The sequence below is a fragment of the Ursus maritimus genome, unplaced genomic scaffold (assembly GCF_017311325.1).
Source record: "Ursus maritimus isolate PB19 unplaced genomic scaffold, ASM1731132v1 scaffold_1, whole genome shotgun sequence".
NCBI classification, from domain to species: Eukaryota; Metazoa; Chordata; class Mammalia; order Carnivora; family Ursidae; genus Ursus; species Ursus maritimus.
In genome coordinates, this window is record NW_024423343.1 from 65,831,679 (window position 1) to 65,975,857 (window position 144,179).

General features: G+C 39.1%; 1 protein-coding gene and 1 long non-coding RNA gene across 2 annotated transcripts; both read left to right on the forward strand.

Annotated features, from left to right (window-relative positions):
• The first annotated feature begins 22,564 nt into the window (after window positions 1–22,564).
• Window positions 22,565–119,924, forward strand: LOC103659513. Its single transcript, XR_567498.2, has 3 exons — window positions 22,565–22,899; window positions 23,673–23,842; window positions 119,867–119,924. It is a non-coding gene; the product is annotated as an uncharacterized LOC103659513 (long non-coding RNA).
• Window positions 119,925–140,145: 20,221 nt separating this feature from the next.
• FIGN (fidgetin, microtubule severing factor) lies at window positions 140,146–143,487 on the forward strand. Its single transcript, XM_008687036.1, has one exon. It carries the CDS (start codon window positions 140,146–140,148, stop codon window positions 142,390–142,392), a length of 2,247 nt encoding a protein of 748 aa, XP_008685258.1. The 3' UTR covers window positions 142,393–143,487.
• Window positions 143,488–144,179: the final 692 nt, after the last annotated feature.

Consider the following 144,179-nt stretch of genomic DNA (forward strand, 5'->3'; position numbering starts at 1 on the left):
TTTATTGGCCATCCTCGTGTTCGACCAGTCAGTTAGCTTAAGAAGAGACAAGGGAGGCTTCCCTACTTAAGGTATTATTTTAAGTCGGTGCTACCGATGTACAGGGCTGTGCATTTGGGCTTCCCACCCAGTACAGCAGATGTGCCAATATGTTTAGATACTACAAGGTTTTTGTGTTTTGTTTTAGTCTGTTTTAATGCAACCATAGCACCAGTAAGTAAAACGTATGCCTCCACTACTGTCCATGTTTCCTCTGCAGTCGAGTAGGTAGGTCAGTTAAACAGACCCGAATGTCTAAGACAAGTGGAAATACGGAGCTGAATTATCCTGCAAAGTTACTTCCCTTTTCTTCCCCTCCTCCAACGCCATCTAAACAGCACACTTGCTTTTTAAAAATTGCCTCCCACTGATCAGTTCATAATCATCTAGTTCTCAAAAGCAAAGGCAGAACTACCCAAAGCAATCTGTGAAGGCAGAACCTACGAGAGAGACCTTTTGCTGATTTGTTATTTTTAGGATGAAAAACTAAACGTGTCATTATTCACAGTCACATAATGTGATGCAATACGATGCATTAAGTTCTGGAATAACCCTTCATTGCATCTTGCTTCTGTGAATTAGCAAATTAATATGTAAGTTAAGAGCCGTTAGAACACCACGTAAGAAGATTTGTGCCTTAATTTTTAAAAGCCAGCAAATCTGAAGTAGTAACAATAATTATAAAAAGCGGTTACTCATTCTGAGAGTGCCAAAGGCCCACATTAATCCCTGCGGTCTAGCTATCCCACTACACACCAGGTTCAGGAAGGCCGGGCTCCTCACAGCCCTCCCCCACGCCACCCCTCTGCAACTTTACTCCTATTCCGCACAGAGACGCAAGCAGGACCGCACTCTTTCTGACCAGGCACAGCATCCGCTATCTCTATCTTTGCTCTGGAACGTGATTATATTACTCTCAGCATTTCAGTATATCCCGACTTTTCAGGTTTTTCTTTCATCACAAGCGTGCAAGGCAAAGGGCACCCCGCAAGAAATGCTCCTTGGTTGAGAGCACGCAATACCAGATCAAACGACACTGATTTCAAACTCTGGCTCTGCCGTTGCTAGCAGTGTGACCTGTAAGATGGGGACAGTGACAGTGCTCACCTTGCTGGGTCAATAAATGAGACAATGCATGCAAACTACTTAGTCCCGGGCTAGTGCCCAGGTAGGATTAGAACAATTGCAGTGGTGGATATAATCTGAGTCACTGAGGTATCATTGTGACAATTGTTGGAGGCAGGGGCCTGCATCTGCTACTGATTTGTCTGGCATAGTTATTCAACCTTTAAAGGCCTCAAGGTCTTGGTCTAGGAGGAAGTAGGACTAGACGGTCCTACTTTAAACAATCCCCAATCCTGTCTTTGATTATATGTAATCTCGTTAAAGGCAAGACTGGTCTCTCACTCTTTGGCGATCACCCTAACGCCCAGCACCTCACAGGTTTTCAATAGATTATATAACGAATCAAAATCAGTAGATCTTGGGTACCCGGGTGGCTCAGTCAGTTAAGTATCTGCCTTCGGCTCAGGTCATGATCTCAGTGTCTTGGAATCAAGCCCCACGTCGGGCTCCCTGCTCAACGGGGAGTCTGCTTCTTCCTCTGCCTCTGCCTCTGAGTGCTCGCTCACTCTCTCTCTCTCTTTCAAATAAATAAATACATAAATAAATAAATAAATAAATAAATAAATAAATAAATAAATCTTTGCAAAAATACTAGATCTTTACATATACATATGTGTGTCTACATGTGTGTTAACATGTGCAAGAAACCTTCATCTCTGGAGCTTGAAAGAACGGTGCCAATGCAGAATTTTCCCCAAGGTGTGGTAAATTAGGAGCTATTTGGGTCAGAAGACAATCTAGAAGATCAACCCTTAGAAATCTAGCTTAGATAAATGAACATGGTTTGAAGGACATTACAATGCCCTGGGGCTTCCTGCCTTTAGGAATGAATAAAAAACTGCCCTATGCTCCCTGACTGGGGCTTCAGGACCAACTTTCCCAGTGGCAGGAGCCTCGGAGCTAGCCTGGCCTGGATGGCAGGGCTCTGAAGACTCTGGTGCTATCCTAGCCTGATGGGTCTTGCTCACAGTGGTCTCGTCTGCTGTCTAAAGATTTTGATACTTAGAAAGGCAATAGATTTCGGAATGACTCCTAGTGATTCTGGAGGCCACCAAGGAAGTAGCCTCTTGGAGAGTTAGTCTTCTAAGTTATAAGTTTTTTCATTTTATTTATTTTTTATTTTTAATGTAATTTCTGATCTATTTAGGTTTTTGAAAAATTTAAATTCGATTAGCCAAGGTATAGTACATCATTGGTTTTTGATATAATGTTCAATGATTTTATTTTAATTAATATCTTTGTATTAATCTCAATGTTTCTCTTCTTGCCAAAACCATTTTTAAAGCAGTACGAAGACATCTGAAAAGAGCATACACAGTCATTTGTTACCACAGTCTTTGCGCTGTTGTTGCCAAGAGCGTTCGCCTGAAAACAAGCTCTGGGTTGCTTATGAGGGGGCTGCTCCCGCTGTTTCTACCTCAGCTTATGTCACTGTTCTCTGTGACATCTCCACCCTCCCCACAGCAGGGGCACACGCCGTCGAGGGAGGGAGGAGCTGTGAGGTTGATCAACTCTTCAGAGATAAAGATTATATTCTCCTATGTAGCAATAGAAAAGGAAGACAAAGGCGATGACTACTCCGGAAATGATATACATTTATTAATTTGAAATTTAACCAAAGCGAATTTAGCCTGTTGCACACGTTGTCCTGTTTGCTGCCTACACGCCGTCCTGTGCTGTTCCTTCTTCCTCCGCTTCTAGTGGAGCGCTTCACAGCTTTCGAGAACGTGATGCTTTGTCTTTGATTACTTTATATGACAAAGTCTTTTAAAAAAAAGTGAGTCCAAGATTTTTTTAAAGATTTATTTATTTATTTATTTATTTATTTATTTATTTGACAGAGAGAGGGGCAGCAAGAGAGGGAACACAAGCAGGGGGAGTGGGAGAGGGAGAAGGAGGCTTCCCACTGAGCAGAGAGCCCAATGCGGGGCTCGATCCCAGAACGCTGGGATCATGACCTGAGCTGAAGGCAGATGCTTCACAACTGAGCCACCCAGGCGTCCCAGTCCAAGATTTTTATACATGTGGCTGATTATATGCCAATGACGAAATATGTTACCAAATGTGGAAGACCTACAACCAACCAGACGTGGCTGCTTGATAAACTAAATCAGACATTAAGTTTTGTGGTTTCATTGGTGCATAAGAATGTTTGCCTGAAGGAACTGCCAAAACATATGAAAAACCCAGATATGCAAACATTAAAATGATTATATGTGAAAGCAGAGAGTTTCTGTATCAGTGAATAAACTAAATTAAAGTTTTGGCATCATAATTCAGAAGGCAGTACTACCAATTGGATGACAAGTGACAGAAATTCAGATTTTTTAGTTATTCATATTCTCTAGAATAGATGCTTATAATGGGTTCCAATTACTTTCAATAGTTTAATTAAGTGCCATATTGAAACATTTTGTTTTCATTCATTTCAACATTCATTCCAAAAGCTTTATCTAGCATCATTCACTTCCACAATCATTCCAAGAGCATTTTTCTAGCATCTACAGAGAATATAAATGAATTGAAAGTTATTTCTCTTGAGAAACTTGAAAGCAAGTTAAGGCACGAGGAAAGCCAAGTCATCAATATGCGAATGATGACTAGTAATCATCAGTAAGCACATAATTATACTTATTAACCATAACCAATATTTATGTATTGATTACAATATGCCAGGTACCATGCTAGGAATAACACAGTAATATGTTATGTTGTTTTATCTTCATAACTCTATAAAGTGTTACTAAGAGTTTCCCCAGTTTACAAGGACTGAGATGTTGAGTATCTTGTCCAAGGTTAATCAAAGTGCCCAGATTCAAACCCAGGTCATCTGACTCAAACACCCTTACTCTGGGGCACTCTGCAGGGAGAATAGTTTAGCATTGGAAAAAGCCTGAGATTTAGGGTCAAAAGATGACAAATCTACCTGTATCACTCACCAGGCTATGGGATCTTAGACAAATCACTTAACTCCCTTGAGTCTCAAGTTCTTTTTTAAATAAAATAATGTAGATGAAAAGGCTTTGTAAGCCCTACAATACTCTGCAAACAGCAGCTGCTAATATTTTCATTCCAACCTTCAAATACATAGTGAAGGGATACTTTGTACTGTATTAGACTAAAAAAAAAAAAAAAAAAAGACTGTAAAAAAAGATGTTTCATTTTGGAAATCACAAGAAATTACCAGATAGGGGTTGATGGAGAAGTGTCAGAGTTCATTTACTGCCTGGAAGGGTACAGCCAGAGGAGCCTTATCTTCTATATGGAAATATACTACTCAGTATTTACAATGAAATTTTAGTACTAAGTCTACATACATTTGTGCTATTCTAATCACTCACACTGACCCAAGAATAGAGAGACATTAAAATAACAAGAATTTGTTATTATAGCAGTTAGAAAGATATTGGTAATGGTTATGTCAATATGTAGATAATGTCAAAACAGCTAAATGGGACGGCAGGAGGCTTAAGAGAAAGAAACAAATGCTTTCCCCTCTCCAGATTTGCAGTTTTCTAGCATTTCATAAGTAGTCTGACACATAAAAAGCTCATTGCTCAGACTATACGAATGATTTGGGCATGTTTAAACTTTTTATTATTTTTGTTATTGTTGTTATGCTTTCCTGAGGGAACTCTTAGTGGTAAAAAGACAATTAGCGCGTCAAACCAGACAGTAAATTGATATGTGATGTCAGTTTCATTGAAACCATCTTCTACTCGTATAGTTTTAATCTCATTTATTTTTACTCCTGTCATAATAATACTTCTAAAATATTAATCAGTGCTGTTTTACTTTAGGCGTATTTAAATTTTTCCTAAACTTAAGAAGTTAACATTAATTCAATAATTAATATCATTTTTATTCTCCAATCTAATTAGTTCCCTAAAAGGAGAGCTGTATTGTTTCAATATGAAATTCAACCTATTACCCCAGTGAATGTATTTTTCTAGAAATATTGTTGAAAAAATTTTAAAGAAAGATAATGAATTTAAGAAATAATTTCATTTGAACATAATCACCATTTGGATTCCCTGGTCCCAGATTAGCCATTGGTAGTTTATCAGCTGAAAATGTACTCATATTAAATAGAGGTGAACTTAAAATACAGATTTTTTTTCCTATTCTGTCTGCTCATAAAGCTGAGAAAAACAACACCATAGATTTAAATAGGTATATAAAATAAAAATAAGAAAAATCTTAGAAAACAGTGAACAATATAGGATCTTGAATTATTGTTTTTTTCTTAAGTACGTGCCCGTGTCTCAGTGTCATCGGTCACATACTGAACTTCACATTCAGATGAGTTTCACTAATAAGAAGAAATCACTTTTTCATATTATGTCACTCTCGCAGAGGTTTGTGGGGGAGGCCCTTCGTTGCATCTCGTCCCCCTCACTCTACCAGCACAAAACTGGCCTATTGGCAGGAAAGGACAGGTCCAGTCTACAGTAATCACCAAACCTAGTGTCATCTCTCAAGCGCAGACTGGGGAGTGTGGTAGGGGTAGTAGTTTTGGGTTTTCTATTATTTAAGATCTATGATCCGAGTTGTGCAATGAAGCCATTCTCATCTATGTTAATACGCTGAATAAATTATATTAAACACAGAAACTGTAAAATTACTCTCAGATTGCTTCTTTTTTATTTTTCACGTGCTGCTTTTTAAACTTGATTTAAGTAAACCTGATTTAAGTCAAATGGAACAATCTCAGAAATCTGGGCACCGAAGGCCAAAACCAATATGAAGCGAAGGGCTGAGCAAATGCATGGTCAACAGGCACGGACCTGCACAGGAGGCTGTTCTGAATAATTTACCCCAGAATTTCACTTTGGGACCCAAGTGGACCAGGTCAGCGGTCTAGAATGCCTAAACACCACCAGACAATTTCTCAGCTCTCCTCTTTTCTTCGGCAGCATACATGCGGCTTACAAACGGCCCTGCTGCTAGTCTGCTCCATGAAGATTTCCTGAAGATCTAGCCCTTCCAAACCTAGGAAAAACCGTTTTTGCCAAAATAGAGCTCATTCTTAACCTCTCATCAGCAAGTCGGTGGGAAGAACCTCTAATGTCCAAATTTCTTGACATCCTCTTCCTCAGAACTGCAAGCAGCAAAAGAAAGTCAGCCAGGCTACTGACAGGTCAAAGAAAAGAAGCCCCCGTAACTACTATTTGAAAGCTAGTGTGCAATTCCCAGAGTACTTTGTTAAGCGGTGTCACCTTCCATGTGCACAATGACTCTGTGAGGTACAGGTACGAACACCTAACGCTCTAAGATTGGTTATCTGAATTCACATCTTCTAAATGATAAAACTTAGGTTTGGAGAGGTTAAGTAAATCGTCTGTGGTCAACACAGCCCGTGGTGTTTCTCCTGTGTCTTGCCACCTGACACATGGCCCTGGGTGTTTCTTAGAACAAATTTCCAGTAATTAAATACGACATCCCGACGGTGTGAGGAAGTCTAAGAGAGAGAGGTGCAGGAGCCGTGCCTGCCCTTCTCGTAAGCTCCCCACCTTCGGCATATCGGAGTACTGTCTATTCTCAGACAAGCCCCTGAGTGCGCTAACGTTCTCTCCAAGTGCGTTTCAAGCTCAAAAGCTGCATTTAAAATGTCATAGATTTCTGGACACTAATCCTCAAAAATGATACACAGCCGAGGTTTCTGGCATCCTTTATGCCCATCTGTTAGCATGGCATGGTGCCCATTCACAAGGTAATAAGACAATTTCAGGAGGACACAATGCCAAGCATATCAAGGCTTCGAGTGATAACCTGCAAAAGGAAGCAAGCAGCCTTTCTTTTTCTACAATGAGCAGATCCTCCCGAGTCAGAAGCACCAAACCATACCCCCGCATCTATTCCATTAGGTGAGATCACATGAGTTGACACAGAGTAGAACACACAGAGGCGACTGCTGTTGCTAGTTCAAAACCTTGACTCATTTCTGTTTGTAGGTTATAAAGAAGAATAAAGGTGCAGTCCTAGAGAATAAAAGCCTGGCACCCTCACCTTAGCTCAGAGACAGGCATCTGCCATGGAGAGAATGAGTCGTGGATGGAAATTTCCAAATGCATTTTCCAATGTCAGGAAGCTTCACGCCTTTGTTTACTCATGACCAATCAAATCTCAGAGAGCATGTGGCCTAGCTCAGCGAGAACGTTCAAGAGTTGGGACAGGGCTGTATTTTCTGTAGATATGGTACCTCTATTGACTCCTCTGCCTGAGAACACAGTGACAAGGAGGATATGGCTCCCTTCTGAATTCTAGCAAGCATCCTTTGACTAGAGCTGTTTACGCGGAACCTCACTGAAGACATGTGATTTACTCATTGTTTCTTCTCAATATGCTTTTCGTGTACATATATGAGGTGAAGAGTCGTTTAAAGAGCAAGAGAACTAAGTGATCGGATAAAAGCAAAACAGCAGAAGAAACTGGGAGGAAAGGAAAAGAAAAGACAGACAAGATTTTGACAATATGTATCTGTTAATAGCTACTCTACAACGTTAATTCTTACAGTCCATTTCTTAGTAATAGTTCTGAAGAAAAAAATCATTTGGATAATACAAAGAAATGTCAATTTGCTTAAATTTCCTATAGTTCTTGGAAACTACATAGTTCTTTTTCTCTCCTTTCTCTGTTTATACACGTAAAATACATATCCTGGAAAACTATGGACACACACACACATACACACATATACACGAAAATATGTATATGTACATTCATAGATACATATGCATACAGAAATATGGTTTTTTTAAACGAATTAGACATAGGTATGTGTACACACACACACACACACACACCCCTCATTAGAGATCAGATCCCACATTGCAGTGGAGTCATCCTGCATGGTAGACAGCTGTTCATATATAAGATATTCTCTCTTGGGGCGCCTGGGTGGCTCAGCCAGTTAAGCATCTGCCTTTGGCTCAGATCATGATCCCAGGGTCCTGGAATCTAGCCCCTCATTGGGCTCCCTGCTCAGCGGGGAGCCTGCTTCTCTCTCTCCTCCCTACCCATGCTCCCTGTCGCTATCTGTGTGTCTCTCTCCCAAATAAATTAATAAAATATTTTCAAAAAAAGATACTTTCTCTTTCCTCAGTTTAAAAAGAAGGAAATTAAATGTAAGCTGTTCCACAATAAAGTATTATAATAACCTATATAGATGTGCATAAGTGCATGTGTTTAACAGGATTCATGTGTTTAACAGAAGGTGCTGACCCTCACGGTAAATCGAACTTAGCTACATTTCTGAACAATTTATTTATGGATTTAGTATTTATTCAACAGATATTTATTGAAACCTATAGTATTCAAAAATAATTTCCAATCCTCAAAGAATAATAGCTATAATTATACCAGTACAAACTTGCTTTTATTTCAAATAATTTTATTTTTACTCATTTATTCAAAAGATTTCAATGAGTACCAGCTGTGTATTAGGAATTATTTTGGTGGGGTGCCTGGGTGGCTCAGTCATTAAGCGTCTGCCTTCGGCTCAGGGCGTGATCCCAGGGTTCTGGGATCGAGCCCCACGTCAGGCTCATATGCTGGGAGCCTGCTTCTTCCTCTCCCACTCCCCCTTCTTGTGTTCCCTCTCTCTCTGGCTGTCTCTCTCTCTCTGTCAAATAAATAAAATAAAATCTTTAAAAAAAAGAAAGAAATTGTTTTGGTGACCTTATTCTGATAACATTATAAAAATAATTTCAGTCCTTAAAGTGTTTGAAGTGTGAGGTAAGATAGAGACTAGAAAAGATACTTATATAGCGTGTTCAGTGGCAATGTGCAGAGCACAAAACACAGAAGGTAAAATTCCTTTAGATTTGGTGGTTTGGGAAAACATCGTGGGGTAAATAGTGTCTAAGCTGTTTCTCTGGGGAACGACTGATATTTAGCCAAAATTGTGCGTGTATATGTGTCTGTAGGAATGAACAGGATTACCTCTGGGAACACTGAAGTTTATCACATAGGTGATCTCCACCAGCCATGGAATCCATGTCTAGCTGAGTATGAAGGCAGATAAAGGGATGTAGGTATCAAATGATGAGAAAATGTAGTTTTAAAGCCAGTTATGAAATGCCCTGATGAAAGACATAATGTTGGGACCAATATATCTCTTCGTAGTGGTCCCATGCATTTTATAGCTCTGTGCAATAATGTTGGTATTTATCAAATGAAAGACAAAAAGATCTTGAGAGGAGATTAAGTGAAGAACCACTAAGACAAGAAAGAACCCCATAAAGAAGCAAAACTTTAGCCAGTACCTTACTAAGGATTGTTGAGTATAAGAATGTGGAAGATCCTTCTCTACTTAAAGTGGGGAAGAGGTATCAAGTTTCAGGAAGGAGGGACCCTATTTCTGTTACTGGCTAACAGATAATAGATATTATCTCTCTCTCATCTGCATATCTATGCACCAATATATATGGAAAAGAAGAAAAGAAAGGAGGGGGAGGTGGGAGGAAAGAAGGAAGGAAGGGGGATAGACCCGACCAAGTATAAATCAATTCAAGCTCCTTGTAATTTTATAAGAGTGATTCTCACTTAAGAGTGGGAGTCATCTAGACCTATGATACCGGGAGGAAGTCCTTGAATTTAAATGTGTTAAAGAATCATCAGGGGGGCATGTTATAAGTAGATCCCATGGTTCTCCAGAAGATTCTGATTCAACTGGTCTGGAACAGGGTCCAATAACCTCTCCTAGATAGATCTAACATAGCGGGTGGAGACCACACTTTGAGAAATGTTGCCTTAAGAAATTCTAAATACCCCTTCCAGCTTTATGATTTATCTATAGGTAGAGATTTAGTTCTAGAGTTCCACATTTGTTTTGGTGGAGAAGGAGAAGTGCCCACTTTTCTAAAGCACATTAAAGTTATCAGAGATCTTGGGAACATGCTTTGAATCTGTAAACGTATATTATAATAAGTTATATATACATATATAATTCTGCTTCAATTTTAACCTCAGACCTGAATAAATTCCACATTGCATATCTTTATTTTCTGAAAAGGATGACTTTGACTTAAGAGAAAAGGCCAGCTAAAGTGAGAGAAAAAAAGGAAGAAAAGGAGAAGAGGAAACAGAAAAGCTGTCTATAGAAGGAGTTGAAGTCCCTTTCAATGTGTATCATGTTTAGTTTGGCCAAAGAAAAGAGTGAAAACTGGACTATTGAAAAATTCGCATAGTTTGAATGGTGAACATTTCTCAAACAAATGAAGGAAAATGAACATAAAAAATAGAAACACATCTGGTCTGACTTATTGTCCCCTCGCCCCCACCAGTGTAATAAGGGATTGACATTTGAAAAAAAGATGTAGTCAGGCTCTACCAGTTTAAGCGAACAATAAACAAGAAGAACTCCGCAGCCCAGTGTTCGGCTCTGCTTTACAGCATGAGTAACTTCAAATCTAATTAGGATGGGAAATTTTGCCTGAACAAGTCTGAAAAGTATTGAGCAATTTCCTAGCAGTCATGACACTGATTCTGGGTATGTACATACTCGAGGGAAGTTCAGCAAGGCACAAGGGCATAACACACCACTGAAAGTGAGAGGGACAAGAGCAGGATGTAATAAAAAGTGCAAGGACTTTGGAACAAAATAGAACTGGGAATAAGTTCTATATAGTGCTGCCATTTGCTAGATTTCTGCCCTTGGTGCAAATTACTTATCCTCTTTGAGACTCCGTTTTCTTACCTGAAAATAGAGATAAGAATAACTTTTTCCCCAAAATTATGTGAACTAAGTTAGGTAAAAAGCCTAGCTCGGTGGATGACCCATAACAAATTCATATTTGCTCATCTTCAGAGATTACTTTTAGACTGTTGGAGACTCGAACACCCAAATAACAAGTGGAGAAAACATAATGGGGGTGTCCGTTTTCATGTTTGGTGCCGCTCTGCAACTAAAATATCATCCAACGACTGGTTCTAAATGCTATGTTGGCAAACCGTGTGGGAACAATTAATAATTGACTATTTCCTGAGAGGATTGAGACGGTTTCTGTCTGACGATTTCTTCCACTCTAGCGTGTGCACATGCTGGGTTAATAGGATCCTATTTGGAGACATCGCCTGATGTTTCTTCCCCTGGCCGTCCTCGGGCTTGTATCGAGTACCCTTACTGTGCCATTTGTCATCTTCCAGGTGAGGGGTAAGGAAGTGAGGAAGAGTTAATGAAGAAGAGTCAGCTTTGAGTTCCAATCACAGAGATGAAGAATCTTGAAAAGCAAGCAAGGGAAGACAAAGGCTCTTGAGAGAGTACTTTTCTGAAAACTGCAAATAAAAAGCTTGAAGGGCATGGAAGAAGAAAGTTTATGCCAAAAATCACTGAGTTGCAAAGGATACCAGATAGCGTAAAAGATTATTTTTGCGGTACAGAGAAAGATGAAAACCTCTGTCTGTGTTGAAAGAAGAAGAGATGGAAGGGCGGAAATGGAGGGCTTTGGGCATAAAGAGAGTGCAGAGGGAGAGGGCTGAGCTGTTCTACAGGATTCCGCCCCCTTCCCATCCTCTGTTCTCACAAATGCCTAATCCTGGCGCTAATCTTGGTAGCCCTGTGCAATAGGGTCAACAAGTGAGTTCGGTACCAACAGGGTAGGTTTGAGGACAGACTCTAAGAGGGCAGACGCCAAACATGGTGTGGGAAAATATCCGAAAGATTATGGAGCCTCCAAGAGAGATGCAGAAGGGGTGAGAAAATTGCAGTGGGCAAGAGGAGACGTGTATTGACAGGACACCTGACCAGATGTAACTTGGATCATACAAGCTGAGGACCGCACGATACGCTCATAGACGCCTACTGCAGACATAGCCGAGAGCAAAGGTTGAAGCACCAAGACTGAGTAGAACGAATTCAACCTCAGTGAAGCCAGGGTGTGCCTGTGGGCCACAGCCTCCAGGCCAGAAACAGGCTCTAGAACGCCCCCCACAGGAAGGGAGAGATAAAGGGAAGAAGATTCCTGAACTAACAGAATGCCTCTCCAAAAGAGACTAGAAGAAATTGAAAAGACTGAGCTTACTTTGAACTAGCAAGATGACTAACTGACCACACAGAAATCATAGAAAGGTTCCATTGGCTTTTCATAGTTTGTGCCTATATTTTGTTGTTCTGCAATACTACATCCACTATGACACACAGCCAACACCAATCTCGTGGAATATTATTACCATAGAAGTAGATTTAATACCTGTTTAATTCTGGAAGGAGGTAACATTCAAGAATATTGCAGGGAAAGATGGAAAGGGCAAGAAGGAGAAGAGTTGCCATTGTGGGAGCAGAGACACCAATAGCCTGCATCACAGTGTCTGCCATGAGCACAGTGCTCGATCGTTTAGCTTTACAAGGTTTATTTATAATAATTAAAAGAATAGTTTTTATTTTTGAAAACTATTTGTAGGTGGGTATTTCTTAGAGTTGAAGTCATGCCTCTACACATTTTCCGTGATTCAATATTTATACTATGCCTTCCCCTCCCTCCCCAGGCTCCTCCCTCCCCCTCTCTCCATCCACCTTCCTTCTGGATGACAAACATTGAAATGATCCTGGAGAAGATTATTTCAAGTAAAAGCTGTCATTGTTTTTCTCATGGTTTGTCAATACGATGAGATGACATTTTATAAGTCTGAGTTCCCTCTCTGTACTTTGTCATCACAGGCAAAAGTTAAGTCTTTCTTTAAAATCCCCAGATTCCAAAACATTTTTTAAAAATTAAAAATAAATAAATAAAATCCCCAGATTCCATAACAGAACTTGTAATGGCCCAGTGTTTTACTTCTTTTCTGATGCAACGGTGTCTATCCCACATTGTTTCTGTTGCTCTTGTTTTAAATTCCCTCTTACCCCCAGGTGCCAAGAACAACAAGTTGGACTATCAGGGAATCCCTTAATATTACTGCTTTTGCTGTTTCTCATCTCAGTGGACTTAACTCCTTTCATTGAATCATTCAACAAGTATTTTTTGAGGGTCTATCATGTGCCTGACCGAAAGCTTTATTCCTTCAAATTTTTAAAGAAAGTTGATATTTCACTAATTTTACTAGTATATTTAGCCAATCGGCATCTCTATTATCTGCTGAAGTTGGAAAACATTTAAATGTCTTAATTAATGTTCAGAATAATTGTTTCCACATCCCAGGCTCCTGATCACTCCTGAAATGATTACCTCATACTTGTGCTATGAGCCTTTAAAACTTAGAAAAAGTAGATTCTAAAAATAAGGATATAAATTAGATCATAAGAAACTGACTCATAGCCATAAAGCTGGGCTACAGAGTATGACAAGTAAGATAGACTCTATCTGTGGTTCATGTACTGGTTGTAATGTGCAAACACTTCAGTTGTGTTGTGCAATAACTCCAGGGGGCACCATTCAAAGCAACTGTGGTAAAAATGGGATTTCTGGCATTATACAGAATGGTGGCCCTACAAACCGTTTTATCAACTCTGCCACCACCACCACGTCTGCTCCTTCTTTCTTGATGAGAGACCTGCACATTTACTTGTGTGTTTATTGATAGGTGACCCCTTTCTCAGCACAGGGACTGATTTATGATTGATCTCAGCCAGTCCAGTGGTCTCAGCTCCCTGCTCATCCTGGTTTAAACACAGGAATGGGAGCCAATAATGGGTAAGAGGAAATCCCCTGGTGGCTTCTGGGAAAGAAGATAAGAAGATACGAAGAGACATGGAGAACAAGACTCCTCTTCCAGGGCATGTAGTTTCGTCTCCAGTGATGTCTGAAGCTGTCGTACATACGATGTGGACAGAACAGCACTAAAATGTTCAAGATAGTAGAGTAGAAACTGAGAACGGCCCTACTCACAAATTTCTACTGGGAGCTAATAAATTCCTTAGCACTTAACGCTGCGGTCACTTGTTCCTTCTTTCGTTTGCAGCCAAAAGCATCCTTATTGACAGCCATGAATTTGGCTACTCCATCCATCAGTATAGAAATGGTGGGATACAAAGGCTCTGTAACTTCTTCAAGTTAGTGAGCAGGAAGTATAAAAACAATCCAACAAGCAAACAAACGAAAACAGCTTTCTGGTATCCCAGCTGTCTCACTGTGGGACTGCAAGTCAGTGACTGAATTTACCAAGGACATGGTAAACATTCAATGTTTACTGGTTACTGGGGGAGGGTGGAAAGATGGGAGTAAATACACGAACTTGATTGTTTTTATTAAGTGAATTGGCTCCAATACTTGACCGGAATATAGTCTGCTCTCCTCAACCAGATTTGATCCACATCATAACCCTGCGTCCCCCAAAGGGCTCATTCTTTCCGCCTCCTTCATCCAGAGAGTTGAAACTCTGGTCATTTCATGGGTAACAGACGTCATTGGAAAACAAAAGACAATATTTATACTTATTAATGAAAACTATTAAACTGCAGCCCAGATTTCTCCTATGCAGTACACCCCAAACTTGTCATTTTTGGAAACTAATAATAACAACAATGGCGACCATCTTGAAGGAGGATTTGAGGTAGCAGACACGTTCTATTTAAAGATGCCTTTGTCTGATGATCTGTATACCCATGCTAATGAGAAAGAGTGACCAAGATTACAGTCTCTTTCTTGGCTTTACATGTTTTGGGAGTCGTTCTTCACATCTGTTGCCCCCTAATAGGAGAGAGTACCAAAAATGGGGGTCTTTTGAGTTAGAATGCTCTAGTCAACCAGCACACTGGGTCACTTGACAATGGCTGGCCTGACAGGGATCCAATGCTGGGGAGACTTCATAGATATTCTGTATGTCTTCACCCTGGTGATGACTGTAAAGTATGGTGAAGCATTTATGTATCAGCGAAAGAAAGAAAGAAAGAAAGAAAGAAAGAAAGAAAGAAAGAAAGAAAGAAAGGTAGGAAGGAAGGAAGGAAGGAAGGAAGGAAGGAAGGAAGGAAGAAAGAAAGAAAGAAAGAAAGAAAGAAAGAAAGAAAGAAAGAAAGAAAAAGAAAGAGAGGAAGGGAAGAAAAGTGTGAAAAAAGGAAAGGTGAATGAAAATTACTATCTGGGGGAAAAAAACACAGTATTTAGGGTTCTCAGAAGAAGAATTTTATTTTTCTTCTTTTGAATTTAAAAAATGCACATGGCTTGTGGCCTTAAGGAGAGAAGCACAGGAACAAGGCTGCTTTTGTACTCTATTAAGGTTGAGATTAAAGTCCCTACTGATAAACTGAACATTCTTTAAAAGTGACCAGAAGCAAACAGTGTCTGTTTGCTGCTACTTTATTACAAAGACACCACTGAGAATAGCTAAGAATATACTATTTGATCTTTAACAGGTTGACCAAATGATTGCAGTTGGCTCCAGTACATGAGATGCTTTCTGCAAATTATTGTTTCTGGTTATAAACCTTTATAATATCTCAGAATGAATTATGTATGTATTTCATGTTTTCTTTTCTGTTATCAGCCTTGATGTTCTCATTTCAAGTTTCACCCTAGCCTCCTAATAATGCAATATTGAGGCCATTCAGACACTAATTATGCCTCCGTGGCTTTTTTGAAATGACTAAATCAGCATCAGTTCTATAATTATCATTAGCAAGTTTGTATCAGTAGCTCACATCACTTGAAAAGCTCAACTTAAATGATTTGTGAATGTACTCATCTAATACATTGAATACTCTCTATAGATACACACAGGTGCTTGCATATTGCTTTATGTAAAATAGAAAGCCCGTACATGTATATTGCATGAAATATATTTTCAATGCAATATTAAAACATTATTTCCATAGCTTGAAATATTAAGCTACACAGAGACACCCAAGATACCTGTGCTTTAAAAGCTCAGTTGGGGTGAGCGGTGTAAGGAAATAGAAAACTATTACTCATACTTAAGGCTAGATCTGATGTCTTCCTCATTTTCAGTATGTTCAAATAGGAAGCTGGCAAAGATGATTGACAGGAAGAAGTATCCAAATGCAATTCCTCTGTATTTTCATTGTTTCTGTTCTTGAATTATTGATATTGCCAGTAGTCATTTGCCATGAAAACAAATCAAGTTATGTATGGTAAGCACTTCCCTGAATGCAACACTTTTATATTTTAAAAAATGTTTACAGTATGCCAATTTTATAATTTAACAAAATGGCAAACTGGTGAGGAAAATAACTACAGCAAAATAAAAGCACAGTGTAAATTAAAATCTTAATTCTGTAACGAAATACACAAATATTGTGTGGGAAAATATTACAGGAAAAAAAAAATCCCACCAGCTACTGAGAGAGGCTATGAAGATTTCTTTGTGGCACTTAGAAGGGAAGGACTCACCTTAAACAGGAAAACCTGATAAGAATTTCTGAATTTAGGTCTCTTTAGGAATAGTGGGACATACATCAAAAGCCAAGCCATTGTACTTCCCAGTGACAATCTTTTTTTTTTCTTTCACACCACCTAATACTAGATCCTTGTTTTGTACAAAAAAACTTGTGCCAGGCTGTAGTATTTTATGACCTACATTATTACCCTCTGGGTAGTGAAATGATGGTGCCAAACTAATTATTGCTTTGTCTAATTTTAAATCCAGGTCTATGGAGATTAACAGCTTGCACATTAATTCAAAGCACCAACAGCCCACCTAACCTAATGCCGTTTTAAATGAATTAAAAATCCTGTTTAGGAAACTTTAATATACTTTAAATGAAGAAAATGTGTGTCTATATTTTTATTCAGTATATAAAAACCAAATTCGCTTTGCTTATTTCGCTTGCTCAAACATACTCCAGGGAGGAACTTTTCTTATCTTCAGGCATTACTTCTCTTGAGAATGAAATACCTGCTAAGCTAAAAGCACAATTAGCAGCTCCAAGGAGTTATAAGGGGGGGGGGGGGGGGGGGTAGGGAGGAGAGGGAGGCTAAATAATGAGAAGAAAGACTGTAGAAAGACTACCTAGAAAGACCACTCGATTCCAATGCATTGTCCCTTTTTATATCTTTGACATTAAATGAATGCCTTTAAACACACTGACATTTTGTAATATTACAAAATGAACGTGCAGTATTGAGCAATCAATACAAATAACCCATCTATAAAAAAGGCAGGAAGCATATCACCAAACTCTACAAGAAGGATTGACAGTTGGAGGGACCAGAAAATGATAGACCACTGCAATCACTCCCCAGCCGGTCTCCCCGTTTCCAGTTCTATTAGCTCTATCTTCTTAAAGCAGGTCTCAGACCACATAAATCTCTTGCTGAAAAACCTTCCAGAGCTTCCTGTTACCTACCTACTGAAATGCAAACCTCTCATCCAAGGAGTCAATGAAGTTCGTCCACAGTGTATCCCCAGTTCTCACTTTTTCCGAGTTCCCCTTCCGTACCTGTGTAAAGCAAAGGTTCAACCCAACCTGATTAAATGCTATTTCCTGCGAAGGCTCTCGTAACTGCCTTGCTCGCCGCCTTTGCCCATGCCTACTTCCTCTCCACCTCAGCTCGTCAGTTTCCTCAGTAAACCTGTATTCAGGATCCTTCCCATTTTCAGCATGGTGGTGGGGCGCGGACACAAAGCCCAAACCTAAACTGCAAGTTAACCAGGATTGCCTGCCCTCAGGGAACTTTACAATCTAACCGGGCTCAAACAGAAAGATACTTAAAACAGGATGTTAAAGTGCGGAGAGAGAGAGATGTAGTCTGAGGAGAGCCCAGGGCAAAGATGCAGAAGTGCCCCCCCCACCCCAAACCCCGGAAGGTTGGGAAGTCTTCTTGGAGGAGCTAAATGCTGAGAGTCTGAGGGAGTTAGCACACAGAAGAGGAGGGGAAACCAGAGGGCCCGGTGAACAGCAAGGCGCAGAGGGGACAGACAACATGGCATATGCAGACTGCAGACTACAAGCGGTTTGTTGTATTGGAGTTTAAAGATTGAGACTACAAAGCCCAGGACAACTGTCCTCTCCTTCATGAAAGAACCCGTATCTTCCTCTAGACAGACCCCTTTGTGAGTCACTTACTCACTTTGAACTATATTTATCCGGCTTTCTCCATAAAACGTTAATGTCCGTTTCCTTTAAATCTTCTGCAATTTTTAGTGCAATACTTTTAACCACAGTAAGTGCTCAGTACTATATGTACTTTCTAAATGAAATTGAGAATCATACAGAATCAGGCAGAGGCTGCAGCAAATATAGGAACACTCTCAGTAGTTCAGGAGTGAATGAGAATGTGCAATCCTCAGGTTATTACAAGAAAACACTTTTGCATAACCAAGAAAACATCTCAAGTGAACCTCTCATGGGATTTTCTAGTTGTCTCTCCACTGTGGGGTTAGGTCACTGAGGAGACATATGGACCACTCTAATATCCTTTGACAGTACCTGTATTCAAGTGTAATTCTAACAAATTGAGTAATTTTACTAAAATGAGGTCAAGGTCTTCACTAGTTTTTTTGGCAGGGGGAGGAAGGGGCGTAAGAATTTTTTAGTATTCTTAGTTGAAGTGTAACTGACTATCCTTAAAATAAACTGCAATTTATGCAAACATAAGAAAAATCATACCAGTAATTGCATTACTGTAAGAGCTCCTTTAGATTTTGTGAGCAATATGAAAAAAAAAGTGTAGGTCTAATAAACAGCTAGTAAGTCCTGGAATATTTTGGAAACATGATAGTTTTGAAGAAGATATTACTAGTTTAATGTTTTATTAAAATAATTGAGTTTGAAACTAAACAGCAGAATTTATAAATTGAATTGTGTTTAGCATTTCATGAAAAACTCAACATTATAGCCCCCCAAACTTGGTTTTGTCTTTAAAACATCTTGTCACCCTCATTTTCTTATCTTTTCAGTGCTCTGTCTACCCTCATCTTGTCCTTCTCTTTTATTCTTCCATCACCTAGGTATTTATCTCTGTGTCTAACCTGGCCCAATTACCCTTAGTCCAGGCAGACAAGAATATGGTCATCTGCACAATCGCATTCAATATCACCTTGCTTATTTCCTTACCCTTTACTGTGATTGTTGTTGCTTATATGTGTCCTAAGAACTAGGACACAAAAGTAGAAGAATCTTTCCTCTCTGAATTAGCTTGAGAGGAACATGTGGTTGTGTGCGTACACACACACACACACACACACACACACACACTCATACACTCCTCCTGAAGGAAAAAAAGAATAGTGATGCTTATTTTTCTTTAGTTTTCTTGCAAAGCCCAAGTCAGACTACACTGTGTGTTAGAAATTCATTATATTTGCCATTTCTACATTAAAAAGAAATTACAATTTTAAAAAAGAAAGAAGCAATGAGCTTACTGCAGTGGGGAAAAAATTAGCTTGATCAGTTTTTCACTGAATTAACTGTTCTCTTGATTACCCAGTCCACTTTCTTTAAGAATTCAATTTCTTATCTTCATGTCGTCACAAGAAAAGTTTCATAAAGTACATTGTAGAGATGGACGTCGGTTACAGTCAGAAACATTTCTTTTGAATAAAAGTTTTAAAAATAAATGTGGATAGAATATGGTGTCTATTAAAATGTTAATCGTACCATATCATTAAAGATAGTTTTATTAAAACAACAAAAACCACAAACATTGTGCTAATTTTACAAAGAATGCATCTTTCTGAAAAAAAAAATAGTCAAATTTCATCTTCCTTTGAAAAAAAAATAATTGGAGAAAAGCAACCTTTATCCATACCTTAAAAAAAAAAGCTAGAAATAGTGGGGTGACAAACTCCATAACAGATCTTACTAGTCATGCAAATCCCATAGCATATATTCTATTACGTAAACATTTTTTCCTGGAATACATGCAATTTTGGAAAATTTTGAAATGCTGTATAAATACATGCAGTGCTCTTTTCAGTAGTTTGCTTTTCTTTGATTCCAAAGTTAATTATATTCATTTATATATTGAATGACAAATTTTATAATCTGTATTTCAAACGAATATACAAAGGAGTTGAAAAAACTACTACTTATCTACTAATAAACTACGGCTAACCACTCTTTTTCTTGCCCCTTTTTAAAAGTAGGGCTTATTTTGTTTTAGATATTGAAAATGAATTTAAGATGATCATGAAAAATATATATACATATTTTTACTCAGTGGATATTCTATCCTATATATTTTATTTGGCATTTTGGTTTACATAAGGTACTGTAAATTCAATATGAGGAATTTAGTGTTAAAGGTTGATGAGCTTTGAACTTTTTTTAACAAACAAGGACAGAGCAGTTTTGCTTGAATTGCACAGAACATCTGCTGTGTGTCTAGAGAACTTCTCGTCGTCATTCTCCAAATGGGCAATAACCGAAATTATAAGTTCTTCACAGTTGTTGTTTTTTAATTCATCTGTACTCAATCCAACAGTGACCCATAGATATTTTTCTACACTTATTTCTTTGTGGTGAAATCCAATGGGCAACTTTTCATAATATCGTTTTCAAAGCTATCTTGTAAAACATAACTAAAGGGGCTCTAGTGTTCTCTGTTACATCAGAATAAAGTTCTTCTGTTTTATTTTGAAGCCTTGTTTAAAAAAATGCACAGAAAGGTCAAATCCATTCCAAATAGAAATCTCATTCTTTAGAAATATTTAGTAAGATCTTGAATCACTTCGTTTTGCCTTTTAAATTCTGTCATCTGCCCAGATTTAACTAAAATAATTTTTCTTTCTCATTGTGTTAGCTAAATGCATCCATTCAATGATTATCCATTCACAGGTAAGAAAATGACAAAAGGAGAATGAGATTAATTTCAAAGTATATATGTGGTATCTTTTAAAAGCTGCATTTCACCATCAGGAAAGCTGCAATTTAGTCTATTAAATCTATAGCAGAGAAGCAGGGGGAAATGTGAACACCCGTTATGAGGAGGGTCAGTCCTAAACGAGTCTATTTTCGTTTCCAACCTTCAAAGGTAACATTCTCAGTTTCATGCGCTCCTGGTCGAATATATAATTTGCCTCGTTCATTCTTAGCTTAGTTGAAATGGAGCGGACTGGATGTCCACCAGGCCAAAGTATAAACTTACCATTTATCTATTAAAGTCATAGTTAATGAAAACGAAGAGAAATTATTACCTCACTCTCTTGCTCATTACAATTCCTAAAGAACTTTGCTGGGCACATTATCTCGTAGACATCATGATCAAATGTTATTGTTTGCTTTATTATCTCAGTTGGATGGTTGGCTAGTCTAGAATGAAATAGGTTGAAGGCAATCCTCGCAGCCTAGAAGTCTGAATGAGGTTCCCATTCAAATGATCCCGGTTGTTTGGGGGTGGGGCGGGGTGATTAGTAAACCAACTGAGCTTACACTGCATAGTAAGCGTCTGGATGCAGCACATTTACATCTAACAAGAGACCCCAGAAAACGTGTGTGTGTTTCTTAAACCTTATGTTCCGAACAAAAGGCTATCTCAGCAACAGACAATCAGCACTGCATTGCTCCCTGGGATGCGAGTAACACACTCAACTGCACATTTCATTCTTCCTCAGCTCCCAGCACCACAAAGCCCCTACTCTCTTCCCACTCCTGGGTCCCCAGCTTGCTCCATAGAAGGGGGTTGGGAAAGCAGGAGCCTAACGTCTATGCTGGCGCACCAGCAGCCCGCTCCGGGGGCCCCCAGGCGCTGCTTTCCCCTGCCCGAGCCGCCTGGGGGAGGTAGGGAGGGGAACCAGGGAAGCGCCAGAGTGGACCGCACACCTAGACACTTATGATTTTATTTATTCACAAGGAGGCGGGGGAGGGGAACCGGCTTAATTCGGATTCCCCCCCCCCCCTCCGAAGTTGCCTCTTCTTAGCAGATAAAGTCATTTTCTGGCTGGTGCTGGGGGCCCAGGGGAGAGTGCGGGTGAGGTCCGGGCTCTCGGGGCCAGATCCTGTCCTGTGTGCAGAGTCCTGGGGGGTGGGGAAGGGTGGACTGGCCGCAGCTGTCGAGAGGGCCGGGAGCGGGCAGGGAGGGGCCCGCGGGCGCGAGAGCGGCGCAGCCCTGTCCCGGGCCCTCCCAGGCTGGCTGGGGCGCGCAAGGGCCGGATGGTCACGCGTGGGAAAGAAAGGTCCCTTCGCTCCCACCCCCACTCTTCCCACCCCAAGGCATTGCTCCCCTTTCCCCAGGCTGGGCCGCCCGGGAGTGCGGGCAGGGAGAGCTCCGGGTCCCCGCGCGCGTAATCATGACCTCGGGGCCCCCTCCGGGCCGCGTGAGCGCGTCGGCAAGGCTGGGCGGCCGCCGCGGCCCCGGCCGTGTAACATGACCCGAGTGGCTGGCCGGCCAGCGCGGCGCGGCCATTGAGCCCTCCCTGCCCATGAATCTCTGGCGCGTCTCTCGCTCGCTCGCCCGCTCGCCTCCCGCCTCCCTTTCTCCCCCTCCAGCTCCGCGGGCTCCGTGCGCCTCTCCCTCTCCCTCCCGGTCCTCCCGCTGCCCGTCTCTCTCCACTGCCCGCCTCTCGCCACTGCCTCCCGTCTTCTCTCCCTCTCCGCAGCCTCCGTCTCTTTCTCCCTCTCTCCTTTGAAAACTGATCTTTGGCTCTTAGTGTGAAAGTGATTTGAATTTGGCTCGGCGGCGCTCTGCGCCTGCGCCCAGCCTCTGGCATGCTGGCTCCTTCCAAGCAGCTGTTTTGGGTTTGAAATTCCAACATGGCAGAGGCTGCAGTCCGTCTTCCCTTCAAAAACTTGGAATGATTTCAAATCATAGGCACCTTCACTTAACCCTAGCTTCCATTCATCAGCAAACACATCGGATCGATGCTACGCTAACCTATCGGGTTTTCGCTCCGCGCGTTCAGGTAAGAGGAGCTTCGTAGTTTTCTACCATCTGTTTAAATTTGTTTTTGTTTTTGTTTGTTTTATTTTTTAAGAATATAAATAAATCCAAGACCCGTAATAGAAAGAGATCTTCGAGTTGTGCCGTAAACATTAAATTTAATTTGCATTCGCTTCTATTCTATACGCCAACCTGCTGTCTAATTTCTCTGTACAAAGTAGCCCTGAAACATTATAATGCATATTTTTGCTGCTTAATCATTGTAACAATAGTATTGGATTAAGAGTTCGCGATAGCAAGAATCTCGTTTTCCGCTATATTGGGCTTACTTATTACTATCTTTTTACTTCAAAAATAAAAAATAAGAAAGCGGAGCCATAGGGTGGGGCTAGACTTTCTTCGGGAACTAACTTCTAAGTAAATAAGAAGTGTAAATAAGAATCTTGCACACACAAAAAGTTGAGGTTAGATTACAGTCTCGTGGCTGAGGGAACGTGAAAATGTCAGAAGATCGGTTGCAGAAAAATGTAGGCACATCATCTTGGAGGGGGTACAGCGTGGTGGGCGTATTGTTGGCAAGGAACGGGAGAGAAAGATGTATAATTTAATGGTATATACAATCCACTGATCCTATTACCGTCCTCCCCGGAGCTCTTGTTAGTTTCAATGGGAGTGAGTGAAATTGACATGGACTTGCATTCCTGGTCATGTGCTTTTTTTCCTTTCTTTCTTCTCCTGTGATCTGAGATCCCCTTTTTGTTGATGTTGCTTTCCCCCTTAATTATATGCATGTAGGTTAAATGAATACCTGACGAAAGGGCCCACGTTTCAAGGCAGTGACATTTGATAGCTGAGAGGAAAAGTGGCTTTAATGAAAAGCAACCTTTGGAATTCCTGCTTGTGAGAAATCCAATTCAGCTTTTTGTGCTGCCAGCAAGAAATGATCAGTAGCACCAGTGTTTATGGTATGTCAGTTTTGGAATTTACTTCCTTTGCATCTAAATAGGAAAGACAAATTAAATAGCATGATAAAAACCATTGAAGACTCTCCTTGGGAAGCAGATGCTCATGATATATAATTCCTTTAAATATATATATGTATATTTTAATCTGTCAAAATGCTTGTTTGCTTTTGCTATCACTTGTTTATATTTCAGTTTTGATTAATAGATTACCGGAGTCCACTTTTATCGGTTTTAGCGGTAATCCCAAAGTTGCATGTTACTAGTAATGCACTATATAACCGCTGAAGTCAAATGGTATGTAAATTAGTTAAACTCAGTGTGGGGTTTTTTGGGGAGGAGGCTGGGTGGAGAGGGGAGAGGGCGGGAGTGTGGGGAAAGACTGCTTACTAATGAAAGTATATATATATATGTACACACACAAAACTGGATGAAATTTTTTTTTCTCAACCTATTAATGCAATTTGACTATCTGCTCTCTGGATGATTACACTTTGTGGAGTAATCAGTTCTTCTGAGTGTGTTTTTTTTGGGTGAGTGAGTGAAGGGGTATCTTTTACATAAAAATAAAAAATATATATTTTGATTGCTTTAAGTCCTTAATGTCTTTTAAGGAACAGTGGTAGTTTTTTTTTTTTTCCTTGCCATTCACTTGTCTGCCTGTCAGCGCTTTTTACTTTTAACCTGTGACAGAATTAAATAATCAAGCACTGAAATTGACTTTGTTTGAAATCGCTCTTTCCTCTTTCTTCACAAAAAAAAAAAAAAAAGGTCAGATAAATGGAGTGAGAGGGGGTTTTCAATAGCTCTTGTGACCGTGCCGTGTGTACACTTTGTGATATTCAATTAGGAGTAAGAGGGAACAACAACAAAAAGATGTTAAAAGTATTTTGCATAACCACAGGATATGTCCACTTTATACTGGCTTGGATTTTTGTTGTTGTTGTTGTTTGTGTGTGGGTTTTTTTTTTTTTTTTTTTTTTTGGTTACATTTACCCCACCACCATGCATTCACCCTGAAAAGAGAGAGAAGGAAAGGGAGAATATGAAAGAAAGAAATAGCAGTGGGGCAAAGCTGCCAGGGGTCTGTAACGTGGCCGTGGTTACTGCTCTCTCATAACACAAATGTGAATACAAGGAAAGGCACTACAGAAGCCGTTGCGCGACATACACTTCTGGTTGGACTCTGGTGACTATTGAGCTAAACACACAGTGCTCTCACACGATAGAAAGGATTTGAATTTTGCATTTGGAACTTGTTGACTTTGAAGCGATCAATAAGAAGACTGTTTATTTTAGATGCACATAATTTGCCCTGAGAAATGTTTTAAGGAGGAGAGAGCACAGCTTTTTTTCCCCCGGAGCTGTTGGAGCGAATGGGATTGCCAGATGGGCGATTTCCCTCTGTGATGTTAAAGCTGTAATATATATTCAGAGCAGATTGGGCTGCTGCCTGTGATGAGGAGGATATTACATTTATAAATTTTAAATCGGAGCTCGGACAATGTGCTGAGAGCAGAAATTGGATGGTTTGACTGTTCACCGTATTGATACTTAAATGTGATTTCTGAGTAGTAGTAATAATAATCATTGCAATAATATGTAAAAAACACGTTGGGGTAGGCAATCATATAATTCATGACATTTAACAGCAGATTTAAGTGTGTAAATTGCTCCCCTCCCCTGTCTCTGCTTACTATTAAATAATAGTCACATAATTTATTTCTCTGTGTTTAAATGCTTGTGCAAATGATGGTCACTCAGGAGCCTTATCACACACTAGAATTCTGGGGAGGAAAAGTTTCTATATATATTTATATGTATATTCATATATATAATAAAGTGGCATTAGTGGTTCCTATTTTGTAATTCTATCAGTCTGATTATTTTTAGATTTTGTTTGTCTCAAACGTGTGGCCTAAAGGAACCAGAGCTACAAACCTAAAAGGCTGGAAAGTGGGCAAGTGCTCTCACTCTGGCAGCTCTGCTGTTGCAAATTAAAAGTGTGTTGTGGTCAGGAAATGAAAGCTACAATGTCTCTTTTGAACAAGTCGTTTATCAAGAGAAACATCTATCAGGGACTGCCTTGTCACATTGATTCTCTAAAAGTTAAGTCCGAGCTGGAAGCTGCTTTGATGTTTTTGATCCTAAATTTAATACAACAGAAAAAAAGCAAGGATATTATGACCAGAATAGATTAAAAAAAAATGTTTCCTGGAACCAACAAGATCTATTTATTAGTACTGTACTATGTGTGAAGTTTTTGGACATAAGAGTTGAAAGGTTGAAGGGGAAACCCTAGCCTTTATAAACTGATAGTTGTTAAATATGTATTTATAGTACATTCAGTTATAGCTGGTTTCTTGGTTCACTTGGACATTTTGAAAATAGATCGTTTTAGAGGGAAAATTATTTTGAAAGGTGTTTTGGAACAATATGCAGAGAATCAAGAGTTTTCATCCATTCAAATTTTAGAGTTGCCCTCTTCCTTTCATCCTTTCTTTTAGTTCTTTATTGCTGTTTCCTCTCTTCATTATATGTGTGACATATTAGCTTTTCTTTGGGAAAGAAACATTTTTTTTTTCTATAAAACCCATTTCCCAAAACATGCTTGCTCACATCATCTTTATTGTTGATTAATTGTGCGTGTGGATGGTTATCAGTGTAAACTACATGGACTCACTCAGGTCTTTTGGAATTCAAGCCTGAAAATATAGGTAGGTAACAAATAAACCATGCCATGGATTCTTGAATACTGAATATGTTGCATGCATTATTCAAATTTGAAAAGGTATTGTTAAGAAATGACCAATTAAGAAAATTTTTTTGTGAAAGCATTTAAAAGCAACGTGCTTCATTTTGGGAGGCCCAGATAGGAGAGAAGTGTTCCTTTGAAATAGTTTCTGGATACTTGGCTTATACTGCTGTTGGCTACTTGCTCTTTCCTATGGATCTCTCAACAACTAGGCTGATAGACCACGAAGAGTGTGGTGGGAGTTTTGGGAAGTGTAATACTTGCTAATTAATCATGTCCGAAATGAAAGAATCATAGCAGGGTAATAAAGTCTCATTGTTGTTTTCCTGGAAGAGAGTAAGACTTCTGTTTGGAAGCTGTATGTGTGAGTTGACTTGCTTTTTCTCTTCTCCTAAAAAGACAGTTTATAGGGTCTCTTTAGAATGATTTCAGGAACCATTTTTTGGGGGGGGAGGGGGGCTATAGAATATTTTTCTTTTTCCTGACTGTACTGAATCAGTGATATTCTTGAAATTATCTCCGGTATCTTCTGAGTGAAAACATAGAGATTATTATATTTTCTTTAGTTACATTAAAGACTCCAGTGGCTGAGGTTCCAGTACTCGGTCGGTTGTGGGTTGTTTTTTGTTTTTTGTTTTCCACAAATAGAAAATCTTTTTGTTGTTTTTATTCATGTTAGGTAGGAACTTTGAAAACCTGTTAGCAGGCAGGTACTTCTGATAGATATACAAGAGAGCAGAAATATTATTAATTACTTTTAGATAGTATAAGAGTATGACCAGAGGGGAGAAAAGTAGTACTTTCAAGAATCGATAGAGAATATCTGTATTATAACTTGACATTTCTAAGATTGTTTAAAGTATTAGCTACTTGAAAAGACAAATGAGTGATATCACTATAGGTAAATTTTTTTTTTTTCCTGAGCTTTGGTTGTTACCTTTTAGATTTTAATGTTTTGCTTAGTTTATGCATGGGGACAGATCCCGAAAGTTTATGGGTCTGCAACATTTTTCAGAATTTTCATCTCCAGGTGAAGACGGCTCTGCTAATGACTCCCTGTTTTTGTCTGTGAATGTTTAGATGCCTTGAATGATTGCCTAATTAAGTAATCAGTTTTAATGGTCCGAAATCAGCAGAATTGCTAGGTGTATTTGAAACAATTGCAGGCTTTTATGATTTGTACTTTCCAGTTTGTTCTTAGAACCTTGGTTAATAGAAATGTTTACTGTTTTGCCTTCGATCAATATATTCTTGACTACAGATTTCACATACTACTTTTATAAAGTACCACACTTATTGTTGGAGGGCTAAAAAATTTAATTACCAGGAATTTAAATTGATTTATAAATTTTTGATTGGGAGAAATTGTTCTGTAGACATTTGTGTGAAATATTGACATACACTACTGATCGATAGGACTTGATTAATCAGCATATCTACTTTTTTATCTTGAGTCATTGATAAATCAGAATAAACAAATGGCACAGGAAACAATGCAGTTTTTTTCCTTCAATTAAAAAAAAATCTCACTATAATTGTCTCTTTCTTTGGGGGCATATAAGGGCTAATGTTTCATTAAAATCAGTTGAACTTAGGCATTATTTGGGGTACTTCTACAAGTCCATAAATGATTCCGTCTTCAATTAACTGTCTCTCTCTCTCTCACACACACACACACACATACATACACATTCTAGCTAGATTTTTTTTTGTCTATGAAAAATGAAACTTTTTTTTCAAAAACTGAAAAGAAATGCTTGTTTAGCAAGTGCTTTTCATGGTTGGAATTTGTAATTTTCTCCCTTTTTTTTCCTAAATGTGAATTTTTATCATTAACTTTTTCACTTAACTTACGGTAGAAATTTCAAGCATAGCTGCTTTGACATGATTGCTGATTACTGATCTTTTGGGATTTTTGATCTTATCATTCAAATGGCAATTTTACCTGAAAGATGCTTACTTCAAGCAATGCAGATAGTGGAAATAAGGAGTAGGCAAGAATATGGTAAAAATAAATTGTACTGATAAGTTTGCAGCAAATCAAAAGCAGGTGGCTATACTGTTTCCTTCGGGCAGCCCCACAGATGCCTGCTTGGGAGCTCTGGCTCAGCACGGCACATGCGTAGGCTACCTGTTGATGCTAGCCTTAGTCAGGAGACCGAGGCGGCAGAAAAGATAGGTGATCAGAAACCATCCAAACATGAGCTATCATATGGCACTTTCTGTTAATAATATTTACATATTTTATGCAACAAATCTGTTTGTTGTCTTGTTACTTGAGTATTGACACTTCTCTTAACATTGCATATGGTGGGCTGTTGTCTCTGGGTATATTAGAGGCAGTAAATTCAAAGGAGAATTTCAATTCAGATGTCTTTATGTTAAATATATGGAGAAATGGATATGTTCGCTTATATTTGAGCCACTATGGCTTTCACAAAACATCGATAGCATTACTTTGCCAGTCATTTTTGAAACCAGTGCATCCTGAGAGTAGCACGTGTGGTTTATTCTGGGGAGGCCCAAGGTTAAGTTTTTTTTTTTTTTTTTTTTACCCTACCTTTATGAGCTGAAGTACTCATATTTTTATGTGGGGGAATCTTTTCTTAGAAAATATATTTCTTAATAAAATATTGGGAAATTTGCTTCTTATTGGACTTTTGTTCTCATTTTCGGTCAAGAGTAGCTTTTATAAAAAGTTTATCAGTGATACTATCGCTCACAAAAAAGATTTTCTTACTGCAGAATACATAATGTGAAGTACCTAGAAAATGGTTTCTTAATATCAAAAACACCTTTACTCAGTTCCTTTCTTGTGAGCTTTGATTTCTGCTGGTAATGTATGTATTTACTCCATTCCACTTGTGAATGTGTTGCTGGCAAGAGAACAGAAACTGCATTTTCTTCATCCACCCCCCCCCAAAAATAAGTCTCTTTTTTTCCCCAGATTCAAGTAATGTCTGCCTTATGTCAATTGGATGCTTTTTAAGCAACTGACAATTGATTAAATGCCATATACCTATGACGGTAGACTCATCTGAGAACGGGTGACCTCTACTCTCATGCTTTGGTTCCCGAGGAGGTATTATTCATTGAAACAGTAGCATTCAAAATAAAATTTTGAAAGTAGTGTAACGTGAAGCCATGGGTTTCCAGATGTCACTGTAAACTTTTGGCTATTCTTTGGATTTATTATCTTCACCATCAGCACGCGTTGTCACCTTCACCTAGGGCTGGCTGCATAATTTCTGGGGCTTGGTGCAAAAAAGAAAATGTGGGGCACCTTGTTCAAAACTTATTAAAAATTCAAGACAGCCACAGCAGAGCAGTAAACCAAACGCAGGGCCCTTGTGTGTGGGACCCTGGGGGTGTGCACAAATCGCGGGGCAAGGAAGCTAGCCCGGCCTTCACAACCCACAAACTTCTATCAAGGGCCTGCTTGGTGCAAGTCACTGGGCTTCCTGTGGAAGAGACTAACTAGCCCACACTTCTTCCCTGTGCCTCTGCCCAAAGAAATACTGAGGGTTACTGAGTGAGAGAATCGATGGTAAATGGACCATTAGGTATCTTCTGCTCTTTCTGCACATGAATTGGTGTGACAGAAATATTTGCCTTTGTCTCTTGTTGCCCTTTGCCTGATATGTGCTCCATGTAGCCCATGAATTCTTGTGCAGAGATTCTGAAAAGGAACCGTGTGTTTCGTCATTGCTGCATGCTGGTACATACTTGAATATGTCCTCCCAGGCTCAGAGTGACTGGGGTGGGAAGGTTTTTAGTAAGATGTGTCCTAAGAGCCTGGGAGTTTCTCTGTTGCCATGTACCACCACCACCCCCGCTAAGTTTCAAGCACACGTAAAATAAGTATTTCTAAGGTAGAATTCAAAATTATCTAAACATATAGAAAACCCTGGCCAGTTAAAAATAAAAGCACAACTCACTGAGTGCCAGTCAGACAAAAGGGGCAAACGCAAAAATAATTTCCTTGTTATAACAGTAGCAACATTGATATTTTGACATTAGAAAGTGGCGTCGTAGCTCCATAAACACATGGTGACAGCTGTGTTAATGATGCAGAGGGACCTTCCACGCAAGAACGTTAACTCTGCAGTATGCTGTATTCAGATTGCGAACTTGGTTTCTGAACCTGGATTGAAATAACCCCCTTTTCCCTTGAATAATGGAGTCACCAGGTGGGACTCCTTTCTCCTTGGGTTTGAACATTCTGTGTCCAGGGGTGGACAAAACGTTTACATTGTTGCTTCCCAAGATACTTCTCAATGAGATCAAGCTTCATATTGAGATACCTAAAACTAAATTTTGAAGTCAAGCGGCTTTTTCAAATCAAAACTGAGATACGATGGAATGTCCAGCAAGTAATGGATCTGAGTGCACTTGAAGTTGTACCATTTATTTTCAAAAGGTATTTCTCACATCAGATGACTCTGCCAGGAAAGGAAATATCAAAGACCTCGGAAAAGTAACTATTCTTTTCTATAATCCAAGACTGGGGTGAGGGTGGGGGGCTTTAAAGATATTTCTGAGGAAGAATAAAAATTGAACTTATTTTGAATGCCTTGTTAGACTTTGTGGAGAGAAATACTATATATGAGACCTTCTAAGAAGAAAAATCTTTGCCCTGTGTAATAACAAGGCATTGCTCTCTCAGTTGATATGTGCTTTAACGAGAGGAGGCTTGAAAATACCTATTACAACAGTGTCCCATTTAATTATAAATTCACCCTGCAGTTTAGAAATTTTTTGCATCAAAGGCATGATAAACTTGTAATATTTTGATAGGTGCTTAGCCACCAAACGTAGTTTTTAGTGTCCTATAACCGATCTAGAAATTCTGTAGTATAATTTAAATCAGAACCCTTCTTTCCCCACCTTACCCCTAGCCTTTAGTATGTGGGATTTTCGCAAAACACATTTGGCCTGGGAAAGGATTAAACCAGGAATCTGTGTAAATCTGTGGCAATATAGTGCGTTGTTATGCTCCAAATAACCGTTTTATTTCCCTTTTATTCACTTCTTTTCCCTTTCCATTTCAAATTGAAGTTAAGACTGTAAACTCTCTTAGGTCATATACCTGAATGATGCTGAATTATAAATCTTAATTAGGTATGATTCACTGATTTTAATCTTACAAGATAATTATTCTGAATAGGATAAAAGATTCCCTTCAGAGTGAAGGCATTTTCATTACAAACCCCATTTAAGATCAAACAAAGACCATTAAATAAACAGAATACTGTTATTCTTTTAAGCCTAAGACTTAATACTTTTGAGTTTAAGTACATGAATGAGGAAATAAGGACATCGATAGGGCAGTTTTAGTGTTTGCAAACTTTCAGCGCTTTTGATAAATTTTACTGCTAGGAATTACATGGATGGAGAGGAATCTTTTAAATAAAAATTACAGTTTTGATTATCTAAATGGAATATGCTCTTGTGCATGTTCATAGAAACATTTCTTTGTGAAGATATCGATGTCAGGGACACTTTTGGTATGTCTTTATGAGTAATTAGGTTAACGGGGTTAGTTAGAAAATGTATCCTTTCCTGGAAAATGAAAAATTGCATTCAAGCAAAGGTAAAAGAGTAGAACATATTCATGACTTTAAGTACTTAAAAAGATATTTTATGAGTCATTTTTAAGAATAATACCCAATATGTAACTTGTTAAGAATAATAGCCATTTTTACTTTTTAAAGCATATTTATATTAAAACTGACTTTCTGTTCATGAGTCACAAATCTGGAGTCAATTTTAGGCCCGACTTTGAAAAGATGTGGGTCTAATCCCCTGCCCGGATCGCGGTATCCTACACCGGCGGTATTGGTGCAAAATTTTTCTTTAAAGAGAAATTTTCGTTTGCATTATTCAGAAGATTAAGCCACATTTTTGAGGGGAATACTGATATGACCCAAATGGAGACATTGGGACCCCGAATGACCTACATCTTTGTCTGACAAACTAGAAGGAGAAAATATCACCACCTTTGGAATTTTATATACCTGCCTGAACAGTACTTGTTCTTTCTATGGGAAGATTTTAATGTACTAAGAATGAGGGTTCCCTAATTGGAAAAATATGCTTTATGTAGTTATAAGAGTACCAATCAACTAGTCATCAGTATGAATTTAGTTACGATGGTAGGATAGTAGCACTAAAGAATCTTCCTCAGAAGTGGATGTTGAGACTGAGCTAAGTGTCTCTTGAGAAAGAGAAAAATTCTGTACATACGCAGAATTCCTTTTGGGATTTTTTTTTTTTTAACACGAGCATGAAATCTTTATCAATAACATTTAAGCAGTTTAAGTATTAGGAAAAAATTCTACTATTGGAAGATCTTTATTATGCTTTGTTCTTTTAATAAGTCCTCGATGAACTCATACAATTCATTAATGGTTGTTTTGTTTGTTTGTTCTGTTTTTGTGTTGCTTTATTTTGTTTTAAAATCAAAGTAAAAAGACCTTAAGGGAAACTATTTTGTACTGTTTGTCTTCAAAAATACCTACTGAGAACACTACAACGCGTGGTATAGGTTTGCTTATAATGAGGGGCAAAAATCCACAATTTTACCCCCATGTAATTCTCTTTCTCTGGAATCTACCTTCCTATACAAAATGCCACTATTCCTAAGCTATTGTATGGTAGGTGTTGCTGATGTGTCATTGTAATGCACATGTGTACCTAAACACGTCTATTTTTTGTATTTATCTGTGATTTCTAACAGCCAACTCTGCAGGTGTCCCAGTGCTCGGGGCAGGCAGAACAAGGTTTTCTCCCTAGCTTGCTATTTGCAGACTTGCTGGGAACCTTGCTGTCTCATCCATCCTCCTGCTGCTGGGGTCCGGTTTTACCCAGACCTGAGTACTGTTTTGATGAGGACGGGTTTTCGTTTCGTTTTATTTTTGTTTTTATTTTTTAGTATTTATCTGTAGGGCCGGTTCTGATTTGATCATCTGGAAAATCAAATTTCACTTGAGCTGCTAGAATATGATATTTACACCATGAGGAGGGAGTTTGAATTAATTAAGAGGATATTGAGCTGTGTAGTGGGAGGAAGTATAGCAGCATTTTTTGGCATGGACACAAGGCGAAAGACAACTTGTAGGAATGGGGAAGTAGTTAAAGGGAAATAAATGAGGGAAATTGTTGAGGAAAGTCAAGGGCGACGATGATCTTCATGTGACGGTTGCTAAAAATGATATTGGCAATTTAAAAAAGTCAAATCCTAATACAATTACGTGAGACAACTGGTCATTTATTAAGAATTAGTGACCAGTGAACGTTAAGGAGGCTGCAGCACTGTAAACAAATCACATCCCCCCTTTTAAAAGTGGCACCTGCTATATCAGATCTTGAATATATGGGATTTGTGATAGCACAGATTAAAAGAACTATTTCCCCCCTCTTTTCTCCTCATAATTTGAAGAAGTGTAAAAATTATACATGCCTTTCAGGATGACTCATATTACTCTTAGACTCTTTTTTCTCCCTCAACCTACTCAATTTAATTAGACCACGAGTGAGATTACAGAAGAAAAGCCATTGAGGATTGGGGTATATCGTTTTTAAAGCTTCTTTGGAAAATAATGCATTTATTGCCATTACAGGAGTTCAAATCATAAAGTAGATGTACGATTTGCTTTGCTCAGAGCAAAGTTTAATGGTAAATTTTGTGTCTACTCTGTGAGCCAGCTCTACCTTAGTGTCCAAAACTAAACAAACCAACCAACCTGCCAAAGCCTTGCCTCAGACCAGTTAAATGGAAGTTCAGGGGACGCCCAGTTTCTTTTAAGCTCCCCCAGTGAATCGGATGTAAAGTTGTGATTAAGAACCTCTTCTCTAAACCAAAACGTGACACATTTCATGAAATCTTAAACTTTTCACTACTTGAAAATATAATTCCTGTTTGAAGACGTACAATTAGAGATATCCCGTCAGAATTTAATGTACTAATGATATGTACTAGAGTTAGTTCACTATCTGGCTAAATTCAACAACAGTCTATGAAGAATCTTGAGAACATTGTCACCACCGTAGTAAGAGTACCTCAGGAAAGTGAAAGTGGTGAAGAAAAGCATCAGCAGAAGCCAAGAGTCTATCGTATTTGTGACCCTGGGTAAGTCACTCAGCCTCTCTGAGCCTCTTTACTTTTTTATAAAAGGAGAGTTGATCCAATGACTATTAAGACTTTTTCCAGTTCTATTTAATCCATGACTGCTTGGTCATGGCCTAGTAGTATAAGCTTGAGTAAGTTGGAACCTTGCTAGTGGTCAGTGGCTGATGAAAAATATGTTTTTGTTTCCCTTTAAGAAACTAAAGAAATTGTCTTGGAAACAATGAAGGAAGTTCAAGGCCCATTTATCACTTTGTTAAACCGTTCAAGGGGGATGGTAACCATTCATTAAATATGCTTACTAATTGGCTACAAGCAAATATGTCAGCAATTCTACTATCTTGAGAGTTGATGGGTATTAGTTAGCCAGCGCTTTTTCCCTGTAAGAGATATAAATAGACTGACAAGCAGATTAACTTAAGCAGTGGCAGAGTTAGGGCCTTCGAATCCTTTTAAAAATATATATAAGTTACAGTTCAGTATGAAATTTGGATCTTTATCTAACGGGAAGCAATTCCATCTTTCCTCTGCTTTAGGTCTAATTTGTCTTTATTCATCCTCTTTTTACCCCCTGGAATGCTCTTTTCCACCTGTTGAAATCCTACCAGGACTTTGATATCTAACTCAATGTTGCATCATCTATGAAAACTTCCTTGAGCCACACTAATCAGGATGCATTTCAATATCTACTTGATAATCCCTAAGCACTGTTTAAAAAAAATCTTCTTTCGATCGTTTGCCATCATCTCTCCTCTATTGTAGATTTCCAGGCATTTGTGTTTCTCATCTATGAAACTGTAAACTTCTTGTGAGCAGGGCACATCTAATTTGTTTTTTATTTTTAATCTTCTCAACATGCCTGTGTGGTGCAAGACCTGTGATAGATGTTCAATAAATGTTTGGTGAATTGAATTGAGAGAAGCATAGGAGACTGTCACTTGGTTAATCTTTTATTAATCTTACTTTTAAAAAAATTGGAAGATACTTTTAAAAATATTTAAAGAACAGGTACATTAAACTTATGCATTTCATTTTAAAAAGTGGAATTTCTGTATTCTTCATGTAATTTAATTACCAAAGAAGGACTTTATAACCCTGAAAAATAGTTTTATAATTATATGCCTAAAAAGGAGCTTACCATCATTTATCCCGTTTTCATATATATGGAGAGGAGAGGATTTAAACTATTTTATAAAAATAGAACGTTATAATGCTACCTTGAAAAATCTTACAGAACAAAACTGCATAGCCTGTTTTATTATAAAGTAGTAACAAATGGCTTCAAATCACTGAGTTCTACATCTTTTTTTTTTTCCTTGTGTGTTTGCAGTCAGGAAAAAAAAAAAGGAGGCTACAGAATCATAAAGTACTAGACCGGGAGACTTTCAAATCAACTTCTTGCCAAAATAGGGTTATTCAGCCTTTGGTTGAACAAAAGACATCAGCAGCTCCTAAGGCACTCCTTTCTGTTTTGTCTTTTCTCTGATAAATAAGTAGTGTGCAAATCTGTACCCCAGCAGCACTCGAAAGAGCTTTCCTTGGGAATATGATGGTACTTAGGGTGATAAGGTGTGAGATGCACACTAGTTAATCTACAGTTGATAGGAAAACTTTCCTTGACTCTGTAGTTTGTGACCGCCTTTGGTCAACATTTTATTTAATTGGCACGTTTTTGTTTTATATTTCAGTACCGTCTGACAGTGTTACGTTATGGTGTACTAAATACTGGGTAGTAAGCAGTTTAGCAATGACCTTGTCTTCTAGCGGTTCTTCTGTGTTACCAGTCGGCTTGTGTGCTTACGAAGGATCAGTTTCTTTCTCAAAGCTGTCCCTAATGTTACAACAAATGGCATTACAAAATTTTCTAAGGGAAGCTCAATTTGATCGACGTGTTGAAATTGTAATGAGTTAGTCAACAGTATTTTGCAAGATTTCTATTTTATATTTGTGTATTTGAACCTAAAGATGGACGTACCAGAGAAAAGCACTCGTTCACCTTCCTTTGTGAAAGAAAAAACAAAACAAAACAACCAAAAAACCCCACAAAAAAACAAAAAACCAACCAACCCAAAAAACCCCAAAGGATCTATTGTCATTCTTTTAAAAACACAATTTACTAAGGGAACCTAGAACCTCTACTGGAAGCTCACTCGTTTTCTTTTAATTTGGGCTCTTCAGATCTGAAAAGTTCTAGATGTTATCTTACCGCTTCATATTGAAATTTGGGTTGATCTCATACACTCCATATAGAAGAAATATCTGCAGTGCTGATTGTTGAACCTGGATTATGACAAAGAAATGCCATTAAGTGAGCTGTGGTGGACGAATGTTGCTTCGTTAATTGTGTGAAAACACCGCGTCTTTAGCAAAGAGCTTCAGTAGTACAGAAAGGGTAGGACATTGTAGAATAATAAAGATTATGAAACAGTTTGAAAGGTGGCAAAAGCATTTTTGCAGTTTGACTAAGATAATGTGTTTAGTTCCTTTGTTAAATCAGCTCTTCTGGTGTTCTGGAAACCATTCAATAAGCTAAGCAAGTAAAAATGCTTAAATAAATAAGTTAAAATCCATGAGAGTGAGGGTAACAACTATGGACTGAAAATCCTTATGGTGGTAGCTTGCCAAAAACCAAACTAAATCAAGGGAAGATTTAAAAGACATAGCTTAGGGGCACGTGGGTGGCCCAGTGGGTTAAGTGTCTGCCTTTGGCTCGGGTCATGATCCCAGGGTCCCAGGATCGAGTGCTTCATTGGGTTCTTTGCTCAGCAGGGAACCTGCCTCTCCCTCTCCTTCTGCTGCTGCCCCTGCTTGTGCTCTCTCTCCCTCTGTCAGATAAGTAAGTAAATTAAGTAAGTAAGTAAGTAAATAAATAAATAAATAAATAGTAAAAATGAAAAATAAAAGACATAGCTTAAAATTCTGCCCTGTTTATATTCAGGAGGTTGTGGGGTTCTAAACTAACTAACTAAAAATATCCATGCAGATCCTTCATGCCTAAAATGTCAGCCTTTTCTCCTTTAGTCCTCCCAAAGGAAAATTGGGTGATTTCCCAGAGATCGTAGTAATGTAAGTTGGTAGCCACAAAATAAGAACCATGATTCAAAGTCAGTGGTCGATAGTTGCTTTTGTTGTTCTTTTTTATTTTGTTTTTTTAGTTTTTGGTCCTCATAAGCATAGTTGAAAGTTGTCAGTAACTGGATTTTTTTATTAGGCCTACTGGATGTTTTTATTAGGCAGTTCTTGAAGAATACGAGGCTGTATTTGTTCTCTTAGCTTCAAATCTAAAATGAAACATAAAATTATTTCAAGGGAGCCCAGCTATGGGTGTGTGAGTGTGTGTGTGTTTGTATTCAGTGGAGCAACCATGAAACATGACAGCACTTAGAGCGCTTTCATTCTGAGTGGCCAGTGGGTAGCTCCATACAGACACCATCTAAGTGAGCCAATTTAAATCTCACTCCAGATCCTTAACTAAGTGGCCCAGGTCTATCCGGGAGGTGACACTTGTCCCTCAGGGGATACGTTTGGCATGATATTCAGTTGAAGAGTCAGTAAACAAGGTTTATGAGAAATTAGTTAAAACTGAAATTGCAAATGGATAATGAGGGGTAGTTTACCCTAAAATGGCTTGAATATATTTGTCATATGTGCACAAAGAGAATTTTTTAAACGGGTTATTTTGATTAGAATGAAAACCAATCACAAATAAGCCACTTAAAATTTGCTTTCCTGCTAGGATCATTTTCTTTGAGCGACTGACCACGCCTTCTTCCAGCCCCGTCTTTGTCCAGGGTTTGGTGTAGTCACGCACGTGTCCTTGAAGAAACGTAGCATCTTTCACGAGATTTTTGCACAAGTGAAATCAGATACCAGTTTTTATTGCAGAACCCAGCCTACAAATGTTTCTCTTTAAAGACATTTTTAATAGAAACAGTAAGGTATAAATCATTTAAGCAATTACCTGGACATTGTGGAAATGGGGCTTGGCTTGTTCTGTAGCCCCAGATGTTTCCAGATTCCAGTAATAACCCGGTCCAGATATTTACAGCTTAATTTTCTGTGCATGTGCACTTGTCCACAAATGGCTCCTATTTCCCATTTTCTGTTGGACAACTGGGCCACTTAGAGGTAAAGAAAGTGATTTCAGCTTGGGTGCTGACAAACATTAATGGTTATAATAAGTTGCTTCTAGAAACTTTGATCACTTAAAAAAGATGGAGAGGCTAAATCTTAGAGGATTTTATACTAAGAAATAAAAGAAATTATTCAAATGGCATTTTCCTTTATGGATGGGGATGGGGTGAATAACCTCCCCTCATTCCTCAAAATTATATTTAGCTTTGATATACTGTGTGATAAATGTGATTTTTTTAATGCGTCTTCTGGCACTGGTTGGGTTATCACGCAGGCTGCTAGTTTTCCTTGCATTACTATTCCACAGTTTTTCTTGTTCTTACTAGAAACTAAACAAATGGAAAATAATGATTGGTAACCATCTGCTGTGCAGAAATTCACATATAGCAGTTAACTCTATTTTATAAAACAAGACCAAACGAGTGGATTATACTGTTGCCAGTAAATAGCAACATGCAGTAGAGCTTCCTCTGGACAAAGCAGGAGCCTAGGCAGCCAGCATTTCATTATGGGAAGTCAGTTGGTTGGGCTGTGGGACTGGATGTGCCCAGGCATGGATGCGTGTGCTCGTGTGTGTGTGTGTGTGTGTGTGTGTGTCCATGTGTGTACTGCACATATGAAGAGAATCGGTATTTCCTCTCTACCTGTTCCTTGTGTCTCCTTCTTTGTCCCCCATAATTCCAATCAAGCTAAGTCGGAGTATTGTAGGTGCAAGTGAATCGATTTAATCACATCATCCTAGATCTCTTTATTTGCTTAAAAAATAAAGCCAAAATACATAAAGCCATGGAGAATGAAGATGTGTGAAAGTACGGGGGCTTCAGATCACAATCATGGTTTCCAGAGGTGGACAAATTATGACTAGTGGCTGGCCAATTTAGCTTTAACTTAGTCTCTGGTCTTATCCTCTACCTGAGGAATAGCTTAACTGAAAAGTAGATTGAGTATATGTCCAAAAGATGTGGATGGGCAACGATTATTCGTATAGTTGCTACTCAAGTATGGGTGATGCATCGAGGGAAGACGTATATGAGAATAGACAGAAGTAAGTGGTCACGAAGAATTTATTCAGATGGACCAGGGAAGGCCTGATTTTATAGCTGTCCATATAATCAATCGATCGATCTCTCTCTCCCTCCCGCCTCCTTGCTCTAAAATCTGTTTAACATATCAATATAGTTAGATACTCAAAACACACATAGTATCTCTTTCCCTTCTTTGATACTGAGATTTTGCCACAGAGCAAGAAAAGTTGTTTAAAATGGGCAGTATATTGAGTTCAAAGGACCCATACAGTTCATAAATTCTCTGGTGTCTACTGGATTTTTCATCAGGGAGACTTCCAATAAAAATGATCTATTTTAGAAATAATATTGTTTAGTAGGTTGAAATGTGGTGTAATAAAATTAGACCTTCAGTCTTCTAAAGTTACTACTTAGATGGCACCCTTGGGATGGTAAAATGGCTGTATAAGCAGATGAATCAGACAGTTCCACTGATGGGTACATTTGTCAGTCTCTGTTACAGATATAATATATTCTTATATCTGTAATCCTGACACTGTTACATCCAAATGAAATCAACATGAGGTTGTCATCTTTAAGCAAATATGTTAAGTGTTGTCTTTTGTGCTTTGGATTTGAAAGAAAGGGGCCCAGGGGAGACAGCATCATGCAAATGGAACAAATCCCATTTCTTCTGAGCTGTGCTGTTTTTCCCCTCCATGGCAGCTGGCTGTGTTATCTTTGTGTGTTTCTCTGAGTGCTGACAATTCTTTCAGTGATCTAAGTTAGGGCACATTAGAAAGTGGAAGCAGCTGTCTGTCGCTATACTGAGAGACGTGTTTGCTCTACTGCAAAGATGAAGGACCATGAATCCTTGACACACTCCCCCCCCTCCCCCCTGTACTTTCCAACATGATCAACATTCAGACGCACAGATTGTCTGCTTGGACAGTTTTTTGTTCTGACTGACAGCATCTGGCATAGACAAATTTAAAAATACATAGCATGCCATGCTTGGAATTGGAACATCCCTTCTTTATTAATCTTCTCATTTAAACCATTCATTTACATTTCAAGAAAGGTTACAGCTTGATATGGTTGAAACGTGGATTTTTAAATGAATAACCTTCTAATGAAATGTCTTGAATGAGTACCAAGCAGCTAGTGTTCATTAAAAATTACACCCGATTAACACGGCCTTGAAAGCCTGAGAGGAAAGGGATTTCTTATTGTTTTAATCCACAATGCTATCCAGTGTTTACCTTTCTGGCACAAAGCGAATAGAAATGATGCCTGTACTCGCAACACTTCTGATACTGAACACAACTATGATATCACCCTTAAGCCGACAAAACACTTGGCCTTGTTTAATCAGCTTTCCTTCCCTCTGAAAACCCCCAGAGGTGTTAAAAAATTTTTTTAAACGTCACCAAAATATGCCTCTTTCAGATCTTCTCTCTCTCTCTCTCCATGTCCCACCCCTCCCCCACCCCAAAATACTATGCCTCTGTGCCCAAAGCCGGGGGGGGGGGGGGAGCTTCTGTTTTCAGACGGAAAAGTGGTAGCAAACGTTTTTCGATTAAACATTCCCTCTGACCCCACGTGGGTGGATATACATTTATTTGTCGGCATTACTTTAGTAATAAAACATAACAGTGCAAAAATTGCTCTTTCTCTGCCTCACGTCACCCCCGCACACACTCACATTTTTTATCCATTTTCAATTTCACAGCCAACCTCGGCAACATGCTTGTCTAGCATTTATGTAAAAATAATATGAAAATTGGCCCTATCAGTCCGTCTGTGGACTTCGAGTCCAGGGTTGGGAGCGGGAGGGGAGAAGGAGAATCCTCCTTTTATTACACATTTTAGACTTTTCCTCTCACCGGAGAATTTCAGCTAGGACCACCGAGCTGCGGGTGTGGCCACAGTAGTTGTGAGGGGTGTGTGGAAGGGGGGAGTGCAGAATTAGAACTGAAAAAGAAACTGTCCAAGTGCTAGGTAGTAAATATGTAAAGCAAGCGTGCTGGGTAACTTGGAAAAAGCGGCTTCAGAGGGAGGTTCAATTAACAGTTGTAGGCAGAAGAGGTGATGTATTTCTTCAGCATGTGTAAGAGGTCATTTGCTTTAGGATACATTTTGACAAATTTCCAAAGAAGTAGATGCTGAAATAAAAATGAAAACAGATTACAGCTTCATATCAAAGGTACTTTTACATTCTTGAGTAAGACAGGGGAAATGGCACATTTTTATCCCATAGATTATATGTTATTTTAAAATTTTGCTAATTTGTGTATTGTGCACTTTTTTCCCCCATTTAAACTGTTCATTTAAACAGAATAAATCTTGGAAACTAACATTATCTTTGAATCTAGAATCAGCTTATCCCTCTATCCCTCAACCCAAATTTCTATCCAGGCTCTAGAAATTTAGGGTAGACATTCTTTGGTTGGTTGCTGTTTTTCTTTTCCTCTCTTTTTCCCCTCCCTTCTTTCCTTCCTTCCCTCTTTCCTTCCTTCCTCCTTCCCTTTCTCCCTTCCTCCTCCCCTCCCTCCCTTCCTCCCCCTTCTCTTTCTTTCTTTTTCTTTTTTCAAGAAGCTAATGGCAGAGAATCAAATCAGAGTAGATCTAGTTCCAGCATTTTGACTGCCAGTAAATGTTTTATAATCAACATTTTAAATATAAATTAGTTTGTTATTTTCCATTTTGATTTTTTTTTAATGACCAGGTTTTCAAGGTAGTGCCAATGTGCATCTGTAAGCAAACTGGGAATGGGTTAGAGAACACAATTCCCTCGTGTAAAAAGCCAGGTTTAGCAGTAATGCTTTTAATCTGGACTTGTAGAGGATTCGGGAGCATCCATAGATCTGCTCCAGTAATTACCATACCCCAAGTGGCACTGGAAGAGACATTTGCCTAAAAACTTGATGTCTTCATTACGCTGTTTACATTTTAATTAGAAACATGAAAATTACTGATTCATACAGGCAACTATAGTTTAAGTGGTCTCGTTCACCATCCAATAAATCATAAAAAAAAAAAAAAACCACAGTTGGCATAAATAGTTTACTAGGAATCATTCATGGGAATAATGTGTTGGCACTATAAGCTGCTTAAAATATGTTTTTATTTTACCAGAGGTAGAATTTGCATATAAATTAGAGAATGGCATTTTAAGTTGACAGTCATTTATGCAGAATACCACCCACATGCAAATACATATATGGCTGGATGTGTATGCTTTCTATGAGTTTATAGGTTTTGCTGTATTGTGGTCGTGGAGATACACGTGAGTTTTTAAAATGCATGTCCTCTCTTCAAGTCCATTCAGAAGTGCTATGGGTGTTCTAAATATGCATATCCACAAACACGTCTTTTATCTCTTGGGCAATATCAGCTCACAATAGGAAAGATGTTTATTTTCTGTACGTTACGTGTATGTCTCAAGAAGGAGTTGCTGTTGCATTTGCTCGTTCCTTCCCTCTTTCCTCTTCTCCCATTCCCCCCTAACTTTGGCATGTACCTGTCAATGCTGTTGCCCTAAAACCGCTGCCCACTCAGAGCGGCTGGACTGAAGCAGGGGGTAGCTGTCAGAGTCCATTCCTGAGTCAGCAGCACATCCCTTGCCTGAATCTTGCGACAGTCACTCATCCAGTTTTCCCCTCCCCAGGGGACAAGCGTCCTCCTCATCAGTGAGGAGGAATGACCCTTCTGTCTGGCATGCTCAAAATCCCAAATCTCTCCACTTCGGTGTGTGAGTTCAAATCCCCCCCTCCTGGAGGCAGGGCTGGGACTCTAGCTAATGACTCCGCGATACAGAGGGTCAGTGCACTGGTGAGCTGGAGAACTGAGGCATCGTGCGAGCCGACTTGTACATTTTTCCCATAACTGTAGACTCCTCTCCTCCCTTTCCCTCCCCTCCCAGACCCTTTATTATAGATCGATATTATGCAAAAATGAACCAGGAATAGCCACAGCCATTAAAATCCATTTTTCTTTTCGTTATCTCTGTTAGAAAGTTATGGCCATGGCAGGAGGTGGCTCTGTTACTCTTTTTTGTTTGTTTATTGTTTTTTGGTTGAATGGAAGCATGTTTATTTTGTATTGTAGGCCCATGGGCCATCAGGTAAAAATGAATTTTAAAAATATTACACAGGAGGAAGAGTCCACGCATAGGTGTCCTACCTGAAATGATACAGCAGTCATTGTTTTAAACTTTTGAACGGGGATGCATTACACTAAACCTCCTGCTAATTGCATGGTGTGATTTCTGGGAATGAAAGGGAGTAAGTAATTCTCATGAGGTGACTTTTGATGATAAATTTTGTGCTTCGTTTCTGCATCTTCTGGGTTGTTGTTGTCGTTTTTTCAAGTTCTAGGGGCTTGCGAAAGTTTTAAGATGCTGATCAGTTATTTCATGCTGTCCACACCATTTTTGATTTTAATGAAAAGTCTCTTAGGATCATTTTCGTTGTCACCGAGGTAACTGGTTTAGGTTGTCAAACCAGGGCTTTTAAAGACAGTTACCAGTGCTTTGCATTTCCCAGGCAGAGTTCCCGAGCACATTAGTGAGGGTAATAGTGAATTCATGGCCATATGCTTATTGGTTTGCTTTGCATCGCCTCTTTTTTATGGGGGCGGGGGCAGGCAGGGCACTTATTAGGTCTCTGTACTTCCTCGATGTGATTAGACACCATAGTCGACATCCGTAAGGGCAGAAACATGCTGCTTACTTGTACACATGGCAAAATCCTAATAGTTCTGTGCTGTCTGGTAAATCCTGTCTGCTTTATGCAGTGTGGCCCGAAACAGTTGTGTGGTGAGGGAATGCTGGCTGCTGGCCAGCCATTGACTATGAAATCCTGGGTACCTGAGAGCTTATCAGTTCTTTTGCTTTGTAAAAGAAAAAAGTGATGAAAATGTTGGTAAACTGCCATGAAGGTTTAAGGCTGCTGGGACAAGATGCCGTGTAATCAGATTGGAAAATGGAGCTTGAGATTCTCTGCATGGAGAGCAGCCGTCTGTGGACCCCGTGAGCCGCTGTGCAAGTGCCCGAGCTGACCACTTTGTTAGCAAATCAGCTTGTTTGCTGCAGCAGCAGGGTGGAAAAGACCAGAGCTTGTGATGGTATGTAACGGAGGGAGAGCTCTTGCATGGCACAATCTAATCAGCTTGCAATTAGCTCAGGCTCTACAGTCACCTTCTTAATTTTCTTCTTTCCCCCTCTCTGTGTTAATACTGTGCACTTTAAACAATTAAGTGAGGGAAGTAATCCTTCAAGCAAATCAAAGCCATCCTTTAATTTTATCACTCTGCTGAAAAAGTATCAGGTGGTCCACTGGTCTTCATCAGATGCTGGAAATTCTCCGGCTTGCTGTAGCATAGAGAGGGGCTTTAACCAACTGATTTTTAAGATAATCTTTCAAAATATCTTGGCGGGGGTGGGGTGGGGGTGGGGGCAGAAAACGGTACAGCATTGAAACTAGCAATGAAGTTAAAATTAATGGGAGGGGGGTTTGCAAATGCCTTTTGGTTTCTATACAGTGGTGACTCTGTTTCGTATTTTTAATAACCAGAGGCAGGCTGTGTGTGTGTGCGTGTGTGTGTGTGTGTGTGTGTGAAAGAGAGAGATCTGTGTATATATATCTTATATATAAAATCCTTGATGCTGCTGTTTATTTAGGCATTTCCGTACAGCACCTTTCTGAAGGCTCTGATGACACAGCCACTTGTACTGATAATTCCACTACTTCACCTTTAGCGAACTTGATTCACTAAGGTTTAAAAGAACAAGGATATCATTGCTGATCGAATGTGTTACTTGTTAATCCTTTAAAATAAAATTCAGATCATGTGGGGGAGAGGTGAGAAGAGCAAAGCATAGGTTTGCAAAATCGGCATAACAGTTTTACATTTTACTTAATTCAAGGACAGTGACTTCTGAAATACTACTTCAAAAACACCTATTTATCTAAATAAAATAAATAAATCCTCTAATAGTATTACTTACCCTGCTTGTATCCATTTTCCTATTCCAGAAAGCTTTTGCTAAAATATTATCCATGTGCATGAATCTCTGACCAGATGTGTTTTATTAGGTGTTTGTCATGAGACAGAAAATGGGCATTATTTCATGAATGTTTACTTTGGAAAGCAGCACAGGGAATGAGGATTGGAATTTGCTTTTAATGATTACTAAAGAATTAATTAAAGTATTTTAGGTGATTTTGTTCCAAAATTGTCAGTTCCTTTCTGGGGGTGGATTGTGTTAATAAAAATGAACATAGTCATAATATTATTGATATTTGATTACTTTAGTATCATATTTGAATTCTCTCCATGTTGTCAACATAAGAATTTATTTGCCTTTATTAAATGACACAATCCTACTAATAAACTCTCTAATTTTTGCCTTCAGCAAAAAAAATCTCATAATTTATATTTATAACCAATCATTTGGACACAAGGTGGGTTTTTTTTTTTAAACAATTCAAAAAGTTTAACTGTTCATGTATTAACACTGTTTGAAAGGTAGCCTGGCTTCCATTGTGCTATACTTATTTGATTATATATCTTACTTTTGTATTGGGAAGAGTGATTTCAGCTTGAGAGAAAATGAAAATAGTTAATATAAAGTGCATTTAAAATTAGGTTAGCTTCTAAGTTTGCCTCAGGGCTTTGCTGGTGTCACATCAATGTGTCCTTTTGTTGTGTTTTGAACTTTTTTTGTTTTTAATTAAAAACACAGATTAAAAGAAACATACATCACCTACACACATCTTATGCTGCAAAGATTCACTTTATACTCCTTTAGAGGACAAACTCCATTAGATATGCACTTACTGTCCATCGGATTGTAAATCTTACAATTTAATGGTATTTCAGTGAGCAGTTATTGCTTCAGTGGCCTTTTTTTCTTTCTTTTTTGTCCCCTCTCACTTGTGAAATAGGGTTACCCTTTACAAGTGTCACATCCATAGATTCATCTTTCGTACTTCGTAGTTGTTCCTGGTGCACCATTCTTAAGTTAAGAAAAAAAAAAGCAAAGCGATGGAGGAACCATGTGGTGGGGTGGGGAGTGTGCGTGTGTGTGTGTGTGTGTGTGTGTGTGCGCGCGTGTGCGCAGGGGATGGGGGCTCTAGACTGAGGAGTTTCATGCTTATGCCAGAGAGAGAGAGAGACAGAGACCCAGAAAGATACAGGAACTCAGGCAACAGAAGAGCCAGGAGCGTCAGCATCGGTCTAACAGATTAATCCCTTTTTCTAAATAGGCATTTCCTCTACCCTCGTTCTCAGCCTAATGTACAGTTTTCCATAACAGATTGCATTCTGCACTTGAATTCCTGGAAGTAGAAATGGTATCCGATGGGGACAAGTCTCTTTGCCTTGCTTACACTGTTAATATTCTTATCCTTTTTGGACATTGCAGTACTTTTTTTTTTTTTTTTGTAGAAACAATATACACATTCATAAAGAAATCATAAAGGGATTCTCCTTTTGAAGATAATCAGTTCTTTTCAGGAACTGCAGGTTCCATGGTGCACAAATGAGCTCTAAGTGGGGGGATTTAAAGTCCTGCTACAGCATTTAATTTCTTGAGGAAAGGAGTTCAGTTCAAGGTTAGCCTGTTATTGTGGTCCTGGCAACTACTTCCCGCGTCCCCGTCCTTCCGCCAGCGGAACCGCACAAAAGGCAGTCATTTTTATTTAATACGCAGGGAGGTATTAATCACTGCAGCATTTTCTTGCAAAAATTTATCTTATCATATTCATTGTTTCACTACCCATGACAATAATAGGTGTTTAATTACTCAATAACAGCCGTTTATAGATTCCATTTTTCCTGTGTGCTGGACAATTGGTATTGATTTTGTACTTTGATGCAACATGAAACTGTATTAAACACAATTAGAATTCCAAGGCTGGTAAAATGTGCATTTGTTATGGTAACTGGACTTGCTTTGAGAAGCGGCAAGCGTCTTCTAATCCAGGCAATGCCTTTGGAGTAAAAAGGATATTTGATTTTCTTGCAGCGCTGTGGTTAAAAATGAATGCTCTTTTTTCCTTCCTCATGGTGCGTGTGTCTGTGCACACACGCATGTGCACAAGTGCGTAGGTTTTAGTTTTAGCGAAGCAATAAAGAGTTTGTATGAAATGAAAAGATTTGAAACGGATGGTTCTTTAGAGTCCGACAAAGCATTGTGTATAGGTGAACGCTGACTCCATGTAATCTTGTAATTGTTCTCTTTGGTTAATGCTGTAGGTCTTCATTTTATCAATAAATAAGTGATTACCTGGGGTGAGGGTGGGAACTGTACAAGATGAAACAGCACCTTCATCTCATGCTGGATTCTGGTCCACTTCCTTTTAAGGTGTTGAGGAAGACCTCCAAATCCCTATTGTGTCATAAGTTAAACATTGGGTTTTGTTAAAACTGGCACTAAATAAAACCTTTCATTTACCTGACGCTGTTATGTCACAGTCAGGCAGCAGGAAATCTTGCCCAGAACTAAACTCAATTCTGTCTTCCAGCAACAGTGCAAGTCAGCCTGTGCTTTGCCTTACCTTGCTTTGCACAAGCACATTTCCATGTGCATTTGGCACTTCCAAAACCATCATTTGAGGGGACTCACTTGTTGGTCAGTGCATTAATTGCCTAGGATATTCCGCTCCTTACAGATTTATTTCCTGTGGCGGAAGGTCATTTAGCCTTACCAAAATAAAAAGCAAAATAAACCAAGGACAGATGAGAGGTTGCTTAATCTTATTTTTCATGAGTGGGGGAGCGTGTATCCTTGCAAAATCTTACTTTGTATTTCTTTCTCGGGACCGTAGACCTTCAGGCTGAAATTTCACAGTCGTAGAGAGCGATCTGGGTAACTTCCTTACCCCTAAAAATGGAGGCTGCCCATTGACACAATTGCTTTCTGCATCAGGAGGGTGTTTTAATGGCCAGAACTCTAATGATTACTACTGCAACATTAATTGATATCACTACTTTGGCATAGAATTAAAACAAAAAATCTGTGTAGTAGGCACAAAACTTCAAGGAAGATTTTACGAATACTTGCCATGTGCTTCATAGTACAGAAGCAGACACAGTCAATTGTTTCTTAGTTTTAATCAGACATTCCTTATTCGGTTAATATTTGTAGTATTTTCCTTATGGGCTGTCATATGACAGCATATGTTAACATTTGTAAAGCCATAAGAAAATAAATATAAATAATTTACATCTGGCTAGTGTTGTTCTTCCCTCCGCCCCGCCCCTTTTCCTGGAGCTTCCAAGAATGAGAGAAAAAAATAAATTGATTGTCCTGCCCATTTTAAAACACCATTTTATTTTTTGCTCAGAGACATGAGAAGAAAAGCCAACTTCCATCCCGGAAGCATGTGTGATATGTTTATTATGCTTTACTGGGGCTGGGCAGAGACTGGCAAGAGGAGGCTTCTCTGGTAAATGGGATCTGAGGTCTGCAAAGTCCTGTGCAGATAGAGCCTCGATCACACAGCAAAAAGCTTCTTGGGCTTCTCACAGCTGGGTGGGGAATGCTGGAGCTTGGCACTTAGGATCATGCCTCGAAGGGGATTTTTTTAAAAATGGCAGGAATTTCCAAATTTTGGCCTTTCTCCTACAAATAAAAACTAAGGTCCTCTTGATGCTCTGACCTGAGTCCTAGGTCCCTGGTGATTTGTGTGGGTCCTTTCCCAATGAACTGTTTTGTGTTTTATATTTCTGTTTAGACAAATCACTTAATTTTGAATAATGTGAGTGGAGGCTCAATTAAGTGAAAGATGATCACTTGTAATTAGCTAGCTGTAAAGTGGGTTGCCTAAAGTATTAGTTTGGAGGCTGTTTTATGGTTAACTACTACTTTTTAGGGAGGCTTTCACTGTAAAGAGGAGCACGCTGGTTGCTGAGGAGTATCCAGACTTGGATTTGGGCTGCACGGCTCCCGTACTGCAAGGTGGATGCGTTCCTTCTCAGTGCTTGCCAAGGGCCAACTGATGTGGCGCAAATGGCAACTTGGCTTTCCGAGGAAGCGGAGTCCTCAGTGGGGCACCCAGACTGCACTCGGATTTACACTCTAGCATCCATATGAAGAAGCCCCATCTCCATTTCCATAGCTCTTTATCTCAAACATGGTTTTCACTACTGTTTAAAGGACTCTCACTCTTATTTAAGGTAAGGTAGGGTCCTGGGTCTGATGATCTTTTGATTATTTTTGACCATAAGGTCTGTGATTCAATGATGTCTCCTGGAAGTCATTCTCAATCTCTCTCTCTCTCTCTCTCTCACACACACACACACACACACACACACACACACACCATACAAGCTGCTTTAGTTTCAACATGACCAGAGCAAAAACGATACGGACTGTAGCTGTTACAGGTTTTCTCTCTTGTTAGCAGGGAGCTCCATCTTCCCTAGGAGGGGAAAGCTGGGCACGCAGAACGGGTGCGTTTTCTTAAATTTTTTGTTCATGCTGGCACCTAACAATATCAGTCAGACCCTACCTGCACAAACTGACCAAGTATTGGACTAGCCAAAAACAGTCACTATTTCCACAAGGGATCGTGGAGTCAATACTACCTCGGGACTGCTCGGGAGAAATCCATTTTGAGAACCTGCCCTTCGTCAACAGGAACTTTCTCCGTCCTTGTGGGCAATATGATCTGTGTGCAGCCATTGCTTTTTAAGCGTTCATATCGTAGGCAATAACTTCTGAATCCCTTTGACTTTTTTACTTTAGGGTACTGTAGTATTTTGTTTGTGGATGCGTTCATAGACTCCAATGGGTTAATATGTCCACTTTGTTTTTTCTTTTTCTCTGTCCGCCCTTTCAGATGCGGCCTGCCCTCCCTCCCTCCAAACCTCTACAGCGCCCGCTCCTTCCCCACAGTCCGCTCCACAGTAGTCCTCTCACCTCACTTTTCGCTGTCTGAATAAAAAATCGATAAGACTATTAACGCCATTTGGAATTTTTTAAAAAAGAGAAATAATATTTTAATTACTACTGACATGCCAGTTTGAAGCCCATATCCTCCTTTATGACAGTTCAGTTTAGAAACTACATTGCTTCATTTCAGTAACTTTATTACCATTTGGCTCAGAGATTGCTATTTCGCCTTGGCCACAGATTTCATCAGTTGCCCGGTTCACCTTTGTCCACACTATACTTGTGAAATGACCTCGTCCGTTAGTGCTTGTCAATAGTAAATTGCTATATTCTGCGCCTAGAAACACACCAAACGACTACAACTCTTTATTGAATGACTGAGTTTGCACTTAATTTTTTAAAATTAAAACTTAATTGGAATGGTCTTAATTACTACTTAATCCTGGTTAACCAAGGCACTGGTTAGGGTCGGCTACCACAGACATCATTCTTATTGGTAGTGGGAGCACTTAACATGGGGTAGTATGTGGGTCTCTGTGTGACCAGTGTGTTTTCTTTGTCCCCTCCCCCATTTTCTAACGATTCTATCAAAATAACAGTGTGCAAAGTGGTCAAGTTTCAATTATTCTGATGACATCATATTAATTTTCTTTTCAAGAATTCCAATGACTAAGTCATCTCTTCACAGAAAGTTCTTTTTCAATGGTGAGAAATGTGTGCTGTTGTAATATACAAATAGGATTCAGTATCAGACTGCGGCTTTTTTTCTTAAAATAATTATTCAAAGAATCTTAAATATGATGTTCCTTTAAAGCAGATGACTAAAATAGCGTATTTGGGAGTTTATGATTGTGTCAGGTCTGGATACGTCTCTGTTAACTATGTAATTTTCTTAACTATGTAAATATATACTTTTTTTTTCACTGTAAAATTTACGTGAAAAGGAAAAATGTCTACTGCCTACGTCTTTTTTTCAAATAGTTTGGTTCTTTTATCTCCTTAACAAAGCTTTTACCATATATAGGACACTGTGAAATTGCCTGAAAATTAAGGTAAAATAAAAGGGCAGTATACTTGGGAACCTCATTTTTACGAAATTTATAATAATGACAAAATACCACTGTTATTTTCCAAACGCTGTTTGACATATACTTACTGTGGCTGAATAATTCCACAAAGATTATTTTAATTTACTAAAAATACTATTCCAAATTCTATCTTTTCTGGGTTTTTAATCTTCTTTGTTTTTGTTTTGTCTCTGTATCTTTGAAATAACCTGATATCAGAGAGAGTATCCCCTACTAAAATACAATGAGGCTTAGATGGTTGAAGAGAACGCTTCTGACAGATAAACATGGTAAGCCCGGTTGTTTTCATAATATTCTGAATGTCCCAAAATAAAAATGATTGAAATTTTCTTCCTAAATAGAAATTAAGAATACATAATTATATAGTAATTATACCATTTAATTGACGTTAAGCAATGAAGATAGGAAAGAAACATTAATGTTTCTCCTTCCAAATGCAACTGATGTTATCCTTGCTGTGACATTTAGGAATACGAAGGTTTTCATCAGTTTGCTTAATCCTTTGGGCATATTTAGACACCTATATATTTGTTTTAAGTGATATTATTGTTTTAAGAAAAAAAACCTTAATAAAAACCTATCTGCAAATAAAGTTTTGTCAGAATTTCAGCCAACAAAAATTTCCTCTGTGAGGTACAGTAAGTGCTATTTGCTCTTCCTCGAAGATGGAGTTTTTAGGTTGCATGTGGCTCGGGACAGAAGTCTGTCAAATCAGACTCAAGATGCAATCTAAATGCAATTTGGGGGGGGGGATGATATGCAGGAAGTACTGTGAACTGTGTACTTTAAATAGTATATTTTAGGTTCACCTTCCAAAAAGAAAAATTAGTATAGTCTAAACCTGAAATAAGTATAAACATTCTCACCTGTTCGAATCATCCCACTTCGGTTTGTTTTGGTAGAGGGCACTGGAACATCCCAGTAAGTAGAACAGTCCCCTTTAATGCATAACATCGGAATAGGTTGTTTGCGCCTATTAATAAGTGTCACCGTTTCAATAAAACTATTAAGCCACTACCTTTACATCCTTGGTTTTACCTTGTCAGATGTCTGGGGCAGAGGGCCAATGTATCTCTTTTCATGTACATCATCAGTAACTGCTATTAATCAACATCTAGTTCTTTAAAAAAAGGACTCACTGAGAAATAATAATGGGTGGAAGTCATCAACATGAAAAACTGGATGAATTGTGGGTTCAAACTTACTGGTGGATAAGTTACACATTACAACCATGAAGTGTAAAGTTTGTGCAGCATTTAACAAGCCTTGGAAGAGCATTAAAAGTAACTTATGTGTAATACGCAATACTAATAGAGCTTCGCAGAGCCCCAGAGGAAGCTGCAAATGGGATTCAGGCTGCTGCAGGCTTCTGAGATGTGGAGATTATGCTCCATGAAGACCAAAATAAGGTTTCCACGAGGTTTTCTTGCAACCATGTAAATTCTCCAGATGAGGAGAAATGAAAATATATTTAAAATTCTGGCAGCTTAAAAACGCACACATTTATAAGTGTGATGAAAATAGATTTCAGGTTTTTATTTTCTCTGTAGTGGTTGGCATATCTTAACTGGATTTTATGTTCAACCAGTTATGTTAAAAACCAAACACGTACATAGCGCCCCATCTTGTCACTGTGTTAATGGAAAAAAAAAAGTTGAAGAGATAAAAAAGAGAAAAAGAAGGCCATTGTACTAAAAGATTTTGAGTGCTACTTGAGAACTGTGCAGAGCCATCTTGCATCGCACTTGTTAGGATTGGCCAAAAAAAAAAAGATACTTTTTATATGGCTTTTTAATTTTTTTAGAAATGCCCTAGACACACCTACACACACACACACACACACACACACACACACACACACACCACAGTAGGGTATAATTAAAACTTTAAATATTGAGTTTATGCCATTACCTGGTAGTTAGGGAAGTAAAAACACCGCCTCTCTGGATCTCAGTGTTTTCATCTTAAAATGGATGACTTGCGTTGGAAGATTTCTAAATTTTCTCCAGCTCTAAAACAGCTCTAAGTTCCATTTGAAAAATTTTAAGAACATTGAAAGTGATCGTGCTACTCAGTTTTTCCGGTGGATCACAGCTGTGCAGCTGAAAGCGTTGGGACACTGTGTGATTTCTGAGCCTCCAGGAGAGTCGTGGTTCCCACCCTGTGGGCTGCAGACCTCTGAGGAATCTTGGGCTTCCTGCAAAGGTTTCTCAAATTCACATGTGCCCCAAACTGACATTTGTCATATATGTGTTCTACAGGTTTTCTGGACGTGTGCGGATTCTCTTGTGATTAGAATAAAAACATAAATCTGTTTAGAAGCGTCACAAAGGTGTCGCAGAATTTACTGTAGCTCTTAGTCATTGTTTTCTCCATCCATGGACGCTGAAAGTAAAATCGATATTTTGAATCTGTGAGGTTTTTTTTTTTTTTTTAATGTTAAAAAGGGTGGAAACCAGTAATTTGAGATGAATGTGTACTCACTGGGAGTACATTAATTGCATATAATGTAAACTATTAAGCAGTGCCTTGGAAATTGTGCCATTAATATTTTTCCAAGGGCTTTGGAATATTTTATTCCATTTGAACACCTAGTTGGGGTTATGGCTCCATTTCCTGTCAGAGTACTTGAAATATTCCATTAGCTTACTGTTAGTAGTTGTCTTATAAACTCCTCCTAATGGTGAGTAATGACTGTCATTTGTTGAGCGTTTAACAAGGTGCTGTGCACACGTGTATTTGAGTGGGTCTGTATGCACAGTGTGGCACAATTTCCCCCATTTTAGAGATGAAGACGTTAAGGCAAAAAAATCTTAGGTGTCTTGCTCAACTCCTGTTAGCCATTGGCAGAGCTAGGAATCAAAACTGGCCTGTGTAACATCCTTAAAGCCCGCACGATGCCTGTGGCAGAAATGAATTTCAGACCGAGCTTAATGGCACGGACAGCTCCCACAAGAAAACGCCTGAGCAGAGTCCACATTCTGTAATGCAGGTGTCATCGTCATGACGGAATGCCTTTGTGCGCCTCAGTTTACCCAAATTTAAAGTAGAGAAACATTTTATCGTTGAATTTTACTTTTCTTGCTAGGATAATGTATGAATTAGTTAATGCTTATAAAGAAGTGATTTGATGAGGGGAAAGCTCTATCTAAATGCTAAGTATTATTTATTATTCATGTAAGCATATTACTGTACCCTTCAATCACCTTTTTTTGGATGTTTCAAATGGGCAATTACTGTCTCTTTGTGTAAGGCTTTTAAAATTTTTAATTTAAATTAAAAGTTAATCTAATTTAGGAAAACTGCCAGCTGGAAAGGAACACAGATTTTTTTTTTTCTTCCTTTCCAAACAAAACAGCAATTCAGAATAGACTCCCTTTTAATATAGTAATGTGGGTAGGCTTTCCTGGGCTACTGGTATTAGGAAGGAGGGCTAATTAGTAATGGCTGCTTTGTAATGCTGGTAATCTATGTGTTAGGATTAGTGCTGATAATAGATCTGATTAGGTGGAATTAACTGATATTTAGAAGGATGGAGATTCCTTTGTTTATGAAATCTTCAGTTTGGGGGTACAGTGTATAGCTGAAGTGGCTGAATCCTTGAAATCTAGTTAATATGGCTCTTCCACAATCCAGTGCCCGAGTATGACTAGGGTCAGCAAGCAGTGAGGGTCATTTGAGCTCAAGAAGACCTTTACTTCTCAAGACCTTACTGAGGGGGCCCTACAAATACTGAAAAATCAGAGTTCAAAGATCAGAAATGTCAAGTATGCTTTAAAAGGGAAAGGCGCATTTACCTGAGCTCTTCAGTTAATATCTAGCAATCTTTGATGGGAAAATCCTTCTGCAACTCTCTTTTCACATGCCTGTTGACTCAAAAGTAACTGGTTTTCATTTAAAGATAGAAAGTGAAAAACATATCGTTAAAAAAAAAATCACTCTTTCCTTAATTCCTCCCCCCCACAAATTTGCATATTCAACTTTCCTTTTAAAATAGCCCGCTTTAAATATTCCCGAGCACTATTAAATTTTAAGGAAGTATGCTTAGAAATCACATTATTCAGTTGCACAGCGTCGGTTGCCCAGCAGTATCATTAAATCCTCCGGAGTGATTCCAGTCCCATAAAAATTAGGGACCCCTTTACATTGTTTCCATATTCAAATGGAAATCTTTTTGCAAGTTAGTAATTAAAGTATTTAACCTCTCTCTCCCTCCATTTATTAGAAAACTCTTTTTTCTTTATTTTTTCAATTACGACAAACTGCTAAAGCCAATCAAGCATTTATTTTGATAAACCGCTTGTAACAGTCTCAGCTAAATTCTGCAAATACAAAAAAAAAAAGCTAAATAATCACCCTGAGCAGATTTTGCGGAGACCTTGCTCAACCTGTTCAGGGATAATTATGCCGAGCTTTTAGTATGGGGCAAAGGAAAACATAAAATTAAGGCATGAAAGAAATTCTACCTATTTTGAGAAAATACTGGGATAATTGGTACTCTTTTTATTACCATTTTATTATAGAAAGATATTGTCTTGCAATGAAATATAGGTTTACAGCAATGAAATAGTACTGTGAGGGGTTGAGAGAATTTCTGTTAGATGGATTGATTTAAAATGTAATAAAAATAGCAAATTGCTAAATAGTGAATTGCTAAATAGTCAAATTAGAGTTCATTATTTAAATGACTTTTTTTTTTCTTTTTAATCATAAGACGTTCATAATTGCTTTGTTTCTGACAAGTACATTACGGGGGCCTTGCTTTTCTTTTCTTTCCTTTTTTTTTTTTCCTTGCAGAGTAGCCTTTGGTTTGGAGCTACAACCATAAACTTTCTTTGAGAAATGGAAACATCAGGAATGGTACCAGCACGGGCAAAGGCCTAGAAGAAGGCAGTAGACAGATTCACAGTGTTATAAATGGTGGTGATAGGAAATGTGACCCTGATAATAGTTATGTGGTGCTTTGGAAATTTACCTCTTTTCAGACCTTGTCCTTTTGTAGATGAAGGTGGCACTGAGGAGTGTGTCTGAACTGAACGAGGTGTCATCTGTGGCTCTTCATATATTGCTGATCAGGCTTATAGCCCAGCTTAATAGGGCCTGAAGCTTACGCCACATGGGCCCCTGTTTTAAGGATAACAGTACCAATTACAAATACACCCATACTAGGTGTGGGCGTTGGAAGGGCCCATGCTGGCGGGGATCCCTGAAACTTCATTCTCATCAGGCTTCATGGTAGGCCTGCCTCCGCCCATAAGGTAGGTGGTAACACGACGGGGATCGCAAGGCTTCTTTTCGATCAGATTTGTGAGATTTGTATTGGTAGTTATTCGTGGCTGAGAGGACAGGCTTGGGTCTATTTTTAGGCATGTTAACAATGACTCCTCTCTATTCCTGGCGCTCATGTTAAATATTAAAGAGATTGGGGTGACGTCACAAAACCTGAATGACTTAGTCCTATCAATGACAATTTTTATGCCCCTGTTCTGGGCTATGCTTAGACCTGAAGGTACTAACCTACTTGATTAAATACTGAACTGTATGGAACTCACATTAAAGAAGTCACATAGGAAAAGAAAGACAAGAGTTGGCTAAAATTTTTGGAAATATTAAACATGTGGATATTGGTAGCAATTATTAAAGCAGAAAAATGCGGGGCTATTGTAGTGGGACATGGAAAGCATCAATAAAGAAGGTATCCCTCATCTGGCTGCCTGCATTTCCTCAGGCTCGCAGACCCCAAGCGGCCTCCACATGCCACTTCTCAGTTTGCTGGGAGCCTGTAGGCTAAAGCTTCCAATATCTAGAGGGGCTCGTCTTATGCTGCTGCTTTGCTTCCAGAGAATCATCAGCAAGTGCTCCTGATTTGTCAGTGTTTTTACCCTCTGAGCATCTATTAGACCTGGCATTCATCTTTGGTAGCTGTTTTGTGTGTGTGAGCTCTTGTGTCTAGGTTAGGTTTTGAATCAGCATGTATTTATCGAGTAACTGTACGGTATACAACTCATGTTAAAGGTGATAAGAATACCATCTCACCTTTGGGTAGCTGGTTTTCATTTATAAACTACTTCTGCGTCCATTACCTTCCTTCCTTCCTTCTCGCGATTCTCAGAAGTAAGCAGAGTCAGTGCTATAATTCACATTTTATAGAAGACAAAACTGAGGTTCGGGGACTTGCACTCCGGGTCATACAATTAAGAATGGGTGGAAAGAGAACTTGAGCCCTGAGATACTGACTCAGTAGAGATCTTAGCCATTACACAAAGCTTGCAATTTATTGGAGAGAGAAGAAATGTGAAAACAAAAAACCAAAAAAAAAAAAAAAAACAAAACCCCAAACTTGAGGGAGTATACATCTATATATAGATAATTATTCCTTTAGTATAAGGAAGTGTCTAAATCAAGTACCCAGTGAGGAGTAGTGAATCTAGCATTTCACAAATATGAATTAGTTATGCTGTGTGTGTGTGATGGCTGAGCGTGGGGAGAACGCAGGGTACTGTGTTCACTGGTGATCATGACTATATGGTGGTTTGGGGCTGTGCTTCAGTGTGAAGACAGAACAATCAGAAGAAAAGCCAGCAGTGGTTTTAGATAATCCACACTCCTCTGCTCTTGCGAAATGCAATCCCAGACTCAGAAGCATTTCTTGTTCTCAAATGGAATATCTTCACATACCACGCCGTTCCACTTCCCTCTTCCAATTGCCTCCATTGCTTGTAACCTTGACTGAACTCTTCCCTTTCTGCGTTCTCTATAAATCGGCTAGTCACCACTCCCACAATATAGCCTATTTATGACATTGCTGCAACCCAGTCTCTGAATTCTGGATTTCATCTTCTCTCCTCGAGGCTGATGTGTTCTGAAACTAGAGCTTCCAGACTCTTCGGAGTTCTTGCTGCGGCCACTCTGCCGCAAACTCCGTTTCTTGTCATCCCATTAAACTATATTTCAGAGCCCTGCCCCAGTGTCCCCCTTCCTCCCTTCTCTTCCTCAAGTGAAACTGCTCAAAGACCTCATTATTCATATGCTTCCAAATCTGTACCTTTAACAGTATTCCGAAGGATCTGAACAGCCTCCCGTTTTGTCAGTTACGTAGGAATGGCTGCCCCCCTTATGTCAGTTTCATGGAATTATTTCCTCAATTTATGTGATCTCAAAACCAAACCAAACCAAACCAAACCAAAAAAACAACCCAAAGGGATTCCTGCAGCTTTATAATTCAAGACAGTATCAGCTGCTTACCAGGCGCATGTCTATTACAAAAGGAGACTATCAGGAATGGCGACTTCCCTATACTTCAGAATCCATTTCAGACTCCTCTGGTCTGGTTTTAAAGTCCACGTAACCCACATTGAGCTTAGGGCCTTGGTTTCTTTTTTCTTTTTTCCTACAATTTATATTGTCTCTCTTTTCCCCCCCTTTAATTTCATACAGTCAAAGGGTAGTACCTAAAAATAGCATTTTCCTAAGAGTAGGTGAACACATCTATGCTTGAAAATCCAGTATGCATAAACCAACTTTTCAGTAGACGACAGAGCGTGGTTATAATACAAATGGTTCGTTCATTTTATAAAAGTTTTTTTTGTTACAGTCTCCTGAATATCAGGTATCTTTAGTACACTGAAATTATCTGATATACTAAAAAAAAAAAAGTATGTACAGTTATTTGGCATCACAGGCTCTGTGAAGGTTCTTTTCTTTTCTTTTTTTTTTTTTAAGATTTTATTTATTTATTTATCCAACAGAGATAGAGACAGCCAGCGAGAGAGGGAACACAAGCAGGGGGAGTGGGAGAGGAAGAAGCAGGCTCATAGCGGAGGAGCCTGATGTGGGGCTCGATCCCACAACGCCGGGATCACGCCCTGAGCCGAAGGCAGACGCTTAACCGCTGTGCCACCCAGGCGCCCCTGTGAAGGTTCCTTTCTTAAGTTAATATAAAAACTTTACTTGAATCTTAATTTTCTCCTTGACTGGGATTTTCTTAACCCCTGTTCTCAGGGAAGATGTAGCATTAGAACGTAATAGTGAATTTTTGATACATTGTTTTTTTCTCTAAAAATGTCGTGTATGTTAAACAGTGTCAGAAACTACATTCATGTGAACACGTAATGACTCCAATAGACTCAGAATGCCCTACATTTGAAGAGACACTAATCTAAAATTATATTATTTCATTTGCCTGACAATTTTTGATGTTTCAATTGCATACTTCTAAAGGAGAGTTAGATGACTGTGTGGTTCTGAGTGTGGACATGGTTGGCATGTCATTTTTCCAAAAAATCACCATAAAATGGCATTTTGGTTTGTATGGTTTTTAAAGGCTACCCTGTTTTTTAAAAGTTCATTTTAATTTTATAAAACTGAAAATATCTGACAAAGCCCATTCCTTCCTACCTTCCCCGTCCTAAAAACTAACTTTTCTTTTCCTCCTTCCTTGATTTGGGCTTTGTGAAATTTGTGCTCCCAGAGCTCTTTAATTTAGAAATATCCCATTGCGTAACTATTGTTAAATTCTTTATAGATGGTGCTTTAGCTCATTTATTCCTGAAGGGTCTTTGTGGCAAGTTAGGTACATTCCTCCTAGAGGCAGGGGATGGACCGCCTGACCTCTGGAGCACTTTCTCCTCCCTAGGGCTTGAGTGAAACTCTCCATTACTTTGTCAACATCAGACTGCCTCCACTTACAGAGACAAAAATGAACCAGATTTCCTTCAGTGTATTTTGTTTCTTCTCTGACAAAGCAAGCAAACTTTATGTTCAGGTCTCCTTCTTAAAAACTATCCTTCAGGCTGACAGGAACGTAAAATACCTACCATTATTTTGACTACCCGGTCCTGGCAGGCTCTGGTGTGAAAATTCAGCGTGATCCAACAGTTTGTTTGCCAGTGATTGGAAGGTAGAATGCAGGACCCTAGGGGAATAATAGCTCTCATTGTGGTTGGGGTTCCTGTCCCGTCTACAAAAGTTTTGCTTGTTTACCTGAATTATGGTACTTTACATCTATCATGAATTCTGTGCACTCAGAGTTTCAAGTTAGCAACTAGCAAGCAGGGAACGTGGCCTCCTTGCTAGAGCACTCTGTAGCTCGGGTGACAGGAGGGGAGACTCTCACTTGCTCTGTCCTTGGTGGCGGGGCCTTGGAAATAAGACCTGCATTGTCTCAGCTTCAAGGCCTCCCTATCCTGGGGCAGGGATTCTGAAAGAGTGGAGTCGGGGTGTGGGAGTGGCGCCAGCGAGGGGGATTTGGATAAACGGCATGGAGGAGGAGGGGTAGGTAATGAGCACAGGCTGTCTACGCCTTCCATCTTTCTTTCCCTGGTTTGCCATCCTCTTGCAATCCCATTCTCTCTCAATAATGTGTTGAGAAGGTTCGGGATGGGCTGTTAGAGGACCTCCCAGGGAAGATGGGGAGAGGGCAAGAATAACATTAATCCTAACCCAAACCCCTATATGTTAAGGGAATGAACAGATCCCTTTTATAGAACTTGAAAACGAGCCTCCAGGAGGTTAAATAAGCTGCTTACAGTTTCACAGCTAGTAAGGGGTGAGGCAGGATTCAAAAGCATGTCTTTCTCATCCCCGAGCTTATGCTCTCTCAGGCATACTCCATGGTGTTCCACAATGAGCGGGACGGGAGCACCTTTTCCCACCCATCTCCCTTTCGTTTCATGGCTTCTAAAGAAGGTGGTGGGGAAATGCAAGTGACAATGAAAATGGAGAGATTGTGCAGAAGGATAAGGAAAAATACCGATGGTGATGATAATAATAAACCTCAACTCTGTGAGGCTCAGCAGTTATATGTGGAACTCGAAGGCTCCGGAGAAAGGAACTTGCCCAGAATCTCATAATTAGTGTGTGGTGGAATCCCGCTCCACGCCCAGCTCTGGGATGGCAAAGCCTATGCCCTGGTGCTGCCCTCCCAATACCCTCTTCTTGTTCCTCACTTCTGCCAACCCAGACCGGAAGGGGCTTGGGAGCAGGTGGGGTGAGGTCCAGTGCTCAAGAGGAATGTCGGCTGTTCCTGTTTTAGGAAGAAGACTCCATGCTGTCCTTCCTCCCTATTTAATACGTTTCATCTTTTTTTCCCTCCTGCTCCAACCCGTGGTGGCTTGACTCTGGGTGGGAAGCCTACCTGGCGGCTGGAGGTTCTTCATGGGTGAGAAATATATATGCAGTGGGGGAGCTGGCCCATTACTAGTCATTTTAATATTTTTGAGATACAAGCATAAACAGAGATGGAATCAATCTGCTCTGAACGGGAAGGACCTAGATGGATGAGGATAATTAGGATGATGGGATTATAAAGTAATGGGGCTGGGTTTCCTCCATGCTTTGTGAAATCCAGTTCATTACTTAATAAGCCCATCTCATGGGGTGAGGCAGAGGGACTAAGGAAGATAGCATCCCAGTGACATGGGCATTAGGTATTAACAAACAAACCAATGAGATCTGAAATGGCTTTACATTTGAGTCTCACAGTTAAGACCCAGGATATTTAAATAAATCACCACCCTTTTCTGATTGTAAGTTGAATGAACACAAACTCTTGCAATATTATTTGTCTGGAGTTCATTCAACATTAAAAACTGCCTGCTCGTCAGTCACAAAACTCAGTATTTCTGGGCTTGTATCATGCTCTTTAAGGGTGTCAGAGGTCAAAGAGGTTTTATCTGTGTCTTCATTCCTTTTAACCATTTGTATCTAATGTGTGTCCAGTGCGGTGCTGGAAGCCTTTGGTAAATAGTTCCCCTGCTCACAGGTCCTGGACAGGTTTGTGGGGGAAACAGACACATGAATACTCATGACACAAAACGCGCTTAGTGCTGTATCAGGGGAAGCATCGGCTTAAACAGGCGCCCTAAAGTCGGATACAGATTCCACGACTTACCCTGCATCTCGGGGGAGTTCTCTCAATCCTCTATACTTAGTTTTGTATCTCGAAAATGGGAATAATAGTTTCTCACAAGGTTATTAGATGAGTTAAATGACACAGTGTCTGTGAACTCTCGTGGCACTTTCTCTGGCACACTATAGATACTCGAGAAATTGTTGCAGCTCGATAGAGTGCTCTGGGAGCGTGGAAGAAGAGGCCAGTGACTACTTGCATAATTTGAGCAATATTTCATCAAGAAATCGACATTAAAGGTGGGTCTTAAGTGATAAGAAATCGCAAGGAAGGAAGGGTGGTAGAAAAAGGGAGAGAAGCAAGGGTAATCAGGAAACACCTCATCAGATTTCATACTGGTTTTGTTGAAATACTAGATTATAGTATACCATTTAATATCAGTTCCTATTATGAATTTGTCCCTGCTAAGGAAAACTACTGTTAGCATTAATTGTCTTCTTCTCTCTAGAATGCTGGTTTTTTGTTTGTGTCTTCATTCCGCTTCTTTATTCAAGAGACATTATTTATTAAGAATCCAAGATATGCTAAGAATTATGCTGGTTGGGAAAATGTCTCTATCTTTCAGAAACTTGTAGTCTGTTATACATACAGCAGACATGTGAACAAGTAAATTAGAATATGAATTGGTAAGTGTTATCATCATGGAGACCTTCCATCCTAGTTTGCCCGGGATGGTGAGAGGCTAGACCTGTTATCTTGGGATAATTGCTAAGAGTCTCTTTTTATTCTCAAAGGTGTCCTAGTTGAACAACAGATTTTATGATGATGGGATTTAAAATGCATACAAGATATTTTGCGTGTGCCTTGAAACGTGACAAACAAAATGGAGGGGAAAAGGAGGCCCATTTTACATAAGCTTGAGGTGTAGAAGGGCATTAGGTATTCAAGAGAAGATGGCAAAGGAAAAGCCCCTTGTGGCCGGAGCACTGCTGGGTGTGGGATTAAATAGCAGGAAAAATTTTTAGAAGAGGAGAGAGTGAGACCAGATTGTACTGATTTAAGGAATGACTGAAAGTTGAGGAAGTGGAGATGGGAAATCTAGTCACATTATAAGGAATGTGGCAGTGAAGGGAGAAAGTGCCAGTGTGAGATGAAGGAAGAGAGAACTAAGGTAGTCGTTTGAGGTGAAGGAAGACAGAACTTGGATATTCTTGAAATTGCTGGTGAAAGTCAGAAGAGAAGGGGAGACAAAACACAAAAGAGTGAGCACACGATCCTAAAGGAGGTGGGAAAAATGAACTCCGGTGCCCAAGAGAATGGGTTAACCCCCGAAACAGGAGAGCTAGGAGATAAGGGAGGCAGAGAAGGTACAGAGTAGACTGGGGGGAGTGCCTAGTCGGACGTTTCCTTTATTTGGTGAGGTAGTAAAATGACCAAGCACAGCAGCTAGAGGGGATGGCCAGTGGCTTTGCTCGCAGTGTAGACAGTGGTGTGAAATCTTGGCCAAGTGATTTTACTTTTTTGGACCTGTGTCTTCTAGTCTAAAGTCAGGGATTGCATTGACCCTTCTCAGTTTCCATTCAGTTATGGTTCTGTATTTTACCAAAACGTTATGAGAGACTAACGAACTTTATTTGCTCGCCCTCCACCCCTCTCCATTCTGCTCAAGAGAGGCTTCCGTGGTCACATAAGTTTGGGTTACAGTTAAACAGGTTTCTTTACAATAGGACCTTTGAGAGCCTCTAGAATGCTAATGTCATTAACAGTCTTGAAGTGGGGGTTATAATATACAACATTCCCCAAACTGATTTAACTAAATAATCTAGTGTTCCAAGGAATGTAGTATGGGAAACATTTATCTAAGCATTCATTCTCCCAAGGAGTCTATAAAAAAGTTTATCCCAAGTTAACAGGGTCTGACCACTTAGTGGCTGCCGTCTCTAGTGAGCATGGGTGAGTGCTTGGAAATGGTGTATTTCCTTCCAATATCAGAAGAAGGAAAAACAAAACCCCTGGGCATACAGAATATTAACAGAAATAAAACATGCAGCCCAGTCTAGGCATTAATACTTTGAGATGGTGGCAGAGAGCTCCTGTACCCTCCTTCGATAAGCTGAAAACAACGCTGCAGATGCTCATAAAGGTCTTATTTTTAAGGGAGGCCAAGATGGCAGGTGCTGTGTTACCTATTTGATTTCGAAAGTTCCAAACCAGCTAAGGAAAGTAAATATAGAGCAACGTGCCTTAGTTTGTTTATCTGTTTATATGGTATTTAGGTCTCTGTAGTTCACAATATCATCGAACATTTTTATTTATCACTTCAGATACCTTGTAACATATTTAGTATGTCATTTAAAAAAGAAAAGTAGTTCACTGCCCCCTCCCAGGAATAAAATAGTATGTTACGTTCTTCACAGTAATTCCTAGCATGTATGTCTTCTTTTTCAATTCTCTTTTCTAAGGTGAATGATTATTTCATATTTATTTTTTGAACTTGTAGGGTCTTGATTGACGTAGCCACTCTAATTTTCGTTGCTTTCGATCGTTACCATCCTGAGCAAGCGGACTTCCTCCCGAATAGCTAACAGTTTGTGAGACTTTGCAAAGTGCACGTGCAATTTCAACAGATAAGTTGTTTTGTCGATTCAGTCATCCGTCTTTTTATTGAGTACCTACTGTGTGCTAAGTGCGGTGTTCCACGCCAGAGAAAGAGAGACTGGGATGCAGTCGCTGTCCTGTCTTTTCATGTTTTTATCCTCCTTGCTTGTGGTTCTTTCTCCGAATTTAGCCCCTTCCTGCTCTTCTGGTCTGCTTGGCCACTGCTCAGTCTACTGAACACACACGCACACACACACACTCACCACTCTTGACTAACTAAGGGCTCTGTGCCGGTGGTGGAATCTGCTTAGGGGCTGAGACAGTCCGTGGGATTTGCTTTCACTTGGAAACTGGAGGCGTGGCTTCAGGTGGGTGGTGGCCGGTTCGCAGGGCTCTGGTTCACTCTGCCCTGTTGGGTCGCATTGCCTTTGGGCTCCTTAGGCGAAAACGGAGCATGGGAAGATGCTGACGCTGTGGCCAAAGGCGGTACCGAGGGGCCTGGCCGCCTCTTTTGACAACTGGCGTTTTTCACGGGGCCTGCCTGTGGCGCAGAGGTTCGGCGGAATGTTGCACACATCTGTGACTTCTTTTCCTGTTCCTTCACAGATTCTTAAATTGTGTTTGCCTTCTTGTCTCCCTCACTCTCTGTGGTACACAGGTCGTAGGTTTCATTTGATTACATTTTGGTTTTCTGTTAAATGAGGCTGGGTCACCTTGCTCCACAGAGCTATTTAGAATTTGCTCTTTTTTTTTTCTTTTTAACATGTCTACTGCTAAAAGTTAATGCTCTCTCCTTTTATTTTCACAGACTAGATGTCAGAGGACACAACATTAATAGAAGTCTGCCTTCCCTATTACTTTTCAGGAATAGACTTTTTTTTTTTTAAAGATTTTATTTATTTGACAGAGAGAGAGACAGCCAGCGAGAGATGGAACACAAGCAGGGGGAGTGGGAGAGGAAGAAGCAGGCTCATAGCGGAGGAGCCTGATGTGGGGCTCGATCCCATAACGCCGGGATCACGCCCTGAGCCGAAGGCAGATGCTTAACCGCTGTGCCACCCAGGCGCCCCAGGAATAGACTTTCAAACTCCTTTAGGAATTATAATCTTCAGTAGGAAGACATGTATAGTAGATTGACTTTAAAAAACAAAACAAAAACTTATTTTCCTAATTCTTTGCTTTGAATTTGGACTGTTGCGTTTAACTAAAGAGGCATCATTAGCCTCCTTGCCATGCATAAACATAGATTATATGTTAAGCATATAAGGCGCTTCTAGCTTCTTAGGAAAAAACACATTTGATATCATATTGCTGTATATTTTTGAGCTTGTTTCTAACACCGTACTTAAGAGCAAAGCTATACATAAATTTACCCTATGAAGGGCATTACCATCTCCTACTGGTATATCCAGTTAATCTGGATGTGTCTGGAAAGACCAGCCCTATGCCTGTCTTTGCTCCTTATTGAATCATGTTCTCATGTGAAACTCTGTTACCTGAACACGTAACTGACAATATAAAATCTTTCTATCTAAAGATGGTTAGAACTACATGTTGAAAAAAATTCGATTTATATTTCTGATTCAAGAATTTTATTTTTCATAGTTTTCAGTAATAATGAGAAATAGAACATTTTATTTGTGGGGAACATAGCCTCATTTGCTAAGACAGTAGGTTAGAAGAAGAGTCCTTTCCCTAGGTATAAACAAACAAATGTTTAGATGAATTTGATTGAAAGTTTAACATTTTTGAAGAAGAGCTGGCTTCTCACTTCTTGGAGACCATCCTCGAAAACAAATTTAAAAGCATTTCGACGTTCCTTTTCCTTGGACAGAACATTTTGTTCTTTATTGTAATTGCAAATTCCTCTGGCCCTGGCTGTAGTACAGATTTCCCTCTTTCCTTATTCCACAACTCTGGCTCTGTTTTTGTTTGTTTTTAAATCCTTAACGGGATTTCAGTTCTTAAAAAAGAGAGGGAGAGTTGATTGCCGCTGACCTACTTCCGTGTAGGTAAAATGAAATATTTGGTAACCAGACGAAATCTGGCTAGACGGAACAACTGTATGACCACTCGTTAAAGACTGCCACTCGCTGACTTACTGGTGTCAAGTTACACCTGGATTAATGAATGGGCTGTTGTACTGTATTCGAAGCACACTACAGTCACTGTTTAAAATAGGCCACGTCATGTAGCAAAGGTAAGGAGATGTCCACACTTACAAACCAGGGACAGCACCCTCCAATGCCTCCTAGGAGCGGATACTTTAGGAATGAATGAAGGAGGACTGACAGCAAGATCATTCTTTCTTTCACACCATTGAGCACTAGCAGGCTGCTGACGTACGAAGACAAAGGCACAGGGTGCCGGCTTCTTCTCTTTTCTGGATATGCCAAATTCTCCATTTTATGTAGATTATATCCATTTTTTGTTTTTGTTTTTGTTACTTATAGGGTTACTAATCAAAGACTTCACCAACACTCTACAGTTTGCATTTTGTATATGTATCAGCACTCTGTGACCTCTAAAACCTCATCAATTTGAAATAGCAGTTTAGTGTTACATTAAAAACAATATGCAGAGTATTCTTAATTCTGTGGACAATGGTCAATGATTTATTTCCTTTGGAAAAAAGGTTTATTTTAGAGTCCCATGGTCCTAACTTGAAGCAAAAGACGAAAAGGCAATTTGGGTTGATAATTCACCCAAAAGCATGTTAAAAAATGTCGAGCTGGAAGTCAGTTCCTTATGTTGTCTAATGACATCTTCAGTCTTAGGCTGTACCGAGTCTGCATTTTAAAAATCATAGATCGGGATAAGGCCTATTAAGAACCTCAAAGAATCTTAACTTTTGTCACCTATTTCAACAACTTTAAAATTATGAAACTACATTTTTTGGTGTAAATCTTTCTTTGCAACATGACCTATATTCTCGTTCTTCCTTCTTTAGAATGTGCATATGTTCAGAACTTGAACCACCCTCCAACTTTTATTTCTGTAGGTTAAGTAATTCAGACTTCTTTACTATTTCTGTAAATCCTATTTTATACACTTTACATTGTTTCTGTTTTTTTTTTTTCTAGACAGAACTGGTATTATTAATAATCATACTAAATACCAAAGAATTACCCAACTGCTTTATTACATTTTATATAGTGTATATATTTATCTAGATTAGAGACACTTTTTGAAAATGGTTCCATTCCAAATCAGGATCAGTTTTTGGCTCTTTTCAAGCTCTTCCAGCTGCTGCTAGATATTGCGGTTCCATTGTATTTTTTTCTTCCATAAATGTATAATCTTATCTCTCCTTTATTTTATTTTAAAATTTATGTCCATGATATAACCTTCTGTTTTGAATTCCAATTATGGCCATTCCTGAGTTAGCCATAGCAGCTATCCCCGGTGTGATGTCATCTCTGAAATTAAGTATCATATGTTCCTTCTTTATTGAAGGCAGTTAGCTGGAGTGTTTAAGAAATACTGGCTTCATCCTTGGGGAACACTGTAGTAGGCTTCCTTGACATTGAATCATTGGTAACTGTTCTTTCATAGGCCCAATTTGGCCATCTGATTTATGTGCTATGTATCTTAACAATTGAGGGGTACTGGAGAAAAAGCGCATGCATTGTAATGTCTGGGTCACCCAAATCTTGAGCTTACAGATTGAAATTATTTGTAGTGTTGGACTTAATTCATGGTACCATATATTACAGTTACACTTGTGGTTTTAGAAAGTGTTTCCTTCTCATTTGGATTCTTACATGCAAAGTCTAACCCTGTAGCAAATTACGTGGGTTTGTGACACTCCCGTGGGGACCTTGGGCTCATAAACCAGTGAATGGATTATATAATGCTGCATAAATGCTGTATTTTTTATCTGACAGACATAATCTTGATCCTATATTTTTATGTTACCTAACTGCTTTAGAATACCACTTTTGAAGCAACCCATCAAAATGGAAATTGCTTCTAAAACATGTAGCAATAAATATTGGTCAAGGCTCTGTGTAATTCAGAGTGACTCAGTACTTGAACACTAGTCAATTGAAATTCTCTGTTGTTTTTAAAAAAGGTTGATCATTTCCATTTTATGGTATTACTTGATCCCTCTCTTTATTAGTTAGCCATATATTTCCTTTTCTTTTAGTTAAATTCTATTTTCTGGTTTGTCTAAGGTATATCTGAGCATGAAGCAAGCATAAAAACAGGCATAGATAAAATAGAAATCTAAAATATTGAGAACTTATATGATCTGGAAATTTAAACTATATATGAGACCAAGACACATATGTGGGGCCCATGAAACCAGTTAGGTGGAGATGAACATCACTAAGACTTCCAGTACAGAGCTTTGTCTCTGCCCATTACATTTGAAAAGCTTGCTGCCAGAGCTAAGACTTCTTTCCAGCATCTCAGAATTTCACTGTTGTATTAATCATTTGATAAGCTTGCTTGCTTTCTCTGCTTCTCTCTCCACAAATAATTGTTAGACCCTGTTTGTCCTTTTCTGAAAACATGAACAGAAATTCCCTAATGTTTGCTATCCTATTTTGCTTAATGGAAGAGGGTTCTCGAGTGGTCAGCTCTGGCTTTAGGTTTTCCTTTCTCCCACCCACTTTATATTGTCCTGGCTGAATAGTCCGGTGAACACTACCTTCACCATGCCTACCTCTTTCACAGAAGCCTTCTGAAGCTCCCGACTTTCACTGCACTGAGTCTCAACTCCCCCTTACTTCTAAGGCTGTAATAACCTGGTCTCATCTTCCATTCTAAGCAGAGATTTTTCTCTCTTTTTTTTAACCTTCCCATAGACCTATTATGCACACATTTCTCCATTTTTACCTTTGTTCATGCATTCCAGATCCTCCTCATTCTCCACAGCCAATATCAAGAGCCATATTTTAGGCTGCTGATCTCGATCCTAATCTTTTTCACAACTTTATCAGTAACATGCAGTTAAGTTATGAATTAGATTAGGCCTTATTTTCGTTTGCTGTTTTACAACCTGAATGTCAGACCCAGGGCCATGTCTTCTATTCCAAGTTCCCACGTGGTGAGCACACAGCTATCATTAGCTATTCACTTCAGTGGTGATTGATCTCTTGGCTCTTTCACATGAAGTATCTCTTACAAGCAAACACGGGCATAAAGATACTGGTTTTAGAATGCTTCACTTCCGGGGCACCTGGGTGGCGCAGTCGTTAAGCGTCTGCCTTCGGCTCAGGGCGTGATCCTGGAGTCCTGGGATCAAGCCCCACATCAGGCTCCTCTGCCGGGAGCTTGCTTCTTCCTCTCCCACTCCCCCTGCTTGTGTTCCTTCTCTCGCTGGCTGTCTCTCTCTGTCAAATAAATAAATAAAATCTTAAAAAAAAAAAAAAAGGAATCCTTCAGTGAGAGTGAATGCCATAAAAACATCCTCTCTGTAAAGTGGAATTGTATGCTTAAATATTTTCTGATGAATTTCATTAATGGAGACTAGTAAATAAGATAAGTCAAATTCTTAGGGATTTATTGAGCACTTACTTTATGAAATATAATTGGCACATCATGCGGTTTTCTCTAAGACGGTTCATACCCAACTTTCGAAAGCCTTTGTTTACTGACTCCTACCATCACCATCTGGGATGATGTCTCTATGTGGTCTTCTGGTTAAGCATGTAGTTCTTTCTCACCAAAGTTTTGTGAGGACTCCCTGGCCTTGGTTTAACTCTGCATGCTATTATTCACTTATTTCTACTTTGAAAACAGGACTACTACTAAAAAGTGATTATGAAAAACTAGGTAGTATTAGAATAAAGAAACCGTGAACTGCTAAATTTTAAGTTCGCACTGTTAGAAACAGTGCAAAACATCTTGTTTCCTAGGTAGACAAGTACTTAATCAAATGATAAGCGGAATAAAATGTAAACTCATTGCTTTTGTGGCCAGATTGTCTATTCCTTGACTCTCTTTCTCAAAGAGTAGCGCTTCGATGTGAAGTCGGTTGACTACTCTCCGTTACCTCATTTTGGAGTGAAGTCTAGCACTCTGAAAAGGAAAAGATAAATTATTCTTTGGGGAGCAATCCAGTTTACTAAGCTGTGCATGAGGCTGGGGGGTCGGGTGACCTGACCGTGTTCCAACTGTCAAAGGCAAGTGTCAACAGACAGTGTGTTCTCTCTAAACCAGCACTTGAAGACCAGCGGTTCAGCTCGCAGCTACTGTTCCTACAGAGCCGTTCTGGGGGAAGGCTTTTGTTTGTCTTGCCAGCTAAGCCTGGCACTGGTTTAAAATGTTTAGATACTACTCTCTCCATATTATATCCAAAGAATCTAGGCTGGGTTTGGAGAGTAGGGAGACGGGGTTAGGGAAGAGTTTTATTGTTCCGAATACCAGCCTGGTTTTTTGGTTTTGTTTTTGTTTTCTCTTCAAAACCTTCCACATGCCTCTGAAAATCATGGCTTAAACTTTGTCTGTCATTTGGTAATACTATGCTTCTTAACCAAAAAAGAACTCTCTGGAAGCATCCAGCTGTGCGTGTGTGTATGTGTGTGTTTACATAATACCACACACATCATGATATGAAATATGTAACTATTAAGTAATGACTAGAGATTTTAAACAATAACACATTTTTCAAATCTTTTTCAACAACTACAAATACATCCTGCCCTTCAAAGCATATTTGTCCCTCCTGCTTGGAAAGTACTTTCGTCCCATGTCACTTTCTTCTGATGATCTTTAGTGTTGGCAACATGTATCCCATAAGTATGTATATGTGATTGGGGAACATAGCTAAATGTTATTTGGAGCCCAGCCTCCTAAATGAGGTCTGAAGAGGACTGATCAAATGAAATTGATAATATTTAGCCTCAAAAGAGTTGTAACTGTGCAGTAAACCTGGTTTTCTTGTGTCTGTAACTCGAAGGCATGTGTCATGTGGTCACGTATGCACATAAAGCCATAGCGCCCATACTTCCCACAGCTTTCCAGTGTCGCCGTGAAACTTTACGTATGTTGTTGTGTTGCTCATCAAAGTACCACTTTTAGAAGATTGTACTTGAAGGGTTTTTTAATAGCACTAGAAAGACTGCTCTGCCATGCCACGGAAAAGCTTTCCCCTGTGTTAAGTGTACATTTAATCAACATTATGGCAATTACAGCTCTTTCAGAAGCCCTTCACCCTCTGTTTTGTGGCAGGAACTTTGTCTAGTATAAAACTGTCATAAGTAGAGGTAATTTGAAATTCATCCTCCTTTTATTTCTGTCAGGGTAAGTTTGGATGGCGGGGGATGGATTCCCATCTTTTTCTGATTGCAGGAATTAGAGTCTCAATCCATTCTGGACTTCAAAGAAAACTTTTTAACATCTCGGCCACTTGCAAATGTTGTGACACTATTTCTCAGTCATTGCTTTTGTACCCTTTGAGGCATCTCATTGGACATCTCGGTCGAGAGGGTGTTATGAGACTTAATGCCAAACTGAAGAAGTCCAAGCCGGATGACGGTCTCAGATAGTTTTGTGTCTTTGGTAGATTCCCATGCATTTTTTTTTTTCCTCTACAAAGCTGCTCAAAAGAAAGCAGTATTGTCTTCTTCATATGTTCTATGATGATTTTCATTTGGTAGTTTATGGTTTATGCCACATGTCTTGAATGCAGTTCTGCAACCCCCTGTTGGGAGGGGGGGTGAAGTTCTCTGTAACGGTCATAATGCAAACCCAGACTGTCTGGGCATAGCCTGGTTTGGCTTCCCGGTTAGTTATCTGTCCTGTAGCATTGTATTTCATGTCTTAGGAAAACCCACTGGAAGGGCTCAGATATACAAACTGAAGTATTCTTTCACTTCAGATGATGATACTGCTAGATCAGGAATATTGACCTAGAAGAAAAGCAGGCTCAGCTGTCCAGTGGATGTGCTGTGATGGCTGTGAGAGCCAATACAGCCTCCGTCGAAATCATGGGTCCTTACCAAGGGAGGTGGTAGCTTCTCTGAGCTCCACACAGATCACGTCACGCTTGAATTCTTGGTTTTAGTCCTGGAATGCCAGTGACAAACATGAATTTTATCCAGAGGATGTTGTCAAAGAAAGTAAATGATCTGAAAAACCTCTGCCACTTTACATTGTTGAAGAAACTGGGAAAATTGGGCTTGGCAATAGGAAGACAGATTTCAGGAAAGACATGGTAATAGTTTTTCCTTATCCGAAGAGCCGTTTACCATATAGAAAATGGTAGATGGACTCTGTGTGCGTCACAAGAGGGTGGGACAAAGAGTATAAATTAATTTGAAAAAAAGATATTTCTGATTCTGAACTACAAGTCTAACAAATTGTGTTAAGACAGAGTATAGCAATGAGAGAGTATATTCCCATACCTGGTTAAGTATTCGAAAGTGTGTTAGGTCCTTTGGGGATAGGAAACACGACTCTTATAATCTTAGCTCTGGAACGTTGGCTGCACCTTTCCAGAAGTTTACAGTTCAATAATGAAAATAAGCATTTCCTAGCTCTAATAAAACTAGAAAATAATATTTTTTTTGGATTGTGCCAATAAAGCCGTTCAGGACGTGGAAGACAGAGAGATCACTTTGAGTGGATAAGCATGAACCTGTCCCTCTTAGAGGCTAGGTTGGGGGCATACACCTGATAACGAGACCATTTACTCGTGAGAAACTACAGAGAACTAAACTAGGAAAGGAAAGACCTGAGGTTAATGGGTTAAATTCTATCCCTGGCGCTTGGGCTTGTTACCTAACTTCTGGGCCTCCGTTTCCCCATCTAGAAAAAAGAAAATTACAGTCTCAGTCATGATTCAATAACAGATTGTTAGGATCCACCTGGCTGATGTTTGTAGAAGGGTTTTAAGAACTCAAAAAGGCTTGGCAAATATTAGGGATTGCTGTGACATAAAATTTCATTTATCTTACTTTTACTATGTTTATGCAAAGTAAATGCTGAACTACTCTTGAGTTTTAGTAATACCTTCATAGAGACGACATAGAAATTCAGGATAAGAATCCCTGAATAATATGCTGTTTATAAGTCTCTGCATTCTGTGTGTGTGTGTGTGTGTGTGTGTGTGTGTGTGTGTGTGAAAGAAAGGCAATTTTTGGATAAGCATCACTATGCTCCTGTAATAGCAATCTGTTGTAAGGTACTACTCTTGAAGTGATAGCATTTACACAGAGACACACACATGTCTTGTTAGTGGAGATTTTTATCATTGATTTTTAACCGGAAGAACAGAGACCGGTGGCCTTGGAAATACAAAGAGATGTTGACAGTATAATATGGGAAATAATGCTATTACATATAACTCTGTAGTTATATGGTTAGTATTTAATATTAGGCAAAGAAGTTGAAAAATCAACTTTAATAACAGAATTAGCTGGATCACAAATACAGCAGTCTAGTTCATTGAGGCATATTCTCCAGGCCTGTCCTATCTCCCTGTCCTTCTGACTTTGTGGTTCTCAACCTTGGTTGCACAGTAGCATTACCTGGGGAACTTTAAAATCCCAGTGCCCAAACTGTACCCCTAACCAATTAATTAGGAATCTCTGGGGGGTGAGAAGCAGTTACCAGTGTTTTTTAAAGCTTCCCAGGCAATTCCAATGTACACCAAATTTGAGACCCACTTCCCCATATCCACCTGTAGTACCGTATTGGATTTAGTAACTGGAATGCTATTTTTGACTCCCTTGTCTCCTTCCTCCCTCTTTAATCTTACCAAGTTCTGCAGGTTCTCCCTTCGCTGTATTGGTTTGACCCTTACCATCCCTAGTAATGCTAGTCTAGCCAAGACCTTTATAGCTAAATATCTAGTTTTCTTCTTTCAGTCCCTCCTAAATGGTATTACCAGGCTCTTTCAAACAACAGTCTTTCACACAAGAATTCTGTCATGTCACTGAAGAACTGACACTGCTTTGGCACCTCAAATCCAGGATCCTTTATAAACCAAACTCTTTTTGAAAAATGGATCTCCTGATTGCTTATGTTTCCTGTTGCAACACTTTATTTTGGGGAGGGAACTGGGGGATGAGGAAGATGAGCTGTTTTAGAATGATGTCCCCTGGAATCCTGGGGTTCTTTGGAGGAGCCTTGGGAAAGCAGGCACTGGGGGGAGGGGTGGAGAGGGAGATGGCAGCAGTGGGCATGTCTGGGCTCTCTTTTGCCCCAGTCCCTACCTCTTATTTCAGCCAAAGCAGGTCCATTTGGGTTCCTTAATATATTTGGGTTGTGCCTAAGATTTGATTATCACCAAAAAGAGTGTCATTGCTAAAAGGAAAACAACAACAACAACAACCAACTCTGAAAACCACTGGTGGCTGATCCGTTCATTTCACAAGGGAGGAAACTAAGGCTCAGGAGGTTAAGTGACTCATCCCAAGTCATAGAGCTAAAATCTGCCCTTTGTCCCTGCTAGTGTGATCTCTTTACTTTCTCTGAAAAATCAGAAGAAATGTCATGCTAGCTCTTGACATAGGACCTTATACATACAGGTGTTCAGCAAATATTTGTTGAATGAACACTTGAATGAATGCTGGTTTGTGCTTTTCTGTTTCTGTTCATGAGGTTACCATAAAAAGAACACTTCTTCTTTTTTCTTTTCTAAATCTCCTTCTCACCTAGAAAAGCAGTCTGTCAAGGTATATCTCCTCCTACTTCTGCCTCAAAATCTGTCCCAACACTTGGGACTGCAAAGGTAATTTACCGGATTATATTTTAGCCCTTTATACTACTGCCTTGTTCTCTAATTATTTTCTGGATGTCTCTCTCCTCCGTAACGAGATTGTATGCCCGTGCCTTGAAGTACAGGACCTTGCCATACACCCTTTACACCGCTTCTGGCGTAGACAAAGCTTAAAACATACTTGTTGAGTTGGATTTCTGGACTGCCCTGAAGCTACAGTGTAGTTTTTATGCTCCTGCTAATAGTAATGAAAACACATGAGAATCAAATATCCTAAAATATGAACTTTGAATTTTTACTCCGTAAAAGCAATGCCCTTTTATTAAGGAATTAAACAAATGGATTTTTTATGTCCATGAAATGCCTTTCCCATTAAAAGAAACTCACATTCTTTTCATTTTGACCTTTTAATTTTTTTAAAGCAAAAGATTGCAACAGGAAAAGAAAGCAGATTAAATAATTTGTTGTCTGCCAGATTTTTTTTTTTTCTTGAGGTCTCTGAGTACTCACAGTCTCAGTCACTTAGCATACTAGCCCCTAAAAGCAAGGCCAAACTGCAGCTTCATGGGAAAGACACTGGGGAAATGTCCAGTCCAGCATGAGCCAAGTCACAGTTGCATTCTCTGTTCAAAGCCACATTTCCTGGCTGGATCAGTTGGAATTTTCTTTTGAAGAAAAGAGTGTTCCTGGATTGGTTTCAGGCCCTTTTCTTCACAGCGGTCATTCTAGCATTCTCCACAGAGTTCTTCATAAGCCAGTAGGAAAAGTGATTCAGTCATTTTCCCTGGAAAATGTATTCAAATGCACGTCGTGTCCCTTAGAAACTTTATGACCTTCCCGCTAAATGTCCATCTTCTTCCTTAGAAGAATATTCTAGTGTATACACTAAGATTCCACAACAAGTGGCTCAAGCACTCAGAATTCTTGGTATCATCTGCTTTAATATAGCATTCTTTCCATTTACTTACTCAACAGCTGTTTAGTGACCCCCCTCAGGAAGGTAACAAAATACTTAAGAGTATGGACTTAGAGTTAGACTTCTATTTGAGTTCCTAAGCTTAAGTGATGTTTGAACATGGGCAAGTTATTTAATTTCTCTGGATCTCAGTTTTATAACCTGTGAAGTGATCATAGTAACAGCACCATTGCTTAAGGTCATTGTGAAAAATACACAATCCTATGAACACCTTTAGCGTAGTGCCCGACGCGTGGTGGGTGTTCCAAGTATCCCATCACACTTACGACCTGTTCTATGTTAGGCAGTCTGCTGAGGATACCAGACCTAATAAGGATGTGTTTTGCTGCTAGGGATTCAAAGTCTAGCTAGGGAGACATCTAGCTAGGCATGGTTTTATTCTACAATACGGCAAGTTCCGTGATAGAGTTGCAATGGGCGATGGGCACCAAAAGAGGGTGCATCTCACCCCAGGGAGGGGAAGTTGGAGAAAGCACGGAGAGCTGGTGGTTTATCTGGATTTGGAAGAACATGTAGGCAGGTGCTAAGTAACAGGGTGTAAGGTGGAAGTGCGAAGGAGCAGAACGTGCACAGGCCTGCGAGCACAGAAGAGAATGCCATACTAGAAGAACAAGTCAAGGTCCGTGCGTGCGGTGTGGGGAGTGATGGCGGGTTGAGGTTGAGCTTGTGGCGGTGATCAGCCTGCTCCCCTGACTGTTCTCCCCGGCCTTGCTGCCGGCTGCTAAGAGGCATGGAGAGCGCCTCAGAAAGGGAGGCCAGAGGCAGCTGGTGGCAGCGCGGACAGGAAGCTTCGGGCTTGGTGTGTGGCGCCTTTACCACAAGTAAAAAATGCAGGTAGCAAGACCCTCAGCAGAGGTTGGATTTTCTGAGAATTGGTCTGGAAAGACTGGGTAGAGGGACAAAATGGATCTAGATGGTATGTGGAAGGACACTCTTCCACCTTAATTTTGGACATATACATTTGGATAGGCGCACTCTCTACTACTTTATTTTTATGCCTACGGAGTCCACACTGGGTCTCAAAATCACAGCATTTTAGAAAAGTGCTCTTGGAACTTTATGAACTAATTCCCTCTGGGGAAACTTGCTTCTGATGAGACAAAGAGGCCATGCAGTGTAGTGGAATCACTCCATGCTCTAGACCTTAGACTTAGGTGACCTAGGATCTGGAATTCACTCTTCTGCTGACAAACTTTGTGACCTTTTGTAAGTATCCGGCCTCAGATTTTTACTTTGTCAAATGAAGGGCAGGTAGCAGACAATATGCGTGATGACTTGTTTTTAAGTTTTATAAATTCAGAGTCTCTTAAATATAAGTTGTTGAAAAACATCAACAACAATGGCGGGCGCCTCCGTGGCTCAGTTGGTTAAGTGTCTGCCTTCAGCTCAGGTCATGATCCCGGGGTCCTGGGATCCAGCCCCCCATTGAGCTCCCTTGCTCAGTGGGCAGTCTGGTCCTTCCTCTCCCTCTGCCCCTTCCCCAGCTTGTGCTCTCTCTCTCTCTCTCTCTCTCTCTCTCTCTCATAAATGAATAAAATCTTAAAAAAAAAAAAAAACACCACCAACAACAATGGCACACTGGAACTTTCAGTGAATATAGAAATCAAGGCGGATGATAGAGGACAAATTCCGTCTTTTGTTAAGGACAGGTCTGCGAAACTGAAGCAAAGGAGCATTTTAAGAGGGGTGAGGAAATAGCCTAAAATTATGTGCGGTGAAAGCGAGGAACCAAGGGAAACTTGAGGCTGTAAACATCCCTGCTCCTCACAGACACACCCAGTAACACAGAAATGTTGGTTTCAAAAGACAAAACAATCATAAAAAGAGGATAGAAAGTCAGGCTGTTGTCAGAAGGGAATCGGTTAGACTAAAGCTGGCACACTTTAAAAAGCAGAAGCTACAAGTTAGCTCAGGAATATACATCCTGAGATTCTTTTCCAGCTCCAGTCTTTATCCAGAAGCCAGTTACTGATTTTGTAGAACGCACAGGGGTCTTCAAATTCATAAGAATTTGAAAGGCATTTCTCCCCCTTTCCATTACAGTATCTTCTCTCTTTGTCATGTATATGGTAAGAGTTACCCAAAGTTCTACAAATGCTCAATTTTCAACTTCAATGTATAAGAATTACACTAACTCAATTACTCAATTGCATTTGTAATGGTACAGACTAACACAAATTACTGAGTAACCACAGACCGATTTTTGAAGAACAAATTATTCCAGACAAATTCAATTTCTTTACATGTTAAAATGACAGGCCATGTATTTTGGGGGGTGGAGGGGTGGGTAGAGGGTGAGTAGGGGTAAAACTGTAAGGTATCTTGAATCTCACATGATGTTGTCAATGAACTAGACATAACATTTTGTGGCTGTCTTAATTGTTGGGTTCATTCCCACTTACTAGGGAGTGGTTAGCACCCTTTGGTAGTTAGCCATGATTTAGTTGCTTTTACGAGAGTATCCCAAGGATATCTTCCATGGTCACCAGGGGGACTGGTGTTGCTTGTAAAGGTCTCTGTCCAAGCGTGCCCACCAGACTTTTTGGCGAAGTACTCTCTTTGGTCTTAAAACTAATTTTGTTCTTATTTCCTTGACTATTAGCAACTCAATCACAAATTTACTCAATCACAGCGATTTTAATGAAAACTCAGTTAACAAGAAAGTGTGGAAAGCTCTAATAGTCTAGAGGAGCTGAAAAAGACATGATGACTAAAAGCAATATGGTATTTTGGATGGGATAGATAGGGACGTTGGGTAAAAACTAAGGAAATTTGAATAAAATATGTACTTTAGTTGATACCAGAGTATCAGTATTGGTTCACTGGTTGTGACAAATGTACCAAACTAAACTAATGTTACGATGCTAACAATACAGGAAACTGGGTGTGAGGTATACAGGAACTCGGCACTATCTCTGCAACTTTTCTCTAAATCTAACTATTCTAAAAACGTCAGCCACTTCTCCTTCCCCTCCCGACTGCTCCACACAAGCCCATTGCCTTATTCAGTATATGCTGCATCTTATTTTGGCTTCACATATCTAGAAAAATGAGTGTAGGAAGGACCAGGAAAAGTAAAAGAAGATGAGGGAAGATAAAATGTCTAAGCGAGTTAAACTTATCTGGCTTAACAAAGAGAACAGTGTTTTGTGGTTCTGAAAATTGTTTCTAATTTTATGAAAGGCTTTCACAAATATGTCACTAAATAGAAGACAAAACAAGAGGAAACAGACTTGAAATTTAAACAGAGAGAATTTAGTTTAGAAAGAATAATTTTTCTATAAAAAGCTGATTTACTATCGAAATAGTCTGGTAAAAGTAAAGGCAAATGTGAAAAACGGTATTTTAAAAGGATTATCTCCTGCAGTCTCCCATGTAGTAGCCACTAGTCCCATGTGGCTATTCAAATCTAAGTTCTAACCAGGAAAATAAAATGAAGATTCAGTTCCTCATTTGCTCTAGTCATATTTCAAGTGTTCAAAGGATACATGTGGGTAGTGGCTGCCATATTGGACTGTACAAATATAGACCATTCCCATGAATCACAGAGAATTTTATTGGTCAGCACTAACTTCTATGCTAATTCAGGAGTCATTGGAGTTAAGTAATTTGAGGTAAAATTATTCATATTTGGCTTTGGATGTTATATATGCAGTTATGTTTACTAGTTGCATCTCTTACTTGGGAATTCACAGAAACCCAAACAAAACTTTGAACAAAACATTAAAGTTTTTTAGTTCACATCTTTTCTTTCCTATTCCATGCAGGGAATAAGCTTTCAGATAAGATATTGGCAAAGCTATACCCATCCTTCTAACTTGATGGTTCACAGTTTTCTTGAGACAGATTGTTTGGCCTACAGTAGCGCTGCGAGAGTCAACAAGGATATTAGTGCTACCGACAAAGTTTAGCATACAAGCGGGGTGGGTAATACTTTAAGAATCTGAAAGCCATCCTGCCCTCCTTCCATTAAAATATAATTTCCCTTGGCCATGTAAATGTTATGAGATACTGTCTTTATAAATATTTTATTGTACAAATATTTTGAGTGTAAATTCTTTTTTGTATTTTAACCTATGGAATTTCCATTTCTGACTATCCTCTAAACTGGAATATCTTGGATATTTCAGGCTGAGGGCTCTCGAAAGCATGACCTCAAGTTATGGTAAATATATTTCAAGCTAATATACAAGTTTGGCTATCTGTATAAATAAAATTGGATGTTCACTTTTTAAAACAAGTGTAAGCATGGAGGTGATACTTGTCTTCAAAATGTAAACTGAAATAATTATCAAATTTTCTAGTAACTGATACAGAGTAGCACTTATGACTTTACAATAATCTTGGTCACATTTTTCACTTTTACTCTAGATGTTTTGCGGGGCCTGGAGGGATGGCATGGGTTAGTATAAAGCTATCAGTCTGGGTGCACAGACTCTTGTCCATTTGTGTATTACTGGAATCCATGAGAATCTGTAATTTTATATTTTCATTTTAATGATACAATGAACAATGCTTTATAGGAATAAACATAAAATTTTCTTTGATAGTGACCATTTCAATTGAAAAACATTTTTTTATAGAAGAAACTTAATTTTTTAAGTCAATGTCTCTCCAAGTGGCACCAGGTTTGTAACCCATGTTAGTTTCAAAATAATTTTTCCTTTGAAAATGAGTTTATATATTACTCAAGTTTAAGAAACCTTATATAATGAATTTAAAAACAAACAAAAAGACAAATTCATATGTGTTCTCTGGTATAAATTTCCCATGCTCTCTTCGGCATGGTGTATCTACAGATTCAGTTTGATTCCAATCTGGTATAAATTTCCAGTATCCATTTCTAATGCATTTGCAGATGAATGTTGAAGGCATTGTAAGTTTGTAGACCATGTCTGTTGATATTCTTTTTTTTTTTTAAAGACTTTATTTATTTATTTGACAGAGATAGAGACAGCCAGCGAGAGAGGGAACACAAGCAGGGGGAGTGGGAGAGGAAGAAGCAGGCTCATAGCGGAGGAGCCTGATGTGGGGCTCGATCCCATAACCCTGGGATCACGCCCTGAGCCAAAGGCAGATGCTTAACCGCTGTGCCACCCAGGCGCCCCATGTCTGTTGCTATTCTTTCATTTTGTACTAAACACTCCACTGCTCCAACCACCGCCCCCCCCCCCAGGTGTATGGTTCACAGGACAAAATTTTGTTGCTACTGAGGCATTTTGGCAAAAGGGCCCTCAAATGAATATTTTAAAATATTTTTTTATATATATCAGAGTTCTGAGCCTGTGAAAGTGAAGGCAGAACCTAGGTATTCTTTTGGGTCAAGACTCAAAGAAACAAACATGGAGATGATATTAGGGTAACACAAATGAAAAGAAGATAAAAAAGATGCCCATTTCTTTGAAATCTGAGATGGAAATTCAAAGTGTCATATGTTTGTCGGATTACAAAGTGCTCTGCAGAATTCAAAATCCTGGCCAGAAGTATTGCTTTGGTGATTTGTATTCCTTCTCCCTTCAAAATATAAGGGATGTAACTTTTCTTTTAAGTTAAAAAAGGGTTCTGCAAGACCATAACATTAAATGAAACTTAGAAATATCGGTTGGGGCTTACAGGGCAGAGTCCATGGGCAAGAAGGCTGGGTTCTTAGAGGAGACAGGAGACATTTTGTGAACTGCACTCAAATTTGGGAGTTACAATTGTGTGTAGTGTAGTCCCTTTATTTAGGTAGATTTTCAGCATCATTGAATATTCTCACCTGAAACATTTTACAGTCAGCGTCAGTCATGTGTTTTCCTGCTATTAGATACTCACTCTAAAAACAATAATTTACACACAGATGAGTATTTGTATATGAATGTCTCTTGCCCATCTTGCCTCCTACCATAGATAAAAGGCAGTGGCTCCATATTGAGACCATGAGGCTGAACTGGGTGAGCAAAAAAAAAAATAATTAAAAAAGTAAAACATTCAAGCATAGTTCGTGGCAAGTAGAAAAAGAGTGGTTCTAGAAGCAGGTGTGTGGCATGCAAATAGGAAAATACCTGCATCAAGGAGCTCTGAGTCTGGGTCAGTGTTTCACGAGACTTTGCCCGTATCAGAATGACCCAGAAGGCTTGTTCAAATACAGACTGCTAGGCCCCACCTAGAACTTTGGATTTAGTAGATCATGGGTAGGGCTCTCTAAGCTGCATTTCTAACAAGTTCCTCTTTGATGCTGTTGCTGCTGTTCCAGGGACTACATTTTGAAAATCACTGGTCTATTGTAAGACTTCATAGATTTATAGGTAGTTAGGCCCACAGCTCTTATGTGCATGATGTCACATCTTCCAACTGTTACTGCTCCTACTGTATGAAAATATGTGTCAGATCTTACACAACAAGAATGAACACAAACATACTCTCTCAGTTCAAACAGAGCAATTGGAAACAAGGGACACTGAAAGAGTAAAAACAAAAACGGACATTGGGGTTTCTCTAGGCCCTATTATATCTATTTCTATTAATATTACTTCAGTTCCTTTGGATCAGTAAGAAGAGACTATGGTTAACCCAAATGTAGCATGAAAAAAAAACCTCATTGCCCTGGTTTAATATAATTTTCTAAGATTTAATCTAAGAACACTCATGTACATAAGACTCTGAGGTGAACATGTGTTACAGTTTTCCTAAAGGGTCATTTTCAGAAGCTGCTCTGGATCCATCAGAAGTAGTGAATTTCAACCACCACTCAAGTGGATTTCAACCAGGACTGAAATTACTCAACTCTTCTTCCCCAAGCTAAGTCTGTACTTCTCAAAAGCCATTTAAATACTCAGGGCCTCAGCTTTTTTATCTATATTAAAAAAAAAAAAAAAAAAGAGGTCCCAGTCCTTATTTTTTGTCAGGGATGTTATATACACGTGATGGTCATGCAACTCTTTGAAAGAAGGCACTGAGGAAATCCAAAGAACCGCATTACAATTTTCTTAGACTTAGTTTTCTATAGAATTCCTCGATTCTACTTCGAAGTTTGCTTATACGAAAAAAAAAATTCAATTCAATTGTCTTCAACTTTTGAGTATTTTCAAAATATTTTTATCACAGTCCTGACATCGTTTCAGTTTTGTAAAATTAAACAATTGTTTACGTCACCTGAATTCTAGGTTAAATTTGCCATTTTGAGTTCAGTGCCTCTTCTGAAAGACAGGTAATACAACTGGCAGTGCAAGAGCGAACACAGCCTTGGATCAGAATTGTCTTTATTGAGATTCCTCTCCATATGAACTCCGCAGCCCAGGGATCTCAGCAATAGCATTTCTTGAATGCTAGAAGTACTGGAGAAGTCATGAAATGGGGCATTACCTCAGTAATAAATTTCTACATTAGAAAAGCTCAGCTCATCTGTGTTTTAAAAAAAAGCAAGCAACGACTGAAAAATAATACCCTCAGCGGGTACAAAACATAAGATTGAAAAGTTCCTCTTTCCCACCTGCCTGCAGGAGATACTGAATTTGAGTTAGTAAAACAAAATTCTCTGATCTTAGTAGGACACTTCCACTTACATGTACAGGACACTTGAAGGGAGGCAGGACCTGGGAGGGAAGGGAGAAAATCAGGGTTCCAGTTGCCTGCCGAAGAGCTGCGTCCATCCGTTCATTCCCTGTCATATCCCGTTCCTCCTCTATGCCAGACGGGAATGATGAGAATGCTACCATAATATATTAATCTATTAAATGCTAGCTATGTAGCAGACACTTTTTGATCATAGTACATGTATTACTTCATTTAATTATCCAACAATTTATAAGATAGATACTATTATTATTATCTCCATTTTAACAGGTGAAGAAACCGAGGCTCAGATATGAGGGAGGAACCTTTTCATGGGCATTCTCCAAGTAATTGGTAGAGCCAGGAACTTGTGCTCCAAACCAGGTCTATCTGACTCCAGACTCCAAGCTCTTAGCTTCTGGGCTGAATTGCCACTACTCTACGCTGGGCGGGGCCAGAAAAATAAAAATAAAGAACAAAACAGATACCATCCCTGCCCCAGCGAGCATCTAATTTTAACCTACCCGAGTTTTAGTTTCCTCTGTGCAGGCTAGGGTAAGTTACGGCACGGTGTGGCTTTGTTACTCGGTCTTCTATAAATCCCTGGCAATTAAATGAAGGCTTTCATGAAACCAGTGCATGTAATTGGCAGAGTAATTTCTGAACTTCTCTTCTTGGGAAATGCATAGTGATCTCAGGGAGTTCACTGAACTTGAGCTCGTGCACTGAGATCTCGGGGAAGGCACCATCTAGGATAAGATGAAGACAGAAGAATGGACTATGTTTATAATCTTGGCTTAAAAATTCTCCTTGTCCAGAGGAGAGTCAGCTGTCAGATTCAACTTACTACAGGAAACAGCAGAGATGAAGTCTGTTTCTCTAGCTCTGTCTCCTTGGGGACCCAGTGTCTCACAACAAGTACATTTCCATTTGAAGAAATCCGTAAATGAATCCCACACCCCAAGGTAGGTGTTTGTTTACGCTGCCGATCCAGCCCCATGGCTCCACGTTTGGGGCAAGTTAATTCTACCACTACCCACCTGCATTCCTTCTAACTAAGGGACATCACTTTGTTTTTAATAATCTTTCCTTTCCTGTCCTCACACACATACTTATATTTATTTTCTAGCCAGAAATTCTAACCAGTTGTACATTGGTATTAAAAACAAATCAACAATATAAAATGTAACTTTGTGGTTTCCTATTATATTTTGCTATATCTCTTTCCTCCTTGGAAAGATACAGAAATGGCAGCTTACAGAAATTAAGGCAGAATAAATCTCATATCCAAGGAAATGTGCACAGTGGAAGAGGATAAACCAGATTATAAAACAAGTTATGGTATCCCCAAAATATGTGGCTGGTTGCAAAAAAGATACTGAACGGAAGAGTCTGCTCCCAAGAGACAAAATGTATAATTATTTGACTCTATGAACAATGGGAGAGTTTGAACTGAACTGTAAACATTATCATTGTGCTTTTGTTGTTGTTGTTATTGTTTTTGCTGTATTATTACGCTGTCTGGCAGAAGCATGGCAACAAAATAATAGCTACAGCACTTTGTGTTTCCATAGAGGACTTTTCCTTGAATTTCCATGAGGTCATGTAAGGAAGCTTCTTCAGTAAATCAGTCATCATCTTCAAATATTTGTGAAGCACCTAATGTGTGTAAGACACTGTCTTGAATCCCTTTAGAAGCAATTGAAGGTGACATAAAACATATACCTGAAAATATAATTAAGGTGGGGCACCGGCTGGCTCAGTAGGCCGAGTGTGTGACTCTTGATCTCGGGGTTGTAAGTTCAGCCTCGCAGTAGGTGTAGAGATTACTTACGTAAAATCTCTTTAAAAAGATAAAATAATTAAAAAAAGGAAGAAAGAAAATAGAACTAAGGCATTAAAGCTTCTCTCACAGATTCTTCAGAGGGGAGATTTTTCTATAAACACGTACACCAAGCTCATCCGTTAGTATCTTAGCTTTCTAAAGGTTATCACAGTACCATAAGATATGCAGAATTTTCATAACAAATCTTGGCGAGCAGATCAAGGATTCTCTTTAACAAAACCAATCAAGTAGAATAAAAAAAGAAAAAAAACTTGCTACATCGAACCACCGAAATAACTTCAGTTATCTCATTGTCAAATAATTTTTTAATTCTACGTCATGATTGAAGAGTGAAGAAAAAAAGAAGAGAGAGAGATAGCTCTGACCTGGGAGCTAACACAATACATCTTACAGAACTTCAAAGTAAAACAATTATCTCAACAACAGGGATGATTTGGCGTCCCTTTGTTAGCCATTTATGTCACATGTGTAATACTTCGACATTAATTTAGAAACTGGCATTTCTAGAGACTTGCCATATTGCCAGGATATTTCTGTCTTGATAATATATCGATTATATTATTGTAATGAGTTGGCCAGTGACTCAGAGTTATGAAGAAACTACACTAAATTTATCTGAGAGAAGTAATGAAGAACACTTCAGAATTATTATGTGCATATCTCATATCCTTGTCATGGTAACACTCACCTATTCCGTAGCTTCAGAGCAGCTCATGCTTTCTAAGGTGAATCAGAAGCTGTAGTCCTTTGATGTTATATAGTACTTAACCACACGGACTGGTGCTTAAAATATAGTAAAAATTCTCCCGGTTCTAAAAAGATATTAAAAAACAAACAAAAAAAAAAAACACAAAGCTAGAGAAGTGAACTTTTGACTCTTGGTTACTTTCCATGGCCAACTTTGGCAGTTACTTTTCAGTTGCCGATATGTTGACCGGTCACAGACAGGTGTCAATGACGAAATCTACCAGTCTGTTCTTAGATGCTGAGGTAAACCGTAGGGCAGTTTGTCAGGAGCTATGACCGTCTCGGGCTCTGAGTTCAGAATATGCATCCCTCTCCCGCTAAATGCTTCTTGAGGATGTGTTGGCATGGCCGTCAGTTCCTTTCCTGCATGTCGTATTCGTCGTTGTCTCTGGCACATAACCCGTCTGAGAGCACTCCCTGTCTCATACATGAAGCCTCCAACATGCGTGAGCACCTCAACCTCCTGACATGGTCGGCATACTTGGGAGGTTAAGTCCCTCTTGTCTGTGCTATTTTTTTTTCCACCTTCCGTTCATAAACTGTGCTCCCCACCTGTGCTACACAAGGAATATTTGCCAGTTGCTACGGTGTAGAAAGATGACGATGGCAGTTACTGGGGTCGAGGTGTCGCACCTCCAGCACAGAGGACGGGCACACCACATCTCCAGACGGTCACAGGCTGGTGCAATCTCCTGTCAAATACTGTTGGCCAGGTTGTGCCAGGTGGATCAGCATCATGTTCTATCGTGGTTCATATTCCAGTCTGATCATGACGTTACGGTTGGTTAAGTCTTATGGATGAGCTAACTGCATTCCTAAAATAAACCAATAGCTTTCTTTAAAAAAGATTTTCCAAAAATAAACAGAACTACAGAAGACCCTCTTGTCACAAAGGCGAAAAGTCTTTTCTCTTTGCCAAATTTGTTTGACTGTATTTTGCGTATATCTCAAGTGCTTGGTATGTTTTGAGGAAGGTATTAAGCTGCTTACAGTGCTCCATTCATAAAAGATGAATACACATTGCGTTATCATTGCACTATATATCTACTAGTAACTATAATTAGGTAGTTATTTTGTGCCATTAAGGTACTTGTTTTTATGGGTTTCTTTTGTTTTATTTGATTCTGAGTGTTCAAGACCATTTTAAAAAGCTGTCTTACTCGATGATTCTAACCCAGCGTTACCAGCCATGGCGTGTGCTGTGGTATTAACATTGCATCATTTTAATATTTGACATAATGCTTTGTAGCAGCTAAAATTTAAAAGAGATCACATTTATTTTAAGATAATTATAAAATTATTGTGGTGCAGCCAAGCAGATCGCTCTCGTTTTGCTCAAGCTAAGCTTTCCTGTCCATCAGAATTACCTTTCTGCATATATTTTCTATACAACAAAAGAGAACAGGTCTTGTGATAGTCATTCCTGCTTTTACTTCACTATTCCATTAATGCACAAAATGTCAGAACACCCTTTGCTCCCTGGAAAAGCATCAGTACTTCAGTAACCACTAGTAGGTTTTGAGTGAGAATTTGTTAACTTCTTAAATCACACATGTCCATGTGGTAAGGATAACCATGTGTAATCATAGATGTCCCCTGCAATTAGAAGAGAATAAAGAACAGTCCTGCCACTAGGGGAGTAGAGGCTAACACCTTGATGTACATTAGTTTTGTTTCTTTGGGAGTTTGCTCAGCAGATTCGGAATCGTGAAATCTTGGCCATCTCTTTGGAAGACAGCCACAAGAATAGCTTGAGATGTAGAATTTGTAAAAGGAAATTGTCTTATTCAGCTTTGCTGTGACTGACAGCTTCACTGGAGAATGTGCCATTTCAATTTATCTTCAATCTACAAATTTTAAAATGGATTTTCTTTCTAACCCATAAATAAGTTATAATAATTAGAGATCCATTCATACAATAGTATGTATGAAGTCAAATACCTTGCCCTTAGTTCTTGGCTTCTAGAGGCTGAAGTGTATGTTTAGTTGTTATTAGGGTATAGATTTATAAGAGAATGTACCCTAAAATGTGAGAAAAATGACAGATTTTGAGAGATTTTGACCAACTATTTTTTTTCAGTTTAGAAAATATACATAAACAAAAAAGTCTTGAAATTGATTAATACTCAACTGGATGAGTGTCTTTCCTTTTCTTTAAATATGTGATAAAATGTTCTTTTTTTTTATTTTTTATTTTTCCATTAACTACGCTACTAGGAAATTCTTCCCGAAATCGATCCTAAATCTCACCTAAGTTTAACGCATTTTAGGGGTGCCTGGGTGGCTCAGTCGGTTAAGCATCTGCCTTGGGCTCAGGTCATGATCTCAGGGTCCTCAGATCGAGCCCCATATCAGGCTCCCCGTAGCCTGCTTCTCCCTCTCCCACTCCCCCTGCTTGTGCACTCTCTCTCTCTGTGTCAAATAAATAAATAAAATCTTAAAAAAGAAAGTTTGACCCATTTTAAGCTTTGCTTTAACTGGGGATAGAGAAAAAAATGGTTTTTATTATTACCGTGTGATAACTTCTTATTTCTTATGGATTCCACGTGAATTAGGCATCATTCCCCTCTTTCTTCTCAGAGTGTTCATCTAGGGGACCAGCGTATTTAAATGTTACTAACTGAGCACTTTATCTTACTGGATCTTTCAGCAAAGTTCAACAAAGTTGACCGCTGCCTCCTCCATCCACTTTCTTCTCCTGTTGACCATGACCTCCTACTTTTCCTCCTAGCTTAGTAGTACGTCCTTCTCATTATCCTTTCCTAGTTCTTCTGTTTGAACTCTAAATGTCAGATTGTTTCCCAGGGCCTGGCCCTTCTTTTTAATCTACACACTCTTTCTGGGTGATTCCATCCAGTTCCATGATGTCTTTACCCTTTTGTAGGGGGAGCAAATGGTTCTCAACTTTTTCTCTGTGGTCGCAATACCCTAAAACACCAGAACCCTGTATCTAACTGCTTCCTGGACACCTTGACTTCAAGGCATCTATGAATCGAAGAAGCCAAAAGGGTAGCTTATAGTTCTCTCCCTCCAGACTTGCACTCCTCCCAATAATTCATGATCAGAGTATATAGATTTACTATTCACTTGCTTGCTAAAACCAGAACCCTCTGAATTAGCCTTGATCATGCTCTTCCCCTCAGTTCGAGCCGCTGCTAATCCAACAGGACAATGGCTGTTGTCTTGGCAAAATATATGAGACAGTTCTTGTCATTCAGAATTAGAAGAAGTTTCTCCTGACCATGAGAACCAATGTAGACACCCAGTTGTCTTCTATTCTATTCTACGAGTTTAATTATCTGAATAGTTCTTATCTCCATCAGAGACTTTTCTTATTTGCTATTTGTGGCATTTCTGTCTCTTTCCCTGATNNNCGTGAGCCATTTAGTGAAATGGTTGTTGAGTGAATGAATGTTTGCTTGTTTGGTCGTTCATGCATAGTCATAAACACCTATGGAGGGTCATCCGCGGTCCACGCACTGTGCTAAGGGTATAGAGATGCCTGCTTGGCCTCACTGGTTTCATGGTTTAGTGAGGGAGTGAGCTGTACAAATAAACAATTACAGTATAGCCATAAAGAACTAAACAGTGGAAGCTTGTCCAAAATACAGAAGCAGCTTAGAACAGGATATGGTTAACTCTAAGGGCAAGCGTGGAGTTGGAGGAATCCCAGTAGAGGGATGATTTGTTTGGGTTTTAAAAAATGAAATGGGGGGGGAGGCGTGGCACCTGGGTGGCTCAGTCGGTTAAGCACCCGACTCTTGGTTTCAGCTCAGATTATGATCTCAGGGTCCTGGATCGAGCCCCACCTTGGGTTCTGTGCTCAGCAAGAAGTCTGCTTGAGGTTCTCTCTCCCTCCCCCTCTGCCTGTCCTGCTTATTCTCTCTCTCTGAAATCTTAAAAAGAAAAAAAAAAAGATGAAATGAGAGTTTTCACATAAGCAATGGGAAAAGAATAGGGATTTCCAGACTGAGGTACTAGCATATGCCAAGGCACAGTGGTACACTGAATCTGGGGAATATCTGCGAGCATTTGTTCTTGTTGAAGCATGAAGTGTGCATGGAGAATGGAGGGAATCAAGCTGGGAAGGCAGGCCATGGGCTGCAAGGGCCTGGTTTTTCCTATTAGAAAGGTTAGACTTCATCCTGTGGGTAAACTAATGAATTTTGACAGTTTTTAAGGCAGTAAGAAATATGTTTACATTTTAATTTTAGAATTTGTTTTTAAAGCTATAGTATGGCAGAGGGATTTAGAGGCAAGGAGACGAGTTAGGAGGGCATGGGTGAGGCAGCAGATGCCGGCTTGAATGAGGCAAACCTGTTAGGGAAGAAGAATACAGAAATGGAGAAAGAAGTCAAAGGTAAAGTCTGTTGTATTTGGTAGTCTGTGGAATGCAAAGTGGTGCATAGTGGAAATGAGGAGAGAGGATGACGCTGGGATTTCTTTTTTTTTTTTTTCTTTTTTTTAAAGATTTTATTTATTTATATGACAGAGAGAGAGACAGCCATTGAGAGAGGGAACACAAGCAGGGGGAGTGGGAGAGGAAGAAGCAGGCTCCTAGCAGAGGAGCCCGATGTGGGGCTCGATCCCAGGACCCTGGGATCATGCCCTGAGCCAAAGGCGGATGCTTAACGACTGAGCCACCCAGGCGCCCGACGCTGGGGTTTCTATCTCTGGATGCTAGGCCTCTGGGGTGACACCACCCAAAAACAGAGGGTACAAAAGGAGAACAGGTTTATATGGGAATAGTATTCATTTGATAAATACAATATGTATATTGAGTGATTATATGTTATATAAATCTATCTAGACATATGGACATAGATATCTATTATATATCTCTCTACCTGTCTATGTATCTATAGACAGAAAGAGTAACTGTGCTTGCCCCTCCCCCCCTTTTAAAATGAGTTTAGTTTTAGACTTCTCAAGTTGGAGAATTTACAGGAAATCCACTGTAGCGTAAAAAAATATCAGCCTTTATGTTCAGATCTCAAAGTCGAGTCCTGATTTTGCCACCAGCTGAGCATGTGATTGTGTGATTTCTCTGCTTTTGTCTCCTCACTTCTGTCATTCTGATACCGGGATATTATTTCCAAGAGAAAGTTACCTTACGACTTTAAACCTTTCCTACTAGAACATATATTCCAGTTCTTCAGTCATTATCCATGCACTCAAAGAATAATAGAATACTAGGTCTTAGAAGGAGAGCATTTTAAACCAAGTACCCCCCCCGCCCCCTTCCCACCCTTGAGGTCCGCTCAGAAAACAGAGGAGCACAGAATTTGGTTCGTTGTAGTGAGTGTATGTTGGGATCAGCATGGAAACCTAGAACTCCAGATTTCTAGTACGCCATCTTGACCTACTTCTCAATGTAAGGATCCACAGTATCCCCAATTCTGACTCTCCTGTGGTCCTAAAAGCCCATATAACTTTGGACATTTGGAAGATACAGCTCCTTTTTTGTTGATTCGTCCTTTTTTGGAACAGGAATATGCTGAGGATGGGAGCAGAGGGACGTGCACCGGTGTCCATCTCTGGCCCTTCAAGGGCTTCAGCGTGAGTTCGTGTAGCCCTTGGCGACTCGTCTAGTAACTTGGGGTTTGCTTTCGAGAGACCCTGCCCTTTACTCCTTCCTGCGTTCATATTCTTTTTACTCGACTTTCTACTAAAACCAGACCCAGATAGAGTAATGTGTGATTGTAAAGGAAGAGGGTCAGCCTCAGTTCTGACATATATTTGCACATCCTGGGGTTTTAAACAAACAAAATGAGTGTTCATTGCTGATTCATGTTTTGCTTTTGGTCCCTAGATCCTTTTCTGCTACAGTCATGTGACATGTACCATGGTGACTTTCATCCTATAATGCATTCTGGGTGCTCCTAAATCTTAAAGCACTTTATAAAAATAAAACCATAGGTCTCATTTTTCTGATGAAGAGAGCAAGGCATAGAGAGGTTTTACAAAGTGATACAACAAATAAAGGAGGAAAAAGAATCCAGGATCATTTTTTTTTCTCTCTCCATTAAATGATACTCTCTCTTATGCTTTTCTGTTGTCAAAAGCCCTCTCTACATTCTGTATTGTTAGGTCATCATCTCCTATAGTTTGCACAATACGATGTATTATGGATTGCTCACAAAGCAGCAGATATGAATTCTTTATAATGGATTTATTCTTTTCAATTTTTTGTCATCTTTGGGCTTAATAGAAATAGTGCAGCATGTTATATTGTGTGATCTGTTCCTAAATAGATAAAAGATTTCTGTGTTTTGAAGGAAACATTTATATTGGTTAATTTGCTGCATTGCCTGCAGGAATGTTAGTCTGCAGGAGGAAAACAACTGTTTCCTGACAAGATTTTCCTTAACTCTGCTAGAAACTCTTATTTTAACAGCAAAATAAAGGGAAGTAATCCATAAACAATTAAAGAATGGTATCTTCAGGAATGTTTACCACCCGGCAGACAGAACACCTAAGACTGGGAGATACAAAGGTGTCTTTTCTTACATGAAGAGAGGCTCTTTCTTAATCCCCTGCCCAGCTCGGAAGCCACAACACCAGGGCTGGTGTGAGTGTGCAGACGTGAACCTGGACATTTTCCCCATGGATATCAGGTTCCCCGCTCCCTTCGAGAGCCACAAGTCTAACTGTAATAGAAACAGAATGTGTGCTTTCCTTTAAGAAATTAAACGCCACTGTCCACAATGTGCAAAAGACTGTGAAATTGGAAGTGTGTCCCTGGAGTGGATGAAAAAAATAAGTGGCAACTCCAAAACAGACTACTGGCAAATAATCAGTTATCTTCTGAATTACTATACAAAACTACAGTTCATGTTGCCAGGCTGTTGTGGAAAGAGTTCCACGCAGGAGGCAGTCAGCTTAGACTGGGGAGCTGTTTTCCATTGACTTCCAGGGTACCTGCGTGTAAACACCTGCCCGGCCGAGGGGCGGGCGTGACGCAACGTCAGAGCTCGCGTCACTGGTTTGCCGAACTAACTACGAAAGAGCAAACTCATCCGAAAAGAAATCTGTTGCCTGTTTCATCTTTGTGGTTACAGTGTGACTCGCACAGCTTAATTTTTAAAACTGGGGTAACAGTTAAACTTTCCTAAAGATTAAAGACTGGGTAAAGCTTTGCTGGAACAGCTCTATTTTATGAACTCGGGTGGAATCTATTTGGCCTCCAGATGGACTTAGAGCTGGCTTAAGCACAGGAAAACAGGAAAAGGAATGAGGTTTTACTACAGGCTGCTCGTATAGATAAAATGGGTAGAAACTGAGACTGTTTTGGAAGGATGCCTATAATTAATAAATGGGGGTGGGGAGCAGTGCTAATGGCTGGCTGGCTGAGGTTTTGCGTCGGTAAAATTTTAAGAGAACCATAAAATGTATATTTTAATTAAAGTTTAATAAACAATGAACATTCCGGATAACTTTCCAGAAATGTAGGCCCATGGAAGCATGTGAGAGCGTTCAGCATTCCTATAACTGAAGAGGGCAATCATAGATGAAGCGGCTTTGGAACCCAGCTGAAAGAGAGATTGTGCAGGAAGGAAATGCTGCAGCAGAAAGATCTTCAATTCTCGTCGCCCTTGTCTCCTTCTTAAAATGGGGAGAAAACTTACCATTTTCAAAATCTGGCTACCAGAGTTTAAGTTCCCTTACTACAGAGTATGGGATATCCGCTCCTTAATAAAACCCGCACCCCTCCCCCACAGTCAGTCCCGACCACATTCTGCCTGTCCCCTACCCTACACAGATACACATGCACATGCATGTGATTGCACCCATTTACAGATGAGGACACGGATGCTAACTGTCCAACAAGGACACACGATTAATAAGTGGCAGTACTGGGGTTTATCAAGTCACGGTTAGTCATTACACATTCCATCTCTGTTACAACGCAAAAGTCACTTTGTCTACAGGCCAAAGAATAAACTGTCTTTTTTACTGACATTTGAAATCACAACAGTTCTTCAGCAGCCTGCTAATTCACTCTCCCGTGATGTACCTATTCTTCATCTATTCTCCAGCTCCTTAAAAAAACATTTTTTAAGTAGTTAATACACGCACGGCTGAAGAAGATGACCACGATGATAGCCCAAAGGAGTATACAGTGAAATAGGTCTGCGTCGTTCCCTGCTCCGTGCTATCCCACCTCCGGGGTACCTACTTCCCCACGTTTGTTGGTTTTCTTCCTAAGTTAAAGATGCCTTGTATCCACTCCTGTCCTCCACTGTTTTTCTGGTTTACGTAGACGGGAGCACGCAGTACACGGTGAATCTCGTTGCTCATTTTCACTCCAGCTATTAGCAAAATCTCCGTCAGTTCTGCCGAGTCCACCAGAGGTGAAATTATTTGCTGTGTTGCAATATGAGGGGCTGCATGAAATTAAGTCTTGACTCTTTCTCAACGTGTAAAGGAGAGAATATTCTCTCTTTGTATCTTGCAGGCATTGTTAATTGATATGTTGTCAGCACTTCCATAAATATTTCTATGCTATAGTGATTTTTCTCATTGAAATGTATGCTGTGACAATTCAGCACATTTCTCCACCTATTAGATTAGATACCATCAGTGAGAAGAGAGTGAAGCAACTCTTACTAGGTACATCCATTCTTTTACACCTAAATTACATTACACTGCATTGAATACTATTATGAAAGTTTGGAATCATATAGCCCTACAGAACCATTAGGCTACCCAGAGGCCTGGAGAGAACTGATAAATCTCTAAAGAGGGAGTTGACTCTTCTATACAATAAGATCAAAATCGTGATAAGTTGCTTTTCACTTAATCCTCCAATATTACAGAATATTACAATATACTGCCCCCTTTCTTGGTAATTTTCTTGTTCATTAGTACATCAACAATTGAATTTATGAGTTCTGAAGCTCATTGTTTATCTTGGTGTTTTGATAACATGACATTGGGTTGTCGTACTGTGCGCAGTTGTCAGGCATATTGGGTGTTTCATTGACAATCTCTGCTAATTTAGGGGATTTTTGTACCCAACAAATGGAAACAAACTACCATTCTGAGATATGCTTTTAAAAAATCAGCCTATTCTTTTTGCTTTCTCAGAAAGCAGTTGATTTCTACCCTCTCATAGACTGACCAAAATATTTCAGTCCACTTAAGATGCCATTCTGGGAATAACTCAAGACATGAGTTTTCATTAGATTAAATATAGGGTTTCATTCAACATCTGGAGAAAACCTAGGGACATTCTTATGCTCCTTGAAGGCTCTATTTGCCCAAGAGTTTCTGGATCACATCTTCCAATTCAGAAGAGTATCTAGTTTAATTTCGCACAAAAAAATGCATTGGTAATGCATTTAGAGAATGCTTTGGTTTCCCAAGGACAGAATTTCCTAGAAATTTAGGTTGGCAATTGTGGTTAATAGATTAGTTCAATTCAAATTGTTGAAAGAATGGTAGCTATGACAATAGAAGAGGGGGGTCTTTCCCAAAATATTCCTGCTTAATTTGTTCTGATTTTTATCATCTTGTATCTCAAACTGTTTCCAAAAGGCTAATTTGGGGTTTTGAACAAATCTGTTGAACTTATTTATCATTCCTTCTGTAGATTTCTTTTTTGCGTAGTTACCATAGAATGTGTGGATATTTAGTAGAGAAAGAAGAGATTTATGAACTTGGTCAGGTGCAGGGGAGGATTCATTTGTGGGTAAAGGTGGTGTGGCTGCTTTGACTCCTTCCTGGCTGTGAAACTATTTGCTGGCTGCACATTCAAGAATGCTCACAGAATAATGAAACTGAGGCATGAAAGAACTGGTGCAGTTAGGTAAGAGTCACTCCACTCTTTTTTTACTGATCACACAGAAGAACCAGTGAAAGAGAAAGAAAGGAGAGCTGTTCCCGGGGAGGGCTGCTAATGTCCTCAGTGTGCCCATGTGCCCTGGAGGCCAGACCCTTGGAATTTTCCACAGCCTAAGTCCTATCACTCAGTTCCCCTATAAAGAGGCAGACATCCCCCAAATGCCCCTGTGCAATGCCTCCAGAGTTCTACTTTGTAAGGAATAACTTAGGTACCATGAACAATGGGTTCCTAACATTACCCTAATAACATCTATTTTCCAAAGGACAAATTATCCCTCCCAAGAAAGAGAATACTAAGATTTTTTTTTTTTTTTTAAGGTTCTGATGATGGTGGTTTTTCTAGTCCCTCCCTCTTTTCTTCAGTAGCTCCTACAGTTCATTGCCTCTCAGGAGACACCTAGAATGGGCAAATAGTGTTGTTACTCCCAGGTTGTAAGTTTATATTAAACCTGGGAAAATGAGCTCTAACTGCGGTTTTCACTTCATTCTTTAGCTTCCAAATCACAAAATCATTATACATACCTACAGTTTTTAGAATGTCGAGTACATTGTGTACCGTATTTTCTATTACATATTTGTGAAATCTTTTTTTATTGAAGTGTGAAGAATTCTCCCTATTTTCCACACTATTTGGCATGATCTACTAAAAATGTATCATAGGGAATTCCACCTCTCTCTCACCCCCATAGTCTGGTCAAGTGAAAGAACTCCTTGCTTACATACAGGCTCCTCTTAATTGCACTAGTCTTCTGCTTTGTCTTATGTGACTATCATAGAATTCTTGAAAATTCTTGAATTTTCAGCTTTACTCAGATAACTTTGGGAGAACCCCACCTAAACACAATCACGGGCACACACACATAGACCCATCTGTCTGACACTCTGATCCTTAACATACCCTAACATCACATAAGCATATGCCTCCCCTGACACATTCTATGCATTGCATGCTAAAATATTCCATTGGAATTTATCAAGTTTATGTTTTCAGGCTAGTCATTTATCATTACAGACCTATTGTATCATCCCTGCTAATTAAATTTGTTGCGAGTGAGGAGGCTTCCTACAACAGAGTTCTATGATAGCTTCAAATTGAGCTGAATAAAAATCAGTGGGGATTAGAGAAAGGTGGTCTTGACATCAAAATAGCATTAGATTTCATATCCTCATTGGAAATGTTATTTCTTTTCTGGAACTCTCTCTTCCTTCATCATTATGAGAAATGAGATATGCCTAGGCACTCATTTGTGTGTGTGTGTGTGTGTGTGTGTGTGTGTGTGTGTCTCCTGTGTGTGTGTGTGTGTGTGTGTGTGTGTGTGTGTGTCTCCTGGGGGGGGCTCCTCTGTGTGTGTGTGTGTGTGTGTGTGTGTGTGTGTGTGTCTCCTGTGTGTGTGTGTGTGTGTGTGTGTGTGTGTGTGTGTGTCTCCTGGAGTGGGGTCTAGTAAAACCAGATTATTTGGGTGGACAGAAGAAAAGTACAGATTTCTTATTGTTTGCTTTTAGTCGACTGGACTTTTAAAGATGGCCATCTTTATGTTTTCCATTTATAGTGTAAACCTGCTTATCCATATACTTTCAGATCAATAAAAGAGTGGATATTTAAAAATATCCATGGTAGCCAACAGCTGGAATCATGCCAGGCATCTTTACATTTTAAATTCTTCCTGGGCTCTAGAGGTAGATGAGGCCAACTTTCCTTTCGACTCAGCAGGCAAGTTTTACTATGATAAGAGTATTGCTATTTTAAAAAGCAGCTCTTGACAATCTAACTCCAGAAAGCATTCCCACCCTGTGAAATAGTACAGAGGCACCTGCTTCCTTACTGATGAAACACTGGGAAACAATGGCTGTGAGAAGCAATTTTAATCATTTGGTAGCTTAGTGTCTGACTCCTCAGTAGGTTTCTAACCCAACTGCCATGCCAGATCCAGTGTCCCAGTTTTTCTGACTGGGCAGGTGGAGGCAATCTAATCATCACAGGGTTGGCACACAACAGAAATTTGGCTTGACGGACCCCTCTAAGGGTGGGGCCTGACTTGGTTGGCTACAACTGGGGGCTGGAGTTGTTCTAAGCATCTGTTCAGCCTTTCAGGTGTTATGGGATACCTTCCTGTTTTTCTCACTGCTTCATTATAACCGAAGTTTCATTTCTAATCTAGTTCTGATTTAGAGTAGCATGTCGCAGAGCTTGCCCTGAAGCTTCTGGATGTTTAGAACTCTGGGTCTCCAATAAACAGTATGAGGTGATCATTCGTCAGCCTCAAGAAAAAGTTTATCTCTGGATATCTCTAAGGGTGAGAGTCAGCAACCTGTGGGTACTATTAATTAATTAATTAATAATCTTACAGATTTATTTATCTTGTACGTGAATAATCTTGGAAAGGTATATTTTTATGTATCTGATTATTTGCAGAAGGAAAACTACTTATTCCTAATCTGAGTCATTTGCTCCGAAACAGCATTCTTAACCTTGATCTAATTTGACATTGTTGAAAGAGTTGGTATAGAAGCAATGAAAGCCTCCCCAGCTCAGGGCACTTACTCTGTAAGTACTCCAGGATATTAGTAGAACCTTTGCAGGTGTAGATCTCAGTGTGTGTGTGTGTGTGTGTGTTGTGTACTGCAACATATGTTTCATTATAGGAGACATTATAAACATTAGAGCTTACACTATGTATTTCTCTGTGAGAAACCAAGCTTATATGCGGGGAAAAGATAGCATCAGCCTCAAGAGTCTGGAATATATCAGACTTGCCAATACAACATATCACAATGAATTCATCAGTCACGAGTTATAAAAATGTGATTACCTTTTCAGTGAGGAGGATATGATTAGTGACAAAAGGTAGTGGCAGAACTTGATGGTGGAGGCTAGGAACATGGAGGGAACGTGGTATGTGTGATGTTTCCAAACTGTGTATCCTGTATTTTCAGGCTCAACTGACAACATAGCACGAGCTGTAAAGCTATTGCCATCTATTTTTGTTACACCTCATACTACATTATCTAATGATTAATTGTGATTTGGTTTCCAGCATTGGACTGTGAGGTCCTAGATATTTTATTTATATATCTCTGGAATCTGGCAACGATTGGCACTTCATACACATGAGGTTTGCTAAGTAAATGTGTAGGAGCCATTTGGGCCACCGACTGTATCCAGGTCATGATTTGCCAAGTGTTGGCTACTTCAGCTCGAAAAGGGTCATGGCCTGAGATACCATATTTTCTAGTTGAAAACCAATTCTTAGAGAAGAACAAAAGTCTCTTGAATATGCATTGTGTGTGTGTGTGTATGTGTGCAAATACATACATATATTTTTAACAAAATACATTTTAGAATGAAGTCTTAAGATAACAGAGCTGGTAAAGCTCACATTAGAAACCCCTGGTCCAACTTCTAATCTCAGGCTTCAGGGTCCTCCAAAATTTATCAGTCTCTGGATTGGATTCTTCTGTTTTTGGAAATTGATAAAATACCCCCACTTCTCTCTTTTCTTTACATTTGTTAGGTAAAATGATTAAGTGTGAGGGCTTATGAAAAATAACGAGGCATAGAGACTCACACATATGGAGGTCCATTCCCTTGTTACGAAGCAATCCTAATCCATTCATGGTGATGCGCTTGGTGCTTAGAAGTTACATACAGCATTGAGTTACACCCCAGTTCATAGTAGGAAGATTGAAAGTGGGTCAAAGTCCCAACTGCCCTAAACAAATAGTTACATGCTCTTGAGGATGAATGGGATCCTGATTGTCACCATCTTTGTCAATAATGTATCTTTTCTTAACGCGATTGGTGCTAAGTACGTGCCAAATTTTAAAGCCAAATAGCATAAGGCCTTTGGCTATAAACAATTACAATTTTACAGGCACTTTGGATCATCCCGATCTACTCTCCATTCAAACACAAATGATTATACAATATATTAGACATTGTGCAACATCCGGTCCAGGATTCAGTAATGTGATCTCTATGATAGTTCTAGAAATGGAATGAAATCAGTGATAGGAGGTGGGAATAAGAACAACAATTAATGGAATTAAATGGGAAAGCTCCTTTTTCCAATCCTCAAGATTAGTCACAGGTCAAGACTCTTACCTACTCAACATGAGACCTGTGGACGCTGTAGCTCTCAGATTCTTTTTATATTCATATTAGCTCTTGGCTCCAGGTTACTAAGACATCTGTGCAAACTTAAGTCCACACCATAGATTGTTTAGGTAACATCGGACATAGACCTTCAAAACATCCTGGTGCCTTTCTGTGATTTTCAGAACAAAGGAAAAAGAAAAAAAAAAGTGTCCATAAAATGTTCCTAAAATAGTAAGAAAAAAAAAGGAAAAAAGAAAAACCTTCTGAAAAGTGCATTTCTTTTGCATAAAATCCATTTTTCATTTTGCACTGACTTCCATCTTATGGACAGAGATTCATGGGTAAGGGGAAGGTGTTGCTCTGAATGAGCTAAGGTTACATAAATATTTTAAAATTGCAAACTTAAAATAGATAACTTTCTTATATAAAACATTAGCAATGATATTTTAAAATATTAATACTAATGTTTTAAGGTAATCAATAAATCACAAAATATGCTGAAAACATAATTCGGTCCTGGAAAAATTGATAATGTTATTGCCACACAATTTTATCCATACTAGAAACAGTAATATATGAAGCTTTAAATAAAGCTTTGATTTTTTTTCAGTTTTCCCTTATTGATAAAGTCTTTTTGTTGTCTTATAGCAACCTTATAATGTATTTCAGTAAGAGGAAATAGTGCATAAAGCTCCAAAACTGGACTGAGTATGTTACAAGGCTAGGGACTGTGTCTATTTTTATTTGCCACTGCATCTTCGGTGCCTAGAATGTGATAGAAATAGTTAATATTTATGTATTATGTACGAGTCGTTGTTCTCAGCACATTACATGGATTAGCTCATTTGATCTTCACATCAGTCCTATGAGTTGGTGCCATTTTACAGATGAGAAAACTGAGGCCCAGGTCGGTGACTTAAATTGCTAGAGGTCATATGATTAGTACATAGTTGGATTAAAATCCAAACTTGGACATCTGGCTCCAGACTTTGCCTCTTAATTACTATGCTGCTAGACTGTCTGCATTAGAGAAACTTTAAATGCTAAATGAATAAAAGAATGGGAGTGAGTAAACATGAAAATCTATCTTTTTCTATCAGCAGTCACCACCTCAATGTTTTTTAAAAAAAGCATGATGGCACAGGACATACATATTTATTAAAGCAAAGTGGGTATGGGTATGTTTGAGAGGGCATGTCGGAAGACAGGCAGTGTGAATGAATTTAGGTCTTTATGAATTCTTCGAGGTCATTTATATATGTAATTATCTAATATTTATTAAGGTTATGATGAGCGAGGTAATGTTTTTGAAGTACTCCCTTCAAAGTAATACATATGAATTATATGTGAGAGACCAATAAAATGAGTGGGCCTTAGTGAGAAGGAAAAAGAATTGATCAAAATATTTGTCTCAGGCAAAATCAAGTAGTATTCTTTGTGCTATAGTAATTGGCCAATTCCTACATGTGCTATTTTGCTAATGTCACTCATTTCCTGCAACTTCTAGTTTTCTTAACCTATAAAATAGGAATGATAATTAGAATTGAGTTTGAGGACCACTGAAAATTACTCAGCAAATACAGACATTTTTGAGAAATTATGGATTAGAGTGTTATGGAAGTTCAAAGGGTGTTGGTGAGACCCACGACATGGGAGTGGGAATAATTCATACTTTTTTCCTTAAGCAAGCAAAAGTCCCTGAACTTTTTTAGCAGGCCATAAGCTAGTTAGGTTCAAAAGGAATTTTAACTGTGTAAACACTGAAATTGAGAAACTATGTTATTGTCTACAATTCGGAGAATATATTTGCCCATAGTAATTTCATAGTCAGTTTATCAATTTATCTAAATTTTTGGTAAAATATATTAGCAGTGTAGAAAATCCTATCCCTAATTGCTAATCTTGCAGATTTATTCTTAACACTTTTATTTGGTGAAAGTGTGTGTGAGTGTGCGCGTGTGTGTGTGAGTTAATGGATCTTTTCCTGTCACTTTCCTCTCCTTTGTAGAATTCTCTTCTCTGAATCGCCTGACACTAAGTGATATAAATTTTTAAGTATAGGCAGAAAAGCTGTTATTTTTTATTTAGCTTTTACTGTGTAATGGAATTTGTGACAAGATTATTTGCCACAATGTTATTTTGTGTCTTGATTAGTGTTCTTTGTAAAGGACCCCGAGATATGTGTACAAAAGGCACTGTATGAGCTGTGAATGGAGGGGCAAATGACCTTCATTCAAATATAGCCAAGCAGTCATTACCAAAGTTTTCAGCAATTTGAACTAACTAGAGGCATGACAACAGTAATTGTGGATGTCCTGAAAAGATAGCTGTATACATTTTGATCAGTGAGTACCCTGAGTTCACTTTGAAAGAAGCAGTTATTACCAGGTATAAGTTTTGCTTGAATTAAGTCCTTTACAATTGGCATTTTAGAAACTTCTTGGGTAGCCCACGCCAACTGAATATCTTCACGCTAACAACAACTTGGCCCGGTGTTGTACAGCAGAAATATGTTTGCCGACACTGTAAGGACTTGCTATCTGAAGTCTTTTATCTCCCAAATAGACGAAACTGAGCTCGAAGGCAATGCCAGTATTACAGGTGTTTGAGTTAGACAGTGGCCAGCAGCAGAGGATCAGCGATGTAAACTTTCTCGCGGAAAGGTTAGCTCTCATTTTTAAAAGCATTACATTTTTTATTGCATATAGAAAAAAAAAATTGGCTGAATATTGAAGGTCCCCGAGCTGGGCAACCCCATGGCTCCATCTCCCACCCTCCATGTTGCATGGTGCATCTCCCAAAGTACTGATTTTCTCAACTTCCAAGGGTAACATTTTTTGTTTTCACCAAGTCAGACTCAGAACCCAAACTATAAAATGGATAAAAGCAACGAAAGGATAGTTTTCAGTCTTTAGCACTCGTCAGAAAATACTTAATTGCAGTATCTGTAAAACATCTCTTGCTGGATTGGTGCAGACCCCTTGTTCCCACTGAGCCCAGTTTGAAAACCACCAGGCTGTCGACCGGGCGGAGAGCTCTTTCGAACAGAAGCTGTGCCTTTAGTTCCTGTCACGATGTTGCAAGGAAGTCAGTACCTAACTAAAGACTTCATCTAGGATTTAACTTATCCAGCCATCCCAGACACTGAGCTTTATGTGAGGGGACACACGCACTTCGTTCCTCGGAAAGTCCTGCAAACTCTCACTTTGAAGCCGTGTTCTTTCTTCACAAAGCTCATGTAACTTGGCTGTCAAGTTTTCCATGCCTCCTACAGACAAGAGACAGGCTCACAACAAGAAAGAAGCAAAATATATAAAAATCCGAAAGAAGAGCATGTACGTAACTGATACACATACATCATTTGGGGATCATTTTAATATAGAATCGAGTAAATCAATGTGTCCCTGAGTGCCTGTTATATCACAATACATTGCAGCTGCAACGTAGGTATCAGTAATTATGCCGACCTGTTGCTTACGTAGGTTAAATAATGGTGCATCTTGCCATTTTTAAAAGTGCAGCTATGCTTAAGAAGGGTTTCCGTCACCACTAATGAAATGCCATGCCTCTCTCTGTGTGTCAGTCTTCCTCCCTTCTTCCCTCTCTTCCCTTTTCTCAACCTGCCCGGTATAATAGAATGAGTCGATCATCGGGGCTGTGAAATGAAATCTGTGTTCAATTTCTGGCACTTTCACTTTCTAGCTAGGCGACCTTGGGCAATAATGTTACTCAGTAATGTTATACTCTGTTTGTCAGTGTAGTGATGAGGTTTAATGAGATAAGTGGTGGGCAATTTAGTTAGTACTTAAGTGTTTTTCTTTCATGCTCAACAGGGATAAACTTCAGTTACTTATACTTTCTCATCTTCTAAATTTCCTCTTATAAACTCAGTATTTATGCCATGTTACCTTAGTTTGGGTTACTGCTGCTTCACAGATCACCTCAAAACTTGGCTTAAAACAATAACAATGTATTATTTCTCCTGATTATGGGAGCTGACTAGCACAGATAAGCAGTTCTTCGAGGTGATATTGGCTGAGGCTGCCGTCATGATGATATGTGCTGGAATGTTCGGTATGGTCCCTCAAATGTCTGGTACTTGGCGGGACTGTGGGAAACTCAAGCTCAGCTGAGACACTGAGCAGCCTCATCCCCTCACCGTGGCCTCTCCATGTGGCCTCTTCACGAGGGTAGCTCCGTCTTACATGAAAGATCGGGCCCCTCAAAGTGTAAAAGCTTACATCTAGAACTGGCCCGGTGCTGCTGCTGTGGTATCCTGTTGTGGAAAGGGAGCCAGGGTCCGTCTGACAGCTCACTGTTGGAGGTGACTGAAGAAAGGCTGGAAAGTGGGGTTGATTGAAGGCCATTTTGGAAACCAGCTACCACAGTATTCTTTTTCTAATTCTTTGTCCCTGGCTTATCCCCAGGACCCTGATAGTGTTGGACCTTACTTAGCATTACAGATGAGTCCTTTTTACAATTCTGCTTAATTTGGAAGTGAACGATGCTGGCAACTTTACAGGTATCAACCTATGAGATGATTGCCTTTGGTCTAGCTTCAAGAAAGTTTGTTCCAGGGGTGCCTGCGTGGCTCAATCGCTTAAACGTCTGACTTTTGATTTTGGCTCAGGTCATGATCTCAGGGCTGTGAGATCGAGCCTGTGTTGGGCTCTGGGCTCAGCAGGGAGTCTGCTTGAGATTTTCTTTCCCTCTCCCCAACCCCTCCTCCTGCGTGTGCTCTCTCTCTCAAATAAATAAATCTAAAAAAAAAAAAAAAGTTTGTTCCAATGTTGATGAGTATCACAGCCCATGAATGAAATAAATATAGTATATTTTTATATAGGATTTGCTTTATAAAAAAGAAAAAGCCTACCAATTTGGTGTCACTACCAAACCATCCCAATCATAATGAAGTTATGAATTGGGCCATGGTCCTTTTAAAACGAAATTCACTTTCTCACATCCTTTTCATAGAGGTCCACATTAAAAATGGCTAGAACAAAAAGAATGGGGAAATATTTTGCTGTTAAACTCAAAATAAAAACTTAGAGTATGAGAGCACTGTAGATTACCACCGGTTTTCTGAAATGAGTTATTTTGTCCAGATTATTCTGATATTTCAGTTTTGATGTATTAAAAAAAAAAAAAAGGTCATTAGTCCTTCCACAAACTTACAATGTTTCTGAGTTAGAGGCCTCTGAGAATCAGATGGACCCAATGTCTAGAAAATGTCCATATGCTCTAAATTTTGCATAGAGTATCAAGTGTTTGCAGCTACAGTCAAATGTATCCACGAATCCGAGGTTAAGAACCCCAGTTGTAAAGGTCATTAAATCCCTAATGAGAGCAGAAAGATAAGTTTCTCTTGATATGTTATTTCCGAAGGCAGAACTTAGCCTACTCTTTACAAAGAAACGTTACTCTTTCAACCATGTAGACAATCACCACTGCTTTGATTCCATTAAGAATATTACACCCATTCCATTCTAATCATCTTATTCGGAGGTAAGGGGGGGTGTGAGGGCCAAAATGAAAGAAATACAACCAAAAATAGAATTAAGAAGTTGTGGTTTAATTCACCTCTGTTTCTGATTGTTCAGAGCCTCATTAATGTTTGTAGAAGGAGCACAGGGATTTGGACTTCAGTACCAGGTTTAAGGTGCTGCTCTTAGGCCTTGGGCAAACCCTTTAAGCCCCCCACTGTCTCTCCCTCTCTGCCTGCCTGTGCCATGCCTGAGGCAGGCGGGGAGGGGGGTGGTCTCTGTGTGTGTCTCTCTGACACTTTCTTTGGCTTTTTCACTCACTCATCTATCACACTCTCTTACCCTCTGTCCCTCGAGCCACCACATTTTCTCTCTCGGTCTCCCTTCTACTCTCTTTTTACATCTATACATATATATGTACATACGTATCTGACATAAAAATATTTCTAGGGACCTCACAGAGATCTGGTGACAAACAAGATGACTCAAATGCTTTTAGAGTATTTTATACTTTTTACAGTGCAGGTGTATTTAAACAGTTCTTACTTTGTAAGACTTGTTACTGAAAAACAGTTTGTGGTGGAAAACACAGAGCTGGTTGGGACACTTAGGTTCTAGTCCTGCTTTCACTAATTTGCTGTGCAACCTGATGCGCGCCTATAAACCTCTGGAAGTCTCTGGCTTTTCAGAAATGGCAGGCAGGCCTTAAACTAGCTGAGCTCTGGGCCCTTTTCCAAGCTCTGCTTTTCTGCTTGTCTCTCTACTCCAGCAGACTGGGGAGAAGTGAGGGTTTTCCCTATTTTTATCAGATTATGATCTGATTCTTGGGTACTTTGATGCTGGTGGGTTCTATTTATGCCCAATGAATGGCACAGATGAACCCTCCCCGCCTCTACAGCTGGTCTCATGGGACTGTTACCTGGGAGAACTAGACACCCACATTGTTTCTTTTTCACAGCCATCAAAATAACAGCTTTAAAAAGCATCTGCAGATTACATTCCTCTGGGGGCAAACTTTCCTGATGTTTGTACTCAGTTTTAATCGTGGGAGGAAGAGCCTTCTCTGTTTGGCTCATCTATTTGATATATTGAATTTACCCAAAACAGACGGGGCCCTTTGTTCCAGCGCTTCGGCAAATTGGCTTATGCCATTTTGTAACCTTTCAAGCTTTTATGTTGTTAAGTTGCAAAGCTCTCTGTGTTCTTATTGCTGGGTTAGTGTTGTCTGGGACGCCTGTATCCATACCAAAAGGGAGCCCTGCTCCTGTAATTGTGGCAGTGTTTACTTCTTCCCATCAGTGTATCTGCTCTCTTTTCTCAAGTAATCACTATAATTACACTTCTTCAATGAGTTGCGTTCTATTGTGTCACCAGGCCTATCTGCTAAACATCACTGTGTTTTTCTTCTCTGAGTGCTCTCAAATGGGGAAAGTGAGATGTGTTGGCAAGCCACCTTCAATCAAATTAATGGGAGACCAATGTATTGTCAACAGAGATGGTGGCGGTCCCTATTTATCCTGTTCCAACAGAATGGTACAGAAACTGACCTAATGTTTATAATGAAGTGTTTATGTGGTCGAGAGGCGCACATATATGCTAATCCTTAAAGAACAATAATAAAGTCTATTTTCTAACTTCTTCGACTTTATTGTCATGTCAATGGAACATGCTACAACTGTGTTTCTGTAAAAAAAAAAAGAAGAAGAAAGAAATGAGATGAAGTGTTTGGATTTATCATTGTAAAATTTTGGATATACCAGGACTCGCATGGCTTGAAAAGTAAAATGTTGGTTATGAGCCCCTATCTTTTTAGCTTATTACCTCAGTGCACGTTTTCAATGAAATGCATTATACTTCTAAGACTTTATTATAGGGTTTCTAAGTAACATGGAAACAATGGCTTATGCCTTTAAAAAATACACATTACAACACTTGAGTAATTTTAACTTTAGTTAACAAAAAGAGAATGCAATAGAACAAAGGCATTTGTTTATATAGTAGCCCATGTTAAGTTAGTCCTATAACACAGTTGTAGACTTTTGTGCACATGTATTTATTGGATTTATATTGCTCTTGATTTGACGGGACAGCAAAGCTTCAGCAACCAGAAAAGGAAATTTTCCATCCACTTACCCAAAGCTATATATCCCAAATTATATATTTATTTTAATACTCTTATGAACAGGGGTAATGAAAAATAATAATTTTCATCCTTAATTTGTATTGGAAATTGCTATATGATAGTAATCAAATTAAACATGCAAATATAATCCATGCTCTGGATTTCCTAATGACTTCTTCTTACTGTTAGAAGTTTGGAGGATCGTCTCACATGTACAGGGAACTTTGGTTCTCCAATTTATAGAAATTAGAGAATGACTGACCTGGACATACACTTTTTCTTAAGTAGATGTTGAGGATTGGGCCCCAGCCCATGTTTTATACGTATCTGTAATTGTAAGTCAGACTTCGTATTCCATGCAGACAGTGCGTTCATGGGAACAAGCTTAGAGTAGATCTTAATATTTTTATGTAAGGTATTTAAATAGATCATTCTGCGGACTCGCCTGAAAAAATAACCAACACAGCTAAAATGATACTTCTATGAGAAGATATTCCTGATCTAACAAAGGGGCTCTTCGGAGACAATCCACTCTAACTCGTAGGCTGATGACATCTCAGTAGTATGTTTTCTTTTTGAAACAATATCTAAAAGCATAAAATGCAGGAATGTCCCATTTAATTCCTAAATGAAATGCATAACATTTGGATGAGGAAAAACAGCATAACTGCAAATGCTTCCCCTTTTATGGGAACTTTTTATGGGACCTTTAATGGCCAACTTTTCTCTGTAAATGACTGTGGAGTCACTCCAAAAGATTATATTAACATAATCTATTAGTTTTTTTTATCCAATAGAACATAGCAACTGGAGAAAAAAAAATGTTATTTTAAGAAGATTTTAAAATAATTTCTCCCTCCAAAGCTGACACTATATAAATGAGTTTTGCATCTCAAGACATTTCCATAAAGTTGTAGACCACCAGAGATAAGGGTACTAACCAGGGAGATTAATTAGTGATTAACTAATGGTTTCTGTTAATTACTATACTAATAAATTTAGTGTTGTTTACATTTTACATTTAATTTAAAAATTTGTTGTACTGTATATGGTGACTAGTATTGTAATTATAGATTGGTTCTTTGGGCCCACTCATTTACTTCCTTGTATAATTAGTTACAACTGTGTTCTCTAAGTCTGAATTATTCTCAGATGTTAATTTGCTTTTAGAACCTCTCCTCACATTTTGTTATTAAAAAAGATTCATCAGAGGAACTAGTTAGGAAACACAGTTAGGGCCTGTTTTCTTTTAACTATAACCACCTTTACCTCAAAACATTATTTCAGGGGGATGACCATGTGTCATTTCTCAAGCAAGGGACCTGGGTTAGACGCCTGCCCTCACACCTGCTAGAATATGGGGAAGCGAGAATAAGATAGGGGGTGCAGCAGCTCAGGGTCAAGGAGCCAAAGGACTCCTCTGCTCACCATGGCTATGCCCATGGCTTGAAAGTGAGAATGTGACAGGAGAGGTAGAGAATCCTGTTTAGGAAGCATGATAACCTGATTCCTTTTTCCTTGTTTAATTTAATCCTTGCTAAGCTCTTTCCAGCAACTTCACTTTATTTGGAATATCTTGGCACTGTTGACATATTCTTTATGGGTTTGCATATGTTTTCTTTGCATGCTACTGTCTAGTATCCAAAATGGAGGATGTTTAGACGTAAAGTGTTCTTGGTTGCCAGTGCTAGGGCCCTTCTTGAATGGAAGCCAACTTCATTTCTGACCATTATTATACCACAGTCCTCATGGTCTAAGTACATTTCTTTTCTTGAACACACCATAGCCTTTACATATAAAGCCTTCACATACAGTGTTACATCTATCTGGAATGCTGTTCCACTTTTCCATTCTACGAGACTTAGATTTATTTATTCATCTGATACGCAATTAATGAGCAGCTACCATGGGCCAAGAACTGTGTTAGCTAGTGGTGAGAAAGATGACTTATATTCAGTCATTGCCTTTGAGAAGTTAGAGTTCTGACAGAATCTATAACCAACCCTACTGTGCGTTATTAGGTGTTCCTTCCTCTGAGTACCCATAGTGTTTTATACATTTTATGTTGTCTTAGATAAGGCATACTCTCCTACCTTCCCATTTCTCTAGTCCCTAGAGTTAGTTTCTTAGCATAACATTGTAGAAATAAAGAAGGCCTTTGGGATGGTCTAAGCTAACTCCATTTATAGAGGAGGAAACAAATGATCAAAGGGCTAAGTGAACACAACTAATTACTTGAGCTGAGACGAATTGCCCAGACTTGTTTTCTCCTAAATCTAGCATTGTTGTCACTGTCCCTCCGGGTTTGCAAGTATTTCTGGAAGCTTTTGGGAAGCAGTCGCTACTTCTGTTGGATTACTGGGGTGCTAGTCATTAGCATCAGCCTAGCCTAACCGTGTGTGAAACGATACCGTAATGGCTAAAGAGGGAATATTCTTTCAGAAAACAAACTCTCAATGGGCATTTTACATGCTGGGAGTCATGAATCAGCCATTCCCAAATGACCTAAGCCAGAATAGTCTATAGTGACAGAAAAGGAATATTTCTCTTACCTAAAATGACAACCAAATAAGTCTATCCAATTAGGTTGGTATATGATTATACCACAAAAGATACATAATGCCGTTTTGAGAGACAAGTGTTCTTTATTACTGAAATGCATCATAACGCATAACCCCGAATTCTGCTGGAAATCTTTGGAGCCTGAGTGGTCCAAAGAACATAGGTTCTATGAACACATGGACCTCAGACTTCCTTACTAGACTTTAAGTGGAAAATGAAGGATAAGCTCATCCCTACTTGTTACCAACACAGGTCATGGTACTATTCTAAGAAGCATATTTTGTATCTACTACATCTGATTAATTTTTAAGGGTACCAGCCATGGGATTTACTGCCATTGCAATTCTGTCTTCTTCTTCCTCATCAGTTTTCCACCTCCTTTGCCTCTGGAGGACTATCTTTGAAATTAGGATTACATTCTAGCATACGGATTTTTACTTTTCGGAAAAGGCACAAAGCAGCCAGGATTGGATAATGAAAAGCTCCCCAGACTGGTGCAGGAGTTCTCAGGTCTCATTCTGGTGTTGCTGCTCTGGAGGTGTAAGAGCTCTGGGTCTCCTTCCCCCCCACCCCTGGGTGTAAGATGCAGGGGCTAAACGAATGGCCTTCAAGTCCCTTCGAGCTCTGTGATTCAGTGATAGGAAATTGAAGCTTCTGCTGTTAATTTTGTCATTGATTTCTGAGAGTCTCCTTTAGTCATCCCTGACTCTGAAATGAGTCAAATAAAAAATAGGATGATGAAGTTACTGTAGACACCGTCTTTAAATAAACTTTAAAAAACTGCACAATCCTAGCTTTTCAAAATGAAGTTGGAGGACAATCCACGTTCAGAGAGTTGGTAATTAACACGCACTGTATAAGCAGCTGCAGCAGGCCACTCTTCCTTACTAACATAGAGCCTAGTTTGTCAGTTCCGTGGTGAATGCTTCCAGTTTCGGGAAGCCCTCTGGGTAAAGCCCTGCTTAGCAGGTTTAATGTGAAGAGTTGGTGTCATCCTAATCAGCTGTCCCTGACAGAGTAAACATGGTTCCGTCTGTGCTGTCCCTCCCTGGCTGGCTGTGGGTTTCCAGCCCACTGAGCACTTGATGCCAAACAGTCTGTTAAGGGACAAGGAAGAGACTCTTTGGGGATCCCTGGTATTTATCACTGTTTAGGAAACCTGAGGTTCAAAGGGCCAGGGCTCATAGATACCAGTTTTATTCTAAATATTTGATCAAGGACATGTTGAGGGATTTTGGCTTTTTTGGCTTTTTGTCTTTAGCATAAGATGACACTGCTGTTCTGCTCAGGTGTGTTTTTGGTAACCCTGTCTTTTGTGTAACTAAATATAGTTCAAAGACCTGGCGTACAATCAAAACTGTTGGATTTTTTTTTTTCAAGTCTTGATTTGTTTTCCAGCTCTGAGATGGAAGGGAGATGTTGCTCACATAACAAACTTCATTTCCAGAGAAATGAATCAAATTGCTTTTTAAGTACAGACTCTTAAAAGTGTAAAACATATTTAAAGTCAGTTGTTACAAATGATTCTGTGTTTCCTGAGCAGAAATGTATAAAATAAAAACAACTGAAACTTAATTGTAGAGACACTTGTGTAGACACACACGTCACTCCATATATTAGGGAGGTAGGGTGGCAGGAGGAGGTGTGCTGTTGAAAGAAAACGGTACAATGAGTAGCTGGTGGAGGTTTTCACGAAAATGATTAGGAACAGACTGAATCTTCTTAATTCTTGCATTCTTGTTCCTTAGTTCAAAGTGGTGAAATTTTCCAGTTCAATATGTCCTGTATCTGTTAACGTGATTAATCCTATTATTTTTTCATAATTAAAAAGTAGTTTACTATTTTATAATGATGTGCTAATTCTAAAGCACGTGGAAGTTTTCTCCAAAAGCTTTTTATTTTAAAAGTAAATGTAAAGGTAATACGAAGCCTCCTGCAGGAAGCCCTTCCTTTACACGTGTACAAGTGTGTACCGTATCTGTAGTTTCATATGAAATAGCTTTTCAGCAGAGTAGTTATTGTAACACTGAAGACGACACTAGGATAATAAGAAGGAGGAGGAGGAGGAGGAAGAAGAATACAATAAGAATTGTTTGAAAATGTGTTAATTAACCTAACTTCATACCTAAAATATTCATGTGCGTATCTATTTTTGTTTACAAAAAACTAAAATATTAGACTGGCAGGTGAACAGCAATAAACTACGCAGGCAAAGTACAAAAGGAATCCCCAGTGCATTTTAGTCGTCCCTGGAAAATTTAGAAGAGACAACTTTTATTGGTTGAAAAATAACTGATTTCGTACTTGAAAAATAATGCCTTTTGGATTTTTGTTGCTTTTGTTCATGGTGTAACTTTTTCCTATTTGGTTTCAATGTATCTGTGCTCATTCCCCACTGAAGAGAGTAATGTAATTTTCAGGAATATCTTGAAAATGCACATCAAAACAAACTGTGTTTTTAAAACAATGTATCTGAGGAGCTATATCCAGGGTTTGAGTGGACTGTTGGCTTCAGAACACTGTAGGAAGTGATTATTGTAGCAACGGAGGCTGAATTTTTTTTTCTTACAAAGATCGGAGGGAACACAGTATAAGCTTGCCATGTGTAACTTATCCTGGGTAGAAGATTTATTGCCTTTAAAGTAATCTGCACAATAGAGCCTGTAATTATAGATTGTAACAAATGCATCAGGGCAAGTGGTCTTGCTTGAAAAAGTTTAAACTTTTCTCTGGCACCTGTCACATTAACATGGGAATGATTCTAATGCTGTTTTTCAGTATGAACCATTTTAAGTGTAGAAAAAACACCCTGAGAACTAAGGCAGTCATAAGAGATAATGCAATATCATAGTTTGGGGACATAAAGCAATTCCTAGTTAGTCTTTATAGTATTTTTTTTCGGGTCAAGAGCATTGAAAAAGAAAATAAAAATATTTTCTTTTTCATCTTGAGTATGATTATCATTTCTTTTTATGACGTAAATTCTGCTATTCTACTTTTATTAACAAGCAAAAAAAAACCCCATTAATTTTAAATAAGGGCCCATAAAAAATTCGCTACTTATTGGGATCTGTAAAAAAAATCAGTTTTGCTTACTGGAAGGGTAAAATGCTGTTTAATATACTTTTCTCTTTGCAATTAAATTAGATTTCTTTTAGTGGAGAAAAACTCATAAAGGAAACAGCCTTGGAGATGTAATATGCTCTAACATATTTAAATAATTAGACTTCTGTCTCATTGAAATGTATGTGCTCTAGGTTTGATAGTGATAAAAGCATGAATATTAGTATGATTAGGAAATTACATCATGTCACAGCATAATTGATTGATTGATAGCTGAGTGAAAACTCACCATAAAGCATGTGAAAATAAATGCCTGTTCAGCAGTTATTCGGGCAGAATTTTTACATCTACCCTGTTGCAAGATTAGTAACTGAAATGCTCATCTCCCAAACAAAATGGAATTGATGTTCTTTCCCTTTTTTGGTGTGTGTGTGTGTGTGTGTGTGTGTGTGTGTGTGTGCTTTCATTCTAACACTGGCAAGGAAAAGAATACAATTCAAAGTGCTTAGTGCTCAATTCAGGACTTAATTGTTCCTCAAGACCTGTCAGATGGACACTAGATTCCTAATTGACTCTATGAGCAATTAGTGTTTTGGAATTTCCTTTCAAAGTCTCAACTTTGAAATGTAAAGCTTCACTAACACACGAGTTGATACTCTTTTACTCATCTCTCGAGAATTGAATTTCCCAAACATTTAAACTATCATTAATTTTTAAAAAGCATTTTGTCTTTTTTTTTTTTTTTTTTTTTTTTTTTTTTTTTTTCTGTTTGTGCTTTCGCTTTCTCGTTCTCTGTCCTAATCTTTTAAAGATTCCTGCTCACACAGGTCTCTGGCAACGCTCACACTAGTGGAGAAGGGCTGGAGAAGCGAGGCCACTGCAGGATTCTCTGTTTCAAAGCTGAACCAATATTCACCATTGACATATCCATTCATCTGTGCAGGGTCATTGGAAATCCTCTCTCTCTAGTTTTTCCTTCCCTTCAGGGAGCAATGCTTAAAAGAGCAAACCCCTGGTGTGAAGAGATAGGAGAATTCTCAGCACGGCCAATGGTGCCAGGAATCGAATTAAAGTTGTCCATTTGCAGATGACTGTCTGTTGGAGCTCCCAGCGCATGGAGGCACTGTGCTTTCAGCTGATGCTTTGTTTACTTGAAATTCTGTCAGTGGCACTTCAATTTAATTTTTTTTAATGGCAAAAGTCATATCATGCCAAAAATATGCCAGGAGGGTAAAAACACGAAGATATGTGTTGCTCTGTAGAGTTACAACATTTTATTAGCTTCCCAAGGCTTGCTCAAGGAAAAAGCAACATTTTAAAGCTTTGCAAGAAAGGATTGTGCTCCCCATTGCAATAGCCAAAAAAAAAAAAAAAAAGTTGAATCATTACTGAATTCACTCCTCTTTTGAGGAATTTCAAGCTTGTCATTTCTTCTGCGATTGTTGACGTTCCCAGATCTATTTTGGCATAAATCACATTTTGATATGACTGAACCCACAATTTTGACTATCTTCAGATGCATTATCTCTGCTGGGTGAGAGGCACTCAGAAGGCACGCACTGCCATCACATCTCAGATGCTGGAAGTCAGCACTGAAGATGTTTTCTCCGGTTGGATTTTCTTCGTTGTCATAGGAAGTGTTCACGTGGCTTACTTGATTGGGCAAAGTTAAAAACTGTCAGAATTAGATTTGTGAGGAAAGATCTGAAAACCCCGGGAAGAACATAACCTGTTCAGGAGATGGAAGTTGAGAATACGTCGTCCTCGTACCAAGTCCCTGAGAACCAAGCATGTTCAACAGTTGTCCGCTTTGAGTTTGTGATTGCTACTGGTTCGTGATGTTTCTGCTTTCACTTTAATTTCTCTCTGTTTTATTTCAAATAGTGAAGAGTGCCTGGCATAAAGGAGGTCCTCAATAATCTTTATTGATAGAATGAATAAATGATGTTTAATATTTCTTTTTTATTTATAATTAAGATTTTTAAAATTTTGCTTTGTTTTTCTTAGTGTCTGATTTTTTTAAAAAAAACTGTTCTGTGCTTTACTTGGCAAATTCTACTTAATGCTTACTTTCCCCAGATTCAAACTTTACATATATCCCTAGGATTGCATTTGGAAAAATGTGGGAAATACATTTACCCTAAACATCTATACCTAGTCAGATGTCTACTGGGTCCAGTGCGCTGTGCAGACTTCATTATAGTCTCACCCTTGGAAAGCAGGCATGTGTAGTTTGAGAAGTAGTATTGTAGCAAACAGTTTAATCTGACTAAGTGACCTTACACAAAAGAGAAAATGTACAATAACAGTCAAGCTTGTAAAAAGGGCAAACTGTATTCTAAAGCAACCCAGAATGGATTTTAACCACAATGAACAGACTGTGTCATCATTTTAAGAGCAAGCAACACAACTGATTTTAGAAGTACCTACTACTCTCTTTAGATTTATTACAAAGCACAGAGCATGACTCTTTTCTCAAAAGCATCCCCCCCCAAAAAATGAAATCCTATCTCTCATCTCTCTCTCTTTCTCACTCTCTCTGTCTCTCTATCCACTTATCTGTTCTTTAAGCTATGCTAAGGAGCCGTTCCCCTGTGCAATGAAGCCGTTCCTTTTCTTGAGTGATCTAGACCTTTTTAAAAAATGTCATATCTGGTTATCTGTAATATAAAATAGCCCATCAAAGTTACCATGGTGCAGCCTCACATCTTAAATATCAGTCTGTGCCCTCTAACCATTAGTTATCACGTATCGTTTAGACCAGTCATGGCATAAACTCTGTTAATAGAGTTTTACAAATAGAATGCAAGTGATGTGACTTCAACTATAAGAAATTTAAAATCATATTTATAATGCTTGTTCCTGATATTTGGTTACCTACCCAAAGTTTTTAAACGTAACATTTAAATATAAGGGTTAAGTATTTTATTACAATCTTATTACGTGTTAAGTCTTATTCAGTAGTACCCATAGGTCTTGCACCCAAAATGCATTATGGATCTAGCACCCATTATGAAGTCTTATTTTATCTGTTAGATTTTGTGAGGACTGTATTACTGAATATTATAATCATCAAATACTTTTGATATGAAGCATATGCATAATAAGTACTAAGAGAAAATACATATTATTCTGATTTTATAAAAAAAATAAGCAGGTACTATTTATGTAAATAGTGACTGCTCTGTGATTCATAAGAATTTAATTGGTCTGGTTTTATCACTAATTTGACATTTTTGCTTATTTTATTTTCCTTTCTTATTGATGGAGCACATACTCTGTGTGAAGTACGGTGGGAAATGTTGGAAACATAAAATGGATAAGACAGTCTTAGCCTAGTGAAGGAAATTAACACATAAACAAATGCCATAAGTGGCTACATGATCCTTAATAGAAATTTACCATAGGAAAGTTATACATCTTCCTTTTAAGTTCCCAAAACATTTTCTTGCATGACTATGTGTAACTAAGAATCAGACATCATTCTAGTCACTGAACACTATGCAAAAGAACAATCATACTTTATTACAAATAATTTTGATAGAAAAATGCACTGTAGCATCACACAAGTTCATAAGATGTTCACACACACACACACACACACACACACACACACACATGATAAGTACTGAAAGCGATAACTGACCTCAAGGACCTCACAGTCTAGTAGGACTGCCAAGAAGGAAAGAATAGTATAGGGCAGGGAAGGGCATCACAAGTAGAAAGAACAGCATATACAAAGATACGAGGTAGGAGAAAGTGTAGGATATCCCTTAAAGTTAGTAGTGTGTTCAGCCTGCTGTCAACACTGTAAGAACTAGAACTACAGAGAAAATTTCCAAGTGAATTTTAAAATACCCAAAGGAAAATGAAAACTTTAAGTGAAAAGTGGCTTTAATGGAAGTCATTGTTACATGATTATAGATAATGGTCACTTTTTATTTATGTAGTTTCCATATTTTTAAATAATAAACTTGCATTTTAAAACCAGGGAAAGTTTCTTTTTTTAAAAGGCCCAAAATACATACCTAAAAATAAGAACCAGAGTGATCCTGCTGAAGAGGGACAAGGTTGACTTAAAGCAATAGCATGGGATTGAAGAAGGATCAGATGTTAGTGTTTTAAAGGATGAACGGAGAAGAGTATCCCGATTGAACATAGGGTAAGAGAGGAAGAGCTAGATTACCTAAAGGCTGAATCTTCTTTGCACAGATTGGGAACTTAACTCTCGCTGCTTGTGAAAATTATTTTTAATAAAAGTAATACAGTAAGATATTGGCAGGGCCAGAAAAGGAATTTAAATCTCCTAATCATAAATTAGTAGCAGAAGGATCAAAGGGCATTTTTTATCATGCTTCTGAAATCTACCTACCTGTAACTTCTCCTCATTATATCTCTTTAGTTCCGTCCCCTGGAACTTCAAAGACGAACTCTGGCAATGAAAGTGCCTGGAAAGTAACATAATGTCTGTCTAGTTGCTTTCCTTCCATCTTCTCATTCTCACCCTCAGAACACCTTTCCAAGGAAATCACTATTATATCCATTTCATTTATTTTGTTTTTTTATTTTTTAATTGAAATTCAATTAATTAACATATAGTGTATTATTAGTTTCAGAGGTAGAGGTCAGTGATTCATCAGTCTTATATAATTCCCAGTGTTCATTACATCATGGGCCCTCCTTAATGTCCATCACCAGTTACCCCATCCCCCTCCCCTCTCCTCTCCAGCAACCCTCAGTTTGTTTCCTATGATTAAGAGTCTCTTATGGTTTGTCTCTCTGTCTCTGATTTCATCTTGTTTTATTTTTCCTTTTCTTCCCCTATGATCCTATGTTTTGTTTCTTAAATTCCACATATGAGTGAGATCATATGATAATTGTCTTTCTCTGATTGACTTATTTCACTTAGCATAATACCCTCTAGTTCCATAGTTCCATCCACAGGATTGCAAATGGCAAGGTTTCATATTTTTTCGATGGCTGAGTAATATTCCATTGTATATATATATACATTGTGTGTGTGTGTGTGTGTGTGTGTGTACACATGGCACATCTTCTTTATCCATTCATCTGTTGATGGACATTTGGGCTTTTTCCATAGTCTGGCTATTGTGGACATTGCTGCTATAAACATTGGGGTGCCGGTACCCCCTTTGATCACTACATTTGTTTCTTTGGGGTAAAATACCTTGTAGTGCAATTCCCGGGCCATGAGGTAGTTCTAGCTTCAACTTTTTGAGGAACCTCCATACTGTTTTCCAGAGTGGCTGCACCAGCTTGCATTCCCATATTATCCCCATTTCAAAGGTGGGAATACTGAGACATAGGAAGGCTAAGTCATTTGCCTCAGGTTCCATGACTAGTTACTGGAAGTCTAGGGGTTCAGACTGGAACAATTCAGATATATGCCAAGATTCAATCCACTATGGTCAGAATATGATGATACTGACATTTCAGCAGAATTAACAGTTAAAAATTAAAGGTCCTTATTATGGCAAATGATAACTTTTTTTAAAGGTAGTTCTTGGTAAGAAGAGTGAATAAAATATTGTAAATAGTACTAAAAAATAATTTTGGTAAAATATCTAAAATAAAGACTATTGTTTTTTCTTTCAACAGATGCAAGTATTACATCCTGTAGCAAATTCTACATCATTAAATTTCTTCTATGAGACTCTACTGTTTTCTACATTCTATAAAGTATATACCAATTGGCAGACTCTAATCCAAAATAGGACCTTCATGAAGCAAATCTTTCTAGATATAGATAAAGATGTAGATAAATATCTAGCTTTATATATAAAGGTGTAGGTAAATACATCTATAGAACAAATATAGTACCTACTTTGTATAGATACTCTATCACTGGACATACAGGTATGAAGAAGACAGACCAGGTCCCTGACCTGTTCTAATGGTATGGATTCCTGGTCTCAGATTAGTCTAGCAGGTGATACAGATGAAACAGGAATATCAAATGAGCATAAAATGGGGTAGTATGCGGAATGGTAGATTAGAAGAGAAGGCAGTGATGTCTGGGAAGTCTTCCTAGATGAAGCCATCACCATCATCATCATCATCATCATCATCATCAAAGAATTCTCAAGCTAAGAATAAGATATTTTAACCTAAAATAGATTATCCTGGGGAACCATTATCTTACTATCCAAATAAGGATAATTTTTAAGTAAGACTGAAATGGATGATAAACTTGGAGAACAAAGTTTGCAGCATTCATGGATAACCTAACTAAATGTCTTTAATTATTAAAGCACTGTCTTTCTTTGTACAAACGTATACTTAACGTTATCTGTCGCATGATATGCATAAGATACAAAAATATACTAAAATCAAACCAACCTTAAGACTTAGTCGGTAGAGCATAATGCAATCTTTTGTTACAGGAGTGGAACCAACAGGGGTTACGATGTTATAAAACGAGCATGGACTGCACATTTGTCAAGTAGGGTTCTTCCGTAACTCTAGAGGAGTTGCCTTCCTGGGAGAACTCTCCGACCATAAGGAGCCCTAGTAGAAACCTCAAAGAAAACAAGGGGAATACCCAAAGCTACACACAATAGGCAGGAATCTCTAGCACCTACTGATTGCTTGCTTTATGAAATGATGAGGAAGATGATGGAAAGAGAGCAATGTGTTTGCGTTTGGGGGCAGAGATGAGTGTGAAAAAGACCCGACAGCTGTGTAATGTTGTAAACACATTTTCTAAGTTTTAATGAATTCTAAATGAAATGGATTTTTTTTTTCTTGAGGGGAAAGACAATAAGTATTCTTTAGGCAGTAACCATTTCTTTTCCACAGAGTTGCATATATTTCCTCAGTAGCTCTACATCTTCCTGAAAGTTGAAAGTCTTCTTAAATATTTCAGTAATGACTACAAGTTCTCACCCTTTTTATAATACAGCTACAACTGGGATGCAGTCTTCAATTAGGCTGATTTTTCCAGGGGTGTACTTTCTTGTCATAAACAGCAATGGCGCTACTGTCCACTAGTTTGCATGTGGTGATTTTCTGATAGTGATGATACTTTTGCCTTGATTCCCCCAAACTCTCTTTCATCCTGTCCCTCCTTGTGACTGTGATTAGGGGTATAGTCAATAACCACGGAACAAGACATGGAATGTGGGTCTACTGACGGGCTTGTAGGAAAACAGAAGGGATACCTGACTCCAAAAGTTTCTTAAGGGAACAAAAGGGGATCCACAGATCAAATACCCTCCGCCTGTCCTTGAACTCCTTCCCACCTATCTCAGACAAAGAAGTTCTTGCTTTTTCCCCATTGATTGTCCGAAACGCGTACCCTTGATTCTCATTCCAGTTCTTGATGATTCCATTCTGTCGGTTCCCACCCATGCCCATCCACACAGTGTTCTAGTTTTTCTTCTTTCCTCTCCACATTTCTTCCACTCAGCCTGGCTCAGGGGTTGGCAGGCATCTTCTGTAAAGGGCTGGATGGGTAAGTACTTTTAGCTTTGTGGCCTGTCTGGTTTCCACCCAACTTCTCAACCCTGCTGGGAGCTAGAAGGCAATCACAGACAGTACATGGGTGTGAATGGGTGTGACTGTTCCACTAGTATTTTATTTATGAATGAAGAAGTCACACTGAGATTTGGCCTACTGCCACAGTGTGTGACCCTTGGTCTAGGGAAGTGACCAGGTTTTCCTCATATCCCTTAAAAAGAAAATCTTTTGCCTCGATTCTTCGTTTCCCCATAAACTGCTATTCATCTTTATTAAGATGTTTATCAGTGAGGAAAGTTCTTCCATGCTTGCCATGTCACTTTCTCATAAGCCATTTTCTCCATAACCCACTTGCCCGGGCGTCTGACCCCGACACAGTACTGACACTGCTCTCTCATGGATCTTTAGCCTCCTAACTGCCTATTTTCTCTCCTAATCCTACTTGATTTCTCTGACGCATGTGCTACAATTAAACACTGTCCTTTAAAATCCTTCCTCACGTGTCTTTTACAACAGGATATTCTCTCCCTATCTCTCTTTCTATTCTAGAAATATCCTCCCAGCCCCCATAGTCTACTGCTTAAATGTCGGTTTAACTCAAGAGTTCCATTCTCATCTCCTTCTACACACTTTCTCTCCTCCGTAATGTCCACTACCATAATTTCAACAAATTCCCGTATGCTCAGGATTCCTAAACATCCTCAAAAAGCTTTGAATTTTTTCCCATTGAAAGATAGGAACTTCCAGTGTCCAACTCATCAGTTGTACAATCTAGTAAGTTCTCTAAGAAGAGACAAAATGTAGCAATTCTGTGTCACATGATTCAGGTTGCAATTCTGACTTTGGGGTGGCCTTGGGAAAGTTCCTTAGATTCATGGAACTTGTTTCATTATACATAAAAAAGAATGACAATCCTTTACTGGGCTTTTGGAGGATTAAATGTAATATACACCAACAATCTCTTTATTAACTATTTTACAGATACCTCACAAATATTTCTATTTTTTTGTCCCCTTTCCTTTTCTTCATTCCTCCAATCCTAATTGGTCAGCCCATCCTTTTGATTCCCTGTCCAAAATCTTTCTCAGATTTTTCTCTTCTTATTGCACAAGTTCTGGCCCTGCTTCTAGCCTCCTGCCCCCCACCTTCCACTCTGCTCTCTATATGGATAGGGTCCTAATGAAAAGATGGAGGCAGCACTTTTTGTTGGCAGTAGGATACGGCCCAAATATTTAAGTCCATTTGCAATCTGAATTCAAGCTTCATCTCTACCTCCATCCCACCCTATACATGGACATACACCTCCCTATCTCCTAACCATATCAAGCTACCCTTCTTCCCAAATGTGCCAGATACATTTAGCATCATCTGTGATTTTGACTGAGTTTTGATTCAGGCAAGAAAACCAATCTCTCTCTAACTGTTGAAATTCTATTCAGCTTTCATGATATATCTGTACTGTTAACTCCTCTATATAGCTACCTCTCCCTACTAGATTTGCAACCAAGTATTTTCCTTGGTAAATCATCGCTAAAAATAGACTGTAAGTTCCACTGAGGCAGGGACTTTTTTAAAAAAATGTTTCAAGTTTTTATTTAAATTCTAGTTAGTTAGCATATAGTGTAATATTAGTTTCAGGAGTAGACTTTAGTGATTCATCACTTACATTCAACACCCAGTGCTCATCACAAGTGCCCTCCTTAATCCCCATCACCCATTTAACCATCCCCTCACCTCCCTCCCCTCCAGCAGCCCTCAGTTTATTCTCTATAGTTAAGAGTCTCTTTTATGGTTCACCTCTCCTTTTTCCCCCTATTTGTTTCTTAAATTCCACATATGAATGAAATCACGGGTATTTGTCTTTCTCCGACTGACTTATTTGGCTTAGCAGAATACACTTTAGCTCCAACCACGGCGTTGCAAATGGCAAGATCTCATTCTTTTTATGGCTGAGTAATATTCCATTGTATATATACACACCACATCTTCTTTATCCATTCATCAGTCGAGGGACATTTGGGCTCTTTCCATAATTTGGCTATTGTTGATAATGCTGCTATAAACATTAGGGTGCATGTGCCCCTTCAAATCCGTATTTTTGTATCCTTTGGGCAAATACCTAGTAGTGTAATCGCTGGGTCATAGGGGACTTCTATTTCCTAATGGTTAGGGCAGAAGCTCTCAAGTAATAGTAGGCACTTGGATGTTATTACAGCATGAGTGTCATTATAATTTAAACAGTTTAGCCAACTTTTTTTTTCTAGTGACAATAAAAGTTCCAAGATTCAGAGATTCAAAGAAGGTTTAAGATTCTAGTTTTGAGGGGCGCCTGGGTGGCGCAGTTGTTAAGCGTCTGCCTTCGGCTCAGAGCGTGATCCCGGCGTTATGGGATCGAGCCCCACATCAGGCTCCTCTGCTGGGAGCCTGCTTCTTCCTCTCCCACTCCCCCTGCCTGTGTTCCCTCTCGCTGGCTGTCTCTCTCTCTCTCTGTCAAATAAATAAATAAAATCTTAAAAAAAAAAAAGATTCTAGTTTTGAGACTTAAAATATATTTTCTCTGTAACCTCTTTTCTCATAACTGACAAACTACTTGAAAACAGGAAGAAAGGAGGGAAGGAAAGGAGAGAAAATGAGTCACTGGCCCACATGCCAGAGCTGAAAGGAGGTGGGGGCAGGAGGAGGAGGAGGGGCTGGAAGAAACCTGAAAGAATGAATTTAAGACCTAAGTAAAAATGAATTTTTTTCAAGTTTCATTGTGTTTGCTTGCTTACTTGCTTGTCTGTGACAAGGAAGGGTATTTACTTTAAGCTTTTTTTGCTCAGGAATATGACAAATGATAAAATGATGTACAGTCCTAAAAAAAAGGCAAATACAAGATATTGTGGGTTCTTGAAAGTTTTAAGGATTAAGGAGCCCTAATTCTTTTTCAGAATTATCTGCAAGCTTAAATACATGGTTTCTCTGCATCTTCAGACCTATGTCTAAATGATATGGCCAAAAGCTGAAGTTTAAAACCAGCTTCTCCAAAACGTCTTCCTTAATAATACAAGTCTCCCCATTACCATTACCATCACATAATTTAATTATGCCCTATTACCCATATTTTGTGTTTTCATGACAATATGTATTTATGTGTTGTTTATTCTGTGCACTAAAATCATATCTATGTATAAATCCATATTTGTATTTCTCAAATTAGAAATTAAGACCACGGCAAATTCTGCCAACTTTCTACATAGCTCAGGGTTAAATCTAGGTAGAATATTTGTTAACTAGGTACTCAGTTCCTTATTAAAATTCATAATTAAAATCATAGCTTCATTATTATGGAAAGTTTTTGAAAGCTCACCAAAAGAGTGATTTGTACTTATTACATTATTACATTATTATTGTCATTATTATTATTACTTGATATCTTAGAGCCTCTTAGCTTTGTAATAAATTCTAATGTGCAAATTATTTATTCTCTTTTATAAAACATTCAATAATTCTATGATTCATAAGTAAAGTTATTCAAAGTTATGATAAGGTATTCCAAAAGCACCAAAAGGGACCCTCTCTTAGGTTTTTGTTTTTGTTTTTTGTTTTTTTTTTTTTTTAGCTGTGAGTCATTTAAAGATACAGGATACAGGTTTACAATAATTTCATGCACTGGCTTTTTCTTTTGTGGTTCTGAATACGAATTCAGTTGAGACTTAAAGAAACAGGAAGATATTTTGATTTGAAAGCTATATGAATTCACGAGGGAATGAGTTTGGTTTCTTCTCTACTTTGTAATGCAAAGAAGTACATTCCACAAAATCAGATGAAACAAGCCATTAATTTGACAGTCTCAGTCCTCGTAGCCCTATTGATTCAAAAAGCTGAAAACAGTTATGGAGGCTTATTGGCTCCAATTAGGCGTCGTGAAGCTTGAGGTTAGAAGAAATGAGTGTACTGGGAGAAGAATCACTCAGCAACAGAATCCTTCTTAACATTGTATCATGAATGGGCATCAAATCTTGGTCTCCTGTCATTTTTGTACCTTTTCATTTATTGATTATCTTTATGGACCTGTTTCAGAATGTCCAGAGTCTCATTTCCAAGCTGATTGTGTCACCTTTTTAGGTTGCTTTTAGTGAACAAAAGATACTTGTCTCATCTTCTGAGATGTTTCATAGTTTAAGCTCAAGAGCTTCCTATGAGGCTCATTTAGGTGTTCTCAAGAAACACTTTCAATTCCTTCTGTGTGATTATAATGCATGTGGAAATGCCTCAGGATATACTCTAGTGATGGATTAATCAATATGAGACTCTATAGATATATACTTATTTCAGCACATGCATCATCTTGCATGGAAATAACTCCTTTCGTTAGAGGTGTCTCACATTTTGGGTTTTTTGCCCTTAGCCATAAGAAGCCTAGCTAACTCTCATGACCACCCTTAGTGCATATAAATAATATATATCCACAATATTGTTCTTTAATGTTAAGATCTTAGTAAATAGTGCCACAAAAAGGAAGAGTCAGGGAGGAAAATGTTATTCACATTTTTTTAAGAACAATATCTAATGAAGCGATATAGTGTTATTTATAGCTGCTATTATGAAAGACCAATATTTCTTTGAATATTCCTTTCAGAATGTCCATTTTTGTCCATGTCTTACCTTAGTGATAGAAAAGCGACTTTTTCCTCTAAATGATCACAATATACTTATATCTCGGATAACTTTTCGTATATCATCAAATGACAGGAAAATGGTTTTCTGAGGTGGGGTGGGGATGCTGACGAGGAAAGACTTGATTGCTAGAATCAATTATCAGTTATAAAATCCTTGCTTATCATTTGTTAACAAATCCTCAGTTGAAAACCTTTTGACCAGCTTGGTATAAGCCTAAATTTGGCTGTACAATGAATATAATCCAACTCTAATAGAAGATGACTATATTTCCAAGTATATTTAAAATAGGGGGAAAAATAAGATTATTGTAATAAATCTAACATCACAGCAACCAATTCATGGAGCTTAATTATGACACTACTAAATGTGAAAATCTATTCAGCGCTAGGAACACTTTTCACATTACATTCACGCTAAAGATTGGCTGTTAAGAGCTCATTACTGGTATTTTTCTAAAGAGTGGTTTATTAAACACAGTTACCTAATAAGCATCTTTGGTCGTGCAAATTGCTGAAAACAGTAATGAGTCTGATTAGACTTCATTTCAATTACGACAGCTTGTCTAGAAAAAATATATATACATATATATATATGTATGTATATTTCCTTGATGCCTCAGAATCTAGCTACAAGACACAGCAGAGTTTAAAAAATAAAAAGCCACCCTATATTTCCTTTCCACAGTTCACTAATGAAGAGAGAATTGTCCAAGTCATCATCCAATTTACACACTGGAAAACTGGATGGACAAAGTGGAGTCACAATCATGTTTGGTTAAAACAGCAAAGGCTGTCTTGACTAATATGTCTAAATAAGGTCACCTTTAGTTTCTCTCTGCTTTTTTTTTTTCCCCTCCTTAGGAATATAAAGCTATAAATGAGGTGGAGACTTAAAAATGATTCATTCTTATTTGGTTTGTGGAGGTTATTCTCCAGATTAATAGGCTCACCTTTCAATTACATTTTATCCATGGATCTTCTACTTAAAATCATAACAATACAGGAAGCTGTTGGACTATGCATGCTAATTACCAGGCCATTTTTTTAATAGATATATTGGGAGGAAAAAAATAAAAGAAACCAAGCTTTATGAACGTGCACTAATATTTCAGAAAGTGTCAAGAAATGTTCATTAGACACTAAACTTGATTTTGATATTTTAAAAAAGTATGTTATTTAGCTGCATTTAACAGCTAACCTCCTATTAAACCATGCCTGAATATTACTGCTCAAATTGAAAGAAAAAAAAAATTGTTAATGTAAAAAGCCTTTAAGTGATTAAGCTGTCATTGCTGTCATTCGGGTACTCTAGTAACATTTTAATGCTTCTGGGAGCTATGGCCAGGGAGGCAATGCACTATTTTATGCTATATTCTCTGAATAGATTATTTTTTAAAGTATAATATCATTTGACACTGAACAAGATAAAATAATTTCTAGGATAAAATATGAAAACAGTGGCTGGATGTAGAAGCATTTTAAAAAAGGAGGGCACGATAAAACATCCTCACCTGAAAAACTTCACAAGTTAGCTAAGTGATCAGGTAAGGGCCATAAGACGAAAGTCAAATACAAATGAATGCTCTTGTAGGCATTTGGATGCTTTCAAAAAGATTTACTTAAAAGGAGACCAGTTCCAGGTATGTCATTTCAATGAGAAAGGAATCTTCTTAGACTTATGATTCATCATTACGTTTATGAATTCTCTATTGCATTAAAAAAAACCCTGTTCTATAGAAAACACAAAAACACTTCTAAATTGACTATTGGGGGTGCTTTCTCCTATGTTACCCAGTTATTACATATTTTAATTATTTGCTTTTCAAGGATTTTTTAACATTTCATCGAAAATGATTTAAGTGTATCAACTACACTTCAACTAAAAAATGATTTTATTTTTTTATTCAGCTGAGAAAAATGTATCAATATGTAATAAAATTGCTATTAGGTTTCCTTTTTGAAGAATACTACCCTTATAAATCCAGACCTCCTCCAAAGTGAGTGCTCAATTAAGGAAAAGACTTCCCAGGACAGTTATGGGATCATAAACAAAACTTGAAGTTTTATAAGTATGGAAACTTTTTGAGGTATATGACTTGGTTCAAGCCACAAATAATAAATACCTAGCTAAAGAAAACCTGAAATATACTTACTTGTGATTAAAAATACGATGTGCACATTCGTTAAATCATTTAGAATAAACTTTGGATTCTAAGATTATTAATAGTAAAGCAGATCATTTTTAGGATAAAAGCAATTTTAAAAATCTCCTTTTTTTCTGTCACTTTCTCCCTAGTTTCTCTATATCCTTTCAATAACTACAGACATAACACTGAAACACACACATACAAGCGCCTAGATTTGATTCGTCGGTGTAGCCTAATCACCTGCAGGGTCAGGTTTTCCTGTTGTTTAGGGACTTTATGTAAATAGGATGCACACAATTTGAAGAGGGAGCAGGAAGATTTGACTTATTTACTTGTTTTAACATAAGCAACTAAAACTAGCAAATTTAAAGATAAGTTTCTTTTGTCGTGATGAGCACTGGGTGTTAAATTAAGAATCACTAAATTCTGCTCCCGAAACTAATATTATACTCTATGTTAATTAACTAGAATTTAAATAAAAACTTGAAACATTGAAAAAAGATAAGTTTCTTTCAAATTCTCTGCTGATTTAAAAATGTGACCGTTAGCTCCGTTTTCCTTAAAATTATTAGCAAACACGGGAGCATTTCCATAACTAAGGAGGCCAATAAAATAGTGCATGATAGGTAAGAAGTATACAATTGTAGTATAGTTTATACCACATAGAAGCAACACCCTATAGCTTTTAACTCTATTGACAGTATTGAGAGCAAGTTTATGCTTAACTGTTGGATTAGAGACAAAGTTGCCATATTTATTCACAACAGAAGAGAGTTGGATTGGAACTGATTGTAGAATCGTAAGCAAAAGAACGCGGGTATGGATTTCATGTGATTAATGTCACTGGACCAATCATTGTTTTAAATTCAGCCAAGGTATAAAATAAAAAAAATAAAATAAAATAAGATATATAATTCAGCCAAGGCCTAAACTTTTTCTTTGACATAATGGCATTGTCTGTCCTAACAGTAGATGAAACGATATTGTTAAATATTGTCATAGGGAATGTGACCAAGATAGAATATTCTCTGAAGAAACATTTTCTTTTAGGTTAGGTTGTTGGGCACCCCCTCCAGGACAGGAAGTGCCACTTTCTTTGAGGACGCTGATATCCTTCCTCTCTTTTCTGCTTCTGTCTCATTATGCAGCATTCTTTGTTTTTACAAATGGAAGAGCCAACAGCGCTAATGACTGGACTGTCGTTCACACTGCACTTTTAACAACGTTCTGTTTATCTGGAAATTAGAGCATCCTAATTATAGGTGGTGCTGAGGTTTATTTCACCAGACCATAGAATGGGGCTGGGGGGAGGGAAGGTGGGGGGGGGGTTGCGGAGAAGAGAGAGGTAAGAGAACTGGTATTCTTAGTAAGAGCTCTTCACTTTTAATCCTGGACCGTGTTGATTGTATTCGGAAGCAGTTTATCTTCATACGTGGTCTCATATGGAAGAAACAACCCTAAACCCACCTAAACTCATTTCATATGTTGCTTTTTCCACTGCCTCCAGATCAAAGTTATTTTCTTCAGGCTGGACTAAATTATACACAGGTCCCAGGAGTGAAGGACACTGAATTAATGCACTATGTCACCCAGCCCTGACTATAGAATATTTTTATCAAAGTCCAAGACACTATTTTGCTATTGCATTAAAAATTAATGCACGAATTGCCAAAAAGAGAAAAATGCATAAATAACCTAAACAAATTTTGTCTGGGCTTTGCACACTACCTAGAGTCACCTTAAGCAGAGTTTTTAAGGAGAATGGTTGAAAAAGTTGTATACTTATATGTAAATCATATTCTACTCCTTTGTCTAATTATGTGAGGGGACTCTCAATCTTAAATAAGCAGCCTCAATGGTCTATTTTGTCTTACGTAAACTGTCTTTTTAGAGTAAGGTTCTAGAGGAACGCAAAAAAAGGAGGATGAATGCAAATTCCGTCTTACAGAAGGTCGTGGGGCTTGGGAGATTCTGAAATTCGTTTATTGACCCACGTCAGCACGGCGTGTTGGGCAAAAAGTGAATACAGTTCGGTTTAAATAGAACTAATTGAACGTTGCATTTATATACTTGAAATAGAATACACACGTGCAAATAGATGTTTACAAATAGCTGTGTGTGCGCATCATGATTAACATAACATTTCAGGATTGTGACCGAGGAAATTAACCAGCCACGTCATAATTCAAAGTTGGTATCATGCCCGGTTTGTGTTAACTAAAAGTGCAAATTTATTTTATATGACACAACAGTAACTTGAGAATCAATTGGAATAACCTCGGACTTAGGACAATGGTAATGCTGCCTCGGCAGAGACCTTTTATAAAAAAAAAATTCAAAAAACGACAGAAAATGCACAATACTTTTGGCATGTGGATTTCTCTTTCTGGATCAACCATACAGGCCGGATACTATGAACCTAGCGCAGGGCTTTCAGGTTGTGTTAACCCCGTTTATCCCCGCACGCTACACAGCTCACCTGTTATTTACACACATAAGAGGGTTGATACCGCAGAACAAGGGGAGTGCTCTGTTGTGACACAGAACATACATATTCATTAGCCCGGGCAGTCCCCGTGGACATATGTGGTATGTCCTGATGATCTTTGTATGACAAAAAGAACCGGGGGGGAGGGTAGGTGGCTGTAATGGATTGAAAACGTATGTGGGAAAAGGGAAGAGACAGCATGAGAAATGAAAGGCCATAAAGGAACAACTTTAAAGGTTCCCTACAATGCACTCTTTAAGCGGATTACAAATTATCCAAACACATTCACAGACGTAGAATAAACAAAATATTTGACTTAACCTGGAAGAATCCGTCCTCTTACCTAGTAACCCTCAAACTCTTCCTGACACTAAATACTGAGATTCTGAGTATGAATGATTTGTATATTTTAAATTGTATGTATATGCCTAGCCCTGTATTCTTTGGACTTAACTGTGATACGATAGACAGAATTTTGGACACTGTTTCTTTACTTGATTTAGATTAGTATTCAAAAATTTTCACACATAAACTTTTGTAAAACCCAGCCCTTACAAAAAAAAATGAACAAACAAAAAGTCTAAATTATGATTTTAAAATAGATGGATAATGTGAGCGTGATTATACGTTCATTTGAATACTTGGATTTAAGTTTAGGAAATTTTAGGACCCCCCCATAGGAAAAAATACTTATTTGAATTATGATTATGATTTCCTGCGTTGCTTTAAGTGATAGGCTGTCCACCCTGATCATACATTGAATATAAACTCAGTGGACTAAAAGTGATACTTCTCTCATCAGTGTAATTTGCTTTGCATAAGTGCTCATGCATTCATCCTCATAAATGGAAGCCGTCCTCCTGTATATGTCTTACATATTAAAAATGATGACCTATCAGACCAGTGCATACCGTTTCATCCTCAGTATGAAATATTGGCAAAATAGTCATTTTTACATTTGGTCACATTTTGAGAAGTGAATATTTTGTTGCTGTGAATAAAATCTAATGTATTTTAGGGAAATTGACTCAGATCATTAGCTACACACAAATTTAACTGAAGGACAGAGTATATATCATTCTAGTCTAAGTCGTGATGCCCATAACATTGAATACAGGTTCTTACTATGCCCCAAATGATGGCATATAGAACAAGACCGGTTGCCTACCCACATACCATCCACTCAAGAATGTTGTCTGAGATATAAGAGGCATAACTTGGAGTAACTTAAAACAGTCTCTCAAAAGTTGTACTAAAGATCATGACTGACCGAGAGGGGGCTCTTTACAATTAAATGAAGCTTTGGTTTGTGGTATTAGAACCTATGGTATATTCAAAGGGGCATATTAGAAATGGTGGGGATTGACATAGGGAAAACAGCTAGAAAAAGTATGACAAATCAGAGCAAAGGGGGAGACAGTGAAATAACAGCAATGTGGAAGCCAGCTTTTTAAGAAATCATTATTCATCATTCTATACTGTTGCACTAAGGACACTGAATCAACAAGAAAAATATCAACCATTTTCCCTATGTTCTGATTAAGAAGACAGGAATGCATATATATATATATATATTAGGATTTAGGATTTTTTTCCTAAAGATACTACTTGTTCAAGTTTTAGAGCACTATACTTGCTAGTTTTCAAAAAAATGTACTTAAGTATAAAAGCTGGAGCTTGAAGCTTCTAAATGAAGTTACAGATTTGTTTACGTCATTGATTGGTACCATCAAAATACCCGATGTTATAATAGGGAGTGGGGACACTGTGACAAAGTGGAGAGGGCATGCCATGTCCAAACTGGGTAGATGGTTTTCAGATTCAGCCAATTGTTGCCAGACAAGAATGAGATCTCGTGATCTAAGACAAGCATTCAGCTTGTCTTGAAAAATAGGAAATACAGAAGTGAAGATTATTTTCATAAAGTTAACTGATTTTTGAAACCTGGCGCTGGCCAAACCACAGCTGGTCACCGCTACACGCTGCCTGCAGGCAGTTAGGTGGCAATTCCTCTACGTGAGAGGCTGAGGTATGAGAACTGTATTTACCAAGGGCCATTTAGCCAGAAATGCCTTTGTGGCTCTTAAAAAGGATCGCTTTATGCAAATATGGTGAAAGGGGAGGAGGGAGTAATTTGCTTCAAAATATATTATCATTTGGAGTCTCGAGGTGTGAAAGTGTGATTTAAAGAGAAAAATCATTTGACAGTATTGTTATATAATTAGAATATCTTATTTCGAGACTGCAAGTTTTGAGATCATTCCTAACTGGATTTACCCCTGTAAGTACTTTATTTCTTACTTGTGGTCTCTACAGTGTTGAGTAACAAATAACATTTAAAATAAATAAAATACTGTGAAAACATCTGGAATCGAAAAACATTTGAATTTCTGACGCCTTTTGGTAAGATCATGCTCTGCGTTTTGCTGAGTATGAAAGAATTTCGGTACCTTCCTTATAACCAACATTCCCACTGGAAAATTTCCTTTTCAGTAGCTATCTCGAGGTTGAAGAAAAAGTGATTTATAAATTCTAGGAGTGAGTTTACTTTTTCCTGTCTAGTCAGTTTTGTTTTGCTTTTAATGCACTTGTATTATTTTTAGAAATCAAAGAACAGGAACTATTTGTATGGCAGTTCACAGTTGGAAGATATTTTCAGTGCATATTACACTTTAGCTAATCTTATTAACAATCCAGTAAGATGGACGATACCATTATGGCGCACATTTTATAGCTGAGGAAAGTGAGTTGGATGTGCCTAAGTGACTTCACCAAGATTAGAACAGATAAGCAATGGCATGAGCAAGGCCAATGGTCTGATTCCCGAGCTTGGGATATTCACTCTTCAGACAAAATTCTACAACCTTCTTTACGTTTCTGTCAGCCCCTTTCTATCCCACCAAGCTAGCAGTGCCTCCAAATAAAACAGTGTGTTGGGCAAATTAGTTTTCAACCCCACAGGACACCATGGTAAGTGAAGTTCCAAACTATAATGGAGACTGTCTGGATTGGGCACTAGGTCACGTTAATGTTCCCTTAATCTCTAAAATCAAAGAGAATTTAGAATGTGAAGTGGCAAAGAAGACAAAGCTGAAAAGGTTTCGTTGTCTAATAAACAGATTCCCTTGACTTCAGTTCTTAGCGCTGAACCACAGGCTCTGTATATAGTGGGCCCTCAAGTCGTCGACTAAATAAAATTAGCAGTCCCTACCTTATATTTAGCTGATAAAGGGCTTCTAATTTTGGTGTTCAGAAGATGGAACCGGATTAAATAGATGAAGGAGCACGTGTAATTTCTGTGCTCTTCCCCCTCACTTTTAGATATGGCCTCACATTTTCAGGCTGGGAATTATCAGGAAATGGACTGAGGAAGATTTCAGATCAAATGGGTTAGTCCAGGGAATACTAGACACTGCGGTGTTGGCCTCTTGGCTTCTGAGGGTGAGGCCACAGAAGGAGAACGCCCCTGGGTCTGCGCAGACATTCCATGTGCTCATTGCTCCCCTGGAAGGATCATGATAAGGAGACGCTGCATCGGGCCAGTCTGCACCACCAGGAGGTTTGTAGGTGCTCTCGCGAAGCTTTTCACTGCATAAATCTGTATTTTTAGCCAATGAATGTGCTCTGTCTTCCTGAAATGCTGCATGTTCCGTGTGTTAGTTCTGCCATTCCCTAGAAGAGGACACATCTGTTGCAGTGTTAGGCTGAATATATTCAAGTTGACCCTTGAGCAACGCAGGTTTTGAAAATCTGCGTATGACTTTTGACTCCCTGAAAACTAATAGCCTACTCTTGACCAGAAGCCTCACCAATAACATAAACGGTCGATTAACACCCATTTTGTATGTTGTGTGTATTATATACTGTATTCTTACGATGAAGTAAGCTCTATAGAGAAGAGCAAATGCTATTAAGAAAATCGTAAGAGGAAATAACACCTGCAGTATTGTCATGTATTAATCCAAAAAAATCTGCATATAAGCGGACCCACATAAGCAAAGCTGTGTTTCCAACTGTACTTTGTTATATTGATCCCAGGAGTGATTGCTTTCTCGAGAGAACATGGGTAAATATGCTATTAGATTTTTTAGAAATATATTTAAATAAATAATAATGAAGAGTTCAGAGGCACCGTGGCCCAAAGGAGTGTAACAGGTGTAGCGATGTCGTGCAGGCCGGTGTGGGGCATCGTGCAGCTATCCTAGAGCGAGCAAGCCTTCCTGGCCTGCAGCTGTTTGCCTCAGGCCCCTGCCCCTGGGAAGTGTGAGGAAACCTGCAGATACGGCAGCGTCCCTAGCAGCCAGAATCACCGCATGGGAACCTCGTGGAAGAGACCGGCTTTTTTAGACCCGCTGAGCAGCATCCCTGGGTTAGGTAGGGGTGGGGGGAAGGTGGTGAGGGCTTACATTCATATTTCCAGGAACGTGTGCTAAAAATAGACTCCAGCGGCTTAGTCTCTTCTTTCAGATGCCCTCCAATGCATTCTGCACGTTGTTTTTACATCCTTCCTTTTCCTGTGTAACAGCTTCTTTATCATTCTAAAGCTAAGACAGAACTTCGAAGGGTATCACAGTTGTGCTGTTGCAAAATAGTTAAAGAACAAAATGCAGCACGTAAAGCAATGAGGCAGCGACTGCTCAGTAATTAAACCCAAGTTATAAAGTGGTCAGAAATGGTAAGGAACATGTTATCCAAACTGTCCAGTTTTATGAGAAATATAGACTTGTTCATTTATATATGCATAACTTCATCCAATGGCAATGAAATAACAAAATGCTCGGGCTTTGTACAGTAGTACCTATCATTCTGGTATAACACTCACGTTCACGTCTCTTAAAAGCAATTTTCTATCAAATTACATATTTTACAAACACACACATTGCAGTGGAATTTGCTGGCTGTATTAAGAATTTCCTGATCCTCTCAAAAATAAAAATTGATGTTTTGGAACAATTCTTCAATTATCTTTAAGAAGTCTTTTTCAGACTTTCCACTGTTTTCGGAGTTTTTATTGTACCTATTTAAGCTCTTTCTAAACAGCATAGGAAGTTACTGTTCTGGAGTCATGTTTCTACTAGTGTTAAAATAGTATTGTTTCTGAGATTTCTCTCTGCATGTTCCAGAGAGAAACCACATAAAATCTGTTTTTTAAGGCCCACCTGATTATTTGGGTGCCAAATTAAGTGACACGCCTCTGCTGCTTCCGACACGTAGAGAACAGCAGTACAATCAAATGAAGCATGATTTTTTGTTCAAAGAACATTTGGCTCTCCATTTTTCTTCTATTCCACACCAGAAATAGCACCATCAATAAACAGAATAATAATAACAACCACCACCACCACAAGTTTGGTTCTCCTTCCAATTAGCATTAAAATTCGAGAAACTGATGAGAAAGCTCTCTGTGCTCCCAAGGCCCGGGCAATCTCCTGAACGCCGGCTTCTTCAGCTCCTACTAATAATAAGAACTAGCTTATGCTTAACTATTAACTGACGCTTTCAAGTAACATTAATGATTTCAAAACACGGGGTAAATACTCGTGTTCCGGGGGATGTGAATAACTCTGTTCCCTTAAGGTTATTTAATCAAAGCTCAGTCTTGCCTTTGGCAGCCCTGCTAAGGTTACTGGTAGTTAGCATGCATCAATAAATAAACTTCCAATTATCTTGGTAAGCACATCCAAAAATAGCACGAGAATCAAAAGGCAATGGTATACCCAGTAATTGTCCCAAGTAAATAATTTTGATAGGATCTTTCCTTAATTTCAGATGAAATAAAAATCTTAAGAAATGTATTAGTTTTGTTAGAGTTAAACTCCGCAGACATACCCAATGAAAATGACCAACCTTTTTTAATGTAAACGTTACATTCCTGTCTTTTACAGTGATTATAACTTACTGAAACCATTGTTTATACACTTTTTATAAATGATCAACTTAGAAGAAGAAATTTTAAGCCAATAAGGGGGAAGATTGCCTTTTTGTTTGTTTTTCAAAAAATTATTACAAATTTGAGCAGTTTCGTTTTTTTAAATGGGCTTTTATCATGTTTGTCATGTATGTTAACTAATGCCAACGATGGCTTAGCTCAGCTAACCGAAAGGAAGCCATGCCTTTTAGTGTGTGTGTGTATGTGTGTGTGTGTGTGTGTGTGTTATGTTGTGTTTGTGGTAAATTCCATTTTCTGTGACCCCTAAAATATTTTTGGAGGCCTCCTTTCAAGACATTTATTCATGTTTCTTCTGTATCAATCTCATCAAACTTCCACTCAGAGCATATGTGCATTCTTATTTTCTCAACTGTGTATTTGATAATCTTTTAAAGAAAAAACCCTAATAGAAATTCCCTGGAAATAATTTACAGGACTAATGATTTTGTAGGTCTTTTAGACAGTTCTACATTACAGTCACATTAATATTCTTTCCTTTTTATAAGGCTTGAAGTAAATCCCATGACAGAAGAAGAATTTAGATACTGATTACTTACGATTGGTTCCTGGTGATTTGCTCTTAATAATTTCCAGTTGAATTTAATGAAAGTATGATTCCTGAAATGCTGCTTCATTAAAATTGCATCTTTTCCCCTTTAAGTGTGGTTTCGGTCATTTTGCCCATTCTGCAATGTGTTTTCCTGTCCCCCCCCCCTTCAAAAGGAATGATTGAGAAAGCAGAAACAATTAAGAATATCACTTTAGTTCCTCCTAGAAGTCACCCCCAGAGTTCGGACTGAAATGATGCAACCTGTACTTCACCAGGATTTTATAATTTTTTTTTCCCCAATTGATGATAGTATTTTTTTTAAATAGAGTTTTAAAAGAAAAACATACGAAGATTTGGGAGGAGTGAGGGAAAGGAAAGTGAAGAAAGAATCTTGCATATCCAAGAGAAGTAAGGTCTTTCATATTTTTATTAAAAAAAATAGAGAGCTTGATTAAGTTATACTGTGCAGCATTCAGACTTAATTTAACTGAGATGGTGATTTGCAAATGAATATCTACATGGATCCTTTTTAAAAATCCAAATGCAAATGAGTACAACTGCAGTAAAATATATTTGCAAATGAATCCTGTTGCTTTATTCATTTATTGTGTAATTACTGCAATCCTTCCCACCTTGTTTTCAGTATTTCTTAATCATTAAGTCGGAAGCATGACAGCAGTGCCAGCCCTGGCATGATTCTCTTTGACTAAAACCTTGTAAATTAACACAATTAGCACAGCATCATCCTGCTAATTAACTTCCAGTGTCTGGTGCAGTGGTTTTGCAAACAAGGAAGAGGGAGTCAGGAGGGAATCAACATGCCATTCTGTTACCAAACTCTGTGCTGTGTTCAGTTTAGCTCAGGAAGTCAAAGCTGGCCATGTCAGAAGCCAGAGTCAGGGAATGAAGAGCTAAAGGGGTTGGAGAAGGAAGGCAGAAGGGTGTAGGAGCTGTCAAAATAGACTGCAGAAATTCAGAAGGGAGCTGATGCCGCAGATGCTTCATTTAGACCAGGCCTCCTTCTTATCAAGGAATCTCTGCCAGAGGCCATAAGGCAGTCTACAAAATTCACTTTGGGTAATACAAAGGAGATTAAGGAGGCCTACTTGATATAGCTGTACCAGAATAGGAAGTGTTCGAACCAAGCAGAGATTAGAACGAGGTGAGCCAGCCCTGGGAGACAAAACAGGGTTCCAGTGCTCTACTGTAACTAAGTATATAGGAGTCCTCCAGGGTACGTTCTAAATCCCGTTGGGTAGTGGTTCCCTAATCTGTGAAATAAGGTAATTTCTAAGGTCTCTTCAAACTGTAACATTTAAATGATTCTCTGATTCTAACTGAGAAAATACTCTTGTTTTACAGTTTGCTACTTAAGTCACCTTGCTTCGGTTAGTAATCTAGCAGGTGATAGAATTACCCATAGCATCTCATTATCTAGCTGTGTTCCTTGAGTGTATGCCACACACACACTGCTTCCCACAGAAATGTAAAGACCATCCAGATTCTCTCCCTCTTCTCTATTCTTATACTCCCTTTCACCTGTTTCCTCCCTCCCTGCCTGCGTGCACTCCTTCCTTCCTTTCTTCCTTCCCTCTTCTCTCCTTCTCTCTCCCTCTCCACCCCCTATATATATATATATGTATATATGTGTATATATATACATACATATACACACACATAATAGGTATATGTAAAGATATGTGTGTGTGTGTGTGTGTGTGTGTATATATATGTATATATGTATATATATTCTCCCATCTTAGTACTTGGAGGCTGTAAAGCAGAGGGAAGGATTATAGGGGAAGGAGGGAGAATGCCAGCTGGAAGACCGACAGACAAGTGATGCTTGTTTTTTTTTTTCAGAGACTCAACAACAACTGAGAGGCAGAAAGGAGCCAGTTGTAATTCATACCGAGTTGTAGGCTTTGTGCGATGAAAGCGATGGAGCGCTGCCTGGGAGATTGCTTTGCTGCACTCCACGAAGCAGATTTGAAACTGTCGTGGAGCACTTTAGATGAGAGTTGGATTATGGAATGACCTGCTATGTCTGTGTCATATTGTTCTGCGCAGGGAGCATTATACTGTGCTAACTAGGTGTTCAGTACCAAATAAGAGAGGGGTCCTAGATGTGATCTGTCAGCTGTGTCTCATTTTTATATTGGTTAAAATATAAAACAGAAACTCTGATGTGAAGAGACAGGACGGCTAGATATTGCACATGTTAATAGTATCCCGTTCCCGATAGTTAAAAGATATGCACGTTTCATTGTAAGAACCTGTTCTAATTTGACAGGACTGTGTGTGTACATATATATGTGTTCCTGTGTGTGTGCAGCGAGTAACTCGACAGGCTTAACAGAAATCAATTTGTTTATCACTTAACAATGAACAGAGAATGAGGTCTTCTACTGAGTTTTGGTTTAAATTCGGTTTACTTTGTATCCGGGACGAAATCCGGTCCGTTTGAAAGTGTACCTGCCGTCCAGGTCACAATGGACGTCACACCCTATGGGGCTTCCTTGTCACGTCTCCAGCATTAATGGAAGATAATAGGTAACACGTGAAGGTAGGGGGAAAGCTCTCACACTTCTGACGAGTATCTCAGTAAATTAACTTTCGTCCCCCCAAATCCGCAGGCTTGAAGATGCAGTGGACGCCGGAGCATGCCCAGTGGCCAGAGCAGCACTTTGACATCACCTCCACCACTCGGTCTCCTGCCCACAAAGTGGAAGCCTACAGAGGTCATTTGCAGCGCACCTATCAGTACGCCTGGGCCAACGATGACATTTCTGCTCTGACTGCATCCAACCTACTCAAAAAATACGCAGAGAAGTATTCTGGCATTTTAGAGGGCCCCGTGGACCGGCCTGTACTCAGCAACTACTCCGATGCCCCATCAGGCCTCGTGAACGGTCGGAAAAATGAAAGCGAACCCTGGCAGCCTTCCTTGAATTCCGAAGCGGTTTATCCCATGAACTGTGTCCCGGATGTTATCGCGGCCAGCAAAGCTGGAGTCAGTTCAGCCCTCCCTCCGGCAGACGTCTCTGCAAGTATAGGGAGCTCTCCTGGGGTGGCCAGCAACCTGACAGAACCGAGTTATTCCAGTAGTACCTGCGGGAGCCACACCGTCCCTAGTCTCCACGCAGGGCTCCCGTCTCAGGAATATGCCCCAGGATACAACGGCTCGTACCTGCATTCTACTTACAGTAGCCAGCCAGCACCTGCACTTCCCTCGCCGCACCCTTCTCCCTTGCATAGCTCTGGGCTCCTCCAGCCCCCGCCGCCGCCGCCACCACCACCAGCCCTGGTCCCAGGCTACAATGGGACCTCGAACCTCTCCAGCTACAGCTATCCCTCTGCTAGCTACCCTCCTCAGACTGCTGTGGGATCCGGGTACAGCCCTGGCGGTGCACCCCCTCCTCCTTCAGCGTACCTGCCTTCAGGAATCCCTGCTCCTACCCCTCTGCCCCCCACCACTGTTCCTGGCTACACCTACCAGGGTCACGGTTTGACACCCATTGCGCCCTCGGCTCTGACAAACAGTTCGGCAAGTTCTCTCAAAAGGAAGGCTTTCTATATGGCAGGGCAAGGAGATATGGACTCCAGTTACGGAAATTACAGCTATGGCCAACAGAGATCGACACAGAGTCCTATGTACAGAATGCCCGACAACAGCATTTCAAACTCAAATCGGGGGAATGGCTTTGACAGAAGTGCTGAAACATCATCCTTAGCATTTAAGCCAACGAAGCAGCTAATGTCCTCTGAACAGCAAAGGAAATTCAGCAGCCAGTCCAGCAGGGCTCTGACCCCTCCTTCCTATAGTACTGCTAAAAATTCATTGGGCTCAAGATCCAGCGAATCCTTTGGGAAGTACACGTCGCCGGTAATGAGTGAGCATGGGGACGAGCACAGGCAGCTGCTCTCTCACCCAATGCAAGGCCCTGGCCTCCGTGCAGCTACCTCATCCGACCACTCTGTGGACGAGCAACTGAAGAATACTGACACGCACCTCATTGACCTGGTAACCAACGAGATTATCACCCAAGGACCACCGGTGGACTGGAATGACATTGCTGGTCTCGACCTGGTAAAGGCCGTCATTAAGGAGGAGGTTTTATGGCCAGTGTTGAGGTCAGACGCATTCAGTGGACTGACGGCCTCACCTCGGAGCATCCTTTTATTTGGACCTCGGGGAACAGGCAAAACATTATTGGGCCGATGCATAGCTAGTCAGCTGGGGGCCACGTTTTTCAAAATCGCCGGTTCTGGACTCGTTGCCAAGTGGTTAGGAGAAGCCGAAAAAATTATCCACGCCTCTTTTCTCGTGGCCAGGTGTCGCCAGCCGTCGGTGATTTTTGTCAGTGACATTGACATGCTTCTCTCCTCTCAAGTGAGCGAGGAACACAGTCCAGTCAATCGGATGAGAACGGAATTTCTGATGCAGCTGGACACTGTACTAACTTCAGCTGAGGACCAAATCGTAGTAATTTGTGCCACCAGTAAACCAGAAGAAATAGATGAATCTCTTCGGAGGTACTTCATGAAACGACTTTTAATCCCACTTCCTGACAGCACAGCGAGGCACCAGATAATAGTACAACTGCTCTCACAGCACAATTACTGTCTCAATGACAAGGAGTTTGCACTGCTCGTCCAGCGCACAGAAGGCTTTTCTGGACTAGACGTGGCTCATTTGTGTCAGGAAGCAGCGGTGGGCCCCCTCCATGCCATGCCAGCCACAGACCTTTCAGCCATCATGCCCAGCCAGTTGAGGCCCGTTACATATCAAGACTTTGAAAATGCTTTCTGCAAGATTCAGCCTAGCATATCTCAAAAAGAGCTTGATATGTATGTTGAATGGAACAAAATGTTTGGTTGCAGTCAGTGATAACTTCTTTAAAAAAAAAATGTAATGAATGTTGGCACACACGCATAAAACCTGCTACATAGGGTATAGAGCCCCTTTCCAGTAGTGTTTAAATCGCAAAGGGTACTGGGGAAGATGACGATTGAGTTGCATCTTTAGAGTCAGGGTAGATTTGGAGGAAAAACGCATCAAATGAGAGCTTCTGATTTGAGAGCCCCAGATGACAGAAAGCATCTGCTGATGCTCAGTCCGGTTCAAGCTAGACAACACTCACCAAGGAGCAAGGTGCAAGTGTGTTGATTTCAGAAGGACATGAACCTCGTGTGTTGATTCCATTCTGCTGTTCTCGAGATTTAGTTGCTGTCAAGTGCCTGGAGTGGTGCTTTATTTTTTGTTTGCCTCACAATTACATTGGTGGCATGTGCTAATATAAAGAGCTTTAACTTCAAACATTATTGGACTAAAGAGATGAACGGTTGTGTGACGACAGAAAACCAGATTTTTGCCATTTTAAGAGCAACAGTATTCCTCAATCCTGTCTGTTCTGCAGTATTAAGCTAAGAACAGGTAAAACAGGGTAACGGTAATCTGGACCTTAATTTCTGCAGTTCATTTCTTTTAATGTTCTTGTCTGCAAAAACTCAGGAAAGCGATTGTGATTTGTACAGTACCTCAAAGGAATGTGTTGAAAGCACTATGTACTGCTGAGAGTAATGGGATAGGCTTCAATGTTACTTTATATTAAAAATGTATGTTTACCTCAACAATTGGAAAATAGCAAGGAAAATTACTTTGAATGTATCCGGAAAAATACTGACGTGTGATACAACTGAATATTTACAATTTAAAGTAGAAATGGAAGGATTTTTTTTTAAAAAGATTCTTTTACTAATTATGGGGAATTAACCAGAGCAGAATAATTCTTTATGTCAAAAACTGCAAGAGTTCTTCATACATTGCTCCTTGATAATGAAGTGAAAATGTTCTTAAAAGGTACACTGGTTAATGGAAAGCTACTCACTCAGTTCATGTTAGTGTCTAGAACACTCGGCCACAAGACCTGCTTAGGGCCCTGAAAGTCACAGTACCTAAAAACTAGGACTGCCTTTTACTGCATAGCTGGTGGTGGTGGTGGCGGTGGTGGTGGTGGTGGTGGCGGTGGTGGTGGTGGTGGTGGTTTGCGAATTCTCTCTTAAAACTGCTGGGAATGGTGTCCTTCTATTCACTAATCTAGCTTATAGGCTTGCCGTGCTATTTGATAGAATGCAGAAGATAGCAAGCAAAAACAAACAAATACAAAAACCGACCAATCAACTTCTCTATATCCACAAAGAACATCTACATCCCCTCTCCTTTTTGACTCCTCTCTTCTCAGTGCAATTTTGCTTCTCATTTTGAAATCTTCTGGGCTGTAGTGCTCCCACATTCATTTCTACCTCAGTTTTGTTACATTTCTCTTGGAGAGTAAAACAGAAAATTGGAAATGGACACACACACACACACACACACGTGCGTGCGCATGTGCACACGCACACGCACACACACACAACTACACCTTGTCAAACACGTTACTTTGTTTTCTCCCTTTTCCCATAAATCTAGTTTCCAGAAACATCGGTCTTCATGCTTGCTTCCACCTGAGTCCACCCCCACCCTAGAATCTGGGGCATTTTTCTTAATTTCCCATTCTTCCCCTGCTCCCCGCCCCCCCAAGTTGTTCTTTGTATCCTTTAATGCTTTATGTGCAACTTTTCATTGATAGCTAACTGATGTTCGGCAATGCCTCTGAACAGACAGTGTAGGCTGTA

Excerpts from the sequence above, each read along its gene's own strand:
- FIGN (XM_008687036.1), top strand. The coding sequence starts at position 140,146 with ATGCAGTGGACGCCGGAGCATGCCCAGTGGCCAGAGCAGCACTTTGAC.